Source organism: Abrus precatorius, unplaced genomic scaffold, assembly GCF_003935025.1.
Source record: "Abrus precatorius isolate BTA unplaced genomic scaffold, Abrus_2018 Scaffold6, whole genome shotgun sequence".
Lineage (NCBI taxonomy): Eukaryota > Viridiplantae > Streptophyta > Magnoliopsida > Fabales > Fabaceae > Abrus > Abrus precatorius.
Window position 1 is genome coordinate 12,581,535 of NW_020874406.1, and position 114,302 is coordinate 12,695,836.

The window sequence follows — 114,302 nt, forward strand, 5'->3', positions numbered from 1 at the left end:
TACTTTATATAATTATTTAATTATTTCAAAGTCATCTTTATTATCATTTAGTATTTTACCTTATATAATGCATTGTATAGATATTTATGCTGATTCGAGGTAGAGGCAGTCGACGAGCCCGGGGCAGAGGTCGATCTTCTCAGCCTATTCATGGTATATCTTATTATACATTGAATAATTAATTCTATATTTCTTTCCACTTAAACATATTGGATAATATTTTAAATTCTTTTGTAATAAACATGTTAGGTGATGCTTTCCTACCAGCTGCTACCGTATCAGTTGTTGCCCCACCAACTATCCCATCAGATGTTGCCAGGCCATGTGATTCTAGCCCATGTGATTTTACTACTCCTGTTACTATTTCTCCATCTCCAGAATTGCAGACTCTAAGCACCCACATACCTGACTCAATGACGGGTGGCCCAACTTCAATAGCTTTAACTGAGCCTTGTGTAACTGATAGGAAGAAAGTTATATCTGTGGAGGCTATTTCTAATCCGTAAGAAATAGTAATAGTAATAGTAATATTATAATTTTAATTATGTATCATATTGTTATTTCTTTATATTTCATAACATATAGGAGACGGTTTGTCCCTCACGAGGTGACTCGTAGCATTATGTCCTCTGTGCTAGTGAGGATGCCCAGCCCAGCAGAAAGGTGGAAAGACTATCCCACTAATATAAAAGATGCATTATTTCAAGAGTTTATGGTAATATCTTAATTGAGTTCTTTATATATGCTTTAAAAATGAAAGAGATATTAACTCATTCCTTTATTATTGTAGGAAAGATATCAATTTGCATCAAAATATGATCGCAATATGGCAAGACATGTATGGGAGATGACATGCAATGATCGCTATCCAGACATGTTGAAAAAAGCAAGGGCTAAAGCACTAGTGGTTGCAAACTCTACAAATTTGACTAATGCAAAGGGTCATGGGCCTAAGGGGATGAAAACTGAAGTTTGGGATGGATTAGTTGACATCTGGTTGTCCCCTCAATGGCAAAGAAAGTCAGAAGTTGCTCGGAGGAATAGAGCTTCTATGCCTGACGTAATGTTGAACACAGGAGGATCTATTAGTTTTTGTGAACACAAAAAGATGGTATAACAAATTTGATTCAATAATTTTTTTTTATGTATTCTATCTAATTGAATGTTGATTATAGGAGATAGAGAAAAATCAGCAAGTTTCTTATCGAGATGTGTACCATAAAACACATAAGAACAAGGCTGGAGCATTTGTATCTGAGCACTCTAAGAAATTTGTTGTATGTGGCTTAAACTTAATTTTTTATATTATTTATTGTTTTATACTATTTGATATATATATATATATATATATATATATATATATATATTGTTGTACATTATCATTAGCTGCCCATGTCTTTGGTTTTGTTATTTCTCTTGTATAGATATCTTCATTTGTTGACTTTCGTATATGGGGGAGATTTTACTATTCTGATTGTTAAAGATTTCAGTTTCAGGATTCTTGGCTTTGTTATTCTTTTTCTTGTGCGCTTTGTAATATGGATTGAAGATCTCAAGAAACATATAGTTATCTTCTCTTTTTCAATGAATTGAATATTATTCTCAAGTGGGTGATGTACATCTTTTGTTTGTTTTGAATTTGGTCATGTGTTGTTAGCCGTGGAAGACTTTCTGTCTATTACTTATCAATAATTTCTATTTGGGTTTCATAGTGAGTAATGAATGTGTGACCTTATCACTGAATATAGAGTTGTAATATAATAATTATATTGTTGGATACTTTTGATGTTCCTGTACTGTTATGATCTCTTGGCTGCTTTATTTACATTCTTTCCTTTGCATTAGATTGACACTACATCATCTTGTATTGTTTACTCCTGTAGTATAATCATATAAATTATAAATAAAGTATATTTGTAGAGTTGGTTAATATTTTACTTGTAATATATGCAGGACAACCTTGATAATACAATGTCACAAAAGTATGGTGAAGCATCATCTTATCCAGATGTGTGGTTAGAAGTTGCGGGTCCCACCAAAAAAGGACGGGTTTATAGCTAGGGTCACAGCTTACAGCTGTCAACTGATGGATCATCAACGTCTATAACTCCAGTATGTGCTACTTCCTCTTTTGTGTCTACTCCATCACAAGTAGCCATAGATGCAGCTGTAAATGCAGCAATGATATCTTTTGTTAGTACTCAGTTGGCACCGATGTTGGAGGGAATTTTATCCCGGTACATTAGCCTTCAAGCTCTAAATTTAACTCCAGTACCACCCCCTCGAGGTGAAGAACCATTAGATCAAATTGCTGAGGCAGAAGATGATGACAATGATTTAAGATTAGACTGATTACTATTTTTATGTTTGTATGTCTTGAATTTAAACTTTGTTTTTGTATTAATGATCAGATATTTAATACATTTTTCTTGTATTTACAGTCTTTAGATATTTAATATAGCGGTCTTTAAATTATTTATGTTGTGGTTAGAAGTTAATGTTGAATAATAAATAAGATGTTGGATTGAAATTAGCTACACAATTGCTATGGATTAGCTACAAAATAGTTAGAGACTAAATAGAAACTTTAGCTAGAAATTAGCTATGGAATCGCTACGAACTAAGATAGAAACTTTAGCTACAGATTAGCTACAAATTAGCTATTAAATAGTTAGAAACACTAGCTACAGATTAGCTACATAATAGTTAGAGACTTTAGCTACCAATTAGCTACAGAATAGACATGAACTAAAATAGAAACTTTAGCTGCAGACTTGCTACGGAATAGCTACAAAATAATTGAAGACATTAGTTATAAATTAGCTACATATTAGCTATAGAATAGTTAGAGACTTTAGCTATAGATTAGCTATGGAATAGCTACGAACTAAAATAGAACTTTAGTTACATATTTGCTAAGGAATAGCTACAGAATAATGAAGACATTAGCTATAGATTAACTACGGATTGTCTACGAAATAGTTAGAAACTTTAGCTACAGATCAGCTATGGACTAAAATAAAACTTTAGTTGCAAATTTACTATGGAATAGCTACAGAATAATTGAAGACATTAGCTACAGATTAACTATGAATTTGCTACGGCATAGTTTGAGACTTTTGCTACGGAATAGCTATGGAATAGTTAGAAACTTTTGCTACAGAATAAGCTACGGATAATCCCTAGCTAATTAGCTACGGACTTGTTATTTTGTTTATTGAAAATTAGTTAGGGATTAACTATGGATTAGCTACGAACCTAAAAATTAATAGCTACAAAATAGCTACAGACAAAGCTACGGATAATCCCTAGCTAATTAGCTACGGACTTGTTATTTTATTTACTGAATAATCAGCTATGGATTAGCTATAGCTTAGCTACAAAATTATTCCGTAGCTAATCCGTCGCTGATCTGTAGCTAAATTTATTAGCTAGGAATTAGCTAGAAAATTGTTTGTAGTTAAATTTATTTTTTCTTGTAGTGTATGCAGAAATCACTGTCCCTTTTCGAACAGAGTGGCCAAGCCAAGACCACCAACAAACTTTGATAAGTACTTTTTTGAGACATTCAGAAAAGTAAAAGTGAACATTCCATTGATCGATGCGATAAAACAAATTCCAAAATATGTAAAGTTCCTTAAAAAATTGTGCACTAACAAAAAGAGACTAAAAGGAGATGAGAGAGTCAGTATAAGGAGAAATGTGTTAGCCCTCATACAACCCAATCTGTCGCAGAAGTGCAAGGATCTTAACATTTTTACTGTCCCTTGTACTATTGGAAATTTCACCTTCAGCAGTGCATTACTTGATTTTGGTGCTTCCATAAATGTGATGCCTACATCAATCTATAAGTCTTTGAACCTCGGCCCTCTAAAGGAAACTAGTGTAGTCATTCAATTAGCAAATATAAGCACTGCATTCCCTATTGGAGTAGTAGAAGACGTGCTAGTGAGAATAGATAAGTTGATATTTCCTGCTGATTTTTACATTTTGGATATGGCAAAAGAGTCCAACATGCTTACACTTATTCTTGGTAGACCTTTCTTAAAAATAGCAAGGACAAAGATTGATGTGCACTCAAGAATTCTATCCATGGAGTTTGGAGACGATGTTGTCTAGTTCAACATCTTTGAAGCCATGAAGCATCTATTAGAGCTGCATAGTACATTTCATATAGATATTATTAATGTTTTAACTGAGGAGTTTTGTACTAATTTTCTGATATTTATAGTTGTACATGCACTATAGGAGATTTGTGTAAAGTTTGTGTTGAAATAGATGTATATTTAATAACTTATGAGGTTCATGTGATACAGTGGCAAGTTTGGAAAGTTCTAACTTGATTACAATAAGTACATATACCCCCGAACCTGCCCATATACATGCTGCATAATTAGACTTCTCTATTGGGACACTTCCCTCTGTTATGCAATCACCTACACTCAAACTAAAGCCTCTGCTCAAATATTTAAAGTATGCATTTTTAGAGGCTGATAACAAGCTGTCAATGATCATTTCAGTAGATTTGGATGCTACACAAGAGGAGAAAGTGTTGCAAACTTTAGCAGCTCACAAGGAAGCAATTGGGTGGACTTTAGTAGACATTCTAAGAATTAGCCTATTTACTTGTATGCAAAAAATTCTGCTTGACGAAGACGCAAAACTTATGAGACAACCCCAATGAAGGCTGAATCCCACCCTCCTGGAGGTGGTGAAGAAAGAAGTTAGCAAACTATTAGTTGCTGACATGATATACCCGATCTCTGATAGAAAGTGGGTGAGTCTGATCCATGTTGTACCTAAGAAAACTGGCATAACAGTCACAAAACCAGTTTGATGAACTGATTTTAACCAAAATTTAGAATGATTTGCGAGTCTGTATTGATTATAGGAAGCTAAATCAGGCCACTCGCAAGGACTACTTTCCTTGCCTTTTATTGATTAGGTCTTAGAGCTGATAGTAGGGAAATCTCATTACTATTTTCTAGATAGATTTTTTGGTTACTTTTAGATACACATAACCCTAGAGGATCAACATAAGACCACCTTTACTTGTCCTTTTGGTACCTTTTCTTATAGACAGATGTCATTCAGACTGTGTGATGCGCTTGACACTTTTCAGAGGTGTATGATGGCATGTTTGCGAACATCATAGAGACCTCACTTGAAATATTCATGAATGACTTTACTGTTTATAGGTCTTCATTTAATGCATGTTTAGATAGCTTGTCTAGGGTATTAGATAGATGCATACAGTTTAATTTGGTTTTAAATTATGAGAAATATCATTTTATGGTGACCAAAGGGATTGTATTAGAGCATATAGTGTTAAGTAGAAGTATTGAGACTGATAGAGGAAAGATTGATGTAATTGTTTTCTTCCGTTATCCCACTTCTGTGAAAAAACTACAGTCTTTTCAGTAGAATCACATCCTCATTGTCCATTTTTTTTGCAGAAAGATGTTGATTTCATCTTTGATCAGACTTGAAAGGACGCTTTTGATGAGCTGAAGAGGCACCTCACTTCTACTCCTATCATTTAGCCTCCAAGTTGGAAGTTTCTGTTCGAGCTTATGTATGATACTTCAAACACTACAGTTGGTGCTATCCTTGGTCAGAAAATGGAGAAACAACCTCATGTCATAGACTATACTTCTCGCACATTGGATAAAGTACAAGCAAACTACATCGCTACAGAAAAAGAACTTTTAGCCATTATTTTTACTTTAGATAAATTATGTTCTTAATTGCTTGGCTCTAAAGTAATTGTTTTCTCTGATCATGCAGCTTTGAAATACTTGCTTAAGAAGTCAGATTCTAAACCAAGGCTAATACGCTGGATGCTTCTTTTGCAAGAGTTTGACATTGAGATCAGAGATAAAAGTGGTGTAAAGAACTTAGTGGCAGACCATTTAAACAGAATTCAGTAGCCACTTGATGATCTCCTCATTAGAGACACCTTTTCAGATGATTAGCTTTACCACAATGGAGGGCATGATCCTTGATATGCAGACTTGGTAAATTATTTGGCTACCAAAGAGATCCTTATATATTTTTCCAAAGCTCAGGCTGCCAAGCTAAAGAGTGATTCCAAATACTACATTTGAAATGATCCATACTTATGGAAGATTTTAGCGTACAACCCAAAAGATTTTAGATTCTGGACTATATTGTTCTACCATGTTCTGGGATGCACACAACTTCTATAAGACATGCGAACGATGCCAAAGGACTGGGAACATCTCACACCAGAATGAGATGCCCCAATTACTTCTCCTTTTTTGTGAGGTGTTTGATATATGGGTATAAATTTTGTGGGTCCTTTTCCTATTTCATTTGGATATACTTATATTTTGTTAGCTGTGGACTATGTCTCCAAGTGGGTAGAGACAAAAGCCACTTGTACTGATGATTCTCGTGTTATTGTAGATTTTGTGAAGTCACTATTTTTTTGCAATTTGGGTTTTCCAGAGCATTAATTAGTGACCAGGGATCACACCTTTGCAATCGCACAATGACTGCTTTACTTTGAAAGTTTGGGATTATGCATAGAGTTTCCACACCATACCACCCCTAAAGTAAATGACAAGAAGAGATCTTCAATTGAAAAATAAAGCAAATCTTGAAAAAAAATTGTCTAACCTAACAAAAAAGATTTGGAGTCCGTGCTTGGAGGAAGCTCTGTGGGCTTATAAAACTGCCTACAAAACACTCATAGGAATGTCTCCTTATCGGGTTATTTTTTGCAAGACATGTCATTTACTAGTAGAAGTGAGCATAAGACATTATGGACGATCAAGCAATGTAATCTAGATATAGGGGCAGCTGACTCGCATAGGAAGCTTCAATTACAAGAGTTGGGGGAGATTTATAGAGAAGCATATGAGAACTCCCACATCTACAAAGAGCGCACTAAGACTTTTCATGATAAGCTAATAGGGCATAAAGAATTTCACATTGGTGATAAAGTCCTTTTATATAATTCTAGACTTAAGTTGATGCTCAATAAATTGAGATCTAGGTGAGATGGTCCCTTTCTTGTTATTAATGTTTTTTCTTATGGTGTTGTTGAGCTTCAAGATATGGGATCGCAAAGAAGCTTCAAGGTTAATGGGCATCAGCTCAAGGTTTTTCATGAGAGCTTGGAGGAACATGAACAAGAGGATGTCATTTTTGAATTGGCCGCCTACCTTGATTTATAGAGTTTTCTTACCTCTTTCTCACTTATTGGATTGTTTGAATTGTCCTTATACTTATTATGTTTTCCATTGAGGACAATGTTAATTTCAAGTAGGGGAATACTATATTTTTGGTGTGTATATAATCTAATTAAGTGATTATTTCATAGCTTTGATGAATTGATTGAATCATTCTTCAGTTTGATAGGTGGACTTTGATATCTTATGTGTTTGATTATTTGTGATAGAATATATACCTTGTGAAGTTTTGAGCCATATAGATGATAATATCATGTCATTTTACTTTCCTTCATTGTGTGATTGCACTCATGGTTGTATGACACTAGAACTTGCCTTAAGCTTTTTTGAGACTATATTTCTATATGCTTGAAATAATATGATAGAAGCATCATTTCTTTCTTGTAAACTACTAACCAAAAAGCTAACATTGCATTATTTCCATTTTTTTAGCCCCCTTGAGCCTAATTGTCCTATTTCTTGTGATCTTAGCTCATTTCATTCCAAAGGTGTAAAATAATAAAATGACCTAGCTTTAGGGGATACAAGAACTTTGGAATTGTGATCATAGAAATAAGTGTGGGGCAGATTACCTTAGAAAATGCAAGAAAAAAGAAAAATTAGCTCATTTAAAAAAAAGGAAAAATAAAGAATTCAAACTCTAAGATAACCTCCCTAATGAGTATTGGATGGCTAGAAAAAGTAAAAGAGAATTATTTTTGAATTGTATTATATTATATCATATCTTTATTTAGGGGATTTACTTTCATGCTTATTTTCTTTGGATTCATTCCCTATTGTTCTTATATCTTCTTTGGTTTTAGCTTGATTACCTTGGTAATTTTCCACCTTCACGATGTCCCTTTATAACCTAGCAAAGTCCTCTTGATTTTTGTGTGTGTGGGTGAATTCTAGTGGAGAGGTAAGCGATGGGCAAGCTTATGATTGATCATGCTTCATGTTGTGTAGTTTGAGTGATACACTTATACTCTTGAGTTGAACGATAAATGGTTTAGAGAGAAAAACTGAGAGGAAAGAATCAAGAGAGTAAGAGTTGAGTTGAACGATAAATGGTTTAGAAGGTGTTAGAGATTGATGGAAATAAACGAAATGGTTAGGATGAACTTGAATGGCGAGATTGCATGAATTGAGAGATGAAAATTGTACAAAATTAAAAGAGAGAACTAGACTTGAAACATTAAAGAAAGAGAATGAACCGAGAAAGAGGAAATGAATTATGAAGGTTTGAATGAATTGAATAAGCTAAGGTCCAAACTACTATATGCTGCACTAAAATTATCTATGAGTATGAGTCTATAAAACCATGAGACTATGAATCTATGATGAAAGATCTATTCTATGCTATGAGTTCCTGAAACTATATTGCTTGAAATTATTATGAACTCATTGAAAACTATTATGAAACTCATGGAAACTATTTATCCATGCTACGACATGAGACTCATGGAACCTATCTATCCATTCTACTGCATGTGACTCATGGAGTTTATTTATCCATATTGTTAAGTCTATGATGACTTCTAGCTCTATGCTATATGTTATATTGTTAAGCCTATTATGGCTTCTATTCTTACTGTGCATTAGCCTCCAAGCGGCTAAATGAAATGAAATGAGAAAACTATCGAAAGAAAACCAAAAATGCTACTTCATGCATCATACTATCTTTTGAACGACTTGATGGCATAACAGAGACACAACTGTAGGTATTGGAGGTTGGGTCATGAGTAGACCTTCTGGGGTGGCGAAAGGGGGAACATCCGACCTAAGTGGCATATAGCAGTTGAGCTCCCTGTAGCCGAGTCGTGATCCACTTGCAAGACCTTAACCAAACCTGATGTGAACCCCATAATACTAGGGTTGTTGAGGTCCATTCTTGAACGTGCCGAATGGCATTACACATCAACTGATGTGCTACTATTTCTACTTCTATCTATGATCTTACTGTGCAGAGTAGGGAATAGAGTCCTCTGATAGCCATACAACTTGAATCTATCTCTATGCTAAAGTTGGGCAAGTTGCCAGTCATAGAGGAGTGGGATCCCCATGCATCATTGCATGCTATTAAAACATGAGTGACAAAATGGGTGAGATTGAACTTGCATTCATGCATCATGTGCATTACTACTAAGAATAATTGATTATTTATGAATTTGACAATGGTTTAGGATATTATCTATCACCCTATTATATCATTGAATAGTTAATGATGCTAAATGTGGTTTGTTGGACTGATTGTGATTGTGATGCCGCCTTCCTTGGGGTATGGCTATTGAATGTTGTTTGTATTTGGAGAACTCACGCCTTCTGTGTTGCATTGTGTCGCCCTTTTTCTTTTATTTATATAGATGGACAAGAGCAAGGTGAATGTATGGATCCTTCCTTTTGAGGAGGACATGTGGGTGTTCGACTCCGCGACTCAGCAGAATATCTTCCACGGATTTGCTCGAGTGATTCATAGATTGGAGAGTGGAGGTTCATGGATCACCTAGTATGCTGTCGATACCCCCATTGAGATTGTTTTTTCTATTCCTCATAGTGATACTCAGTTACCTTACCCTGCGTTGTCTGCTTACGCGACACCCATGTCTGTTGGCCCCTGTACTCCCATTTATAGGCCAGCTCCTGCACTTGTGCTATTTCCTTTTATGCACCTCGCTTCTCCACCTGTGCTAATGGAGAGGGATGTCCATGTGGTGGAATCCTCTATTAGATACACTACTATGCCATCTTATATGTATCATGCTTACCCCTTTACCTTGTTACCCACTGCTGATACCTGTTTACCTCCTCGCACTACTAGACAGATGAAGGAGAACGATGGAGACTCTATTGCTGCTGCTTCTTCTAGCTCCGCTTCCCCTGCTTCTTCTGAGGAGTCTGATCTTATTGAGGATTACTCTCCTTACAATTGAAGTCTATTTTATTTGTGCATGTATTAGGGAAACTGCTATTAGGAAGTCTGGTCTATTTATTTTAAGTTTGTATTTGGATAACACTAATCGTCTTTAACTTTGTTCAAGTACTTGACTATTCCGCTGAACTAAAGTTTAATATATTTGGATATTATTAGATTTTGAGTTGTATTTAATCCTGTTCTATCATGCTATTGAGATTGAAATATGGAGTCATGAGATGAGAAAATTATATGCATATTAACTCTCTCTCAGAGAAAGGAAATTATACTTGTGATTGTATGAAAAAAAAATTCACCAGATTTTGGTGTTTACTGAACTACTATCTTATAAAGGATGATATTAGAGTTTTTAGCAATTTAGGATGCTATAGATACACTTATACACTTGAGTAATTGAGAGTATGTCATTTGAGGATTCTATCTTTTATGGGTCAGTCACTTGGTTTGATGAGTTCATTTGTGAAATTTGGAGTGAAAGGATTGATTTCCATTTTAGTTATGATATTTGAACTTGATAGAAATTGTGCATACCTTAATTTATTTTAAGTCTCCTATGGTTTGATTTTGTAATTTACCTGGAGGGCAAAGTCTTAAGTGTGGGAGAATTTAATGTAACATATTTTAGGTTTATATTTATAGTTTTATTTTTATTAATAGATACTTTTGATATGCTTTATTTTTATAATTTTTATCATTTTCTACTTATTTGAATAAATTGAGCCTATTACTTTTCACACGCTGGATTTGAAGTTTTTTTTTTCAATTTTTTATGATTTTTTGAAGTCGAGCAAATTTGCTGAACATTTTTGCGGAATTGCATTTGGGCCTTGTTATTTAATAATTGTATTTGCGCATTTAGATATTAGTGAGGCCCAAATTTTAGCCACTTAATTTACCCTAATTAGAATATATAAATAGACTAATAAGGTTTTGAATTACGGTATGATGCGATTAAACACTTTAAGATTTGAGATTTGGTCGAAATAAGAATCCTTGTTTTTAATTTCTTTCGAACTCTCTCGTTCTTTTCTCATTCTTGCGTGGGTTAAGCATTTCGATGGAAGGCTAAACCTCTCATTCAATCTGCAAAATCCCAATACCATAATTTTGACTTGAGTTCTTCGCTAAATTGCTCCGAGTCTGTTGCTACAATTCAAATTAGGACTCGATAAATGCTCTGATTTAGTAATTAATGCGGAATAGGTTAAATAATTATTTGATTTAATTTGTAACTTTATTCAATTAGGTTATTCAATTGAATTAATAATTGAATTAGGTGATTGTTCAAACATAGATTTAAATCTCTAGATACTGTGATAGCCGGAGTTACATGCAATTGGTATTTTGTGAATTAATGTTTCTTAATTTATTTTTATTCACTTTAACTTTGTTTGTAATTTACTTTGATTAATTTATAATTTTCAAAACTCCAAAAATCTTATTTGCATTTTGTAAAAGAAAACTTAAAATTGAATTTGACTAAGAATGTGTTTTCGTAAATCGACTTAAGTTTGACTCTATATTACAAAATCTTTAGAAAACTTAGTTGTTTTGATATCAACTCGGCATCGTCTATCAGGTACACATTAATTTCAATGATTTATAATGTATAAAGGCAGAGATGCTACACGTTAACATTATAAATTATTGTATTAATTAAATAAATTAATTTTAATTTTATATAAAACTATGACATATTTTGATTTACTAATAAGATTATATATATATATATATATATATATATATATATATATATACTTCAATTGATTAACAAATTATATAATTAAACACAATCACATGTTGTTTTAGTTTTAGAATAAATTTTTATATTATTTGATATTATGAGTGAGGAAGATTTTCAAGCATATACAAAATTAAAAAAATATATAATTTATTAATTTTAGAAATAAGATTTTTTTAGATACATTAATAGTGCATATGACCTAAGATAACGTGGGTATACATAAGTCTTATCAATTTATAGTGTACGACGATAAAGAAACTATACGTCATATTATAAGTTAATGTAAATACTTCATTTATTTATTATTATTCAATTTTTAAATAAATCATAATTTACTAATCATAGAATAAAAAATTGGTATAGGAATTTATATTATATTCACTTTGTATATGAGTAAAATAATGGCAACAATAAAAACATTAATAAATGAATAAGAGGTGCATGATTGAATAATATAGCAACAATAAAAAATATTAGGCAAATTATAAGAAAAATTTAAATTTTTAACATTATTTCTCTATCTTATTTAATTAATTTGTATTTACTATTCGTGAATAATAAAAATACTAAATTAGTAAAGGACGAAAGAAAGAAATGAACGAAAAAAAATAAAAGGTAGAAAAAAAAAGAAAATAATATATACATATATAAATGATAATAGTTTTATATAAAAATGCTATGACAATATATATATATATATATATATATATATATGACAACAGTACTATGACTAATATATAAGATTACAACAAGTATGTATGGATGGCAACAATGTTAAGATGCATCACGACAACGCGTATATATAAAGATATCTTAAATGTTTTATATTATTATAAAAATAAAACTACAGTATGTAGATGAAAAGTGTTCATGCATATTATTATAAAAGTAAAACTACGACATATAAGTGAAAAGGAATACGGAGATAAACTTGCAAAATGGAGAAGAAGATTCTTTCTCCTTTTCTTTTCTTTGTTATGTAAGGATCTTCCTCACTTGTAGATCTGTTTCTCCCCTCTCTTTTTTTCTCTGGTTGTTCTCCCTATTCTTTCTCCGGTTACTTTCTATATATTTTTGTTGGTGCCTCTGCTCTTTTTTTGTTGCTCTTTTTTCTTCCTTTTTACTAATCTTTTTTGTTTCGATGTCCCTCTGTGTTTTTTGGTTGCATCTCCTCTTGATTGCTTTTTTTTTTCTTCCTTTCATCTCTTTTCTGGTTGTCTTCCTTTATGTTCTGTCATATGTTATTTTCCATTCTGTTTCTTCATAATTTCAAATCTGAGCATATATTTGCAGGCGGCAGGAGCAGTTTGTGTGTTTCGTATTCTATGGGTTCTCCATTTTTATTATATTTAATTAGAAAAAAAGAAAAATAAAAAAATTGTATTGACAGAACACATGTTTAAGGGTTTTGCGTGCTCAGGTTATGTTACAAGTTGAGGAAATTAATCGATTGAGAAATCTAATTGAACAACGTGATCAAATGTAAAAGGATTTAGTTTTGCAATTGAACATAGTGAATTTGGAAAGGATGGAACAGATGCAATGAGTAATTGATTTGTTAGTGTAGAATTAGACTCAGCCTCTTGCTGGAATGAGCTCAAGTAGTGGAGCGCCGCTGATTACTAATGTTGCAGTAAAGGGAATTTCATTGGAATTTTCGCATTTCAAAGGTCAAACTCCAGTGTTGGAATGAATCTTCAAGGCAGAAAAGTTTTTTTTCGTATCACAAGACTCCTGATGCAGATCGTGTGGATATTGTTGCTATTCATTTCAATAAAGAAGTGGTGTCATGGTTTCAGATGCTCCAAAGGTTATCTGCTATTAATTCATGGCTCGAGCTAACTATAGCTTTGAAATCGTAGTTTAGACCTTCTCCTTTTGATTGGCTGATGGTAGAGTTATTCAAATATACTCAATCCAGTTTAATTTCTGATTACTATCTTCAATTTATGGTACTTGCTAATAGATCTCAAGGATTATATGCAGAAGCTCTTTTAAATTGGTTTTTGGGTGGATTAAATAAAGATATATGGAGAGATATGGTGGCTCAATCTCCTAGTACATTAGTTAGAGCTGTGTCTTTAGCTAAGTTGTATAAGAAAAAATATGTTCCTAATAGAAATTCAAATAATTTTCTATCATATACTAGTAATCAAAAGTATTCTCCAATAACTTCTGTTGATTCTATTGCTACCGCAACTGCTAAAAATGTCCAAAAGACTTGTTACCACTCTTGTTGCCTACACCTAATGTACCTCATAATAAACCTACAAATGTGAGAAAGATTACTCCAGCTGAGATGTAGTTAAGAAGGGAAAAAGGTTTGTGTTACTTCTATGATGAAAAGTTCACATTTAATTATAGATGCCCAAATAGGCAATATTTGTTGTTACAAACTGAGGAAGATGGAAATGAGTTGCATGAAATTGTTTTTGATTGTTCCGTAAGTCAGGAAATAGCACAGGAAAATGTGTTTCATAAGGATCATCATTTGTCTCTCAATGCTCTTAAAGGAGGAATAGGAGTTGATAAATTCCATTTTAGAGCATTTAGAAATCAGTTACATGTTTCAGTGTTAGTAGATTGAGGGAGTTTAGACAATTTCCTTCAACTAAGGGTTACCAAATTCTTAAAACTGCCTATTGAACCTGCGCCATCTTTTAGGGTCATGGTTGGGAATCGAAATTATATGATAGTATAAGGTAAAATTGATAGTTTAACCATTTAAGCTCAAGGACATGTGTTTCAGTTGCCTGTGTTTTTGTTATTAGTTTCAGGTGGAGACTTGATATTGGGTGCTAGTTGGCTCAAAACTATTGGTCCTTATATTGTTGATTATGAAGCTCTTCATCTAATATTTTTGCACAAGGGTAAGTTTCCTATGCTATAAGCAGATAAGGATACCTTTCCTGCGCTAGCACATCTACATCATATTAGAAGAATAATTTGTAACGTCCCAAATTTTGTAATATTGATTATTAATATATATGTGTAAATGTGAATGGATGTTGGAATGAGTATTGAATGGTGATATGTATGTGTGTGTGTGTGTGTGTGTGTGTGTGTGCATATATGATAAATGTGGATGTTGTTTGTGCATCGAGAGGTGCTGTCCCAAGAGTGTTATGAGGGGAAAATAATTGTTTTTAATCACCTTTAGGCTTATAGTATTCCATTTACATCATAGAAAACAATTGTAAGACCCGTAAGCGATTTTTGCGAAGATTAGAAGATGATAGTTTCAACTCACTAGTAGAGGGTTGGATGATTAATGACTCTTAACATTGATCATGATTATGTGTGATTATTTGGTTAAGATCGTGATTGGAGAAGTGGTAGAAAGAAGACGTTGGTGAGAAAAATCAGTATATACTTCAAGGTAAGGGAGGACATATCTATTTTCAAGGGTATAATAGAAAAACGTTGGGAGATGAGGTGTTTTATTCCTTGTTATGTATGTATAATATATTTGAAGGAATTTATAATTATTTCCATACTTAATGTACAATTATTTGATATTCCTTTTTGAGATTGATTTTATGTGTGATAATGCTTCTATGATAATTGTTTTATTGAATTCAGTATAAATAATTGATTGCCTAAAATACTTGAGGATTGATAGTTCATTCATGTGGAGTGAGCATATAGAAGGCATGTTGAAAGTTGAAAAGAATTGGAGACTTGTGAAATAAAGATGTTTAAAACAAAAATGGGAAGATTTGAGATAAAATTTGATGGGTTTTGAAAAGTGAGAAATGGAATTGTGGTTAATTTTCTTCTTAAGAAAATGATTTTTTTTAAAACTTCTTTAATTTCAAGTGGTTTGATCAAAATTTATTTACTAGTTTTTATATATTTAAAGTATACCTATATACATATTTGGATTTTAATTTATTTTAAAGTATTATTTTAAATGAGTATTTTGAAATGTAGTGATAATTGGAAAAAGGTATTTGAGAGCCATTGAAATGGCTAGAAAGTTGTGAAATGTGGTGGTGGTGAGTCTCTGCTTAAAATTAAAAGTATATTGGAATTTTCTGGCTATTTTGCAGAGAGAAGAAAATTTGGAAATATCTGAATTATAGAGGCAACTCTACCAGATTGTCGGTGAAATTTTGAAACATATGTTATTGTTGATTGAAAAGAAATATTTAATACCTAATTAAAAGACTGGAATTAAGTTCGTGCATTATAAGCATGTGATGATGGTGGTGTTGGATGGGAAGTATACAAAATTTATGGGAGACTCCAGGTTAGTCTTGGGGATAGTCGGGTGTGATTGAGCTGGGTAAAGACCCAGGCTCGTAACCTTGTGCTATCGGTTCTCACTACAAAACCAGACTATCCTGACAGAACTCGATAGATTCTCAGAATCAGTTGAGCTATACCTTTAAAACTATTTGATGAGATGGTTATGACCAAGAATGGTTGGTGGCAATGAACTCCTGATCCTTCCCAGAAAAGAAAGAAAGAAAGAAATGGTTTGGGCCCACATGCATATATTAGTATAGCAATTAACTAGGTGATGCACAAAATCATACATGGCATGTACATTGTGTGTTGAGTTGTTTTGCTATTTGCTATGATGATTGTAAATATCTTGACGTGTTTTCTACTGTACTTTGGTTGAAATGGGTTTGTCTCACCCTTTTAGTTGCTATGTGTGTTATATGTGAATATGTTTAGTAGGTAAGGATACAGATGGCTTGACTACCGTACCAGTTCAGCGTCACAGTCAAATATGATCCTGAATGAAGATGGGCGCACGATTGGGAGCAACATCAGTTCACCTATATTGGTACTATTACCTTTTTTTTAGATAGAAACGGGCCAGGCCCACGGGCATATCCCATCCCTATCAGGGTACCCATGAGACTTACTTTTTCATTTCTTCCTGGAGAACAGTTTATGAGACCCTATGTCCCACCCCCAGTCCCTGTATTATCACCCCCAAATTTTCTTAGATCTTTAGGGCCTTATATACCACCTATTGTATGACCCAATATAGCGAACATACCTATACCCAAACACGTCTCCATCTCATCCACTTCTAATTCGACTTCCTTTAGTTCTTCTGACTATACAGATTCTTCTCACTGCTCAAACACTCCTACTGCTACTGGAAGGAAGAGGACTGCTTCTCATGCCAAACTTTCTCCTAGTTTTGACTCCTCTGAGCAGGAACCTAGTGGGAAAGGAGAGTAGACTAGGGCCGAGTAAAATATAACTTGTACATATATGTAGGTATAATTTCTAGTGATTGAGAGAACAGGTAAATGGAAATCCTTAACCGTTGTTAACTTTTGGAGGAAATGGTATTTTTTATGATTATGGGTCTAGTGAAAAAGCTTGTGAGTTCTTTTTTTTCTTTGTCGTCTCTGATATCGTGACCCCACTTTATTTTGTATATAATTCAGTTATGTGCATATGTTTATATGACTGGATGACTGTATATTTTGACAGATGATATGTATATATGTATTTTGGATAACTGGTGCAGATGGTATATTTAGCTTCTATTTATGTGAACAGACATAAACTCATACACGTGGCTTTCTTATTGCTTGAGTTATTTTAATATTATATTTATATTGATGGCCATTTAGTAGTAAGAGTGAACAATATAAGCATATTTTTTTATAAGTGTTTTTTTTTTTCTTAAACAAACGTGGGTAATAAGGGCAGGTATGAGTATACGGGTACCCAGAGAGTATGGGTATGAGGATTAAAATTACTACCCTTAGGGTATAGGGCTGGGTATGGGTATTGTTTTAAAACGCGCGTATAGGGATGGTTATTATAGTACCCTACCCATACCCTACCCATTGTCATCCTTATTCATTACCTCATTTCCCTCAACAATAATTGACGTTATTTTATCAACTAACATTCTTATAGCCCTATCAATCACAGTTGACCAATAGGTGATTTTTGGCTAGTTCAATCTAAATGTTACTCCTTCTGTTTATTTTTTTATATCTTTAATTTTATATGAATTTTTTTAAAATTATTAATGATAAGTCCATATTTTGATATATTTTATGACTTATATTTATACACTTAAATCTTATTTTATATATTTACACTAATTATCCTATTAATTATTGCAGTTTAGTTGAAAGTTGTTATCAGTGCATTATAGAGATATTCTAAATAAAAATTAGATAATTTTAGCCCTTAGCCGTACTATGTGAATCTAAGTTTGAATTTTGAATTTAAAATTTAAACTTAGATATGAAGATTTAGAGCAGTTTTCAGTTGAGATTCTGAAGTTAAGATTCTAATTATGGATAAAATCGATTCAAAAAGATAGAGCTCAACTGACCAGGAACTCAGTGCATATCTTATATAAAGAGGCATTATGTTCCACACTTGACACTTTTCTACTTAATTCTACACTTTTCCACACTGTTCTCTACACACATTTTTCCCATTTCTTAGTTCTGACTCACTTCACCGTTGAGAGTTATAGGAGATTATTGGCAAAGACATCAAACCCTTCAGAGTCAAAACGAGTGATTGAGCACTTCCTTGGAGAATGAGAATTCTTTTTATCGTTTTCCCTTTTGGGTTTCTCTTGTTTACATTCTCCTTTGTGTTTTATGGATTAGTTCATTATGTTTTTTATTGTGTATTTCATTATAAGTAACTACATTCATAGTTAAGGCGATGGGGAATTCTATTACATACTTTGTGTGATTTTACTTTTACTATCAGTATTGGTTTTCCTTTAATGTTTGACTTTTATCTTGTTGAATCATATTGTGCATGTTAAGAATTGATCACCTTTAGCATATTATAATTAGTTGCATCGTAGGCGATCATACCACGTGTAATTAATGAAACAATAGGATAAAACAAGATAAAGAGTTAGGTTAATCACACCTAATTTTTCTCTTTTAACCGTTATTGAATTAACAAACTCATTGAGTCTTAATATTTTTTCGACCATTTGTCTTGCATAATCATTGGGGATCATTGCTCAGGGAAAAGAATATTAACATTACATGATCAATGAATGTTAATAGAACTAGTATGAGTAGTTGGCAAATATTCAGATACCAATATCGGGGTTAAAATAATTAGAACATAAAGAAGTGTAATAGGTGAAACCATAAGTCCTAGACTTATCTCATTCGATTTGTCTCATATATTGCATTATTGTTCTTTTCAATCAATTATTAACAATAGGTCTTGTTTTTCAATCCATCACACTCTCTTTGCGTTTAAACAATTGAATCAAGGTATTTTTGGTACTTGAAAATAATCTCTGTGGGACGATAACTTGAGTTGAAAAGTTTTACAAAAATGTCCTATTTTAAGTTATATATAAGTTGATTATATACAATATAGAACTTGATTATAATCGACTTTCCTTATAAAAATTTTACATAAAAGTTGATTTAAATCGACTTTACTACTTCTTGCTACTACTTGTTGTAAAAGTTGACTATAATCGACTTTGTTTCATTATTTATTGTATAGTAAAGAGAAGTCAATTATAATCAACTTTATTTTTAACAAAGGAGAAAAGGTGATGTGATAGACCCTCATGTACATAAAATGCAATATTGACTTCAAGTACAAAGATGTGTCGAGGACGTGTTGTTACTTATTTGGAGAACTAACTAGCAAGTGTATTAGGTAGTTGTAGCAAGTAATAAAATTTAGAATTCAATATGAGCCCCAAGTATCATCCACAAGGATCTTATTTCAATTACCACTTCACAATTTAACAATTGTTGAGCAAAACAATTCATTTAAGAAGTTTGTAACATGTTAAAGTAAGAAATAAAGACAATCCAAGGTAATAAACTTGCTGTAAAAACAAAATACGAATTTTGTATTAAGAATGCTATATGGAAAATAGTTAGGAATCACTTCACCAGTTTTTCAATTGCAACGTAATCATGTTCTGAACTCTTGAGAATTTTAATTGATTGATAATCAATTTCACTTCTTTAACCAAAGGACAATTTCTTGCCTCATTGATCCTAATACCTAATTAAACCTCCCTAATTCCTTAGGTGAAATTCAATCAAATATTGCATTAAGTTCTGGAAATTATAGGATTACTAGATCATGATACTTATTCCTAAGATCTCAATAACCTAAGCATATGATTCAGATCTGAGAAATAAACTCAATTTCCACTAATGAAAATTCCTCTAAATTCAATTGAATGAAGGATTAGTTCACAACTGCATTAAGAACAGAATCACATACTCAATTCAATTAAAATCTCAAGATTCAATCCACAATTACATCACAACATCAAATCTGGATCCATAGATCCCTAACCAAAAAGGTTTAGAACAACATTACAATAGAGAAAGGAGAAGTAAGAGAAGAAGAAGACAAGAAGTAGAAGAACATTTTCAAAGACCCAATCTTCACTCTGATTCCTCTAGAAATGAAGCTTGAAAGTCGCTCCCAATCTCTCTCTCTGACTTCCCCTGGAAGTTAAAACAGTTACAAAGTAAAAATAACAAAAATGCACCAAAAGTCCCTTTTTCTGAACCTCTAACTTCTATTTATATGGTTTTTCATGCCTTTTGCTTTTCTACATGTTAATATCTGAGAATTATAGCATCAAAGGTCTTCTAAAAACTTCTAAAACTGATTTAAGGACTCCAATCGTCAAAGTTGATACTAGAAGTGATATTTAAAATTTTATTACTTTTGTGTAGCTACTCTAAACACTTGAAGTAGCTACGCATTGATTGCGTAGCTACTCTAGGCACTTGAAGTAGCTACATGCTCAATTGCATAGCTACTCTGATCACTTGAAGTAGCTACGTGCACTGTGCAGTTCTGAATTAGCCTTGGGTGTAGCTACTCTAAACGCTTGAAGTGGCTACGCGCTCTGCGTAGCTACATTGGGCACTTGAAATGGCTATGCGCTCAATTGCATAGCTACTTTGAACACTTGAAGTAGCTACTCTCTTGATCTTCATGAGTTTTCTTCTTCAAAATGTTCACTCTATGTACTTAGAGTGATTACACCCTTCATATAACACTTGATTCTTCATCTTTTAAGCTCAATTCCTCTACTTTTTCATTTCAATCTTCAACTCAAATTCTCAGCTAAAACTTCTGCACAAGGATTAAGTCACTTTTGAGTCAAATTGTTTAGAATTGGACTAAAAGTCTAAAAATCAAAACTATTTACACAATTATGAATATTAATACAATTTTTATGATATTTTCAAGTTTACTTAGCACTTTACTACTTATTTATTAACAAAATCATACTAAAAATTATGGTAAAATGTGGATTTATCACTTGTTCATTTTAATCACCACCTACAAAGGAATCCACAACCACACTCTTTCACTTTTGGCTACTACCGTGGCATCCACAACTTGCTTCCATGCTTTTTTCTGATTCATCAAGCTCTCTCTTTCTCAATCAATGCCTTTAACAGTCACTACTACTACTAATACTTTCCATTGCTTCATTTATTGAGATGCAAGGGAGCATTGGAAACATATGAGGAAATCAACAATGAATCACAATTGTACCATTAAGATTGACTTAAATAAATAAATAAATAAAGCTAAGACCTTTAATTTTAGGAGAAAAGGGACAAAGGTTAATACGAGAATAATCTAATTTTTCACAATAAGGTTGTGTCTATTAATATAAATTGATTTATCAGAGGCAAAAAATAAAGTAGCATTTGCAATATGCTTAGACTTCAATGTGATTCCATGCAAGTTGTGTCTATTAATATAAATTGATTTATCAGAGCAAAAAACAAAGTAGCATTTGCAATATGCTTAGACTTCAATGTGATTCCATGCAAGTTGGCATTAGCATGGCCAATATCTTCAACTTCACTTGCATCTATATTAAAAGCTTCACACGTAAAAGGCACAACAACTACAAATGGTGAGATGCAATTCACTCTAATCTCATAGGCTCCAAGCTCACTACAAGTTGAACAAACAAAGTCAACAAGATCATGATTGGATGCAATATAATCATGATTTGTACATTGCCAAAAGAATTAGCCACGCTAGCAGTACATATTATAGATCCATATATTTTTCTAGCCACTATGACACGCTCCACATGCTTTGTAGTTGCTGTTGCACACTATTGGTACTTTTAGTCAAAAATAGAAATAAAAGCTGGATGAAGAAGAATATTTTAATTTAGAGAGAAGAATGTAGAATATAATAGGGAATCTACATTTATTTTTTAGAAACATTTACATTTACAAATAGAAATAAAAATTGGATGAAGAAGAATATTTTAATTTAGAGAGAAGAAGAATGTAGAATATAATAGGGAATTTGCATTTATTTTTTAGCAACGTTTACATTTACAAATACTTCACAAAAACAGAAAACCAGTAAAGAACCTAAAGTTTAGCAACAAACTAACTAACTTGCTTTTAAAATAAAGGAACACGTATTGGCAAATGGGTATTTAATAAACAAACTAAAAACACAAAAGATAAATATGTGCAATTCAAAAACAAATATCTAACACTCCTCCTTACTTTAGGAATTGCGAACTCTAATCTTTTGTCTCAAGAACTCAAACTTACTAATTGGCAAGGGCTTGGTGAACAAATTTACTACCTAGTGTTCTAATTTGTAATAAACAAGAACAGTAGCTCCATCTCTCTGTACTTCTCTTAAGAAATAATTTGATATTAAAATGCTTACTTTTTCATGAAAGATAGGATTATGGGAAATAGCCATTGCAATTTGGTTGTTAACAAAAAAAAATTTGCTTTCCTTATGCTCCATGTTAAGATTAATTAAAATCTTCCTAAGGCATAGGGCTTGGTTAGCAGCAACAAATTCAGCCTCTGCCGTAGAATGTGCAAAAATTTCTTGGTTTTTCAAGCTCTATGAAAAACACTTGAACCAACGCTAAAACAGGACCCTGAAGTACTTCTCATTTCATCAATTGAGTCACCCCAATCACTGTTTGAAAAACCTATTAGCTTAAATTCTTCAGTCCACTTAAACTTGATGCCAAAATTGTAGGTGCCTTTGACATATCTTATCACCTTTCTTGTAGCCTTGAGATGCATTTCACTTGGACAATGCATAAATTGAGACAAAATACTTATAGTGTTCAAAATATTAGCTCAAGTTGCAGGGAGATACATTAAACAACCAACCATGCTTTGAAATATGCTTGATCTATCTTCTCAGCTCCATCCTCCTTAGAAAGCTTTTCCTTTTAATTCATCGGAGTACTCATTTCTTTGCATTCTTCAAGTTTAAACTTCAATATCTCATTGGCATACTTCTTTTGACAAATAAAGACTTAATGTTCTGCTTGTTTGATTTCTATTCCAAGAAAGGTAATCAAACTAAGATCCGTCATTTCAAAAACTCCATCATCTCTTTGTTAAATTTATCCACAAGACTTAAGTTACTTCCTATCACAAGGAGATCATCTACACAAAGTGAGATGACAATAATACCAGCTTCATCTTGCTTAACATACAATGTTGATTTTGACAAACTTTTGGCAAATTCCAATTTCAACAAGTGTTCATAAATCCTGTTGTACTAAGCTCTTGGGACTTGTTTTAGCCCACAAAGAGCCTTCTTGAGAAAATAAACATTATATTTTTCTCCTTCTTTCACAAAGCTTTGGGGTTGTTCAACATAGATTTCTTCTTGTAGAAAACCATTCAAAAGAGCTTATTTAACATCAAGTTGATAAACTTTATGGCTAATTCTTTTAAGTAGCAATAGAAAGTAACAATCTGATGGTGTCTAACCGAGAAACTGGTACAAATGTCTAATCTACACAAAAAATCTGAGCATAACCTCTCACCATAAGTCTTACCTTGTGTTTGTTAATAGAACCATCTGCATTTATCTTAGTTCTTATATATCCATTTGACCCCAATTACTTTCTTTCCTTAAGGTCTTTCCACAAGAATCTAGGTTTGGTTTTTCTCGATCATTGACAACTCCTCCTTCTTACAACTATCCAATTCTGACTTTTCATTGCTTCATCACAATCTACAAGTTCATACACAATAATATTGCATCTTTCATAAACATCGAAGAGCAGTTTGGTGCCTTTTATTGGAACATCATTCACTAATTCATTCTACTAGCTTACATCTTCAATTCATTCTAAGTTTGAAGGTTAAAAGTTAAAACTTATGTCAGTAGTAATGAGGTCTATTTTCTTTGTATCATCCCAATTTCATTCTTCATCTTCAACAAAGTGAACATCCTTGCTGACAACTACCTTTCCAGTATGCGGTTAAAAGATTTTATAGGTTTTGTTAACATTGTTGTAGCCTATAAAATTTTTTGTTAATGCTCTTTTATCTAGCTTATCTCGCTTGCTCTGCGGAACATGAGTGAATTACAAACAACCAAATATCTTGAGAAATTTTAGATAGTTTATAACGATACCAGACCTCGAATGGTGTTTGATCCTCCAATGCTTTGGTGGGAAGTCTATTATGTAGAAAGACAATCATACTTATTGCCTTTGCCCAAATTATTTTGGCAAATTCTTCTCATACAGCGTGCACCTTGTTATCTCCAAGATATATCGATTTCTCCTCTCACTAACACCATTTTATTGTGGGGTATAAGGAGTGGTTAGTTGATGGTTAATGCTAGACTCTTCATAAAATTGATTAAAAAATTTTATATGTGTACTACTTGCCATTGTTTGACCTTAAAATCTGAATTTTGAGACTAGTTTCATTCTCAACCTTGGCTTTGAACTAACAAAAAATTTGAGCCACCTTTGATTTGTGTTGAAAGAAAAAAATCCAACACATTGTGGTGAAGTCATCAACAAATATAATGTAATAAAGATTACCTTTCAATGAAGGTATTCTGTGAGGCCCTGCAACATTTGTGTGAATTGATTCTAGCTTCCTTTATACTCTCTATGATGCCTTTGGAAAAGGTTTTGTGTTTAACGTGCCAAATTGACAAGTATTGCAATCTAAAGTTTGATCCTCAAGCTTTAGAATATCAAGTGTTGGCCCTCTTTCACTCATCTGTAGCAGTCCTTACTGATGATAATACCCAAGTCTCTTATGCCAAATTTCTGTGACATTTTCCTTCAAGGAGAAAATAGCTTGCTCCTTCCTCTAATGGATTTAAAGCAAAGCTTTTTCCTTTCATTTTTACCTTAAACGTATCTTGAGCAGCTACACCTTTAATCAAGCAATATTTATCTTCAAAAATAACTTTAAATCCTCTTTCAATCAGTTGATCAACACTTAATAAATTCTGGTTAATTTCAAGAACGAAAAGAATGTCATGAATGAATTTTGTGCCTACACAGCTTGTGATTGCAATTGTCCCTTTTCCTTTGACTAGAATATAATCATTATTACCAATTTTGACTTTAGTAACATTAGTTGGCCTCAAATATTTGAAAAGAGCCTTGACAAAGGTCATGTGGTTAGTACAACTGCTATATATTAGTCAAATTTCACTTGATTCACTACTTAAGGAACAAGTAGCCACAAATAATTGGTCTTTCTCCTCTTGACTAGCAATTTGAGCTCCTTCATCATATTGATTTTTTTTTTTTTGGACAAATCACAGGTTCATGCCCAATCTGATTGCACTTGCTGCATTTGGCATGTAGCCTTTTCCAACATTTGAAAGGTGGATGACCTTTTCTGTCACAATGTTGACAAGGTGGATAGTTTTTCTTTCTACCCTTGCCTTTGATTTGGTTGTTTGCTATGTTTTCACTAGTTGACACTGGATTCTTCTTAAAATTTTGTCTTGTTCTTTTTAACCTTTTGATGGCTGGTTAGCAAAGCACCTTCAACATTACGGTCTTGTCTCATAAGTCTTTGCTTCTTTTGGGCTTGCAAGGCAAATAGAACTTTTGCCAAAGTGATCTTAGACAGATCTTTTGTATTCTCCAACAAAGCTATAGATGCTTCATACCTCTCAGGCACTATTATTAGAATTTTCTCAACGATTCTGGAATCAGCAAAATCATTGTCCAACAACCTTATCTTATTGGTAATATCCAACAATTTGTTAAGTATTCTTTGATTGTCTCAGACTCTTTCATCCTTTGCAACTCAAATTTCTTCATTAAATTGAGCACTTGTATGCTTCTTATTCTTCATCTCCAACGTATTCGTCCTTTAGATAATTCTAAATTACTTTTGCTGATTTGAAAGTCAATTCTTATGAAGATGGTTTGAGAATCACTAGCAAATAAACATGTCTTTGCCTTCGCTTTTCAAGTTTTTCTCTCCTAGTGAATTTTTTATCTGGGCCATGGTAGGATTAGTTGGTAATGGGAGCACTTTATAATCCTCTTCCACAACTTCCCAAAGATCAAATGACTCCAGGTAGGACTCTACTTTCACTGCCCAAAGGTCATAGTTTTGTCCATCAACAACTGGAAGAGCAGCTTGGGAAAAACTTGATTCATCTTCCATTTCATAGGTCTCGCAAGATGAAATTGCTTTGATACTAGATTGTTGGTATTTTTAGTCAGAAATAGAAATAAAAACTGGACGAAAGAATATTTTAATTTAGGAAGAAGAAGAATGTAGAATGCAATAGGAAATTTGCATTTATTTTTTAGCAACGTTTATATTTAAAAATACTTCTCAGAAATAGAAAACTAGTGAAGTACCTAAAGTTTAACAACAAACTAATTTTCTCCTAAAATAAAAGAACACGTATTGGCAGATGGGTACACAAAAGATAAACACATGCAGTTCAAAAACAAATATCTAACACGCACAAACATTCATTGCCATTGTGTTGTCAAATTCATTGTGATCAAAGTCTGCATTGTGATGTATAATGTTCATGATTGTTCAAAGTCGATTGGAATCAACTTCCACCTAATATTGACTTTAAAAATCGATAAGAGGTTATTATATGAAAGTTGATTTAAATCATTTTTTTTAATATAAAAAGCATAAAAAATTATCTAACAAAAGTTGAATATAATTCAACTTCAATGTAAACATAAATTAGAGTGTGAAAAAAAAGTCAATTTAAGTCGACTTCTTTCTAAACAAAGAATGTTAAACGAAAGAAAATCAATTCAAATGGACTTCTATTTCAGATGAATGCAAAAGTTTAAATAAAATTGATTAAAGTTAATTTCTATTATAATAAAATTAAGAAAAAGTAGAAACGTATTTAAAATAGGACATTTACGTAATATATATTTCAAATTATTTTATTTATGTCAAAAATCCATTATTTCTTCTCTCTTTTTTTTCCTTTTAAACTATTTTCTTTTCTTTTTTTCAAACCATCAAATAAAACCTAAAGTAATTGCTTCTTTGTATAAATATACACAATTAAGGAAAAATCTCAATTTCCAAAAAAATATTTTATTATTATAACATTTTTATACTATTTTTATTTTTATTTCTCTGTCAGTTTGTCTATTTTTTTATACATAGTTTTCTTTCTTTGAGTTCTTGTCTTTCTCTCCCCTAATTATAAAATGAGTCATAAAAAATAGAGTAAGAAAATTCTTCATCCGAAAACCCTTGTTTAGTTAACCCCATTTTAGTCGTGCATGTTTTGACTTGTTATTCTCATAAGAATTTTCGGTTTTAGCTTCAAAATCTCTCGCACTAAAATTTTATCGTACGTTATTTTGAATTCAAAATGAATAAAATAAGTTTAGTCAAACACAATAAATTTGACTAGTTACTTTGATCTCAACTTCCATACTTTTGAGTTTGGCATTAGACATAAAAAGAAAATAACTATTTAACATTTTGAAAATCAAAAAAGTTCTTTTATCTTATTCCTTTGATTTCTATTTTTTTTTTTTAAAGTATTTTCTCCTTTCACCACGTCTCAAGCAATTACCTCCGCACTGAAGTATGATATATTTCCCTATACAAAGGCCAAAACATTTGATTTAATCTTACGGATAAGGGTTTAAAAGTACATAGTTAAAATAAAAACTGATTTAATTAATTAATTAGGATGCTTTCAATTAACTGTTTTCTTTTTCAGTAATTAGTTAATTAATGACGTGTACACTTTCTGCGAGTACTACAAAAGTATCGAGTTAAATTATTCTGAAAGTGAATACGTGCATTTTTCTTTTTTCTGTAGTGAAAAGGTGCTTTGACCTGCTGAAGAAATTTTCATTTTTCTTTTTATATAAAAAAATTATATAACACTTTCATTTTTATATCTTTCTATGTTATCATTTATTTTATTTCATATTAGTATAAATGGTTAGTATATTTTCTGTAACAACATAATTTGTCAATCATTAATAAAGAGAATCTTTCTTCTAGTCTTCAGTTTTAACAATTTCTTCTGCCCAAATGGTCAAGGTTGTCCAATGACAACTAGAAAATTAAAAAATTTTACAACGTATAGACTATTCTCTTTTACTCCAATTATACTCACACTCTTCAAAGCAAGTAATTAAACTAAACCTCACAACACTCTAATAAAAGAGTATAAGAAAAGTAAGACACAAGTTTAAAGTGTTTCTGATTGGAGTGTTTTAATATCATGGACTCAAATCCATTATATAGCCTTGTTCATCCACTCCTTTGTTCATTCCATGCGATATGAAACTTCTTCCAATATACTTTGTGAGATTTTCAAGATGTATTATTTTCATCAATCCCAACCTCCTCTCCTTGCATGTCCTATAAACGAGAAACATATACCCTCTGGATGAAACCACTCGTTTGTCATTCTAATGGTTGCACTGTGTATGATTCAGATGGTAAAATCGTTTATCGCGTTGATAACTATGACACAAAGGGGAGAAGAGAAGTTAACCTTATGGACCTGCGTGGCAGAGTTCTCTGTACTATACGCAAGGTACGTTGTAATTCTGTAATTCTCTACCAATATTAATTGTTGGTATTGTGTCCTTGTACATTATTAGATTAGATGATTCAATAGGTTTCAATTACATTCTTTTTTTTTTTATATGTATGTATAATTATTCTGCAGAGACTATTTGCTTTTGGACGTTGGGATGTGTATAGATGTAACGGTTCTAACTATAAGCTGTGGTTCCGAGTTCAACGATGTTATAAGATGATCACAGGAAAAATAGCTTGCCAGATTAGAATAGAGTGCCAAAAGTACTGCATACAGAGAATTGGTGGCAAAATGGCATTTTGAATAGTTGATGTAGATGGAGATATAGTTGCCCATGTAATAATAATCAACTCACCTTTTTTACTTTTTGTGTTTTTATGCATTAATATTGTAATTTTTTTTTTCCAATTTCACACACACACTTATTGATAAAAGTAAATTATATATATATATATATATATATAGTTCGGATTTTGGTATTGATTTTTATTTTACAATCTGCAGGCAAAGCAAAAACAGTCGTCCTAAGGAATTGTACTGGGTGGTGATGTTCTAACGTTGGACGTGGAGAGTGGCATAGATCACTCTTATAATGGCTTTTGTCACCGTGTTAGGATTAATCTGCGGCCAAATGTGAATAGTATATATATAAAAAATACATAACATTGTCAACTGATCCATTCCATATTTAGAGAACAGTATGCACCCATGGAGTCATTGGTTACCTTTAACCTGAAATCTGGTTACGTGATTCCATCGCAACTTTTCTAAATTTTCTCCAATAACGAGTTTTGTAGCCACTGTTTACTTTATTTATATTATGATGAGCTCCATTTGGAATTCAGGAATACAGTGATGTATGTGGATGCACTTCAATCTCCTTTTGACAAAGAGAAGAACTAATTTAATTTTGACGTGATGTTACAGTAAAAATCAACAATATTTATTAATGTAAAATACATAATTAGATGAAAGCTCAAAAACTTTTACAATTTTAATATATTCTAATTAAATTCAATTTTTATTGCTGTCCTAATTTGAAAGATGAAGTGATTTTTTATTTGTTTATTTATTTGGTCAATGGCGGTGCTTGGTCGAATACTCCATAGGTAGGAAGGCAAAATCGTGGAGTAAGATTTCTCAGTCAGTCTTAATCGTGCCCTTTAATTGGACAAAACAACAGTTGCACGCATGGTTATTTGCACCTTTTTGTTTTCAGCATTTGTGTCTATTTTCACATATTTCACAAAATTTATTTATACATAGGTAATTTACAAAATTTGATTGGATAGCGAGTTTATTACCAGTAAAAATATATATCTGAGACGGAGAAAATTACACGTGGAAATATCAATATGTTTGCTTTCTTTCTCCTCAAATCTCAGTAAGTCATTTAACATTCAGGCTACAGAATTTTCAACTGTCTTTTCCTCCCAGAGACTAACCACAGTACTTTCCACCGAACCTCAATGCCACTTTTGAAGTTTCAATTTTTGTGCACATTTCCAGGAGAACTGTTTTTTTTTTTTTCCTTTATTTTTTCAATTTTATTCTCTCCTTTTACATATAGAAAATTGTCATAAAATAAAACAATGTTAAAAAAATAATTTTTTTATAATAAACAAAATCAAAACACTTATATGATAAAAAAATTTAATTTGTTTTTGTTTTCAAATGAATTTTATATCAAATAATTCGTATATTAGTCTTCTTTTTATTAAATAGAATTTTATACAATTTTTATTCTTTTTAAATATTGCAAGATTATTTTATTTATTCTCTTATTTTGGTTGGAACTAAATAGAGAACAAGTGGTGTTAAAAGAACTAACAAAATAAACAAAAAATGGCATATGAAAAAAAATAAATAGAATAATTATTTAAAATGAAAACTATTTTCTAAAGCCTTGTTTAACAATAAGAGACAAAAGGAAAAAATAACGATTTTTAGGATGATTATGAATCCGTATATATGTTTTCACAGTATTAAAGTTTATACAACTGTGTGATACATTCAATAAAAATTTCTATAAAAGAATAAGTTTTAAATATATATAATCACACATGAATAATTAAAATTTAAAAAAATTACATGATGCAATAAAATTTTGGATATCTGTTATAGTAGTAATGCTATTGCTACCTAAAAAAGGAAATACCAGTGATCTTGGATAAGGATTCTTCCTAAGTTCATAAAGCTTAGAACTGTGATGGCCAAACCACAAGAAGATAAGTTAAAGGAAAGGAACCTTTGGAGTAGAGAAGCATTTTCAGTCCCTAAAGTAAAAGAAATGCTATTTTGTTTTACAATGCAATAAAAGCTGTATACATATGCAAAAGACAAAAGTTGTTTGCTATGGCACCTCCAAGATGTATATATAGGTTACATCAATAAAAGAACTGATCATTTGTGTTATATCTATCAATAGATACAATAAAGAATATGTAATTATATAATAAATGCAAAAAAGATACAACAAAAGAATCGCTGGTTGTTCACCGAACATTATAGCGAGAAAGCACCATTGCTAACCAAATAACACTGACATTACAAACTGACAAGTTAGCAAAATGGTACCCACTGAGGAACTCATTTGGCATTGGGAAGCAAATATCAAGGGTAAGAAAAAAGAGAGGAAAAATTACACGTATTTTACCATTGTACACATTAATTTATTCATTATAAAATGTGTGTCGTTGCTGCAAAGGCCACCTGCTACAACTATACAATGCAGGCTCCATGATATGAAGACGAAATAGTTAGCCTTTTTGGGTACTCTTGAGATTCCGCACAGTCATAACAAGCATTTGTCTTTCACCTTCTACCTCTGCAAATTTAAGGCTCATTTCTAAGTATCTCTCTTGCATCTCTTTAAGTTCGCTTTCCATTGATTTGTTTCTTTCTTTCAATGTCGACAACTCAGTTAATATGTCAGTAAGACTGCTATCTACAGTATCGATTGTGGAGTTTCCTGCTTCTTTCTCTGGCAACTTCACATTACTGTCATGGCCAGAAAATAGTTCAATGAGTAAACAATTCAGTTACAAGAGTAATATAAAAACACTGGAAGGACATGGAAGGAAAGTAGAAAGTAGTCACACCTCTTGAATAACAATGCAGCATCATTGAGTTGCTCAATTGAACTTCTAACTTCACCAGATATCTCATTTGAAATAGTCATACTTGTATCCTGAACAACCTGTTTGAATGGTATGCCAATGTTCATTTATTCCAGACATGTAATTTAATAGCTTCATAAATCAACAATTTAATAATAATACAAGTGCACTAGCGTTACACTATGCAAGTCAAGTATGAGTATACCTTATGCAAAGCAATACTCTTGTTGAATTCCTCCACTTGGTTCTCCAGCTCCTCAGTTTTGGTCTTGAGTTCCTTTTCCTTCTCCATAAAAGAAGTTGTTGAAGTTTCCAACGTAGTTTCCTTTGACTGTATAATGCCCTGTCACAAACAATCTTTTTAATTAACATGTTATCACATGTAAATTAGTTTAATCCTATCAAAATGCCTGAGAGTGAAATACGAAGATATATATGTGAATTAATATTAGAATTTGGGAACGAAGCATTATAAATACTATTTGAAACCTTACCTCAAGCATTTTTATTTTCTCCCTCAGACTGGCTATTTCTTTTGAACTCTGAGGACTTGAAGCAGTTTTTTTGTTCTTTAAAATGGTTTTAGTTCCATCAGTAAGTTGTGTGCGTCCATTACTATCCCTTAACCTCTTCTCGGCGCTGAGTAATGCATCTTCCTTCTTCTTCAGTTCACTCTTTAGCTGCAAAACTTGCTTTCTTAGTTTTTCTTTCTCAGCTTCATCCTCAGAAAGAGTGAGTTTCAGGTCACTGTATTGAGCTCTTGTGGCTTCCAATTCTGACTGCAAGAGTCTAGCCTCGCATTCCTTCTCATCCTTAAGAAGACTCATCCTATTTATCTCACTAAGTGACTCTGCTGCTTCCTTCTTCAACAATGCAATTGTTCCCACCAGTTCATTTCTTTCCACTGTTCCTCTCTGTAGTTCTGTCTCAAATTCCTCAATTGATTTCTTCTTAAGTTCCAATTCATTTCTTAAAATTTCTTTTCCTTCTACTTGCTTATGTAAGCATGATATCTCCGCGATAAGCCTTTCATTCTCAGTTTTTAGTAACCCAATCTCATCAGAGAAATCCTTACTAACTTGTTCTCCATGCTGCTGCTGATTTTGAAGCTGCTTGGACTTGTCCTCAATTTCCAACAACATCCGTTGTATCTGAACTGTCATTGTATCTATTTGGTTGGAAAGTTCTTTCAGTTTTACCTCATAATCAGCTCTAGCTGATTGAAGTTCTTCCCTGATTTTATGCAATTCTTCTTCCAGTACACTCTTCTGTGCACGCAGTTCACTTGCTTCTGTCAATGCTTTCATGGCAGCCTTCTCATTTGCATCAAATGTAGTGGTCATTTGTGTGGAGAGCCTTCGAAATTCCTCTTGAAGCCTCTCAGCAGTTTTAGCATTCTTTAGTCTGGTCTTTCGCAAAGCCTCCTCTGCTTGGATGGCTCTTTGCTCTTGCTCAACTTTGTCGCTTGACACGGCTTCTAGATCAGCTTCAAATACTTGTGCTTGTTTCTCCAATTCCTCTTCTAATTTTCTGATATGGGTTTCAAGTGCCTTAATGGTAGCCAGAGAATTTGAGAACTCTTCTGATTGTTCCTTGAGTTGATTTTCCAGGTTCTTGACATGGGTTTCAATATCATTCATAGCAGGATGAGGGGATGAACATTCATACTGCATTTTTAACTGTTCTTGAAGTTGGCTTTGCTCCAGCTTATAAGCAAGGCCATGGTTTTCTTGTTTCAATATCTCATAGTCAAGTGCAAGCTGTTCCATCTGCATCTCTAACTCATCTTTGTCTCTTCTATACATCTCTATTTCACCATAGAGATCTACTATTTTGTTCTCGAGTAAGTGTGTCTCATTGGCATCGTCGTGCTCCTTGACAAGCTCCTCCAATGCTTTCTGTTCTTCATCATCATCTGTTTCACATTTAGAGAGGTTTACCCCTATCTGTTTGGAAATTTTACACTGTTCATTTTCATTGGAATGGTTACATATCTCCCTATTTTTCTGCTCCAACATTTCATCCAAATCCTGCACAGCAAGAACCAGCTCAGCGTTTGATTCTTGCATCTTCTTTAACTGTAATCGGAGGTTTGCATTAAGATCCTTCTCATAATCCAATTCTTGCCTTATTTCTTGAACTAGAGCACGAAGATCTCCGCTTTCCAACTGTGATCTGTTTCTCACTTTGGCCTCATCCATGCGTTTATGAAAAGACCTGAGATTGTCACATTCTGTCTTGAGTGCATCCCTTTCCTCTTTCAAGACAATGATTTCCTTAGCAAGCTCTTGCCCTCTTTTGCTTTCCTTCACAATTTGCTTCCTAAGGGTCTGTAGTTCCAAGTCTGACACATTCACGTGCCTGGCCAAAGCAGCAAGTTCAGTCTTTAGACTTTCAGTCTCCAAAGGGGAAGCCTGTTGGGAGCTTCCCTTTTGAGAACCATATGTTGAATCCTCTATACTTAGCCCATGTTCTGAACTAGCTGACCAATCCCAGCGTGATCTCTCATGCACATCATGCATTGATGTTGAGGCATTAACAGCAGCATGGTTTTGAGGTTCTGATGTGTGGTCCATTGCTGAGTCTGGAACAAACCTTTTTGTATTGGGGTGGATGTTCATTTTTCTTGGTCCAATTTCTCGGGGAGTATCAAGTCCAGAGCTGTCATCAGAACTTGACAATGTATCAGAACCACTAGATGTCCTATAGTTAGTACTCAATTCAGCTCTATTGATGATTACTTTGGAAGAGGCATCCTGCAAACCAAAACATAAAAAAAAGGAAATTCAATAATTGATTCGTTAACAATAAAAAAAAATGTTCATAGAAAGGACATGGTATTATGGAAGCATGGTATTAACTTAGATACCAAGTGCATGCCCATTTTTACCCTAAAAAAAAAGTGAGAAAAATCATATCATGGACGGGGGCATATAAAGAAGTCAAATAATTCTTAGCCCCAAGAGAGTGAAATTCTTACTTCTGAAGAATAACTTTTTGCGGTTTCATCCGCATAGCCACTGCTTAACTGGTTCGTTGAGCTCCTATTATCCGATTTTAGTTTGGCATCTTCGCATTCATCTTCCTCTCTGCGAATTTTTATCAACAAGAAGCAACCCGTCATCAAAAACTGAGTTGAGGTCTATAACCTGAAAAGCAAAAATAACCATGGCAATTCCCCTTGTACCTTTGATCACCGTTTTCTTGCAGCCTCTGGATTGATACCTGTTTATTAAGCAACAAAAAGAATTTAACGAGATCAACATTGCTTTGACTTATGTCATAATCAAACTTTTGATTAGGCTTCCCTGAAATCTCAAGTAACTTTACATCGGGACCAAAATAAAAATACTCAGAAAATGAAAGAGAGCAAACACTAACATGCAAGACAGCATCACAGTGAGAAATCCTAATGGGAAGAGAGACAGAGGAAGGCTTTGTGGCCTCAACATAATCAGCAAAGTTTAAAGAAACCTCCCCAATGGAGCTAGCTTTTGGTAACCCCTGCATAGATAGAGTCCAGAATTCAGATCACATTCACAAAAATACACTAAGCAATGGAGAGAAAAAGTAGAGAAAAAAATTATACCGTTGAAACCAAAAAATGATATATTTTGTCGCTAAATTTCCCAGTCTTAGGCTCCTGAATAAACTTTACAGTTTCATACACTGGATTCTCCCATCTACAATTTCCATCTCGAACTGCAGCTTTCTCTAGTCTTGTAGTTGGCTTTCCAATATCCCCTGGAACTATAGACATTACCAATGCATCCAACCCAGATTGAAACACCTGAAATTGCATTATTCAGCACCATATAGTAATAGTAGTATCATGAGAATTCAGAGAAATATGAAAGTGACCTGGGTGACATGGAAGTGCATCTTGAAAACAGCTTTGACCCTGTTCTTCTCGCTCCTCCATCTTGCAGAACGAAACATCTTCGCTCACAGCACTCAAGAGTCACTGATCCCCAGAATCAGAAAGAACCATCATTCCGGTGATGGAGCCTTCAATGTGGTATGGTTCAACTCATTAGCCCTGAGAGCGCGTGGAAGGACGCAATGGGAGCAGCGAGTATCACCTGGATCTGATGTTCTGCTTCGTTTCGTTGTTCCTCTGTTGTTGTCCTCTCTGTTTGCAGCAACGGCCTTTAAGAAATGGATGGCACACATACGTAACTAAAAACATTTACATATATTGAATTGAAGTACAAGGTTCCGTTTCTAAAATAATTTTTAAGTTAATTAAAGAAATAATTTGGTGAAAATTGTTTATTTTTGGTAAAGAAGACGATCATGTATAATTTAGCTATATATCACGGTCTTGTGCTTTTATGGGTGGGAAAATGGGACCGGACAACAACGTATCTTCTTCTTGTTTCACATACATGACCCATGCCCTTTATTCATTGTCGGTGTTTCTTTTTTATTCAAGTGAAAAACAACAACTCGGGCTTAGGCATTATATGTAAGTTGAATGCTTTTAATATGAACAATCAACCCAGTTAATAATAAATAACCAAGAAACCAAGACGTAAGAGTAATCCATAGGAAAGGAGAATTTTGTTTTGGCCTTGAAAGGGAAGTTATAGAAAATCCATTTACTTCTTTCCTTATAATTATGAAATCCCTGCTGGCTGCTGGCTGATTTTAAGAAATGTTTGATACGATAAGGACTAAGGAGTAACAAAAAAAATTTCAATCGAGATAAGCAAGTAGTAAATAAGATGGTTTCGTTCGATTCGAATCTTGAGTTAAAGGGTCCACTAAACATATCTTGGAAGATAGAATTGAAAGCTGACATGTTGAGGTACACTAGTTATAGGACATCAACAGATTAAGGTTGTCCCTGCCTCTATCATGCATGCCACGCTGAGATTTTAAAATAAAATTATTCATATCTCGAGTCGATATCTAAATTTTAGATAATAAAAGATTAGTTTTAACTGATTAATATCAGTGGTTATTTAATTTTGATTTTTTTAAATTAATCGCTCCTTGTTTAGATTATTAAGAGAACTTTCAATAAATAAATAACTATTTTACCAAAATTAATTCTTAGCAAGCATGCTATTAGTATATAATTTCTTCAGTAAAAGAGATACTCAGAATCAGCATGACCCACTAATATATGCAGGTTTGTGTAATTCTCTAATTTGTTCTTTTAGTTTAATTAGATAGTTAAATAATCCGTACCCTTTCACAAAACACAAATGCCCATAAAATCAGCAATTTTGTACCTGATTCGGCGGAACGTTGCGATGCGTTGGGTTTGGGGATAAGAAAATGATTAGTGGTAAAATAAAAGTCATCACTTTAGTTAATATTTTCCACGTTTCCTCTTATAATATTATGAAAACGACATTTTAGCTATAACAATTTAACCAATCTAATGTACCAAAAAAAATTGCTAACCAACCCATACCTAAATGCATACTCAACAGTATAATATAAAAAATTCTTAATATACAGACAAATTGTCACCAATGCCTCTGTAACGAAAAATATTTTTGTTTTACGCAGTATGTTACTTCCATAGTGATATACGAAAAGCACGTTAAGACGCGTTTTGATAAACTGATTATGGCCCATTTATTTCTCAACTATTTTAAAAAAAGTTTATGTTTTGTAGAGCAAAAAAATAGATACTTGAAACGTGGACTAAATCATACCAAAGAAAGAAGGGAAGTGCTTGAAACGTAGTACAATGGTCGAAATTTTGAACTAAACAGCTAAGAAATGAGGAGGCTTTTTCGCCGATCTACCAACGTATGATAATGAGAAGTCATTAAAACGAGAAGAGAGAGCTGAAATATCTGCCATGAGGTGCTTTAATTTTGGGTTTCTGACTCCACGTGAAAACCAACCAACAAACCAATTGAGAAGGCACACATAAACATTCATGGTTCCTCGGGATGCAACCAAATAGCCAGTGAAGAGTTGGAATAAGTAACATGCATTAACATTGTTGCATTGGGTTTAAGTTTAAACCAGCCTTGGCCAGGAGTTTTTCACAGCCCTAGGGTTTCAATCAAAATATATAATTTACATTAATTTAGATCAATATTTAATTATTTAAAAAATAAATTTTATAAAATTATTATATTCAACTTCTAAATAAATAGAAGATAATCACTTCTCATCCTCTTTACAATTAATATTGTTGACTATGATCTCAGGGTGAAGGACGTGGTCTCTTGAAGATTCTTTTATTCATTGCTTAAGGAAAAAGTTATTTATAAAAAAAAAATACTTTTCTAACAAATTGTATGTAATGTGGAAATTATTTTCTGTTTGATCAGAATTATAAAATTATAAATTATAACTATCGAGCACATGTATTAACCGGCTGTTCTAGCTTAACTCTAAAAAAATTATAAAATATATTTTTCATTTTAAAGGTAATCATAATTATAATTATAGAAAAATATATTCGAAAAGAGTAAAAGCATAAATCATAAGGTTGTCAACTGAAATTCTATGATATGACATCATCGTCGTCGTCATAATGTTCCAAGAGATACACATATCTCATCCTCTTAAACCCAAAAAAACATATTATTTTGCACCCTTTTTATTTTTATTTTATAAATCATTGCTATTTTTTACTTTAATAAATTATTGATATTGTAATTAAAATAACAATTCTACTAATCTTAATCTTTATGAGTAAACTTAAATATTTAAAAGTGATAATTTTTATTAAAAAATATTTATTATGTTTTTACATCTCAAAGGTAATAAATATTTTTTTTATAAAAGAAAAATTATTTTTAAGTGTTTAAATACAACTTTAAAAGTTGAGATTAATAAAACTGTTAAAATGTTATATGTTAATAAAATAATATTATTCCCATAGTCAACGGTATTTTGGAGCAACAACGAAACATTAATTGGGGGCATTCAAACCAGACTCATGAATTTGTTTAAATCAACTACGCCATGTAATGAGAGTTAAACCATATAAGAAGCGCTTCGTTTTACAACATTCAATAATTTTAATCACTTAAAAATTAAATATTAAATTATATTGATATTTTCGTTGTAATAAATCATGTTTTTAAAATATTTTGACATCAACCATTATCAAATGGTGTTAATATATATGTACAAAAAAAAAAAATATGCACAAATTGTGTGTATTATTAAATAATTACAGAATGAATACTTATATAAAGAGTAACGTTAATAAGACATTTTTAATATATTTTTTATAATATATCCTCAACTGATGAATAAAACTTATTAAAAATTATGTAAATTACACTTTTACTTATTTTTAAATTAATATTTTTTCTCATACTTTTTAAGTTTTTAATAATACTAACTAACATTTCTCTTACATAATAACCCTCATTGAAAACTAAAGTATGGCTCATAAAACCCACCAATATGAAATTGCATAGAGTAATAATAATGATATTCCATATATAAAGAAGCGGAATTAGTACGTGGAGGGGGAATTAAGTGAAGCTAAGATAGGTGTGAGGGGTGGTGAATGGTGCTGGTGAGGTAGGAGTTGCTTTCGTTGTGCTTTTAATTTACTTGGCTTTAAAGCTGGAAATGTTTTGTGTAAGGTGTGAGGTGTGCTTACTCTAGTAGACTTTGTAGTCAATAACTTAAGTCTCAAAGGGTCCAATTTCAAAGCGTGCATCTGCAGTTACTAGAAGATAACTCAACACTCAACACTCAACCGCAGCATAGGTTACACATTATCTATATTATATTATATGTATATACTTGACAAACATACATGTATTCCCAAATGGAAAAAGCAGAGACGGTGTCGTCTACTTGAGTCACAATTCCGTACCAAAACCAAAACCTTTAAATGCCTCAACTGCCAAACCAAACAACCCAGTGAAACTGGGGTCCATACTTTATACCCTTTACATGTGTTGAACAACACAAGAGAGAAGAGAGTCCCCTACCTCTCCCCACTCTGGTTGGTGCCCATTGCCCAACTCCAACCTCTCAATGTTGGGAAGACAGTGAAGATAAAGCCAAGATGTGTCTCATTGTGCAAGTACTACTGTTAAATCCTTTAATAATCCATTAAACTACAAGTCATTCCTCCACCTCTAGTGTTTGTTTCTTCTTCTACCAAACAATTCCGTATGTGTGCAACTTTTGTCCCAGCTGCTTTTGTTTCCCCACAACCTGAGTTCTAGCTAAGTTCCCTATACAACACATGTCTGTTATAGAGGCATTTGGAAGAGCATAAATGGAGCTTATAAAAATATTTTATAATTTTTATAAGTATAGTTTATTAAAATAAACCTTTTTCAGTTTATTTTAATAAATTTTAAGACTAAATTTATAATGTAATGAGTTTATTAACCAAGTAATTAGTTTTGTTAATTGGCTGTTTAAATATGTTTTATATATAGCAGCACCCAGTTCCCCACCTTCACACTGTTCATACGTGACAATTGGCATTTGACCTATTATTAATATTCAAGGACACAACTTTTAACTATAGATAAATCAAAATATCCTTTTTCACAGGTTTTGTTGTTGTTAGTTTTTTCCTCGTTTATTATTACTGTTTCGGATGGTCATTACTTAAACTAGCCATTAAATTATTCAGAGCTTCTATTCTCAAAGAAAAACCATAGCATCTTTTGACTGCTGCGATCAATTTTTTATTGTATGGTGTATTATTTTTTTCCGGTACGCATAATTTTGTTCATTATTAGTGTCGTGGTTAATTGCAGGTGTGCGTACCGTTTCATCAACAATTTTACAAGGTGCCCTAGTGTATTTCAAATGTCTAATTCAACAAATACCAAATCATCATAGTCAAAATAAATCTTGGGTTCATCTGCAGATCGAGCCTAAATTACAGATAAACCATGAAAAAAAGGGATTTTTTTCTTTCAAGATTTTATTCAAAGATATGCAATGTATATGGTAATTAAAAAGGATTTAATTGTTGGAGACATAGGTCAATCATACGAGATAAAAGTGAGAACCATAAAGATGTTGATGCTAGCTTATAATAATGCTATTACAGGCTAGTAGGTCCCATTGCATAGTTAATTTCAACGAGAGGGAACCTTAATCTGCTTTGCTCATTATGATTCCCACTTTTGAACTTTACAACAAAATTCCATTGGATTGCAAATCTGATATTATTGGTTCACCGGTTCGAATCTTAACTCTCTACAGCACTTAACTCCCCCAAATAAAAAAGGAAACCTTTTTCTGGCATATTATTAGCCAGTAATCGTCAGAAAGAATCAACAAAGAAATTATGGGAAGGGCTAAAATAGGATATATGGTTTTGTAATTTCAACGAAACTGCATTACTACGTAAGAGCTAATAGGACATGTGAACTAATTTGGACATTGATTAATTAAATTTTTGTGTACTTAATTTTAAATTATTAAACATGATTATAATGTGTTTAAATTAATCTTAATAGATTTTACGTTGAAATATATGTGATACAGTTATAGTTTAACAAATTAATTTTGGCCCGAAAACAAAAGAGCGATCGAGCCGGTTACTAAAGTTTATTAAATTTTCAAAGGACAATAATATATTTCGCTTATAATTTTCACATTTGAGAATTAACCCCTCTCTTTCTCACTCGTGACTCCCAGATCATTATCCGCCACGTCAGGGAAGGTATATTGACAACAAACACTCTTCTTCACTAATGCATTTACAGATTCAATGGAATAAGCTCAACAATCGAAGCGAATCACTGACAAAATGTATAGCTACATGCTGCTAATTAACCAGTGTCAATGCAAATTCTTTGCTGTCAGAAGAGTATGCAGAATCAAATTCTCCTAAATGTGAAACTTTGGTTTTTATCATGCCAAAGTTAATTTGACTATTTTTGGGATCCTTTCCTTCCACATCAAGAATATTACTAACTTCATCTAGGATATTGCCTATCAACTTTAGCAGTTAAACTGTAAAATTAGCTTAACAACTTCCTGATCTGAATGCTAGACTGTATATATAAATTCATTAAAATTAACCCAATTCAACCCTATCCAATATGATACTTAATTACAATTAGAATTTTGTGGTCACGAGCCTAATTAACTTTTTAAAGTTAATTAAGTTCATTCCCTTAAACATTATACTCCATTGTTAAAATGCCACTTAATTTGCTAATTTAATTCATTAAATTTATCTTCTAAGCTCCCATTTGTAAAGGGAAATAGAAAATAATTGGCATACGTGGAAGTGGCACTTTCGAAGAAGCAAAATATATCGACTTGTATCATTTATATCTCCTAGAGGCTAGAAATAACTGGCATGTTCTATTTCTTTGATTTACTGTCGTTAATGCTCTCGTGAATTTGGTTTTCTTTAGTTTAGGCCTTTCACTTTCTCTTTCAGTAACGTGACTACAGTGAGATGTGAAGAGGAACCTTCCACGTATTTACTCAATCAAGCAATAGATGATGCAATTTATATAAAATACTTTGCTTCAACTTTATTTCATTTTCAGTTAGAAGAAGACAAGGCTGAATGAGAGGAAGTTACTATAATGGATCGAGGGGAGGCTTCAGGCTACCCTGGAATGATGAAGTTGTTGTGTGTGTGTGTGTGTGCGGGCACAGAAGACATGCATGAGAGACAACAGAAGGTGTTCACGTGAAGTTGGTCCACACTCCACCTCATATATGATCCACCATCCAGATGAGATTACACTTAAAACTACCACTCACAAGACATGTCTGAAATCTGTGCACATTCTCTCCATTTGCCATTAAAGCAATGTGTAAATGGGGCCCGAGCGAGGTCCTTCACACATCACATTTGCTTCCTTGAGAATATGTTAAAACTTTGAAACATAAACACAGATATAAACGCAAACCATAAGCACCTTATGGCGCTGAAAAGATAAGAATGAAAGAAACAAAGAATAGATGCAAAGATACGGGCAATTCCTCTGTCAAAAGAGAAGGCAACGAAAGATAAATGAAAAATAAAGTGAAAGAATAAAATGAAAAAAAAAAGTGTTTTACAGCCCAAAAGTATAAAGGACTCGTGAAGAAAAAAACTGTATGCCTTTGTTTTTATTTCATCTTTTGTTTTTCCTTTGGGTTACATCTACCTTCATTATTTCATCTCATCGTGCATCAAAAGAGGATGAGACAGATATCAAGACAGGTAAATTCGATTCGTGGATATTAGTAGATTAATTATATCCACACACATTGTTATGGCTTCAAATTTTAAAAATATTCTCCATAATTTTTTTTCCATTTTTTACTAAAAAGGGTAAAGGCCCAATAAACAATCAGAACACGATGGAGCCACAGTGCTCTAATGTCGGCCCAAGTTGCCCATTTGTGTTTATGAAAGAAACATACAGTACTGATGTGTTTTTCGAACTTCCATTATTACATGGAAAAATGCCTAAATACGTGGTTCATTAAATTTCACTAAAACTAGTGAAAAGAGGTCAAATAAAGTATGAAAAGAAAAGTCACACTATACCCAAAAAAACATTAAGAGTTAAAGATAACTCATTGTTATTTTTGTACATCAATAAATTATTATTTTTTAAATTAAAACTGCAAATTTGTTAACCATTGGATTGAGAGAGAAAAAGTCTCAAGAGAGAAAAATAGATATTACAATTTTATTAAAATTAAAGTTTTTTATATTCTTATTTCTTATTTATAAAGATTGGTGTTTTATTTGATTTTGAATGTTTGTAAATACAATTCATGAGACATTCTTGTATCCTTTGTTGAACATAATGGATTATTTCTTTAGTCTAGATGATTTTTTATTTTTTACCGTTACTTTAAAAAGTTTTTTATGTTAACAATTATTTGTTTCCTGTGTTATTTTTTAGTTTTTTTTTACTTTATTTTGTTGATGTTTCTCATTCATTCTTGCAAGTTTGAGAGATTTTTTTATTTTTTTTTTGTTTATGCTCTCCTATTGTGTTTGTGTTATTGTGTTGACTAGGGGTGGACATCCCATAACAATCTGACCAAACCCGCACCAACTGAGAAAAAAAATCATGCAATTAGTAAATTGGAGTGAGTTTCGGATCAATATTTTAAAAAGTTCAATTTGCAATAGATTTATTCGATCGGATTTGATTTTAGATTTTATATTTTTTGTTATCCGATATGATTCAAATAAATGCAATATTAATTCTAAAGTGTGCACTAATAAAGATAAAAATACAGGATTGATGAAGATAAAAAAAAAAAAAAAAATTGTCCTAACCATAGGCAAAGAAAAAAGACATGTGAATAGATGAGATGGTGAGAGAAGGAAAAATATCTCTCTTCTTTGAAATTACTTTCAAATAGTAAGCATGTGAAAGAAGGAAGAGTATCTCTCTTCCTTTCCTCATCTTCCATTTCTAAATACACTACATTTTATCTTTTATTCTCATTTTTTTTACAATCATTTTCATTCTCCGACTCTCTTTCAAGCTCTACTTAACCTTCTGAATAAAAAAAATTATTTATAAAATTCGCCTGTCATGTTAATCGAGAACCGCACAATTCAATAAATATCTTGAATAAAAATAAAAGTTAATATGCTATCATCAGTTTACTTTGGTTTATAATTTTTTTTCATTCGAATCCGACCAAACTCAATCGGTGCTCACCCCTAGTGTTGACATTCTCCCTTCAGTCACTGGGCGCCTTGATCATGTTCTATGCTGCGATTGAGACGTAAAAATGAAAAAAGACATTTAGTTGTTAATTAATTGGTTAAGTCTCTTTTTTTTCCACATAAATGCAACAAGTCATTTAAGTTGCACTACAAAATTGTTCAATGTTCATTCATGCAGGCACTCAAAAGCCACGTCCATCATACCATACTGAACGAAAGCAAATAAGGTAATGTAAGTGCAGAAATTAATTAAGCCGAAAAGCAAATAAAAACATGAGATCACCACCAAGGCTTAGGCTATCGGATTAGTGTAAGAAAGCATCGTGTTGGGGATTATATGCTTCTTTTCTTTTCATTTGGGCCATTCTACTGATGCTTCGAAATATGGATATTCAAGAAATATTTAGGGCTTCGGCCCTCTGACTCCCTTGGCACAAACCCACAAAACGTGAAAGTGTTCTTATCTGGATTTTGTTACTTCATTATTTATTGGTAAAAGGATATTTGTTCAGTTTCGCATGATCAGTTTTCATAATATATTCACCTAAAAATAGTTTAATCCTTCTTACATTTTTTCCCTCAATAATCCACTCTCAAACTCAATAACCTTAATCTCACCTCCATCTCTCATTTTTAATTGAAGTACATGTATAAGTGTTTTTTTATTTTGATTCAAATTTAAAAATATAAATTAAAATATAATTTATTAATGTTATTAGATAAGGAGTTTAGATATAAAGAAGAGTGAAATCAAAATCTTTCAGAGGCATTTTCTTTTTCAGCACTCTCTTAAAAGTAAGGAAGTTTGATAATGATACCGGTAATCAGATTAACCATAGTCTTACGAGTTGAACAAATCATTTCTTTGTCGCTTAATAAGATAATATATATAATCAAATAATCGCCGCCAATGGATGCATAGGATAACATGTGGAATCCCAATCAAACGGATGGATCCGAAAAGTCAGAATAACATGCTCTCAAAATCAAAATTAAATAAAGCGAACGACTTCAGTTCCATTCACACTACATACATAGCATGATATTCCAGAATAGAATAGAAGAACCAATGAAACAATGAACGATGGTTGCTTCTGTGAGGCTTTACGTGGTATCCATCTAAATTATGGCATGATGGAGACTGTGATTGACTACAATGTCCCCAGATTAAGATGTATGGTTTCAGTTCATATAATTCTAATCCAAAATTGTTGTTCCATTAGAATGAATGACTCCTCTAAATATGTATACATTTATTGGTTATGTTTGAAAATTGTGTTTTGTTAGGGTTGAGTTTAAGCATACATAGATAAAAAAAAAATTATGAATTAAAATTATAAAAATATAATAAATACTTTTTTTTAAATAAAATTTTACTAACAAAATCCTTTAAAATTTTATACCGGTTCATTTAGTGCGGCCTGATTCAACTTCATTTTCAACATGTTTCATACAGCTTAACCCATAATTGTTAAGAACTTTAGTCTAAACGGGAAAAAAAATCTTGACTATCAAACTTATTGGATTAAAGATTTTAGATTTTAGAATAAACAAAATGTAAGTTTAATCATTGTAGATTGATTGAATTCTAATTCATATTTATAAAAAATAAAAAAAAAATACGAAGTTTTTCTGTCAATTCGAGCACTGCAAAATATCATGTTAAGCTATTACGTTTTTTTTGTCAGTAATCAACTAAACACTCCATATTTTAAGAGAGACACGCTTCAATATATGTTAATTATATTTGTCAACAACAGATTTTCTAAAATCTAAATCAACAAAACACTCATGAGTTGTGACACAAACTGAACATGTGTCCAAAATAAAGGATTTTCGGGTTTTTTAAGCCTTTTGACCAGCACGTCATGCTATCCCATCATAGCTCAAAAGCTCCAGAGTATATAACAAGCATCTGGCCAAAGGCCAACCCATGTTGAATATGAGGAATTTTTAAAGTTCTTTCTCTTTATAAGCCATTTTCAAAATGAACTCAAATAAAAAAACTGAAATCATTGATGAAACAATTATGCATATCACAAGTAGACAAAAATAAAAATAAAAATACTCTACTCAAGAAATACAAGTAAGAAATCGTATGCCCCTTTAGTTTATAAATAAAATCATTTAAGTCAATATATCATTTATAATTGAAACTATTGAGAAGGGATTCATTGACTCATTGAATAAGCCATCGGTTATATTCCTTTTAATAATTTTTGTAGAATTTAAGTTTATTTATTTATATGATACTATCTTAATTGTCATGAATATAAAATTTAAAATAAATTAAACTTTATCTAGATATAATTTTTATAGTTAATTTTTATTTATATTTTAAAAATTAATATATTTATATTGAAGTTGACTAATAAAATAGTAATTGATTCTTAAACGATATTAAATTTTTTAGACTTAGAATTATTTATCAAATTTTACAAAATTTTAGAATTATTATTATTATATTGAATTTTTTTAAGTTCTTAATAATTGATAGAATAATAGAGTTTGACTGTAAATAAGGATAAAATTAAAAAATTAACTAATCTTAATCTATTTAATTTAATTGAAAATTTGTATAAATTAATAGTATAGGAAGGAATATTGCGTTGAGATAAAAAAAAAATAGAGAAGAAAAATATTCTAATTCTTCTTTTTTCTTATTTATTTGAATAAAAAGTGAGAAAATATTATAAAATAAATAGACACATATATCGTTTTTGTTTACGCTAGGCACATATGTAATTGATAAAGGTAACTTAAGTTTGTCTGCAATTGTAACTTAATATATATATATATATATATATATTCCCTCTCCCTAAGTCACTTTCTCGTGTGAAGGAAGAAAATTATAGAATGAGACTTGCACTCAAAAATTTCTTCTTTTTTCCTATTTTACTTCATATCTCAAACAGGAAAAAAAATCCCCCATTAATTTATGTGCAACCCACCAAAACATGTGTGAAGGAGTAACAAAACACCTTCTTAAGTTATGACGCATGAGAAAAAGTACGCGTGTCGCATACATTGAAAAATACGGGCAGCTTAAAAAACATCATACTTATACATGAATAATTCCATCTACAACATACATCTCTAAAAGTGTGACCTAAAATTGGCTAAAAACATGAAATATTTGAAGTAACTAAAAGGAATGTATTTTTATTTGAAATTACTTATTACATTAAAAATATATGAAAATATGATAAATTTTTTCAATAAATTTGATTTTTATTTTTGATGTAATGTTAACTGTAAGGTTGAAAGATGAAAGATATCACACTTAATCATATCCCATATAAAGATCAAAGATAATATTGTCACCTGATGAAATGTATAATTTTTGTTCATGAAAAAGTTAACAACTAAGTCTTTTAAAAGCTCTTGTTTAAGTATGATTTATTACATCTCTAATATGTTTCTTACATGAAAATTGATGAGAAGCATTGGGAATTTAGAAGAATGAAAGTTATAAAGACTAAGTAAATATTTTTTTTAAAAAAGTAAATCTTTGACTTATTGATTGTAGAGTGAATAACATCAAGAGGATCAAATTCAAGTCATTTTATGAATGTCAAAACCAAATTAGAATATTAGCAACTAAGTGAAGGATGATTAAAAAATGACCACCAAGTGCAATTGGTTAACTTAAGCCATCTCTCTACTAACATAATGCTAAAAAACGAGGGAAAACATACAAATGAATATGGTAACATAGGTCCTAACAACAGTCCATAACAAGGGCGTGAATATCCGCATATCTTTGTTCGGGCCCAACTTGAAACTTCCCCACTCCCTTACGTTGTTGTTCTTACCACCTTGTTATTTCCAAATTCCTACGAGGAGCACTTTTTAAGTTTCTACTATGTTAACTCTTGTGCTATATATTCAACTTTAAAACAGTCCTAATATTCATCCAATTCATCCTTGCCATAACCGAAGCTTTGCTGTTGCCGCCAACAACTTTCTATTGTGGTCTCCATGGGAGAAGAGAGCTCAAACCAAAACCAAACCGAGCCACAACTACCCTCTGTTCCCGAAACAGAGCAATCCCCTGTTCAGGAAAACCAATCGGAGACACCCGACCCTCCAAACGCTGTTGTCAACCCTGACCCTAATGAGAAGACCACTTCTTCAGTTGATCAACGTAAGTTTATCGACATGCACCTTTTCTTCTCACTTCTTCACACAAATTATATGTAAAGCTTGAGGGAAACACTAAAATATCAACTTTTAGTAAGCTTGACAGAAAAGCCTGTTGATACAATTTTATTTTTTTTGTTGGTTGTTTAAATTGCATATAATTCTTTATGGTTTGAACCAATTTCATCCATTGTGTTTACAAAATCATGTTTCTTTGCTTTTATTTTATTTTGGTACTTGTTTGAGTATGCTTTGTTTTCTACTTTCGGATGCCATATAGGCTTTTTCCCTTTTAATCAATTTCGAGGTGTCTTTGGTACTTTCAATCGCACACCGAAAGGCAAGTAATACTTGCTTTTCAGGGACTCATAACTCTTTATTTCTTTTAGGTGTAGGGTACTATAAAGATGGGCATTGATAAGAACTTTTTAGAAGCTAATTGATTTATTGGTAACTTTGTTACTTCCTGTTGTTTTAAGACTTCTATATTAAATTCTTCTATCATTACAATGAAGGTTAAAATATTTTGTTAATTAATGGATTGTTTTTAAAAATTTAAATAAATTTCTATATTTTAAAATTTTGTAATTAATTTATAAGTTGTTTTTAATTGAATTCCTTATTAGAATTCTGTTAAGATATAAGGATTTATTTTTAAAAGTTTTAAATATGTCTTTGCACTCAAATAGAATCTACAAAGTAAACAATTAAAAATAATTTACAAGTTCAATAGCCTAGTTATTAATTTTTAAAACAAAATGAAGCATGCAAGAATTTGTATATTCTATGCTACCCCTGTTCATTCACCCCCATGTTTTTCATACAGAGGTTGCAGATCATGCCGATAAAACGGATACGGGGGATTCAGTTGACAAAGGTCATTCTCTAAAAAATTAGTATTAAGTTATTGAATGTTCAAGAGATAGGTAACTTTTTAAATATTGTTTCATCAGATGCTATGCTTGCAAGAGTTGTAGCTGAGAAAAGATTGGCTTTAATTAAAGCGTGGGAAGAAAGTGAAAAAACGAAAGCAGAGAACAGGCAAGTGGCCATCTGATACTGATAGTTTGTTAAATTTGTGAATATAAATCATTTATGTTCTAAGAGCTTTGGCATGTGTGTCAGAGACTTATAAAGTAGCTCTACACCTAACAAATTAAATTGCAAGAATGAATTAATTCTTGATATATCTAACATGACCCAAATAAAATATTAATGACTCTTTCATCAATTAATGAGACATCCTACTGTATTAGTACAAGTACTATTAAATTGTAATATTGTATAGAAAAACAATCACTCCTATTTTAGCTTTTAGCTAAAACATGTTTAACAAGAAAACGTCGGTCTACCATTTTGGCATTTTGAAGTTATTTTGGTTCCATAGTTATTACAATGCTTTGCCATTAAGAAAGGCTATAAATAAAAGTTGATTCTTGAGTAACTCTCTTCAGAACTAAGATAGAACTAAGAAAGTACATTTTGAAGAAATCAATAATGTTCTCGGTTAGTTTAGTGCCTTGTGAGATTTATTTGGACTTGCATGACTTTCAAGTGTGGAATGCACCCTGAAAGGCTGAAACTGTTGGTTGAAGAATATAAACTAGCAAACTTATCTTTTGTTTGCCGTGATTAAGATGCATTTTTTTTTAGTCATGTAATGATGTAAATATTAGATGCTAGATAAAATCTCAAAGTGCGTGTTTGAAAATCCAATAAAATCACGTTTCAACGAGAAGGCTGCAGTCGTGTTCGGTTTACGTACCAAAGGCATGCTTATGTTTCAAACATACATAATTTGCAACGTTGAAATGGATCACGTTTGAGTATATTTAATGTCGATCCTAACACACAATAATTCTATTCTACATTCACGCAGGGCATACAAGAAAAACTCTGCTGTTGGATTGTGGGAGGATAGCAGAAAAGCATCAGTAGAAGCACAACTCAAGAAAATTGAGGTGATTAAACGCAATGGTTTTCTCCATATACATAGATGTCATACGTTTTCTGTCGTTAGCTAACATAGATGTCATACTTGTCACTGAAGGATTTATGTCAATTCATGCATTAGTATAACCCGTTTTATCAAACATCAGTGATTTGACCAATGATCTGAGTGTAACTTCAAGAAAATGTTTTAACAGGAAAGCATGGAAAGAAAGAAGGCTGAGTATGTTGAAAAAATGAGGAATAAAATTGCTGAAATCCACCGGTCAGCAGAAGAGAAAAGGGCGTTTGTTGAAGCTCAAAAAAGGGAAGAATTCCTCGATCTAGAAGAGACAGCTGCAAAGTATCGTAACCGTGGAAATATGCCAAGGAAATTCTTTCCATGCTTTAGTGGCTAAATTTTTCAGCTGAATGCCAGGGACCAAAGCAAATTCTCGCTGGATTGGTCATGTGTTGTTATATATATATATACATTTAAAATTTTATTGAGTGTGCTGTTTTTTCCTATATATAATTATATTTTTTGAATCAAATGTCAGCAGTTGATATGAAGAAGACGAATTTACATAGAAATAAATGAAAAAAATCGTCTCTGCATATTTATAGTTTGTTCTGTATGACTATCCTCTTGCCTTCGTAGTTCGTACTGCGTTTGAATACCCATTATAATTTGAGTGAAGTTACATCATAAGAAGAAATTTGACAGATTTTTTTTATAGAATTTGTTTTTCTTTTGGTATGATTTGTTAATTTTAAAGATGGCTGTTGAATGAGTTAAATAGTATAAGGAACACAAGTGTTTTGTTTTTAGGGATATGATATCTTGACGAAGCTAAAGTATTGAAGTAAATTTTGTTTCAAATGTTGATTTCAAATGTAGTTCTTTTAGAATGTTTCCTATCCCACTGCATCAAATTGAATATTTAAGTTTATGCTGTTGTACCGTTGTCAATCTCTGATCAGCCTAAATTTAGTTCACTAAAATTTTATTGAAATAAATTTCAATCCACACTATTGATGTTTCCGTAAAAGACAGTGCCCCCTGAACTTGCTCCAAAAGTAGACTTCACTATTTGACCAACAAAAAAGAAATGTATGCCGGATATTTCACTCCAACGGGCTTAGTAACCAATACTGTTTTCCAAGGAAGTGCTAGAGAACACTGGTTGAACACTCCAAGTTCTTATTGGTCCAAACTCTCTGTAACAATAAAACTCCCGGCTTTTACTGTATACATGTTACTGCATTTCTTATAATTAGTGAGTGAAGCATTGAAGCGCGCACCACAGCAATCCCTTTTATTTAGCCATTTAAGAAAACAAACATTATACGCCACAGTAGATGCAGTGTTAACTACGAGTTAAGCAACTAAAGAGAAGCTGATACAGAGCTAAAGAGATGAAAATTAGTTAAAAAAGGTTTGGAGGATGAGGCTTTTGGAAAGGTCTTACTGAGGCTTTGAAAAGGGCACGTCCAATGGTTTCGGAAGCGATGTGCATGGGCTAAAACAGTAACTGTAGTTGATGAAATAATTGATGCATTTGAAGGGGAAAAAAGTGCTGCATGGAACAGTTGAAACAGCTGTAGAAAACGAAAATTTTTGTAGACAGTTGTGTAAGTATCATTTTTGCTCACTAAACGTGAAATGGGCAGGGATGTAATGTGCATTTGACTCTTTAAGTGTACATTAAAGTAGCAATAGATCACAACATTCCATCAAGCAGAGTAATAAACCCCAAATGATGAACTACACCTTAATTTATAAAAAGTAAAAATAAATATATTTGTTAATAACAGTAGAAGATATCATTCAGAACCTCCTGAGTGTTTTCACTCCGCTAATTGATCGTGTTCGCTAACATGGTCCGCCATCTGTCCCTTGGCTAATCTTTTAGTTGGGAAAAACCACCAGAAGATGGGCTCTGACCATCCCGGCCTTTTGCTTTACGATCCTGTAAAAGCCTAGAAGGAATGTGCTGAATTTGCAATGTGCCCTCCACTCTCAGATATTGTTTCCGTCCGATTAATTGGGTACATCCAAAACCAGAAGCAGTGAGCTAATGGGAATGGATTATATGTAGTGACTTTATCACCGCATGAAATCCTATCCATTCAATATATGTAATAAATATAATATTTTTTATTTTAAAGATGAAATTTGTAAAAATAAATGGTGAGATCTCAACACCGAACGGGGTCAAGTTTTTTCAACACTTGAGAGAGAATCTGATCCCGATCGTAATGCTATAAAAGGGCCATATCCATATTAAAAACATGAACACTTTCTAAACACGTATGCCAACAAATGATCACTGCGTATTGATCAATTCACTGAATTCATTCAACACCTGCTGTGAGTTCCAAATGTCAGGAATTGTTTAAGTTCTGGAAAAGCTCCGGAAGATGGGCATTAGTCAGCTTGGTTCTCTTGGTGATTTCATTCTTCTTCTTCTTAGGTTTAGGCTTGGATGAAACTCCTTCCATTTGCGCTGCACTCCTCCTTTTTGCAGTGTTAGTAGCAGGCTTCATTCCATTTTTTTGTAGATCCTTTTCTATATCAAGCATATCTTGAGGCAACTCAATCCCCCGGAAAAGCAGTTTTAGGTCATCATCCACCTTCATCGGCACTTTAGGGTCATTAGGATATGCAATCTCCTCCTGTGAATCAAAGTTGGACAGAAGCCAAATCTCCCGTGCAACTTTCAAAGCCTAATGACCAATAACTAAGGTCATATTCCATGAGAAACCGATAATTCAACTAAATTTTGACTTTCACTTCCGCTAAAAAATCACCTCTCACCACAGCAAATCATTTGAATATAGTGTTGCAAACCAAATTTGTCAAGCAGTTATATTCTTTGCATATTTCAATTAAAGCATACTTAAACAGTTGGCTCTTGTTTTAATGTTTCAGTATCATGTAAAAAGTCTAAGCTGCAGAGACACAGAGTTGACATTAGTAAAAATGTGAGCTATATTTGAACACAATCTTTTAGCCATGTCACTACTTTCAAATTAAGATACATAAGACTAAAGTATGAAAAATTGAGACAAAATTTGAACTTATTCTGGTCTATTCAAGTTAAACTGACCCAGCATAATTTCCTGTAGATTGTCATCCATAACATGAACTATCCTGATAGAGTTTCATTGCATGAAAAGTCCAAAACTTCCCAAGAAATACGAATGTTACTTAAAAGTGAATGCCAATAAATTTTCAAGCAAATAAAAAGAAATCGACAAATAGAAATCATTTACCTGCAAGTCCTCAATCACAGTTGGGTAAGCATCCTTTAGGTCAACAACAGCAATGCCCTCTGGAAACTTACGTATGAGGTAAAGCAGCTGACTTCTGTCCCTAACGTCGTGTTTTGACTATAGACCAAAAGCAATGCCAAGGGTCATAAACAAAAATAATGGTATATCACAGAAGACATTAAAAAGAACAAAAATGGACACATGAAGCCTTACATGATGTGTATGTGAATAAAAATTACCTTGTAAGAAAACCGTTCCCCATCAAACTTTACTTTCGGGTTTTTCCTCATACTCTCGAAAACATCTTTGTTAGCTTTCATGTCCACATAGCATGCCTCATTTATTTGCTCTATTGTGAAGGCCTGTCGGGTCTGTAAAGCAAGCACAAGCACTAATATCACCAGGCATAAAATATCTTACATATGGGTAACAGGAAAAGAATGTTCATACCTAAAACATTACATATAATATTCTTAGTAAGTAATATGATATTGAACTTGGCATTTATCAAATGTAACACAAGAATTTGTGATAATAATTCAAGATGCGAGTGTTATACCTCGAATAGTAGATCAATAACACGCTTCATCTGAGCCCCTACGGGGGCTTTGCGTATGCTGTTAATATGTTGAAGCCTCTCCGTATCGTTTGAGAATTTGGCAGGAACTGAATTTCTTCCATTGTTAGAGATGCTTGTTTGAGACTTCTCTTGATGCCTCTTATATCTTCCTTGCGATGCCATCTGACATAAAACACAGCAATCGCAACACCAGGTTTTGCTTTGATGTGGCAAATCGATCAGGCAAATAAGATGTCACTAATATTTATCGATTCTTCTTCGTTTTTTTTAATTAAGGAAAATGCATAGTCAGTGTCTGATTCCTCGATCCAAATTAGATCTATCGAAGAGGTGTTAAGTGAATTTAGGATTTTGTATATTGAAAGATGCAAACAACCATCAAAAGAAAATTGAAGAGTAGAAGCACTTATATGCGAAACCAATAGGTGATCGCAGTAACACGTATAGCGAATTGAATTTGAGAGAGAGAGAGAATGGATGATCGTGATAGATTTCTCTCCTCCAGAAAAATTGCGGCAAAACCAAGAGCTTCCCCTTACTACTTTTTTGGGATTGTATATATATATCTAATTTATTATTAATATAATTATAAGAAAAAAATTAAAACATTTTTTATTTAAATAAAAATACATTAAATACTTAATAATCATAATAAACTTGTTTCAAGTTATAACTTTCTCCCACCTCTTCGTGGCTGTCACATTAATGCACGGAAATTTGGTAAAAAATATCATGAATAATATGATTGTAAAAATGGAGCGTAAATAAGATATAAATTGATTTTTTCTTTCATAGTAGGTTTTTCAATGGGGGCTCATTATATCCATATCCATATCAAAGGAAGATATTGTCTACAATGCCGTGAAATATTTATTACAGAAAATTTGTTGCAAGCCGGTTTAAAAAAAATAAAATTGGTATTTAATTGTTACGTATTTTAGGCTAAAACTAAAATAATTAGTAACTAAACTGTGAACAAGTAACTTAACATATTTAATTCGTCAGATATGTTTTAAAAAAAATTATTAGTTTAAATTTTTATCTTTATTTAATATTAAAATTTTGACAAACAAACCAAACTTTCGTTTTTAGTAAATAAGTAAAAATTATCTTATTCATAAAAAATATTTATAGTTTCTATTATTTGAATTAAAATTAAAAAAATATTAATTTTTTATACAAATTATCCATGATTTAAGAGATTTAGAACTTCAAGGATTAAAATAAACTAAGTTATAAAAATATTAAGCTTTGAGTTAGATTAGATTCCATCATTCATCCTCTTTCATATATTTTGATGAATAAATATATAAAAATTAAATTATAGACGTAGTTGTACTATCTTAATATTTCTTCTTTGGATTCCTTAAATACAAGATCCTAAGAGTATTTAATGAATATTGATTTTTCAAATATTCAATGAATCTTTTAATATTAAAAATAAAGTCAAAAAGTAATTGATGTATTGAAATTTATCCTTAGCATCACAGTACATCAAGTGACTAAATGGGTTTCAATCAATCTATTTTTAAAATTTTTCTTATTAAACCTTAGATCCTAAATCAAAATACTATTATTTAAAATAGAATCAAATATTAAGAAAAAAAATAAAATCACTAACATCTATAAAAATAAATAATTATATATAAATTATCAAAATATTTCAAAATAAAAGATTATATCTAATCTCAAAAAGCTGCTTATAGCATCCATTACAACAAAAGAAAAATGGCTAAAGAAAGATTTTTCAATTTCTTCCAAAGTGTGTCTTAGTGTTCCTCTTGTTGTGGTTCCTTTCCTGCTCTTTAGATCCCTCTTTCTTTTTTATCATTTTTTCTTTAACTGTGAAGTAATGAATTTTGGTATAAGCTAAAAAAAAATTGTTGAGACTATAAAGGCATTCTTGCCTAACAAGAATCTCTTGCTTGAGCAAAAAATAGGCAAAAATTCAAGTCTGCTTCACGCATTCTTACTCAAGTGAGGGCTTTTCACTTGAACGAAAAAGGATCAGAATCAATTTTTCTTTCATTGCCTTCCATCTTCATTGAATTCCTATTAATCAAGAAATTTAACAAAAAGGGATTAAGAAAATTATTCATCTCAATCTCTAAGCCAAATAAATTACTTAAATCAAATTCTTTTAAATTAAAATAAAATTGAAATCGAAATTCAATTCATGGAAGTAAATAAGCGTTTAAATTCATGCAACACTTAACTAAAAATTTGGCACTTATCACTTGATAATATTAATTTTCATAATTTTATAATTTAATACTTTATAAAAAATTTACAAAATTGCTCTTTCAACATTCAAACGTAGTTATTTTAGATCTTTGTTCACTCAAAGAACATTGCTTAATTGGTATTGAATGTAATTTAAGAATATAATTTTCATTTTAGGGAGAAATATTAACTTAAAAAAATTTATCCAACTTAAGCAAATTATGCAAACAAATAATTTTTGCATTTTTATTTTAAATGAAATAGAGTTGCTTAAGTAAAAATTGGTGAATTTGTATGGTCATTGGTGTGTAAATTTAGCTTAAGCAAATTTTATAGAGAATAATTTTCCTGCATTTTTTAGTGTTTAACCACATTTCTTTAGTCATTAACCATATTTCAATTTAGTTAAATTATTTGTTACTAAGAGAATTGAGATGTAGCATTGATATTTTTAAATTTAATTAGTTCCACTTACAAATATTACAATCTGAAGTATAACAATGCAAAGAGAGTATAATTATTGTCGCAATCGAGAGGTCATAACGTTACGGCAAAAAACATGTTTAAGAAAAACATCTTTTAAGAATAAAAAATATTTTTTAAAAAATCAGAAAAGTCACCACCAAAGTTTATTTTAAGAAAATATTAGAAAAAGTTTTAAAATAATATTATCTTTGAAACCAAAAATGAGTTCGAGGATTATTTACGTATAGAGAAGATATTAGCACCCTACAACGTCCCTTTAAAAATGGTTACCTCAAATTAATTGTGCAAATTTATTTTAATTTTGAAAATTATTTATTTAACCCCAAAACAATAAATGTTGTTATCTTATTTAAAAAGAAAAAAAGAAAAATTATTTATTGAAATATTGTTTAGTATCTTTGTAAAGAGAAAATTTAGTTTTAAAAAATATTTTGATTTGACGAGTACAGTTTCTGCTCCTGCGTATCCATAGGTATAATAGAGAACTCAAAGCCACGTAGTTCTATTTAAAAATTATAAAGTTGGTTGATTAAAATTAAGTTTACTAAAAAAAATTTGTTTTGAGATTAAAATTTTCATAAATTTTTAATATTTAAGATACAAGATAACGCAGTTATATGTATACCCTATTAGAAACAATACAAATGGTGAAGAAAAATTATATAACTATATTATAAATCGTTAAAAATATTTATTCATAAATGAAGTATTTAAATTTTAATTTTGATTATGATTAATATTGAAAGAAAATTTAAGATAGCATAAATTATACATAAATCTCTTATTATCTATTGGATAATTGAAAATAATGTAAATTACACCTCGATATTATAGAAATTTGTATAAATAAGTAAGAAAATATTTAGTTATTTAATTTACCAAAATTAGATATATGACTTAAGAAATTTTAAAATATGAAATTAAATTTATTTTTTAAAAATAAATAAATAAATAAATCTTTGAATTGATTAAAAAAGATACTTATTTAATAAAAAATTTAAAACTCATTTGATAAATTTATATCATATAAAACTTAAGGTAACATTGGTACACATAAATTTTTTATAATTTATAACGCATAAATATAGAGTCGCTAAACATTAGCATTATAAATTGTTTTGTTAATAAAACAATTTAGATCGAAATTAGTTAATTGATTCATAAGTTAGTAATTAGAATGAGAATATATCTTGATTAATTGTTAAGATGATTAACTAATTAATTGAAGATAATACATGATGAATTAATATTATATAAAGTATTGATAATGTAGATACACATAGACTTTATCAATTTATAATACATGACGATAAAAAAACTATACATTAGTATTATAAATTGATACAATTACATTATTATTCATTTATTAATTATATATATAGTCATAATATAAGAAAAGATAAATCATAAATATAAAATTAAATCATCATCTACATTCTGTAAATATACAAAAATAAAAAGATAACAACTCTATGGTAAATAACAAACATAATAATTAAGATATAAATAACGAGATAATATAAAAAATTAGAGCGAATTTATTACTCATGTTGGAATGAGATAAATTTTATAAATAAAAACATAACTTAAATATTAAAAAAATATAAAAAAAATTATATTGTACTTAATAAATTTTAATACTTTTTATTATAATTATTCTAACTATTGTTGCTAAATAAAACAAAATAAGTAGAATTAAGAAAAATAAAATAAAATAAAAAATAAAAGATAAAATAATACTAAAGAACAAATTGTATAAATAAAATAAAATCTAGAATATAAATAATAATGATAAAAAAAATAATTTATATTTTTAGAAACTAAACAAAATTGGGCTAAATAATAATAATAAATTAAAATAAATGATTAACACTACAGTAACAAAATAATTGGACTGAGAAAAAAAAGAAAAAAAAAAGAATGAACTAACTAAACTTTTTGGACATCCGAATGCATCATTCAAATAGGTATTGGAAAGCTTTAACGCAAAAATCTAAAATTCAGATCAGGTGCGGAAAGATATTTGATTTTTACAAGTTGCGTGCGATAGACCGGTGACGTAGCAAATTTCAATCAACTTTAGGTCAACGTTAATAAAAAAATAAAAAATAATAATAAAAATAAATAAATAAGAATTTAGAAAACTTTAAAAGCGCCTAGAGTTTTATTGTACATCTAAATAATCCTTCTTTTTTTTTTTTTTACTTGTATTATATTTTGATGGATTTTTATTCTTTTAGAATTATTCTAAAAATAAATTATCAAAATAGAATTGCATGCAAATAAATTATCAATTTAGGGTTGACGAGTGATATAACAGTAAAATCATCTAGAACAAAGACGACGGATGACGTGACTAATTATGAGAATGTCGTCTCATTAATAGCTGACACTCATGAGATGTCAACACGTGTCGCTCCAGGAACTTATGTCGTCTATTTTGGAGCGATTTTAGTAACGTCTACAACAGAGACGACTCTAGTATCGTCTAACTAAACTCGATTTTAATATGACTAGTGGATAAAAATTTTGATACATTCTTTTGTCCAAATTTAAATGTGTATAAATACGAAACTTTCACACAATAACCATTCAGCTGAGGATCGAATAGCAAGTTGAAGGTTGAGAAGAAATAGCAACCAGAGCAGTAAGGTTAGATTTTAAGCATTATAAATATATAATTTATTTTTATTGACTATTAAGAATTTATATTTTGAATAATAATATTTATTTTATATTTAGATAATATTTTAAGTGTTAATGTTGTAATTTAATTTTTTTTGTTATGTTTGAAAATAAGATAGATAAAATATAATGTTAAAAAATAAATATTTAAATATTTGTAATTACAAATGAATTTTTAAATATAATTTTATTATATTATAAAATAATTTTTAAATAAGCTTGGCTTATTTTTAATGTAGGATGAATGAAATTGTTGTTATATTATATTCAAATGGCAGAATATACGAAGGAAATGACGGAATAATTTTTGAAGGGGATAAAAAGATAATTAAGATAGAATGTGGGATCATACTTAAAATATTTAAAAGGAAGATCCACACAAAATTAAAATTGTCTAGTTGTCACGTAATTTCTAGATTAATTTCACGAATTTTATTTGGAACAAATGATCGATACCATACAACTTTGGATGTATGTGATGATGAATACATAGATTGCATGATAAATGCGTGTCAACAACCACATTATAGGAATGTAGTTGAGATATATGTGGATGTTGCAGTTGGTGAAATATCTTCTGATGTTGCAGTTGGTGAAATATCTTCTGATGTGGCACATCCGTTAAAAGTGAATTTATCACTATCACTCAATCATGGAAGTGATGATAATGATGATTATGCAACAAGAGAAAGTAATATGAAGTTGATAATTTTTAAATTTTTAAAATTGATACTGCAAATACTATTAATAATATAAGTTTACAATGTACGATCTACAGATGAAGATGATGAATATGAAAATGAAGAAGATATTTCATTAAATAATTTTTCTGATACTGAAACAGATGATGATTGTGATTCAATGATCAATATGGAGGGTATTGTAAGAGTTAGTTCAACGCAATAACAACATGGAAGTATGATTTTAGATAGTGATTTAAAAGATAGATTTTCATAACTTACATTTGTAGTAATATATAAATGGTTTGAGAGAGTATAAATTTGATGAATGAATTGTTGTAATGCAGAAACTATATTGCCCTTTTGGAATATAACCCCACATTACAGTCATATTAATTGGGAACACCCTGATCAAGAATTAGATTTTCTTGGTATGAATAACGCGAAATCATGTAAGGAAGGAGATACATTATATGTTGGACAATTATATGTAAAGTGTTAGTCCAACCAACTCAACGTCAAACTACTCCCCCTAAATGCATCAGCAGGTAGTCTAATACAAACCAAGTCTTCCATAATTTGTGCCCTATTACCTCCTACAACTGTAATCACTGTTTCTCCATCTATACAAAGTCTTATTTGAATAGCAATGTCCTGAAGAGTTATAGTACACTCTCCATGAGGTATGTGGAAGGTATGAGTCTTTGGCTTCCATCTTTCCACCAAGGCTGTGATAAGATGTTGATCAATAGGAAAACATGCTAACTAAGCTACTCCAGCAAATCCAACTAAGGTAAGATAAGGAAGTATCTCCACTAGAACCCCTTTCATCCCAGCTGGTATGAAGTGACTCCTTCGCACTTTCAAAATTGAGTGCCCATGTTCATCCCAAATAATAACATGCTCTAATACGTGAATAGACTGCTACCTCAATAATGAACCATCTTCCAGACTAGGATTTAAAACCCTACTTCACGATGAAAATGATGCTATCTGAAATAAAATTTGTCAACTTAAACTGAAATTATGTCCATTAAAATTAATAGATTAAAAATTCTATTAAGTTTATCATTTTATTTTTCATTATTACCCAATTTTTATTACAATTATTTAACTATAACAATTTCAAATTTTCAAATTAACTTAAAAAATGATTTCATTTAATTATTATATTAAATATTTTTTTAACAATTTAACAACTTTTAAATATTATTTTATTTATAATAAATAGCAAGAAATGTAATTACGTGCACTCAATTAACTATTATATATAATTTTTTATTTACTCTAAATTTAAAACAAAGCATACTTTCATGCACTACATTTACTATTGTGTATCAAATTTTACACTTGCAAAAAATTAACAAATACATAATTTTAACACACCTAATTTATTTATGTAATTCTTTATATTAAATCATAAATTCATGATTTTCTTAATTTTATTATTCTTATTCAATAATAATTTTGTTTCTTATATCATAATTTTTTTTATAAATATGTAATATTTTAAATACATTTGATGACATCATTATTATATTTTATTGTTAATTTTTTTATGAATATGATATTTTACATATTTTTATAATTATTTTCTTTTCATAATATAATTGTATATGTTCTTTTTCTCAATAAATTTAATAAAAATATTCTATTTAGTTTTTTTTTAAAAACTAATTATTATTTTTACTATATCTAATCTTTTTTTGTCACAAATTCTTTATTATATCTTAATTTACCATCAAAATATAAAAAATTTATTATTTCTCCAGGGTCAATTATTTCGGACATTCTAATGCATTCCATATAATTTTTTTATTACTATATTTTTTTATTTCTTTTTTTAACCGTATATCTTAATATTAATTTTTTTTTCCTCTTAATTTAACAATTAATTACTATAACAATTTATCTTAATATTTAATAATTAAAATATATTTTTTACTTACTAAAATTTAAATTGAATACATTCTTTAACTAACAAATTATAAATATTTAATATTATATTATACAATTTCTAATACAATTTATCTCAAATTTTAAATCATAAACTTTCAAGTAAATATGTAATATTTTAAATAAATTTAATTATATACTTATTATATTTTATTACTAAATTTTAATGAATTTATTTTTTAAAATATTTTTATAATATAACTATATGTATTATTTTTATCAACAATTTTAATAAAATTATTGTATTTATTCTTTTTCAAAAACTAAATATTATTTTTACTACTAACAATATTTTGTATTTCACAAATTTTTTTATATATCAATCTACCATCAAAATATCAAAATTTATTATTTCTCCTATATTTATTATTTAATATTTTCACGGCATTCTATATATATTTTTCATTATCATGTTTTTTATTTTTTACTAAACTATATATATTTATATGATTTTTCTTTCCTTTTAATTTATCAATTTATTACAATCAGAATTTTTTTATTATTTAATAATTAATATATATTGTAGATTACTATGATTTTTATTTAATACATTTTTAAACAACCAATTATAAATAATAACAATTATATTATATAATTTCTAATACAATTTATCTAAAATTTTATTTGTTATAAGATACAGAAATTAATTTTTAAAATATTTAAAAACAAAAAATAAATTGTGCACCTCTGCTGCTCTAATATGAATTTCAACCCTATTCTTCATAGCTCTACCTACTCACCGAGAAAGTCTTCACCTGCACCACAATCTTAATGTTACATGCATACAATTTCATATTTAAAACCTAAAATATATTCGATCTAATATTTTTTTTTACCTTATAATAATTTCTTCCTCAAAAATCTGAATACTAGAAGCCAACAAATGTGCCTATGCTTTGTTTTTTTTTTTTTTTCGGCAGTCTGAAACTTCTGCAATGTGAGACGGTAACGGAGAATAAGAAAGGAGGGGAGAAAGGAAGATGAAGCCGCGCCCTAAACAGTCAAATTCCTATGCCACATGGACCAATCATATTTGTGTCGTCCCAGACCCAGACGAAGCCGCACCTTAAACAGTCAAATTCCTATGCCACATGGACCAATCATATTTTTTACTCTCCCCTTTTTTTCTCTTTTTTGATTTCCACGAGAGATTTGTTGCCACTTCTCTAAAATTTTTTGAAAACTCGGTCTCTTCTCTAAAAATTTTTTGCTTTCCTTCTCCAAAAAGAACCCTCTTTTTCAGATTTCTTACTTGGATTTTTATACCTCTCTTCAATCTCACATTTTAGGGTTTCATAAAATGTCAAATTTTTCAGCTTTTTCTTCTTTCATGTATAAAGTCAGTTTTGATATTGGGGTGTAAGCCTGCATGATGCAAGGCCTTTGTTTCCAGGAACCAGTCTCTCTTTTTTTTTTCAAATTTTTTTATTTTTCTGTAAAATAATTTTATTTTATTTATATTTTTTATAAAAAAAATTGGAGGCAATTCCTGGAAGGCAAAAATTGGTATTCACAATTATTTGAGTTGTTGAATTTGAGAAGTAGGTTTGCATATTATTTAGGAAGGAAAAATCAAGTGATGCATGTGATATTCAAGTAGAATAAGACAAAATTGAACAATATCTCTTAGTTTAAGTATCTCTTTTAGCCTTTTATTCTTAAATTTCAACCATGATGATTAAATCTATCAAACTTATCAGAAACACAAAGAAAATACTCGAACTAGCTTCAAAATCATAGATGAAAAGTAGTGTGTTTGAGAAAATGGGGTTGAATTTCATATAAATGTAAAGAATACTCACATTCTAATCTTCAAAAATATTTTAAAAGACCTGTTTTAAATATCTAATATTTTAATATCCATAACCTATAAAATGTTTAAAAAATTAAACAATAATACACTAACTCACGTTAGTCATCATCCATATTTTATATATCTATCTATTTATTTATGTCAACAAGCAAAATTTCTTTGTTTAAAATCATTCAGTATATTTTATTTTCTTGATTTACTTCATATATTTTATTTTCTTCAAGTAATTCAAAGAAGTGTGTTTACAATTTAGTGTTTATTAAAAGATATATTGTAATATTATTTTTTCATTATTTTCATTTAATTATAAATATTGTTAAGTTATTTATAAGAATCAATGTTTCTAATGCTTGATTATATTTTAATTAATAGTATCTTGATTTAAGATTTAAGGTTAAGTTGGAAAGCAATCTTTAGATCCATATTGAGTAAAATTTACTTAGTGTATTGCGACATTAGAAATGAATTTCAATATATCGATTGCTCTCTAAGGGCAATATATTGGTTTATGATTTCATAGGATTTTAAATAACTTTTTTTAAGAAAAAAATTTTGTTGGTATTCAATTAAGATTTTATGTCACTTAAAAAAAATAATCAAGTGGTATTCAATATGTATTTTCAAGATATTTTAAAGAGTCAATTAAAATTCATTAGTATTCATTTGAGACTTTTTAATTACAACTTAAAAACAATCTATTGGTATTAAAAAAATATAAGAATTTTAAAGGATTGTTGTATTAGAGGGATTTTGAAAAACTTTTAAGTAGTATCTATAAATACCAAATTCATAAAACAATTTTATCCAAATCTATCAAATTTTGTAGGATTGTTTGAAATAACTTTCCAAGTGCTTCAAGAATTTTCAGTGAGTTTTTCATCTCTTTTTTTTTTCTATGCTCTTGTCTTCTTCATTTTTTTTCTCTATTGTACTACTGCTCATATATAATATTATACTAATGTTCCTATTCCATTTCCGTGTAATGACAGTACCATTGACTTGTTCTATTTAGTTAAGTTTATTTCTCAGATATATAACGCATAAAACGCTTGAAATTTTAACTTTTAAGTAGTAATTTTTTTATAACACGCATAAAAAAAAGAGAAAGGTGAAAGCTAAAATTGATATCATAATACAATCAACTGTAGATCTTCAAATAGTTAACTAGCACTTTTAACTGTTGAGTTTGAGATATTTATCTATATCATATAATAGTTTTTTAATTGAATAAATAGATGTTTAAATATTTAAAATAGAGAAATAATAATATATAACCTATATGTGTGTGTATATATATATATATATAGTAGTTACGCCTTTTACGGGACTATAGTATTGTTTTTAATTATATAGGTACCTATTATGTGAGATATAAATTTAATAAGTATTCTTATTCATAATTATTTATATAATTTATTAATTCAAATGGGAGATTCACAAGGAAATAATAAAGGAAAAGAAAAAGAAAAAGAAAACTATGAAGCTTGAACAAGAAAGATTCTGATGAATTGTTATAACTGATAGTGGATGCTATAAAAAGTTGATTGGTTTATAAATATTAATTAATTTTTATTAAAACCTTGTCTTATTTTCCTTTAGTCTATTGTTTTATGATTTTGTATAAGAATTAAAGAATATATTTAATATTTATGTTTTTATTTAAAAGAGATTAATTTATATATTATTAGTTAAGCAGAATATATTGTAATTAAAATTTTTAAATTAAGTATTAAAAAATTAATAATTTCTATTAATATGACAATTTATGATTAAATAAAAATGTAAATGTTTTTTACATTACTAGAGTATTTAAAAATATTTTTTTATTATATTTATCATCTAATTTTTTGTTATATATTTTATCTTTCTTTTTAACTTTTTTTTTAATTTTAAGTTAAGAGTATAATTGCTGAAAAAATATTGCTAACTTAAACTTTTAGAAGTGATAAAAAAAAGCATATATATATATACATTTTAAAAAAAGTGAAAGGTGCAAAGAAACGAAAAGAAAACTTAAAAATGAATTCTTCATTGTTATTTTATTAATTTAATATGAATAAGTATTGTTGGTGTAGAAAAATTATTGGATACTAATTTTAATTTCATTATTGAATGGAAATTGAAGAGCATATATTGCGCGAGGGGCTGAGCTTGAGAGTTAATTACATTATGGATTATTATAAAAAAAATATTTATCACATATTTATATCTTTAATGAAAATATACTATTTATATGCTTAAACAATGCATATCAAATATGTGGCACCACTTATTTGAAAATTAGTAAATGATTATTAAAACGAGAATCAGTATTGTGATAATATCTTATTGATGATTAATAGTATATGATGTCATCCAAATAGCAAATTAAAATGCAAATTGTGTTATGATATATAGTCTCCTTCCACGCCAAAAAAGCACTCGTTCTCATTCATTGAATTCAAAGTTTCAAACCTCTACCCATAACTATGCCTTTAAGTTACCCATATTAGTCTCCTTCAACGTTTATGATAGATACATCGATCATTATAAAAATGTCAGTTGGAAAATGACGGTTCCCCACCCACAGCCAAACAAGACTCTTCATTGACCTTGATTATACCCCACTGTGGTGAAGTGGACTTCACTTTCAGAAGTAGCGACTAACAGTAATAATTAACCTTCAATTATCTGATTTGGGTATTGTCTTATTCATAAATAACAGCATGTAATCGTGTTTAGAATCGTACGTACTTCTATTTATATGAAGTCTCGTTATAATTAATTATATTATTTACTATTTATGTATTAAAAGAAATTTCTCTTTAATGTGTTCATTTTTTAAGAAGTATGTTCTCTCGTTAAAAAAAAAAAAAAACACTTGGCACTGTGAACTATCCTACTTTTTTTATATAACCGTTTATTTTTAAAATCCCACTTTAAATAAAAAATACTAATTTTAGTTCTCAATAATAATAATATTTTTTATTAAAAAATATATTTATCATATAAAATCATGAAAACTATTATATTTTAAAAAAATTAATTTTTCTAACATTTAAAATTTAAGTTTAGAATTAAATCCAATAAATTCTTTACAATAAAAACAATATTAATAAAATACAATGAAGAGATAAGATCTTACGTAATGGTGAAGTCAATACACATATCCGTTCCCTGTAATCCAAGGAAAAGTTGTCGGACTTTTCAACGTGGTAGCGAAATATGAAAATAGTTTTGTTGGAAATATTATATATTAGATGGTTTTTTTAACTTATGTTTAAAGATTTATAATATAAAATTAATAAATGATAAATTTTTTATTAGAATTAGAGATATTTTATATTATGAATATATTAAATATGTCAATATTATATATAATTCAAGTTAAGATCTTTCATATAATTAAAACTAAAAAATTCATATAAAAGGGGTCAGAAAAATGGTAAATGTCACAATCCCCAGAGGTCAAAAAGAAAACACTGTGATCGATGGGGATCTCCGATCATAAGATCGGAAGTTCATTGATTGACCATTGATTGTACACACAGAAAAACACAACCCAACTCAACTTTTATTGATTATCAAAAACGAAGTTTTTAAAAAACTTCATCTTTTAGTAGGGCGATGGAAGGCCTTATTTTGTATTCAATACTGGTTGTGGGTAGTAGCAGGCATGAGAAGGGGCACATGAGGTTCTCCCAGTGGACAGAAGACAACCCTATAGTTAGAGCCAGCAGGGCAAGTGAAAGTGCTCGTTGGGTCATCCTGAGGGTAGCTATAAGCATCATGGCACCTATCTTTGAAAAACTTTGAGTAGTCAGTGGGCCCACAGCTCCCAGGTCCATCGGTGCAGCAATACTGATTGGTCTTAAACACAGTACAAGGATTATTACACCCACCCGAGGCTCGCAAAACGCCCGGACACTGTCCATTAATATCAGCTGTGCAACTAATTTTGTGACAGCCACCGTTCAGAGGGTAAAAGTCCATAGGAATGTTGAACCCATCAACAAGAGAAATATCATAGAAATCCTGATTCGCGAATTGGTTCAACGCGAACTCAGCCAGCGTGTTTGGAGGGACACCCCAACCCGTGCATTGGAGTCCACCCGTGCAGTCACCGGTTTGGCAACGCCCGTGACCACTGGCGTCGAAGTTGCAACCGGTGCGACCCCAAATGCGAGCCATCGTGGTGCCTGCTGCAACCCAGAGGTTCCAACTTTGGCCGCGGTCGAGGCGCCGACCACCGCCGGGGCTGGCGGCGGCCCACACCGTGTAAGGGCAGTTGTTGACGATTTCGAAGTTTGCTGCTTGCGTTGTGAGGAAAGAAGCAGTGAGCATGAGGAGGGAGCATAAGCATAGTGTGAGTTTGGATGAGTCACCCATTTTGAATATCATAAGATGGGAAGTTGTGTGCATGAGAGAATGGTATTGGTGCTTCTTATATAGACTATTATGATTTCGATGGATAGGGAGCAATATCACTTTTAAATCTATGAAAATATGTTGGTTGGTTTTCATAATTGGGTCTGGGGCGGCTATTTATCCTAACGGACTTAATCAAATCGTTTAAAATTTGTGTTGACCAAAATAACATCATTTTAATTTATAAATACTCTAAGATTAATAAATTTTTTTATGTTCTATTATTTATTATTTCCTTTTAAATATATAGACTTAAATAAATATCAATAAAGTATTTTCCTCAATGAAGACAATGCCAGAAAAAAGATGTTGTTGTTGATTAAAAGGCTAATAATTAATATTTTGGTTTTTTAAAGAGGTAAGTAAATATATATATCCTTTTAAAAGAAGTGGGTAGCTGGAAATTAAAAATGACAAACAAATAGTCAAGTTGATGATATAAGAAAAACGTCGTACCCCAAATTAAAGATCAACCAATAAGATGGACAATTGCTTCACATGTTAAAATGTTTAATAATAATCTATATGGACATTAGTATTTTATTGTTTGCCAGGTCAAACGTAAGTATAATTCTTGTAATATAATGTTCCAAAAGTCACTATCTGCCTGCTTGGTGTTTAAAATTAAATGCGGAATTAGAGTTTGGAACTAAAATTAGATATATTATAATTATGCTTTAATAATATTATAAAACAATTAATTTGAATTTTAAATTTTTAAGCCTATGCTCTAAAATGATTAATTTTATATTTATAAATTAAAATATTTTCTACTGAAAAACAAAATATGTATCTTTTTTTAATAGTATAACCTTTGTAGTTATATTAATGATATTAACATAAACTAAAAAAATAAATAAATAGATTTCAAACTATGCTTAAATAAAATAATGAATATATATATATATATATATATATTATTTGTAAAACTTATTTATTTAGTTCATTAATAGTATAAGAATTTGATATGTCGAGTAACATTTGGACAGGATATTTATACAATGAGTAAAATAAATGTGTATAGGCACCTATATTCATATTTGTATTTGTCAAATTTAACAGGTATTTATTTATACAGATTCAATTTTATTAAGTGAATATTTATTTATTCATTATGATTTTTTTTTTTGGAGTGCTCAATGATTATAAGATTCATTTCTAATATAAAATTTAAAATCAAAAAGTAATTTTTAACGGAATTTTATTACCATAACAAGATTTTTGACTGTTATATATTTAAAAAATTTACGTAAGATTTATATATAAAAATAATAATTTAATTTTGAAATGTAAATAAATTTAACATGTAATTATAAAAATGCACTCACCAAAAAAAAATATAATAATGTGTGTTGTGGTATCATTTAATATATAAGTTATTAATATAAGAATATGGATGATAACAGAGAAAAACATTTTGTGCTTCAGAAACCAGAATGAATCTTATACAAATTATAATTATTCACATTATCGAAATAATACATGTTTAAATAATTTAATAATTATAAATAGCGCTGCATCGGTGCACCACTTTATTATGTTCATAATTCAGAAAAGATGCATACATACATAGACCTGACAAATGGATAAGAAAAATAACTGAGTTTCCGTTTGTAAATAGAATCTACATACATCAGTACATCCAACCTATCAGACTTTTACAATGAATCATAATCATCAATTGTTAACTGTCATTTACGTAGATCTCATTTATTTTACGAGGACAAGGAGATTGCATACATCCCTAGAGAGATGTGCGCACAAAGCCCAGAAGAACCCATTTATTTTGCAATACACGTATCAAACACAAATAAGAATAACGAAAGAAGAAAAATAAACCAAATACAGATTTGGAAAAAAGAGAAATCAATTAAGGGAAGGGCAAAATTCAACCCTATAGTCGGTTCCTCCTTGGCATGTGAACGTGCTGGTAGCATCATCCATAGGATAACTGTATGCATCTGGGCACTTATCCTTGAAGAATCTTGAATAAGTAGTTGGACCGCATCTAGAAGCACCGGTGCAACAGTATTGAGTGGTATTGAACGCATTGCACGCGCTGTTGCAACCGCCTGGAACCTTAAGCTGCGTGGGGCACTCTTCGTTCATGTCGGTGGCGCATTTAACGGAACTGCAGTTATATGTCGGGCTTATTTGAACGGGAATGTTAAAACCGTCGACGAGTGAGATATCGTAGAAGTCGAGGTTGTTGTATTGGTTCAACGCGAATTCGACCAGTGTGTTTGGGGCTTTACCGTATGATTTGCACTCCAGGACACCCTCACAGTCACCCGTCTGGCACGTGCCGCGTCCAGCGTTGTCGAAAGTGCAGTTTGTTCGACCCCAAATGCGTCCTCCAGTGGTACCGTTCGTCACGTTGAGGCTCCATGATTCGCCGGAGTTAAGCCTTACGCCGCCGCCGGGCATGGCTGCCGCCCACACCGTGTAGTTGCATCGGTTTGTTATGTTGAAAGTCGCTGCTCGTGTTGCAGCGATGCAGCTTATGGCGATGAGAAGGAAGATGGAGAGGGTTTTCGAGGCCATTTTAATTGACGTGTTGCGGTTGGCTGAAGAAAAAGGCACAAGCGTTGGCTTTATATATTATTATTACTGGGTACTCAATATGGATGTGTTGGGGAAGCAATATGGTCCGTTTTTGAAAAATTCATCTGGTGATGTCATACAGTAGATACTTGAAGACAAGTCAAGTATTTTGAAATCTAAATAACGGATTTTGTAGAAAAATGTAGAAGCTTAGCAAAATAAGTCACGTTAATTAAATCGTGGTTTAAGCCGTGATTGTGGAAAGCTGGTAATTTTATAATGAAGGGTTTCGGAAGGAGTTGTGTTGATTAATCTACAATTGTAATGGGAAATTGGAATAAAATTAAGAAAAAATTTGCATCTCACCCGACCAAGAAAGAAGAGAATAAGAAAAGGTCTATGTATCTTCCTCGGCGCAACAACAAATGAACGAGAACAATAATATTCAACCCACTAATTGATGTTGCAAATGGAAATACGCAAATGTGAAATAGCTAGGATATAACGAAAACCATAGCAAACTAGTTTCAACACGTAAGAAGTAACTTACTTCATGTAAGACATACTTAACATAATAATAATAAAATTAAATTAATAGTCTACAAAAAGCGCGTATATCAGTTACACAAGAAAGTTTTGGAGCCCTCTTACATCTGTAAAATAAGAACCACATTGTCATTAAGGCAGAATCCTCATCATTTTATGTGATTATATTAATCTAATTATCAGAAATTTAATAGTCGGGAAATATACTCTCGTAAATTTAATCGTTGAATGATGAGGCAACAAATTTGATATTAACATATCATTTTCACTCTTAATAAATTAATTGGGTAGGACACAGTAAAAACATCTTGAAGTCAAAAGTCACATTTGAATTTTATACAGAGCTGTAGGTTGAAAAACGAATGCTGAATACATGTATAAACTAAATAAAAGTCAATTGTGTAAAACAAGGCCGAAAGTCTTGAAAATGTTATTTTCGATTTTCTCTCATCCTGATCTTCTAGAGTTGGTGAGTTTTGAAGATCGATGGCTCATTTACTTTACTTGCGTGTAAACGAGGGATTAGAAAAGTCCACTTGTTCATATTTATCCCTCAACAGTTCATTAGACAAAAAGGCCTCCTCTAGTACCACTCAGAGAAAGAGGTTTGGGGTTCATGGAATGAGGCCCATAATAAGATAGATGGGTTGTAGCACACCGGCCCGGGCCCATCATTGATTAATCACATGAAAAGGGCAACGCAAGGAAGCCGTTAACTTGGAATAAAAAATAGGCGTCTCTTAGCTTCCAACAGAAGCTGCTTCTGCTGCATACCATGAGGCCGTTAAAACCGCCCAAACCACTTACTCAGGTCGTTTCCAATTCCACGAGTAGTCACTCTGCACTCGCTTTCTCCATCATTTTCCTTCACACTTCTACTTCCAGTAGGTACCGAGAGATATTCCAATTTTCATACTTCTACTGCATTTTAGTGAGTGGTGACACAATTAACACTGTCTTTTCCTTTCCATAATATATTTGCAACAAGCCAGACGAAGGTCTTTGCCACTTGGAAGTTGAATCGTGTTGCTACATTATTATTATTAACCGTTGTCATTGTTCAATGTTCATAACGTGATACGCTATATTGTGTTACAGGATTTGATTTAGAAAGAGAATCATGTTGGAGGTTAAAAAGGAACTTAAGGATTTCAATGCTGATTCACCTCATCTTTCTTCGTCCAAGTGCAATAGCGATACCTCTCTTCCGGAATCAACCCCTGTAACTGGGTAAGCTTCTCCTATCTAAATATAAATTTTCATATTCATTTTCTTCATAAGCAGTATATAATGATTTTTAACTCAGCATATGATATTCCAAATGAAACTATTCATGACCATGGGACAAATAAGACCTGAACTTCCTCAAAGACACTCTAAACATAGCCTGTGCCTTACAAACTTTTTCAATGACCTTGCTAAATTGCTTGTCACATTTTGTTATTTTGATAGGAAAATAAAAGCACAAGCTAGACGCTGGACGGAAGAAGAGGTCTGTCAGTTGAGTTTAACCCTCTCTTCTCTGTTTTCTTTTTCCCCCCTTTTGCGGAATTTGCAATTTTTCTTTAACTCTTTTTGCGTTATCCTTTCTCAGCATCCTTTAATTAGCATGATTATTTGCAGTGATAACGCTTCCTAACTTTGCAATCATGTGACTATGACAAATAGGATAATCTTTTGATTGAAACGGTCAAGAAGCACCACGGAAGGAGCTGGAAGAAAATAGGTGGGTATGGCAGTATTAGTATCAGTTTGAACTATTGCTTTATATTTAATTGTTTCAGGTGCTTCATCAAGAAGTTGCTAGTGCTTACTCTCAACTGAATTTATCTTAAAGGATAAAGCAACGTGTTGACAACACAACTCGGCAACTAATGGCCAGTGTGTACGTCTATAAAAGTTTATAAGATATATAGTTCCTGAGACATTGTTAATGGCATTATTTGTCATTTCTTAATTCATCCATGCAGAAGTCGTTTACACTTTTAGGCTCATTGCTAACTCAAGCTAATCTGGTTGCTAAATTGGTCGTTTGCAGCTGCATACCTCCCTGGAAGGACTGACGTCCAATGCTTGCATCGCTGGCAAAAGGTTTTAAATCCTGATCTTGTAAAGGGATCCTGGACAAAGGAGGTGACCTTCTAGTACACAGTTGCCTTTTTAATGTTCCACTTTGCGTTTTTTGACGTGGTTGCGGTCTGCTGCTCCAAATTAAACTTTATAGGAAGATGATTGCCTCGTTGAACTAGTCAGAAAGCATGGTGTCAAGAGATGGTCTGTTATTGCAAAATACTTACCAGGTCGTATTGGAAAGCAATGCCGAGAAAGGTAGGGAGCAGTAAACCTTTCTAAGTGTCCTTACATTTGTAGCAAATATATAATGGCTAATTTTGTAGATACTATGTTGTCTATTTGATGTATTACTATTGCTGAATATGCTGTGACCCAATGGCAACTTATGTGTGCAATTTTACTACTCTCGAACCATTTTTTGTAGCCTTTGCTGTTAGATTTTTGTGCTTGTAGTCTAACTCTATGCAACTGTTACTGACTTATCGAGAAGATATTTGAATCAAATTGATAATCTTCCATGCATATGTTAGATAACTTCAGGTATTATATTCGGGAGATAAATTGTTTGTTTCCTAGAAAATATGTTGGGTGAACTACTAGTTAATTAGTTATGATTTCAGGTGGCACAATCATCTTGATCCAGCTATAAAGAAGGATGCATGGACAGAGGAGGAGGAATTAACACTTGCTTACTATCACCAAATATACGGCAGTAAGTGGGCAGAAATTGCAAGGATTCTTCCTGGAAGGTACTTATCTGATAGACGATAGTATTACGCAGGCTCCAAAACATGCATAAATACAACTCTGACTTAAGTTCCCGATACTGTAAATACAAGTGACAAACCCTTAACAAGATATTAGTCTTGATCTTACAAAATGTCATTCACTTCGATTCCTTTTTACTACAGTTTTCACTGAAAATAAAAGAATTAAACTGCTGATTCCATTAAATCTGTACTCTAGTTATTGTAAAAATTTATTCACTTCAGTTCTTTTTCACTAACAGGGACTAAAGGGAATGATGTTTAGTAAAATAAAAGATCATCTTAAGAATTTTGTAAAATTAGGAAAGACTATAGCAAGAATTTTGTACGGTTAGAAATTAAAGTAATCTAACTTGTAATATCAAAAAAGGTTTATTTAATATTTAATGGTCGATTCTGGGAGAATAAGATATTAATTGAATATTTTTTTCGCGGTTTGCCCGAGTTTTCCTTTGTGCATCTCTCTTGGACTGTACTTGTCCTTGTCATCTCGCCTCTCCCTTGAAATAGCAAGGTAGACTAAGAAAAGTAGAACAATAATATGCATTTCTAAAGTTGTAACGTTTCTGTTATCTTATGACCCATGATAATTTTTTGTATCTTTCTGGTAAGCCAGGACTGACAATGCCATAAAGAATCATTGGAACTGCTCAATGAAGAAAAAACTGGATGCATCACCTCTTCGGTGCGACATAAATGTTGCCACTTCCAGTTTCTGCGCTTCTCGAATAAAGCCAACACCTAAAGTTGAGGATCAAAGTTTTAACAGAATAGTTTCTCTCGATCAGAGTCACTGGTCGAAGCACAGTGTTGATTACTTTTCAACAAAGTTGATTCTTCAAAATGCTGCCAGAGAAGAATGTTGCTATGAAAATGGCTGTTTTGAGGGGATAACTCCTATTGCCTCTAGACAAGGTGGTGAAAGTAGATTGGATAATTTACCAAATGAGATACTCACAGGTACATGTTACGAAGACCATGTCAACGCAGCCAACCCTACCTGCATAATTAAAAATATGGACTCGTTTCTGGAAAATTCTCTGGATATGCTTGCAACAAATTTGAGTTGTTTCCCTCTTGCCAGTGCTGTTACTTACAGTGCCTACAAATCTCCTAAACGACAAAAGGTATCTTTTTCAGATGCAGAGTTTATTGTGGGTGATGAATCTGACAGTCCCCGTTTGAGTTACTCAAAAACGATTAACCGTGAGAAGAAATGTCAATCTGTAAGGAGAAGCTACAACGAAATCAATAGCATGCCACATGATTCAGATGGCATGAGGGGTGAATATGCTTACTTTCCTGCTGAACTACCCCCGGGGGAAGATTTGGCGCCTCCCACAGAATTCAGTGAATGCCTAAGTCCAAAAACACCCATGACATACGCGGACAATAAAAGTCGCTGTTCTACTCCCCCAACGACTTTACTCAGGAGTTACATAGGCGACATCAGCCCAGAAACTGTGCTAAAAAGTTTAGCAATGACCTATAAGAATGTTCCTTCTATTATAAGGAAAAGGACTCCCAGGAAGGCAAGCTGTTGCGACAGTGACCAAGCACCTTCGGGAATGATCACATGTACTCCTGAAGCAGAAAATGTTATTGGCTTCGATAACTTAACACTGAATCAGGGGTTTATGCCATAGCTCTCGCTCTCGAAGGATGTATAGAATAACGGAATATGCTTGTGAATTGTAATATTTGACGTACCTGTAATGTCTAACACAGTTTTCTTTTAAGTAGTTAAATTTTATTCAATCTCGAATTAAATAATGAATGGGACAGGTTATTCGTGCGGCCTTCCCATCCTAGCGTTCTATTCAATCTCGAAGGATGCATAGAACGCTAATTTCTAACGACTCCTCCTGTCTTCTTTCCTTTTTTGTTTCTTGTTTTTCCCCTTTTTTTATGCCTGTTATCCTTTCGTTGGAATATAATGAATCTGAAAAAGACAGAATTGGGCCTTAACTATTGTTTTCTGGCCCTACCAGTTTTCTTTTGGGTATCTTTCATCTATAAAGAAACCAAAAGTGAATTTATCTATATGGCGGATCGTTCATCTAACAAATGAATACAAAAGGTCGTGGGCATCGTATCCGGCGGTCCACTTCCTTTTGCAATTTGCAGGAAACACGGTCCAAGAGGTTATGTAAGTTGACCCGAAACAAAAGAGATTGTGTAAGAACTGGAATGCACAAAAACTGAAAGTGTTCATCGATAAATCATCCAAACTTTTTCAAAGAACATGATTCTTGGGGTCCAGGATTTAAAAGTGTAGGCTTAAATATATTTTTAAATTTTTAAATTCTTCATTTTGATTTTTATAAATGTAAAAATAGTTTCTGTAACATGCTAGTTATGCTAGATCAACCGTTATGATGAGGTGAAATGTTGCACTATGTTTAAAAACATATCACATCGTAATAAGTGATGATAAAATTATTTTAAAATTTTAAAATTTATGAAAATTAAACTTAATAAAAAGAACTCCAAAAGAACTATATGAATAGGAAATAAATAACATAAAATATGGAAAGCAATAATCTTATATCAATAAATTTTCTTAAGCGAACCAGAATAAACCAAAAGAACTCCAGAATATCCTATTGCATCACTACTAAGCACGTACTTTTACCATGTCGGGTTCTCTACATTTCACGAATGTCTATCCCCCAAAGTAAATTTGTTTTTTTTTTATTAATAAATAATAGTAAATTTTAGTGGATGAAAATTACAAGGCACTTTAAAATAAAGAGCGTTGTGCTGTACGAAGATTTTTCATGCCAATCACTCACAACTCGACGTAAATTTTGTACTAGTTAAATAATAGGTTTAATTTTTAGAAAAAATTAAGTGAGGAATTGGCGGAAGTTAGGCCGTTTAGTTGGTATATTTGTTTCATCAAATTTCGATTTGCATTATCCAATATCTTCCTGAAATAGAATTCATGAAGGATACTTCTGACTTTTGAAACAAATTCATTTCAAAAGAGTCTTGTCCCATCGCAGGATACTGGATACCTCCTAAATAGCATGCTATTAATATTTTGTCAACTATTTTTTTTTTGTCAATTTAAGTCAGATTTTTTTTCAACTCTTATTTAAATCAATTGTAAATGCATCTAATATAATTTTAGACGGCAATAAAAATGTTAACAAACTTTAACGATTTGAACAACCAGAGACATATTTAATAATCCAACAATTAACATTCATTAAACATGTTTCCACTTACCTATAAAAAAAAATTATCTTATTAAAATCGAGGTATTTTTTAATAAAATAATATTATTAAATCTTAAAAATTGATCGATTTGAAACGTAGGGGAAAAAACACATAGCCGCTGGGAACAGCGGAATGATAGTGGCTGACGTGGGGCCTTGTCGTAAAAAAATTGGTAACACGTGTAAAACAGATAAGGCACAAATACGCTGGAGAAAATTAAAAGGCAGAAAACTACTGCGGAGTAATAAATAGAAATAAAAATTAATGATGAGAAAAGGAACGAAGGACAAGGAAGGTTCTGGAAAGCGGATTGTGAAACCAACGGTTGAAAGCCATATTCGGATGAAGCAGCGGCTCGATCCCAGCTGGGCCAAGCCCTCAACGCTTTCTTCTAGTGCCTTCTTTAGTTCTACTCCTTTGCGGGCCCCACCCTTCAATTTAACAATTTTCTTTTCTAATTTCCCTTTCATTCTCGAACACACGGACGCTCCTTTTCTTTCCTATCCTCTCCCTCTCTCCGAAACTTCTAGAAACGACAGGAACCTACTGTATCCCTCTTTCTTCTGCTGCATCCGCTTCCGACCGTGTTTCTGCTTTTCCCTCCGGTGGGCTAGAAAATCTGAATAACTCAACCCAATCCATCTCTATCAGATAGATCAAGGTAACCAAATGATATCACAAAATAATTCTTCTTCATTTATTAATATTATTATTATCATTATGTTTGACAATAGCACATTCTTCAATCAGGCTAATAACAAGAGAAACCAGGGTTAGCTAAGGATAGCTACACCGCACAAGGCTCTAGGCTAGAGATGTACTTTAATTGATGAGCCTCTAGCCTTCCTCCTTGGTTGATATCGCTTTCACAGTATATGTATTTTAATTGATGAAGCAAACTGTTGCGGTAAGGCATCAAATTAGAACAGTTAGGACAAATAGTTTTGTTTAGAAGCCGCTTTATGAAACTCTGAGGCAGACAAACGTGATTAGGCAGCTAGGTCGACTTCCAGATCTGGTAGCAAAGTTCATGGCGCCAATACCGGCGGAGCAAACCGGTGAATCAGCGCCCGCAGATTCGCAGAGATCCATTCCGACGCCATTTCTGACGAAAACGTACCAGCTCGTGGACGATTCCTCTGCAGATGACCTAATTTCCTGGAACGAAGATGGCACGAGCTTCATCGTTTGGCGACCCGCTGAATTCGCTCGAGATTTGCTTCCTAAGTACTTCAAACACAACAACTTCTCCAGTTTCGTCCGCCAGCTTAACACCTATGTAACCGTCCTGCTTTATTTTCTCTTCATTTCTTGGATTTTCTCAGCATCCAAACGGATTACCGGCGTGTTTTGTTCGCAGGGATTTCGGAAGGTTGTCCCTGACCGCTGGGAATTTGCTAACGACTGTTTCCGGCGAGGTGAGAAAGGTCTACTTCGGGACATACAGCGCCGGAAAATATTGCCGGCGGCGGCGACACCGGCAACAACAGCAGCGACAGCTAATACGGTAACGGTGGCTGTGGCCGCGCCGGCGGCGCCGGCGGTGTCCCCGACGACTTCCGGCGACGAACAGGTACTATCCTCGAACTCATCTCCGATTGCTGCGCATAATAGTAATACAGTGCACCGCACCACAAGTTGCACCACTGCGCCCGAGCTGTTAGAAGAGAATGAAAGGCTTAGGAAAGAGAACGTGCAACTGAGTCACGAGTTGAGTCAGTTGAAGGGTCTGTGTAATAACATACTCGCCTTGATGACCAACTATGCTTCTACTTTTAGTCGCCAGCAGTTAGAATCGTCCACTAGTGCGGTAAGGGCTATGCCTGTGCCTGAAGGGAAAGCGCTGGAGCTTTTGCCTGCAAAGCATGTTTCTGTAGCAGAGGAAGCGGTACATGTGGGAGGCGCTGCCGGTGCCGCACCCTGTGCGACTGCGAATGCGGAGGTTCCCAAGCTTTTTGGGGTCTCAATTGGGCTGAAACGATGTAGGACAGAGAGCGAGGCCGAAGCTGAGGAAGAAGAACAGAATCAAACGCAAACACGATCACAAACACAGACACAATCATCACAAGAACCTGATCCCGGGTCAGATGTGAAATCTGAACCGCTTGATGGTGATGACTCGGATGATCAGGACCATCGTTGGCTGGAGCTTGGGAAATAATGCTCCTTATACTAATTTGATGAAATGGCAAAAGCACGTGACTTGGGCGAGCACACCGCTATGCTATATACATTACAGTTGCGATGCACTGTTGGGCACTAGACACTACCATTGGGCCGTCACGTGACTTGGAAATTCCATGTTGCTGTATGTAACGTTGCAGAGTGAGTGGAAGGGGCGTTGTGTAAGATTATATATACATTTCTTGAGCGCCAAAAGTTGTATAAGAAAATAAATCTTGGTTGCTGTGGGTAAAGACTTGAAAGATTATCAACACGTCAATGTGTACTAACTGAAGCAAGGGAAGGGCGGCCTCCTAAAAAGATTCACATTTCGTTTATTGGTTGGAAGGTTTGTGCCTTTGTGGGCTACAGCAAAATATGTACATACTTGTATCTGACATAAATTATTTCGAATTTGCTTAATGTATTGTAATGTTTCCATCCATCCTTATGACCAATTTTGTTCCTAAGCTTCATAATTATAGTATGCTTTTTCTAATGAGATCCTGTAGGCTATCTAATACGTTTCTGGATTAGTTTATTTTGAATTATAATTTTTTTTAAAGTGTTTGAATTGTTTAAAAACTGTTCAATGTAAAATAACTAATGCAAACATGTTAAGCTAATTGAAGTGATGAGTAAGCGAATAAAAAGAATAGTATTATGGCAATTAATTAGAAAGTTAACAATTTAGATGTTAATAATTTTATATTATGTGTATGTATTTTAGTCTAATTGAAGTGTTAATTTTTATTAATTTTATAAATGCATATTTTATTTTCCAACGGGTAACCTTGGCTTTACTTTGAAAGAGCTAAATTCAAAATTCATTTTGGAAATTTCAGAAGAAGTTTAAGGCATACTTAAAGTTTTCTTCCTTTGAACAAGTATAAACAGTAGCCCATGTAATTTATATAATTTATGTGAATTTGTAGCTAAAGTGAAATTCATTTATGCAAATTGGTCGATTTAAAAATTGAATGATCGGCTTTTATTTTAAATTTGTCGATGCCTTTTGGACCATTTCTGATTTGTATTTTTGGTCTGAACCATTTCCGAGTTTCCAATCCAAAAATCTTCAGGTAAACCATTGGGCCGCTGATGGATTTCAAGTATGAAGAATCTTACGTAAGCAGCCACAATGACATGATATTCATGCTACCCAAAGAGGCCCCCCAAAAGAAGGCCCATAAAAGGATCCAAAATAATGCACATTATTTTTGTACAAGTCAATTAATTAAAGAAAATTGAAATCCATAAGTATCAATATTACATATTAAGTATGCAAAATCATCAAATATTTATTAGTCGCTAAATACTAATATTCTGAAAAAAAAAACGCTTACAAAATTAAATCTAACATTTTCCTTTCAATATTTTTTTATTTGGAAGTGAATATGATCTCATTAGTAAGCTCATGTCATTTAGTAAAATCAGTATGAATGTTGAAAGAGTGACGTTAACAATACATTTTTTCAGACACATTACTACTAACACTCCTCTTATTAAAATGTGTTTGTATGACACGTATGGTTATTTAGTAACATATGTTATTTCCTGTCCCTCTCCATGTGGGTGCGGCATGTGCCTTTGTTGCACGGTCTTTGGCGTTAACTATTTTTATTTTTTATTTTTTTTATAGCTCAAATAGCTTCCACACTAATTTTCAAGATCATGGTGTAACGATGTCGTCAAATATTTGGCCATCTGTCACATATCCTCTTTCCTTACTATTAAATTTGCACTTAATAAGGTGTGGGACAAAATATGTGATTATAACTTATTAATAAAGGTGAGTAATCTCCTTTTATGAATAAAGGGTAATTCCTTGTATATATCAATTAGGCAATAAAAATTGAATTCCTTCTGCTGGTGTTCTTCAAGTTAGTTTCTCTCATTTCTCAATGAGTTTCATCGGGTTATTAATTTTCGATATAAATTATAGTCTCTTAAAAATATGCGATTGATATTAATCTATGCACATATATTTAAAAATAATTTTTTTCACGCTATGAATTGTTACTTAGCATTGGGCTGACCTGCAGACATTCCAATTCCAAGTGCAAGAGGGGTTGGCATCCCCCTTAATTTTTCCGAACATCTGCCAATATTATCATGCTCCCCATTTTTTCTTATACTAATTCATTTTCCTTTTCATGTTATATCTCTTCACATTTTATCATGCACTGATTTAGAAGTTAAGTTTAGGAAAAGAGAAAAAGAGAAAGGAAGAAATAGAAAGAGTTGATTCTTATTTGCGAATTCCTTAATTATATATGAAAAATTTTAGAGTATTCTTAAATTCTTTAAAACTCTATTAACACTAATTTTTTGAATTCTTCTATAGAGATTTTTTTAGAAGTTTATTCTCTTTCACTCTTTCGTATTTTTTTACTTTTATGATTAAAATTTTTTTAAAAAAAATATTAATTTTTTAAATGATAATTTTTTAAAAAATTTATAAAAATTAAAATTAAAATTTTAAAATTATTAATTCTTAAAGAAAGAAAAATATTTTTTATAAAAATAAAAAATATAATAATATCATTTATATAATTAAATCTTCTCTCACTCTCTCCTTTTAATATTAAACATACAAATAAAAAAAAGTTTTAACCTTCTTCTCCTACTCCAAACTTTCAAATAAAGCCTAACTTATTTGTTCATAATAAACTCTATATTTAAAGAAAATTGAAACACACTCCCTTTCTACTTTCATGGAATTTGGAGGATGGTTCCTCTCCATACTTTTAACCATTAATTTATGCTTAGAAAATATGGATTGCAGCCTATATAGCAACTGATTAAAATGAGTTGAATCCGCTGTCATCAACAGACAATGAAAAGCAACCTCCACCGTTGCCTTGTCCCTTGCCAGCTGCGTCAGGCTTTCAACCAACCTCCATTAATCTCATCCTTCACCATGAAATTTGTTGGTTACCTTGTTGAAGACAACCACTAGAGATTGTTGCATTTCTCAGATTCTTTAGAGACACAAAGTGCAAGCAAAATTCAAAAGAAAAAAAAAATGAAAAAAAACTAATTAAGTTCATTTTATTTAATTAATTTGTGATTATTTTTCCTCAACTAACATGTAACCGAAAAAAACTAATCTTTGATAAAAAAAAAATTAATGAGTCATGTTTTGTTTTGTTATCTAAATTTTTATTGATTTTTGCTCTTACAGTTTTTAAAAATCATGAGGCATTAAGAATAATTTTTATTCACATCCCCTTAATTCATATAATTACATAAAAAAATTAAGTACAATTTGAAAAAAAAATTGACACCAATATAATTTTTTGGTACATAACAACACATCGTTATAAGTACAATTTTTTTTATCTTCTCATTCTGAAGTAGAAACAGGTGTGAAGTGTGCTTGATGAGTGATATAAGTCACTGTCTTTAAACTTAAAAGTCCCAGCATGCATTCGTGCCATACCCAAAAAATTAAAAGGATCATTTAATAGAAAGGTCGAGTTATTAGAAGAACCACATTTGACAATTTAAGAATGATTCAAGTTTGTAATATATAATAAAAGAAACATAATAGGATAATAATAGAGTCCACGTAACCATTATTTGTTTGATCTCCAAATAACAAAATATCTACGTATATAAATATATTATACTCTGTCTCGCTACTTTGTATCCACAGTGACTGAGCAACATAAGTTACTCATCTGTTGGGAAGAAATCAACATTTTTCAAGTTATAAATTTGTTCAAAAATATTTTTTCAAAAGATAATACAATGGTCAAGGGTTATTATTTCTTTTCAAAAAGTCTTATATTTAGTTAATTGATTTCGTAGCCTTAATTTCTAGTTGAAATAGATTTTTTAACAAAATATAAAATATGGCTAAAGAAATATTGATTTTTAGTGGACAGGAAAGTAAATTTTTTTACAAGTTTTTGGATAAATTATGATATATATATATATATAATTTTTTAGTTGAAATGAAAAAATATTTTGACGAGTTTTATAATAAATTAGTGGTCTAACAAACATAAATTTTTAGTTGACACGTAAGTAACTTTTTAACAATTTTTTTTTATAAATTATGGTCAAAGAAAAACATGATTTTTTCAGTTGAAATGAAGAGGCCTTTCCACAAGGTTCATAAAAATTGGTAACCTAAAAAATATATATTTTTAAATTAAAAAGGAATTAACATTTTTTATAGGTATTTATAAAATAATGGTCAAAGAAAATCAATGATTTCTAAATGAAAAGTAGGTGATTTTTTCAGAGTTTTCAAATAAATTATGCATAAAGAAAACAAGAAGTTTTAGTCAAAGCAAAAAGATATAAAATTTTAGTCAAAATAAATAAATATTTTTTACTAATTTTTATAATAAAGTTGTGATAAAAGAAACATGTTTTTCTTAGTCTAAAAGTAATGTTTTAGCAAGTTTTTGCGGATCCAAAAATGATTTGCAGATTAAATTGTAAAGGTATAAAAATGTTTAAGTTAGTCAATAAAATATGTTTCAAGATACTTTTAAAAATATTGCCTTTGTTAATTTTGGTAAAGAATTAGTCAAAAGACTACTATATCAAAATTTGGATCAATATATTAAGAGTGGTTATGAATAATTATAAATAAAGACACATAATAAATATCATCGATGACAATACAGCGAGTTTACAAGAACATATGTTAAACAGTTATATTATAGGATAAAAACATATATGTTAAGCACTTATATCGTAGGATAACGTACGTTAGATAGTTATATGGTATTGTATGTATAAATAGGATTTTAAAACATAATTTAAATCACAAATTTTACACGCAAACACTTAACACTTAAAATCTTTGCATTACCGAAATTTTAGGTTAGTTAAACCCAACAAATAAAAAATTAACAATTTTGTATTAATTATTTAAAAATTGTACGTTTCTATTCTACAATTTAATTTCAATTTGTTTGTTTGTTTTAATCATTCATTGTTTTACTTTAAATGTCACATTGCAATTTTTCTTTTTCTTTTTCTTTTTTTTTCTTATTTTCCACTTTCATTACGACGTTGTTAATCATTTTATTAAGAACTTCATAGAAAATTTATAAAGAAAATCTCAAATTAATCTTATATTATTCTTAAATTTATTTATTTACTAAAATTTGAACGAAAATAGTTCCACAGTGAGGATCCCTGATTTCATTGTTACTTGTACCCTCCTTTCAGCAGTAGCAGTAGCCGACTGATGGGAAGATGTAGTTATCCTCCGACGAACGCGGGATTGATGATTTCTTGTCGTTGAGGTGACGACAATTGGCGACGAGGCGCTGAGGTTGATATTTTGGTGAGTTTGAAGAGGCCATCCTTCATAGAATTCGCGGGTAGAATCAGAAAGGGGAATGTTACGATTCTTCCATCCAAGTGCTTCACAGACAAGTTGGACATCTTTTTCTCTTTCTTCTGTTCTCGAATCTGGATCTTCTGAAGTTTTAAAATGATATGCATTTTTTCAGTTTAAATTCATTTAAGTAAATTTAATAAAAAATAATTTTATTTAAGTTAAAAAATTTTATTTAAGTAAAATTAATAAAAAAATATATTTTCACTCCAGCTAACAAATTCATTTTCATTTTTTTCTCTTTAACTATAGAAATTTTGAAAAAATTTTATTTTTATTAATAATTATCTAATTACCAAAAACTTCATCTCATCAAATATTTTAAAATATATTATTTAGTGTGCTAAATATTAATAAAATAAAACTATTTAAAATCAAATTAAATTACTGAGAATAATAATAAGTATTATAAAAATAATAATTTTAAAAAATTAGTTGAAAAATTGTTGCATTGTTACATATTTTAAAATACTTAAATTTTTGTGATATGATTACAAAGTATGATCATGTGATCTTACACAATTGTTTTCAAATATTATAACTATTAGAATCAAGTTAACTTATTGATAATGATTATAAGAATAATAATTTTCAGAAATTAATTAAAAAATAATTATATTATTATATATTTTAAAATATTTAAGTTTTTGTAATATGACTATAGAGTATGATTACATGATTTTGTATAAATATTTCTTAACTTTTTTATAATTTAGAGAAGAAGATGAAGTTTTAAAAAAAAATTAATTTAATTTTTTGTAATTTTAACTTAAACAAGATTTTTTAACTTAAATAAATATTATTTTTTAACTAAAATTACTTAAGTAAATCTTTTTAGCTTAAGCTAAAATTATTTTTACTAAATTCACTTAAGAGAATTTTATTTCGCTTAAGCAAATTTAAACTGCCTTCAATTTTAAATTTTTTTAAAAAATGACATGCTGTAATAAAAAATGATAATTTGAAAAAATTTAAAAAATTATGGTTTAAGAAGATTAGAAAGAGAGATGAAACCAAATTTTTTAAGAATTAATAAAAAATAAAAAATAAATTTTAGAAGGTGTTACTATTATAGAAATTAAAAATATAATTAAGTCTTAATAAAAATGTACTAGCATAGATATAAGTAATGGTTTAAAAAATAATGAATCATATTGATTTTAACAATAAAAATTTTAAATAACTTTTAATACTGATGGTAAACAAAAGGAAAAACAGCAGTATTTTGTTAACAAATATGTAATGTGTACACTGAAAGAATTTTCTTGATATTTTTTTAATAATTAAAATGTATTTTAAGATGTATTTGTATTTATATAAAAAATAATTATATATAATAATTTTGATTGATTTAAATATGGAGAGTGGTTTGTTACCGGTCATTATCAAGGTATTTTGTTTTGTTCACAGTAAATAGGAGTTACGTGTTGACACGCAGAAAGAGTACGTAAAATTTGGTTTGGAAGTAGTGGGAACTGAGAGGCACGAAAGTACAACCAATATGACAACGACGAACTAAGTATATAAAGCGGCTAAGAATATTATTATTGTAAATACCCAAAATGAATCATCTTCTTTCTCAAGGAAGCCATATTTATTAATTTTAAATTAAAATAAGTATTTACTCTGTCTAATATTATAAATGCACAAGACAACACTTGTATATGTGAGTGGTGTAACAATTTTTAAATAACAAAATATAATACTTTAAAATGTAATAAAAATAAATCGAATTTATTATGCTTTATTCAAATAGTTAAAAAAAAATTTAAAAAAATATAAACAGGGATATAAAAATAAAAAAAGGTAAATTAAGCTTGATTAAATAAATTCGATGTGAGCTTAATTAAATTAATATTTTATTTATATTATATATGTTTTTTTAATTAAAATATAAACATGGATACAAAAAAAAATAAAAATTAAACATTAATTTATATGTTTGAATTAAATATAATATTTATGACTCGAGACCAGCATATCACTCTAAAAAGAGCTAAGAAACCTATTTTAATAAATATAAGATAAGAATCTGCAGAACTTGTTGCTCGCTAGCTTTTTCAACATGCCATGGTCCCATTACTTATAACGAGTTTCTTTTGAATTAAAATCGTGGTTGATTTAACGATATTGACTTTAAACAGTATCATATTTTGATTGATTAGCTAATTTCCTAAGAGGTTTATTAATTTAAATATGGGATATAAAAATGATAATTACATTAATATGTTATTTGTGATAATTTTACGGAAGTATGAATTTTTAAAACTCGCAGGTGGCGATTTTTAGAGAATCAACAATATTTAAATTTTTAAAATGTCGTGAATAATAGACTTGAAATATTGACGAGAGCGTGGTTTTGACAAATTTGCATTAAGAAAGTGGTTTTAATGAAAAATCACTAGTGGCGAATTTTGATATATTTGCATGTTCAGTCTGGCCATTTGTCAGGAAAAGTAAAGCGTGAATGTTGAATAAAAATTTTGCAGAGTAAAAAATTGCTAATGGCGATTTTTGAAGGAATTTCTTCCACTGTCAGCTGTACTAAAGTGTGAATGAATTTTTTCAAAGCGAGAAACTAGTCCCTAGAGCTATATAATGACCCTTTCAGTCATAAACTCATACGCAAAGAGAACGTAGAAGAGAGAGCTAAGATGGAAGAGAGAAGAGGAAACGGAAGACCAAGAAAAAGAAGAAGAGTGAAAATAAAAGAAAAAAAGAATAAAAAAAATACATTGTTGAAATTTTTTCAAAAATATTGTAGATTAACAAATTTCTTTAATATGGTTCGTGATACAATTATGGATTCGCAGAAGCACATCTCAAAATTAGTACGAGGTCAAAATGTAAGTAATTTTTATGATTTATGTTATTAAAAATATAATTTCCTAATTATGGCTAGTTATTAAATATTAGTATTTAGTGATCAAATATCTAATATGATTAAATAATATTTTAAAATATAATAATTTAAATAATGTATTTAATGATTAATTATTTTTTTGTGTCAAGTAATGAGACTATTATGACCTTGTCACTTAGCTATATCACCGCCTAGACCTGAGATATATGACATTTTACAAAATGTTGGACTTTATCGTGTTGCACAAATATGTCAAATGCATATAAATGATGGGCTTGTAAATGCACTTGTTGAACGTTGGAGACCAAAAACATACATTTCATCTTCCTTGTGGAGAATGCACAGTAACATTATAAGATGTTGTTATGTTGCTTGGACTGCGAATCAATGGTCTACCTGTTAGTGGTTCTATTAATCTGAATACTATAGCGTTGCAGGATATGTGTGAACAATTACTAAGTAGTCAGTCTGACTTTCAAGATGTTGAAGGTTCGGAAATAAGATTGAAGTAGATCACGCAACATTTTGGTTGGCTTCCTACTAATTATGACCATAGGATAGCACAACATGCTCGTGGATACATACTTTTTTTATTGGGACATACCGAATAAAAGTAATTCAGTAGTCTATGGAAAATTCTTACCGTTGTTGGTGAATGTTGATGAAATTGGAATATATAGTTGGGGTTTAACATGCCTTGCCTTTTTGTATAAAAGTCTAGATCGTGGTTTACAACAAGATGCTAAAGAAATTTTAGATGCCTAATACTGCTACAGGTACGGGCATGGCACCGGCTCCCGTGGTTTGCTCCAATACTTGGTGAACCAATAATATTTCCACTTGCACTTAGATCACGACACATTCGATATCCAACCAACACTCCATATAGACCTTGGAAATGTTAGAGTGTCATTAGATAAAATAGGATTTCGTGAGGTATCAGTTCATATATGTTAACTGTTGTTAAATAATTTTGTACCTCTTTCACATTACTAAGGTATATATAATGTATTTTGTGTTAATGTAATTTTTCTGGCGACCATATGAGGATGAAGTTATTGACGCAGTTATTCTAGATGACGTGAAAGGCAAACATCTATTATGGTCAACTGTAAGTCCATTGATATGCTTTGAGGTTGTAGAGTGGCATGCAGCTGACCGTGTAATGTGTCAATATGAATTTGCTCAGTCTATTCCTCTTCCGCCCCAAAGTCTTGAGGGAGTCCACAACAAAGACTTGCGTGGTTTAAGAGAACCAAAAAATTAGAGATTAATACATGATGATTGGGTGACAATGTGGGAAAATCGACATCAACGTACATTAGAAGGAATGCCAATTGACAACTATAACCCTTCGAATGAGTATTGGAGTTGATACACAATCTATTCAATGAATTGGTTTTGGTTGTTCCTACAAATGTAGTAGCCACAATCTCAACAACAACAGTGCCTGTTAGAGCAAAATTTCATGTCTCCACTCACGCAGCAACAAGGGATCCCACCATCGTCTGTTCAACTAAATGAGGAGTTTTATTGGTCACTGCACACGAACCAGTGGCATCCATTTCAATGGGATGAACAACCCCAACCTTCACGCATGTCTGTGGATAAAAGAGATATTCGTCATGACTCCAAAAGTAAAGGATCACATGGAAGGAAATCTGTTGATTGTAGCACTGGAAGTGTCACGACTCATGGGTTTCTATCCACATATGACTTTGTCGTTGATGATGACACACATTGTTAAGACATTCCTTACATTAGAATTAACCTTAATGAGAACGCAACCTTGGAAGAAGCAGTTATTGATGAAGAAGTTTATCAACCAAAACTAGTTACTCCAAGTGAACAATGCTCCATACCAATCATGTCTTGGGAGATGACGCAACAGACATTTACAGGTGCATCTGCAAATGTGTTGGATGTAGAACCTACATCACATGAAGAAGAGACAAGCGAGGCCACAGATGAGCAGGGTGTGGAGGATGATGGACCTAGAGGAGGCAGATGAAGGGGCTTTTTTTCACGCATGTTGCGTCCGTTTACTCATGCCCTTGATAGATATACCCCATCACTAATCAAGAAGAAAAAGGGAAAATGAGCATGAACACCAATAATTTAGGCTTATAATTAGTATCTATAGTTTGAATGTATTTTAAATTTCAAGTTTGTTAATCAATGTTATGTTTGTTATCAATGAAATTTCCATCTATATGTATAATTATTATTTTCACTTTGATTTACTTCCATTTCCATGTTCCTTAATCAATGTTATGTTCTTCATCATTCGTCAAATAAATAGTTAATATTTTTAATGAAGGATTAATAATTTAAAAGTAACTAAATATAAGAATTAATAAAGGAACAACAACATCAATAAGAACATGAACATCAATAACAATAACACTACGAACATGAAGATCAACATTGGGTACATTAACTTCAACAACATCAACACTACGAACATAAACATCAATAGTGTGAACTAGACCCAGGAGCATTTGGACATCTCCTTCGACTATGGCTTTCACCTCGGCAAAGACTACACCTTTGTGGTCTTCTCATCTCACGCATATCCATCTCATTAAGAAAACGTGTTGATTTCGGACAACCTATAATTGTGCGCTTTAAGGTCGGGTTTGGACAAAGTTTTGGACCTCTATATTTTCGCCATGTGTTTTCATTTCCAATTACCCTAAACTCCTTTTTGTATACTTTGCATATCTTAGTAATTTTGTAAATATCATCAACATAAGCACGCCAATCAATATTTTAACTAGAGCAAGCAGCAATCACATGACGACATGGATATCGATAAGTTTGTATGTCACCACAGTCACAATACTTTTGCCTCAAATAGAATTTATATTCTTGACTGTTGGATACATCTTGAACGAGAAAAACCTCATTCCTTCTGTTGAATACAGTCACACAAAGATTTCTAGAGGTTTGTTGACATGATTAAACTTGAGTCATGACTGCTTCAGAGAAAATATGTCCAGCCTTTTTCCATGCATGTGCCTCACGCCCTTTACGTGCAAATAGCTCAGCAATCGAAAGTATGTTGCTATAATCAGTGCCATTACTGGAAGATTGCGAGCACCCTTTAACACTGAATTAATGCACTTAACAAGGTTAATGGTCATATAACTCCATCGATACCTACCGTCATATGCAAGAACCCACTTCTCTCATGGAATTTCATCAAGCCAGTCTGTTTAAATCTCTCCACGTTGCCATAATTGCTCATAATGAATATTAAATTCATGTTCCGTTCTCAAATAACCTGCAAAACACCAACCCATCTATTTAACCATTGCTAAATCCATACAATATTTGCATATAATTTTAAAAGTACTAAAATAATGTCAATTACCCATATGGACGATAAGTTTATGCAAGTAAAATGCCTTGAATCTTCGCAAAAAATTGGCAGCAATGTGCCTGATACAATACATATGAAATGCCTTTGGAGGTTCCCACTGTCCATTACTTCATCTTATTGCCGCATTAATTGACTCGTGACGATCAGAAATAATACCAATGTCATCTTGCGTCACGACATATTTGCGTAAATTATCAAGAAATTTTTTTCAACCATCTGCAGTTTCTCCCTCAACAATAGCAAAGGCAATTAGTAATATATTTTGATTGTCATCTTGTGCAACTGCCACTAATAGAGCTCTTTTGTATTTTTTATATAAATGTGTCCCATCAACCTACACAAGTGGTTTGCAATATCTGAATGCTCTATAAATGTGTCTCATCGACCTGCACAAGTGGTTTGCAGTGTCTGAATGCTCTAATGCAAGGACCAAAACTCCAAAAAACTCTATGAAATATTTGAACATCAAGAACCTGATTATCATTGTGATAAGCTTGAACAACATCCAACTGAACAACTGATCCTCGAACAACATCACACATTGCTATACACCATTGCGGTAAGGCTTCATATGAGGCCTCCCACTGACCAAATACATTTTTAATTGCTTTTTGCTTTGTCATCCATGCTTTCCGATATGTTCTTGTGTATCCATATCGAGCTTGAACTTCACTAATCACTAATTTTATCTTAAAAGAAGGGTCAGATTCAATCATTGGCTTAATACATTCTGCAATTGTCTCTGCACCAAACTTTCTATGATTTTGTGAAATCCTTGCACGAGTACAACTATGTGGCCTGTTATACTTTTTAATTTTCCAAAAATACTTGTTCTTCCTCAAACTAGCTCGAACAAGCCACTCACAATCTATGTCATAATTGACGCATTTACAATAAAACGTATTTGATTCAGACTCGAAACTTCGTAGTCCAATCCTTTTGATATACTATAACTCTTAATTTTTCATACAACAACTTCTCTGTCATTAAATTGCATTCCAACATACAATTCTCCGTCTACGTCACAATGACCTATAAAACACATAAAAAAAACAAACTAACTAAATATCATTCACACAACTAAAGATAAATTTATTACTACAAATATAATAAAACATGTCAACATACCTAAGTTAGCATACTCTGAAAATTCAGGAACTTACATAGCATTAAGATCTAAAGCACGCATGAATGATGGAGCCCCAAACATATGTTGGTCAATCACTGAGTTTGATAAATAAGAGTCCTTATCATTTGTGTCGTCATCCAAACTATCATCATCACTATCCTCATCACTTTCATAATCTCCTTCAAAGTCGTCATCATCGCTTTCGGCAATGTTTTGTTCCCATTCAACATCTCTGTTAGGAACAATATTGGCATATGCACTAATTGTAATTTGTTTAAAAACAACATACAACTCAATTGAAGGAATTTGGTCATAACGCTCGTATTAAATCTAAAACATTTGTTGAATATTATCATCATTGCTTATTGTTATCACTTGATATTGCATGAAACCTCCAAAAATAGAGATTGAACACCTGTAGATTATTCTCTCCACTGTTTTTAGAGTCTCCACTTCAATATATTGACAAAGCCAATATTTAAGTACTTCAAATGATATATTATAAGGAATATAAATGTAAGTTGGTTTCTCACACATAAATCTCACAGCTTCACTTATATCTAAAATAATCTCACCATTAAAGTAGACTATTGTATTTGCACTTATTTTTCTTCAACTATAAAATATGAGGAAAGAGAATTAAAAAATGTAGAATAAAAGATTTTTAAGATGCAATTCGCTAAAAATACAAATGAGTTATATATAGACAAATATTTTGAAAACTCACCAATGGTGATTTTTTTTTTTTAAATCACAAGTGGCAATTTTTGAATATATAAAAGTACTTTTCTACTTTAAAATCGCCAACAATAAGTTTTAATTACGCAAAAAATTTATTTATTTAATCCTAAAAGTTGTCAGTAGCATTTTTTATGTTAAACGAATTTTCATTCTTTAAAAATTGCCACATGCGATTTTTCAAATCTCATATACATGTAATATTCATTACAAGTCCATATTCAGGAACTTTTCCTTTCATGATAAAAATGCCATAAACAAAAAAATGACCCAATTTAAGATTAATAAAACTGATTTTAAAAGTATTTTTCTTCTCCAAATGAAAATTACTTAACTACGAAACTTAAGAATTTGTATTAGTATATTCGATTTTTACTTCAAAAACAGTTTAATTTTATTATTTAAATAATCTTATCTCATTAAAATCATTTTAAAATTAAATACTTAAAAATCATGTAATATATACTTAATTTTTTTTTTAAAAAAGGGAAAGCACCTAAAGAAAATGAAGAGGCCGTTTTGTTGACTTGGGAAAGCGGGAAATGAAAAACTCCAAAAGTCAATAATACGGCGGGTTTTATTCCAGTGGTAGCACCCACGAAATTGCATTGTCCCCATTATCAGTCATAAAAGTTAAAACATTAAGCAGCACTCACTCCCTCACTCACTCTCATCATAAACGACAATCATTAGGATTATGTGTTATGACGACGTTGGAAATCACCGTCGTCTCCGCCGAGGGTCTTAACAAATACTCTTCCTATTTCAACCGCATCACACCCCTTTTCGCTCTCACCGTCCTTCCCACGCACATGGTGCACCGCTACGACGGACGAGGACCAACGCGGGAGCACGTGTTCCGCGTCCCAGTGGATTCCACCTTCTTTTCCGACACGTATTCGTGCCTGCACCTCCAACTATTCATCAAGCGCCGATTTGTGGGCCCCACGCAACTGGCCTCGTGCCTGATTCCGGCCTCTGACATTGGCCTTCTCCCTCCTGATTCCGTACGCTTCCTCAGCTACCGGCTACGGGCAAGAGACGGTTCCAGAAGCCACGTTATTGTTAATCTTTCCATCAGGTTGCAGGGTTGGGCATCACCGCCTCTCGACACGTGTCGGACTGTTATTGGGATACCCGTCACAGCGGTTCGCAGTTGGCATCGTTGATTGCAGCGCAAGCACAGGCATGAGCACTCGCGAGACTATGTTTCAAATCAATAATTAATGAAAATGTGGAGCTGAGTTTGGAGTTGCTTTTGGAGGTTAATGTGAATACGTGGAACCACCTCATAAAAAAGCCACCGATCTGGTTCTTGGCTTAATTTCTAGGTTTTGCATTCTATGGATTCGATAAGAATTGTAATATCAATCCCCTTTTTGGGGGGGAGAGTTCTGTAGAGTAATATTCTGCGGTAGGTAAAGTTGTATTTATTTTTAAGGAAATATGGCATTTTAAAATTTATCAGTGATAATTTTTTACCAAAAACATTTTATTTTATTTTTAAAATTTTTTCAAAAATTTTCAGTGAATTTTTTATTTTTCATAATTTTGTAATATCTTTTTAAAAAATCACCTGTTCATATTTTCATTATATTTTTATTAAATCCGCATATCTTATGATTTATTATTATTAAGTTTCATTTTATTGTTTTTTCCTTCTAGATTACATTAGGGTTTGTTTCCCTGTCGATATCAACAGTCAATAGTTTTTATGTTAAAATTATTATTAAAATTTTAAAAACACAATCTTACGTGTAAGTGAAGAGTCGTTGTTCTCGATCATCACACTTCGTAAGTGATAAGAATAATGCCACTTTCATAATGTTCAACCCAATAATGTTTCCGGTGAGATCGTTATAATTAAATAATTGAACTTATATTTGGATAAGCTTTGTTTATAAAATTGCTTATTTTAAATATTTTGATAAATAATTGCAAAAACAATTATGGTTAAAAATAATCTCATCTAAATCTACAAGATATATATGAGAAATTTTAAGTTTAGCCATAAAATATTTTTATAAATAAAATAAATTATTCAGTTAGAATGAAAAATATATAAATGATGTAAACGCTATTAATTATTAATTGTAAAATTGACAATGAATAGAATAGGAGTGTAAGCGCCGCAAAAAAATGGAAAATTTGCGACATGAACAGTGGTGGAAAGTGGAAAGTGAATAAGAGTCACGCACATGGACTGCATAATGCATCAGGGAGGGACCAGTTAGGCACTGTAACCCATTTTTTTTCTCAGTGCCACTGTAATCAGATATCAAAATGTTGGAAAATTTACTACTTTTGGTTTATCATCAAACTAAGTCTTCATCCCACATTTGGTAAAGTACTATTTTTAAATATGGCAATATGACATGCCCCACGCCAAGTGCTGAGTGCTGTAACATGAAGGTTAAAAGTCAGGTCAAGTTGATATTTGAATTTTCAACCGCTTATAGATTTTAATATCAACTTTTATATTTTAAAAATTTATAATTAGAAATTAATTTTAATGTATTACCATTGTAAAAAGTTTTACAATGTTAATTGATTAAAATATGTTGTGTATATGGTTTTTATATCAATTATTGTAAACAAATATTTTTTATTAATATAATAATTTATGATTGAATGATAGTATTTAAATTAAAAATAATTCTGTTTCTTGTTAAAATTTTATTAATTATGGAACTTAATTAAAATTTTTATAAATAATAAAAGAACCAGGATATTAATTTAATTATTTATTAAAATCTTAGAATATTTAAAATATTTAAGATAAATCCATGCGCTAATGAAAATGGGATAAATTAAAAATAATTTAAATTTTCAGGAATTTACTTACAAATTGTTCAATACATAAAACTAATTTAAAGTGTAAAAAATAAGGACTTCAATTTCTTATTAGAATTTTTTTAAAAAAATTCGTAAAAAAAGAAAGTAAAGGAAAGAGAAACGGGGAAGAAAAGGAAGAGAATAAAAAAATTGAAAGATATAAGAGGTGATATAATAATTAAAAAAAATTAGCGTAGAATAAATGTAAAAAAGATCATAGTTGATATATTATACATGAATAGATAACTTACCCACTATTCTTTATCTTTTTGACCGATTACTACGCATAGGATCGGCATAGCTGGCCCAATGCCATATTTACTGGACTTGAAATCCTTAGATAGGTGTTAGGCCTATAGACAAAGCAAGTCCCTAAGATGGACCACAACAAGATAAAGACGAAACAGGTTCTTCTCCCATGTGAAGGAGGAGGTCGTAGAAAATATGCTTATTTTAACAACATTCAGTGTCACTGACCCCCCAAAATTGAATACCCTTCAATATGTGGAGTAGCAGTAGGATGATCCTAATCAATATCATCTTCCGTGGGACCATTATGATCCATGGCGTTACGTCCAAATGTTATAGCACCTCACGTTCTCAATTGCATTTTCTATGGAGGCCCTGTAGGAAACTGTTCAACTTAATTTATGAATTCAGTAATCCATTGTTAATTAATGAAGGTAGCTTCTTCACGTAATCCTATTTTTTTTTTCTTTTAGGTTATTCTACATAATTTTTAACGCTGTGCGGGCCATTTTAACTATAGAACAAGATCACATCACTCTTTTGGAAAACTAGTAAAGAAAATAACACGGAGGTTCCCCTTGTGCTCCTTTACCGTCCTACATAATTTTGATGTTTCAAACTAGAGAGCTGTTTCTCTTATTCTTATTTTCTCCGTTTCCCTCGTCAGCGTCGTCCACTTTAACTAAAGTAGATGATGATATTAATTCCCCATAAACATTAGTCATGAGTTTCATACATTCTAATGACAAAAAATATCAATTTTTAAAATTTGTATAACATTGTACAATATGTATAATTTTATTAAATGCTCCAAAATAATACATGTTAAATGCTATAATTTAAAAAATTATTTTTTTATAATATACATGTTATACATGTTTGAAAAAAATATAATATCATTAATAACATATCCAGATTCACTAGTGAGTGATGAGGAGATACAACATAATGTCTGCAGCATGGTTTAAAAATCTTTACCCAGCATGAACCAAACGACAATTTTCCGTGCGTCCACACTCCATGTCCATGGCCTGCCTTACAGGCTGTCTATTATTATATGCTTGAGAAAATTCTCTCAATAATACCAACGATATAAAAATAAAGGCAGCTGGACTCTTCATAACATATACCGAGACAAACCATTCCACAGTGGCTTATGGGTCTCATATACAGCAATAATAATGATGACAACAAAACTAACAACCGAATTGCCTCTTCAGATAATTATAGCCGATCTGCTCTCAACAACATTAATATACACAACCAGTTAGAAGCCACAATAACTACAAATAATCAACAGTTATCATTACATGGTAACAGCATACAGCAGCAACAGCAACAGCAACAACCGCACGGGGCCTGAATCAAAGTATATTAACATGCTGTGCCCTATTACACTGTGAATCAAGAGTATGCAGATTCCTCAACATGGCTGCTAAAAACCTTCCTGACACCTTCTACACTTCCTCTTGACTGAGATTGCTACTTTTCAAGATGTTATACTTGCAGAGGGGGCATGTAGCATTAATATACAGCCACTTATCCACACAGGCACAGTGAAAATGGTGACCACAAGGAAGTTCTCTTAGTTCAACCCCATCGTCATATGAAGAAAGGCAGATGCAACATTCCTATAGTACACCACCAAAAAAAATAAAAATTTCAGATTTGCGGTGACTGAGGATGCAGCCACACGTCAAGCCACTGAGTTACTATATAAAAATTATACAGCATGCACCCCAACCATTATAATGTGATAGTGAAAATACTCCATACAAGCCAAGCACAGAGACAAACAACATATTTACAAATTGCATACTTCAGTGAAAGAATGTGTTATGAAGGTGACTCCACATTTTACATATCAAAACTATGATAATAATAACAATTAAAAAAGAATGCAACAAAACCTCTATTTGAAACACGAATTTCCCATTGAAATATAGTGAAACAACATCTAATAAGGGATAGCAACATGACCACCAGAAAAGGGTAAGCCCATATAAAACAAAAATTTACAACATACCGCATCCTCCTCAGCAAGAACATGTTCAATAGGTGAATCAGCCTGGCATTCAGTCATTATTCCTCCAACAGGTCCTTGCACAGTACCAGTAAGTTTCTCATTACTTTCAATTCTTCGGAATTTAAATTTTGACAACTGCTCAATGTCTTCCTTTGATGCCCCTTCCTGCTTGTGTGCCAATAGAAAGAGAGCAATGACAATTAATAACGCATAAATTACAGTAAATATATCCCATCAAATAGTCCTAGAGTACACAAAATTGTCATCATGACTAGTCAAACATTCAAATTCAGAAATACACTTCATTTATGTTGGTCAACAACCAAATTGTAGCCAACAGAATTTCTCATGTCAGTAATAAGTGATACATTCACAATCTACTACAAAGTCATGGGAAACCAAGTTATGTGGCAAAGTTCACAATAGAACTGGATCGTCATATAGAAGGAAATATTGACAGAAACCTCTATCTCCGGGCCTCTGTCAATAGGATACAAGATAAGAGATAAGGAAGTGAAGATACAAAGATAGAGCAGAATAACAGTTGCATTAACACTCCTATTCCAGGTATTCGAGAAACTTGTACTATACCCTAACCTTCTCTGTCAATCTATCAAAAATTGTCCTAACCAACTCCCATTTCCCCCTTTTCTTTCTAATTACAAATGTGAAAAGCCCCAAATCCCAATCTTCCTTTTCTAATTATGTGTGGTCCCTAACAATACCAACACCTGACACCCCCTCCCGCCAAAAAAGAAGCTACAGTTTCATCTTGCCCTCAAGGCAGTGTCCATACCATGAAATTCAGCAACCTATCCTATCCAAGCAGCCACCATCTCCTACTCTTCCTAAATCTTCCTCCAGTAACATTAATGCAAATTGATTGGTCTAGCTCACAAGATCAGAGCTAAATATGATACTTAAACACAGCCTTTTCTTGGCTTCCCTAGTTTTACATGATCTGGGAAAAAAAATGCGAATTTACAATAAATGGGTTTTCTCTCCAAATCTTGTCTTTCTAATTTTACAATAAAATAATTTTAATTTCATAATTTTCCTAACCTTCAATCCCAAAAAATCTGAAGGATACAAGTTCATAAACAGTCCCTGAGGTCTTCCCATGTGCAGAAAAATAGAAGATCAAGTAAGAACACATTAATATTAGGAATCTGTGTATAATTTGTATATCCCTTATTCCCTTATGCTTCCTATTATATCGTAAGGAGGGGTCACATTCAGTGCGTTAGCACAAACACAATAGTACAGAAGTAAGACAATTCAACTATGTATAGCACAAACACAATAGTACCAAAGTAGGACAATTCAACTATGTATAGCTACTTTACTAACATAGCAAAACAAATATATTCAGACTTACACTTGTCTAATCTGTCCATTCATGTTTCTAATAATGCAAAGGTTCCAGTATTGACTTTTTGCAAATTATTATTACATATGTTGAAGTGACTAAATTAGCAAAGTCACTTCAAAGATTATCAATGCTTAACAAATTTGAACCCAACTTTACACACGATATGCTATTTCCAGTTGAAGCTTTTGAGACACTAGATTCATATGTCCACAAAGACTTCAAAACAAGAACATTTAATGACAGATCAAACATGACTTACCTGGTCTGCAACTGCATAAAGAAGTGCAATGATGCATGGAAGACAACAGCAAACAGCAATGCCGATTATACATGCCAGTGCAACACAGAAAACGACAAAGAAAACATCAAAACCCAGGAAGATTATACATAGCCTGCAAAGTATATAGATTCTGTCAATAAGAATATATTAGTATTTGCAAAGAGATGAGTAAATTACAATAAAATGAATAATAAATAATAATGATATAAGAACAACTAGAACTAGATAGACTCGAAGAGTACAAACCAGTAAAGCTGAGGAGAATCTTGGGCTAATGCTTGACCACCAGCTGATACCCAGTAGAATCCAATAATCCACCAAATAAATGAAAACATTGTATTGGCTGATTCCAAATGCTTTGCAACACTGGGAGAAAAGGACAAACATAAAAATGGATAAACATAAGAAAAGTAACATTGACAATTACATTGATCAGACAATAGATGGAACTCGTGCGAAATGTATGACAATAATTGTTCTTGTCCTTAATTAATAATAAAAGGTAATAAATATTGAACCAATCATTTCATCCCAATTATATGTACGAAATACGCAATTCATTCAAGTTTGAAGGTTAATGCAAATGAGGTAAAAATAATGTATTAAAAAATGGCATGCTATTAATCTTAAACAAACACATTAATTCAGCGGAATAACACACTTGCACAGTTGAACCTAACCTTACCATTTTGTATTCACAATTAAGAGTGTATTTGCACAATAGAGGCAAGATTATAGTTAACAAAATAACTTAAAATCTGACATCATTAGAATTCACTTGGAATCTTAAATTTATGCTTGAGACAAACAGCAAATTGATGTGTAAATTAGAAATGTATTGCTCAAATTTAAATTATTAAATGATATTAAAATTAAAATTCCTTATTAGTTATTACTAAAATATATTTGGTTGAACTCATTAATACTCATCATTTTTCTGCCTTGCTGTAGAATTGTAGCTGAAGTGGAATATCCAAGTTGTATGGAATGATTACTAGGTTGTCAGGAAGATTGACTTAGAGACCAATGCAAGATGGGGGGCAGCGGGTTCAAACAGAGAATTGTGAAAGACGACGACAAAGAAAAAAACCAAATGAAGGAATACTTTGAAAAGGCCGCGGTTGCTTTAGTACACAAACAATATTGTTTGATTGAGAATGAAAACGACAAAGACAATAAACAATGAAACATGAAATACCATTTCCATCTGTAAGCCTTTTAAGTCCGTGAAAAGCTCATCCCTTGCAATTGTAATTTTTAGGGCTAAAATTTTGTAACGGTTTCTTATGTTTCAAGCGTTTTAAATTGTTACACAGAATTGGAATTCTAAATCTAACACATACATTAAACAAAAGGCTGATCTAGTGCACAAGTATTAGAAACAAATTGGGTCTATCTCAATTCTAAAAGTTAGTTACATGGAGAGAATTGTCTAAGTCTTATAAAAGCTACTTTGGCCATATTCCTCCTAGCCGGCACGGGAAATATTGAGAACAAGGCTCCTCCCAAGAGGGGTCTATGGAGCATAGATGTACACAGCCTTATCCCCACAAGTGAAGAAACCCATTCTAGGAATTAAACCACTTGATTATGAATAATGTGTTCTGTTATTAACTATGAGGTTTATACATTATTTATATATACAAGCTGCAACAGCTAAACAATCTAACAGACTAACTAACCTAATCCAAAATCTATTACAATAAGAAACTACTTATAACTGTTAACTAATGATAATAACAGCTTAACAAAACCCATGACTTCCAGTTCAAAGGCAACGACCTTGTCATTGTACCAAGACTTGCTCTAACACATGCTAAACAAGACAACCTCATGGGTTTAGGTTTATGTAACAATTTCTCCTGGAGAGTTATTGATCTTCTATATTGCTGAATTCACATCAGGCATCAGCTTAATCTAGTGTTATCAATCACATGGGAAAACATACACATTTAATTTCGTTTAGGAATCATGAAGTTCCAAAAGTTCACATGAAAGGTTCATTAATGCCTCATCCATCAATACAAGTATAAAAATAACCGAATTAAAACACGAAAAAGAAAAAGGTGAAGTAATTCACCTAGTACCCTCCTCGTCAAGTTGCGCCAACGACACATACTGCCCCGAACCAGAAGCAGAAGCAGAACCCTCCCTTGAAGCGGAACTCAAATTCCCACTGCTGCTACCAACCATGTCTTGCACTGCCACCATGTTACGTTGGTGCCTCCTTCGCCTCCTATACTCCACACAAACACAAACCATGTGAAGAATGCATTGCAACGCGTACCCTACTATCCACAACCTCAGAGGCATGCCCGGTGCTTCGCTTACGCTCAAAACCAACACCGTGGCTGCCACAACAACGAAGGCGAAGTTCCAAACAATGTCAAGAACGACAACGGGCTTCGAATAAGCCCAATCGCTCTGGCGCTCCTCCAATTGCTCCGCAGCAGCTTCTCGAACCAACATCGAGGGTTCACGCATCATCCTCCTCCCGCTGGCCTGCCGGAGAAACCGCGCCGCTTGCCGGAGCCTCTGTCGCCGGACAAATCGACGACCAGAGTTAAGGTCGTCGGAAGAGACGCCGGAATTGGCCAACAGCGGCGTAGAATCGACGATGTCCTCGGAGGAATGGTTAGGGAACCTTGCGGTGGCCATGTTTGTTGAGATTGAAAAGCTGATTCGAGAAACGTGACTCAGCGAGTCGAGTATTGAGTGGTTTCAGAAGAACATGGAAAGGTGTTATTGATTGTGCAGAAGAGTGAGTGAAAGTGGTAGAGGAAGATGAAGATGTGAATGATTATGGCTTTGATTTGAACATAAGAGGAAGAGATGGATTGATACCTTACCTATCTGTAATAAGGAGAGTTGGAAATTGGGAACAATAAAATGGAAATGGTGACGAGTGATGATGACAAGCTTTTCTTTCTTTCTTTATTTTTCGGAGTGGGGGTGATGAGGTTGAGGCTGCCTATCATCCGGTGCCGTTTGTCCCGTTTCTGTTCGGATTAACCAAAGACTTTCTTAGATAGCAAATTGTGTTTTTCTTTCAACAAATTATTATGTTAATAAAACAATTTTCATTTCAACATTTTAAGGAATTAATAACATTCAGATTTTATTTTACAAATATAAAATTATTATAATTTTATAATTTTAATATAATAAATAATTTTTTAATAAAATATTATTACTTTAAGTGTTTAAACTTAACTTTAAATGTTGAAATTAATAAGATTCGTATAAAAATAATTAATATTAATTGATGTTCTCAAAAAAGTGGTAAAATTTTTTTAAATTAAAATATTTTGTTAAAGAATAAAAGTTACTTACGTTCATGGTTTTTTATATATTTTTTTTATAAAGTTCATACAAAAATAATCAATGTTAAATACAGAGTCAATTATTTAATTTTTTTTATATTATCCATTATTACTATTTAAATCATTTTTTTAAATGTGTTTAAGGGTGTATATTAAAAATTTTAAATTACCATAAAAATATATTCCAATATCTATTTATTAATTTGAAATAATAATATTTTTGAATTTTTTTTCTATTTTTAACATACTTCATTAGGCGTGGATTTATTAAACATTTTTAACTTCTATTTTAAACGTTTTAACCAATAAAGATTTTTTCTTAATCTTAACCCTTAAGATTAAATTTAAATATATAAATAAATAATTTTTTATTAAAATTATAATATTTAATATTATTAATATATTAAATTTTATAACATTCTATATTTAAATTAAAAATTACTATATAAATTTTTTTTTGTTTGTACGTAGTTATTTTTTTAAGATAATAAAGCATGGGTTTGCAGATGGCATTTTTGGTTTTTAAAACAGAAATGTTTCCTTTAGTTGGAAAAAAAAAAGAAGTCAGAAAGCGAGACATATTATTTATAAATAAAATTGACGATTTGGCTATTTAAAATTTAAGATCTTTTAGTTAAATCTATTTTAATAATTTTGGTTCTATATCAATTATAATTTTGCCATTTGTAAAAATAAGGTTTGGTGAGTGGGAGACTTTTTTTTTTTTTTTACAATTAGGGTGACGTTTAATACAATATATATAAATAAATAAAAATAGTAATTTTTCACTTTTATAAGTCAGAATAAAAAATGTCTATAATAATGTAGTGCGAAATTACTAAAGTTTACTATGATAATTGATTGTAGATATATTATTCTTAAAAAATTTACAGAATAAGTAAATAAGTTTTATAATTTTCTGTTCCCTGAGAATGTTAATTTTAAAAAATCATTTAGGTAAACAAATTAAAAATCTTACTACACTATAAATCGACGTAAATTTAGAGGGTTGTGTTAAGCATGGTGGTGGTGGTGGTGGTGCGATGAGTTTAAATAAAGTGGACTGTGTTAGTGCAATGCAATTTGGAAGTACAGATTACTTTATGCCGGCTAAAGGGTTACAAGAGAGAGACCCTTCATCGCCACTTGTTTGGCCTTTGTATTGTATGATGAATTCTTGTACTCGTCAGGAGTTTTGTTAACTCAGCATAATGGCTACAAAGATTTCCCACTCCTTTTGGCTAATTACATAGTGTGATGATTTCAGATTCTTGAATTTCTTATGATTGTTTTCGCGTACTCCACTAAAACATGTCCTTTTATGTTTTTTTAACATATTTTTCCTATGATTGTTTTTAACAGCTTATAAGGAGCATACAAAGGCATTATTTGACAAATAGACAGAAAGGAGAAAGGAGAAAAGAGAAAAATAAAATAAAACTGATGAATATTTTTTGCAATTTTTAAAAAATTAAAAATCATCTAAAATTTTTTTATTGTTGGTCCAGCTAAAAAACATTAACCAACTAAAATACCAGGGATCAAATTCTCTTTTCCATTTTTAAGTCTTGAATTGAATCAATTCAATGATCCCGAGTTCTTCAAAATATATATATTAAAAAAAGCGACCCAAAAAGGCCATTCACCGCCTTGGCGTCGCCCGGACTCGAACCGGAGACCTTCAGTGTGTTAGACTGACGTGATAACCAACTACACCACGACACCGCGATGCCCTTTAATTGCTTAGTTAATAGCAAGTTAACCGATAGATCAAGTATCGGATCACGATTGCATTTTTATTAATTTAAATAATTATAAATAGTTTCAATTTAAAAATTAAAATTTTTTGAACTAGTCCCTTTCATTTCATTATAATATAAGAAATTGATTATGATTTTAAACTTAAACGACTGTATTAATTATATTGGTCCTGTCTATGAAAAGAACATTAGAAATACACATCCCTTTAATTTTAAATTCGGAATACTTGTCGATTTTTCAATTTGCAATAAAAAAATCAAACCTATAAGGATTAGATTGAGTTTTGAAGTATTTGAAGTTGAAAAATATTTTATATTTACGAGAGATATTTCAAAGTTAAATCTGAAAGTTTTATTTATTTAGATAAAAAAAAATGGAACGAATTTTACAGTGTAAGTGTAAATTTTTTAAAGAAATTACGGGTCTTAAAATCATTTTTATAAAATTGAAAAGATTAATTTATAAATATTTTAAAAAATCATTTTTAATCATTTTAAAATTTATTTAACAATATAAATGTTGCTCAGACATAAAATTTTGTTTGGTTTGAGCAAATATAATACGTAATATTTTTATAAAAATTATTTTAAATAAAAATTAAAAAATATTATCTTAAATTAGATACGCCTAAATAAGGATGGGACTATTAACACGCCAATTTGCCTATCACCACTCTGCTAATAACTTAAAAATAAAATTCATTGTCATTCCAGGAAGATTTTTAATGCTGTAATTGAGTACGCATTTAACATTGTACAATTAACACTAACAATTAGATTTTATTTTTGCATGAGCTGGGTTAAAAACAGGGAATGTATTTTTCCATCACCCTCTTTAAATAAAATGTTTTCTACAATAACACTAGTAACGGTGCATAGTGGTACCATATTAAATTAATACAAACAGCAACAAGAAATCATATGAAATGAATTTAATGTCCAAATAATGCAACCTTAAAAAAAAGGAGGGGATTAAAATATAGTTGCTACACTGAAACAAACGTTTTGTTAAGGATTGGATTTTTTATGATGTATTAATATTTATCAAATACTTTCACCTCTTTTTCCTTTCTCTTGCAATGTCACTTTAAACATTGATTTCTTATCACATATTCACAATATCCATTTTAACTGAATATTCATATTACTTTCAATTTTTATTTTATTTTATTTTAACTAATCAATGTGAACACACAAGCTCTCTGCCTATATGCTCTAAGAAGTCTTTTTGTTTATTCTATGTTTTACATTAGTGTAGCACAAGACACACTCAATGCATGTTTAGAAAATGATATTTTTGAAAAACAATTACTTTTTTAAAAATCTATTTTGAAGTTAGTAAAAATATTATTTTTTAAAAATTAATATACTCAGCTAATTGTTTAATTTTAAAATTGAAGAATTAGAGTAAGTTTGATTTCTGTTTTAGGGTTTAGGGTTTAGGGTTTAGGGTTTTAAAAACAGAAATCAAACTTATACAAAGTGTATAAGAATTCAACATTTTAAGTGAAGATGCAAAACAAAAAGACAACAAGGGAAAAAGTAATTAATGAATGCTAATGCTTAGTTAAAAAATACTTAATAAAAATTTATTTTAAATTAGTTTGATCCAAGAAATTATAGTTTCAATTTTGTTAACAAAGAGTGAGAATAGATTAACGGGAGTATTAATAGAATGACCATACTCAATTAAAGTTTATAATTACTAATTCTTGGTGGAGTATGAATACACAAATAAAAGTACAAGTACCCCTACCTCCAAATAATTATTATGCAACGATATAAAAAAACGATGCACCTTCAATTTTTTTTTCTCAAGCAAGGGGGATTTCGTTGACCATGAAGAAGAACAAAAGAAATTGCTGTATTATCTTATAATGCCATTCAAAATTATGCTTACTGGCTTCATATTTCAACGTCTCAACCTTACTTAAATGTACAATTTTGTTAATCTTAACTCTTAATGTTGATTTTAAACATTTGAAAATAACTTTTTTTTATAAAAAAAAAATAACTTTTAGTACACTTATATATTCTTGATGTATTAAATGCATAATTACTCAATAAAAGCTTGTGATATTCAGTTACTTGATTCCAATATTAAGACTTGAGGTCAACATTTCTTCTAAATATATGTTTTGAGTACATTAATCATTAAGCCTTGTTTCCTTAGTACAACCATGCAAAGCAATGAATGATCTTCATATATTTGCTACATCCACTAAAAAGTCCTTTCAATTTGGCCATGAAAGATTCACTTACTTATTAGGCAAGAAATAGCTTTTACATACTAAGAGGAGTTGGAAAGAACCCGCTAACACAAGTCAAAGAGCAAGTCATTTTTAACACTTGGTAGCGGTATGGGCCGATTACAGAATTCTAAATGTGGCACAAAAAAGAGAGAAAATAAAAACTAAACTTGGACAGCGAAGGTTTGAAGCTAAATACAACATGTTAGCAAAGATACACTCCACTCAAAATAAGGTCGAGAGGCAGAAACCATAATCCATTTTAACACAAACGCATACGTCAGTATCTATACCCCACAGGCAAACCAAGTTTGTCCAAACGACCAGAACCGGGATAGGCTTTGCTAGTGAAGCTTGCGTGCAATGCAGATACCCCTTGTGTGGCCAATTTTGACTCACCAAATGCATGAAGAGAGTACCTATTAGAAGAGCTACACCTCTCATACTGAGGCCTTTGCTTTGGAGCACTGAGAGATCTTACCTTTGCTTTTGAAGACTCAGTGTAAGCCATGTAACTTGGATACTCAGAATAACCACTTAGATAGCTTCTTGACCCATCACTCCTTGTAGGAGTAAAAGGACTTCTTTTGGCGCTCCCATCTTTGGAAGACGCAGATAATATTTGAGGACTATTCTCAGCAGCGCTGAATGAACTTTCCTCAACCTCGTTCATATTTAAAGGGCTATAAGACTCAACTTCACAGGAAGATTGACTATGACCCGTTTGATAAGACACTGTTGAGTCCTTTGTGTGGGTCAAACTCTGACTGTAATGATCCGAAACCAAGGCTTGGCTAGGATAGTAAAAGAGGTTTCTACGTTTTGATGTGATGTGTGGCTTTCCAGAATCAACTTCAAGAATCCTGACACTTCTTTCTTCATCCATATTACAAGTTCTTGTCCACGATCTTCGTTGATTCCATGGTTGTTCATCAACACGACTATCTGATCTGTTCCCATATTTCTCTTGATTGCCACTGATTTGTTCACGGGATTTGGAGCTGTTTCTCTACAATGACAGAAATGAATGCTCCTATAAGTGTACTAAATTCGATCATGCACTGAATTCCCCCCTTGTTGGAAGAGGTAGACAGAAACATACCTTGAATACCGATGATGAATGATCATATGTCATGTTCTCGGATCTGATTGGGCTTTCAAATTTGTCTGGCGTTGCTGGACCCTGTAAATACAAGACGTGTTATTAAATAACCAACGATCATATGAAGGACAATGTGACATCATTCATTAACCAATGAATAAAGCATACCATTTCAACTGTTAGCAGCATATGTGACTACTCAAATCAACTAATGTGCTGGAAACATCAATATCATTTTGAATTTGATTGACAAAGTGGATATATCTCACTTTAAATGCAACTAAACTAGAACATGACAATAGGTATAGCTCTTCTAACACCGTCTATATCAAATAAAAACTAATAATAAGAGGAAAAACTAATGAAAGAGGAAATTGTTAAGGACAAAGTCAGTGCTGTTATCCCATTAAAATTGAAATATTTGATATGCATAATAAAATATTCTGATTGATAATGCTTACGTGAAGGTATGCAATGGATGACGACTTTGCATTCCAATATGGGGAGAGCAAATTTTGGGCCCGGCTAGCACGGAGTCGGGCCTGTATGCGTAAGTGGGCTTGCACTCTATGCAACCATTCTGCTGTGCGCTTCCTGTCAATGTCACCTCTTACCAATGCCTGTAGTTTCACCAATCCTTTTAAAGCTCGCAGAGCTTTCCTTGCCTAACAATGTCAACATCAGAGAGCAAATTTGCAGAATTATTATCTGGATTTCACCAAGGTTGATTTCAGAGTTATAGGTACTGGTAGTAATGAACTGCATTGATTATTTATTTATTTTTTTGGTGTAATAACTACATTAATGATTGAGCACCCTGAAAGATCTTAGATACGAGTTGTGATCTTCCATTTCAGATCATTTTATTAATGATTTATTTGCAAATATTACTATAAGCCTCCAAGGTTTAATAAGATAAATAATCTCTAAGTCTAATAATAAGTCCTTACTCAGGCCTATGCCATGCTTGCAAGAAGACGGGGACAGAAAGCCACAAAGGGAAGACATTTGTGTAGTATTTAAATATTAACATGCAAATACATATTTATTTTAGTGCCTTAAATTATAAGCATTCATTTATTTAGTTTTAAATTTTACTAGTTTTTTTTTAAAAAAATTAATTATTTTAGTTTATCTTAATTTATTATAGTATATATTTAAAAAGACAAAAATAAATATCATTTTATAAGTAAGAGATTAAAATAAATATTTATACAGTAAGCATTGTGGAAGTATTGCTGCACATGGAAACATTAGTCGTATTTAGTAATTAATAGTATTAATAGTGTCGTCAACTAACCAAACTTGAATGTGCTGAAAAAGTAATCCAAGTCCACCCAAAAAGAAACGTATCTTACAGAGCGGCGAAGCTCCTTTAGATTTGTATCTGCCCCCACAAAGAGCAAGAGACAAGCAAAGATGATTCTTTTACCAGAGAAAAAGGATACGAATTTTCAAATTACCTTCACACTCGGTTAAAAATCCTTCTAGAATTAGAACGTACAATAATTTAATCACCATTTAATCTGCTAATCTATCCTTACATAAAAATACCGGCAGTTCCAGTTTATTCATAAAAAGTTTCTCCCACAATTCAAAAAGGTAAAAAAAAAATGTAAAGCGAGAGAAAAGAGTGAAAAGCAAGACTGTCACATTTAATTGTGAAAACGCCAACACAGAGAGTGAACAGAAGGAAGCGATGGACAATGCAAGGCTTAAAAGGGGAAGAGGGAAGGGGGGGCACATGCTGATACCTCGCTGCACGTTAGTGGCTGTCACCAGAAGAAAATAAATGATGATTCAGAGGAAGAAAAGGAAATGGTAAATACCATATTTTGTAGGCAAACTTTACCAGACGACAACTTCTCAGCAAAAAACGACATACAAAAACCCCTCACTGTTACTACTCAGTAGTAAAAGGAATCAGCTTCGCAACAAAACACACCGTCTCACAGATAGGCCAAATCTGCAAACACAGACACACTCTATTTTCGCTTTCCAACACACTATTCACTAACACACCCATCTTCCCGGATCTTTCTTTTATTCATAAAACAAACCTCTTTCCACCGCCAACAATAAAAGAAAAACAAAATAACGGAAACTAATTAACGTTGTATGTAAATAGCAACCCATAGTTTTCGTTTATTGTTAAAATTAAAATGAATAATGAATACGAACCAAAGAGCCTCGAAATGCGGATTGAATCTTAATGGCTGCCCATTCTTCTGATCGAACAATGCCCCCGGCGGTGGAGGCGGCGCACCGTCCACTGCTAGTGAGTCGAGCCACGGCGGCGGCAGCATGAGCAGCAGCGACGGCGGCCTCCGCAATGGCAGCGGTGGCAGCTGCGACGGCGACGGAGTGGTCGTGAGGCTCGGCGGGTTCGACGGAGTGGTGCTGGACGGTGGCATGGTCCTTTTCTCTGTAAGACTTAACGAAGCTCCAACGGCGTTTCTCTTTGGGTGGTTTTGGAAGTGAAACCGAAGGAGATGGCGAGTCTGGTCTTTTGAGGCCGAGAATGCCGCGAAACCATTTTGATGCCTTACCCATCAACTTTGTCTAACAGAAAAGCATTAACTTGGTGTAATGGTTTAGATTTTAATGATGCATTGTGGATTGTACCAACTTGGAAGAAGTCAAGAGCGAGTTTGTGAAAGAAAGAGAGAGTAGGTGACTTTTTGTGTAAGCAAACTGTGCAGAAACTACGAACACTTTGTGGACCGAGAACTAGAATAACAATACGTCTGCATTCAATTGTTTTTTCTTCTTTCTTTCAGATGTTTATATTGTTTAGTTTTTTATTTATGCATTTTTATCATTTTCTACTTTATTCAATATGCAACATATATACGTATACACAATATTATTACTCTCTCTTTTCTTACACTTTTTTTATATATTTTTAACATCTATTAACTAATCTAACAATTATGTTTATTAAATAATTATAATTCAATCAGAAAGCTTATCAAATCTAAGTTTTTAACTTTTAATTAGTTCGTGTTTAGTCAAACTCACCCTTAAAGGACGTTTAAATAATAGAAGATTTTAACTGCCCGATTAAAACATTCAAGAATTGTTTATGGTAAAACATTGAGATTTTCTTAGGCAAAACTGATTTTTTTTTCTTGGTTCTTAATAAATAAGGGTTTAAAATAATTTTCTTCAAGTCAAAAGTATTGCCGTTGTTTGAGAAATTTTAAAATTTTGTTTTTTAAAGCTTGCTCTTAAGCATGTAGTATCTTTCAATGATAATTGAATTTGTGTAATTTTCAAACAAATAGTCAAAGCTTGATTATTAAAATAATTTTTAAGATCAAGAAGAGGGGTTGTGGACAGCTTCTACAAAAGCTTATCTAACTTTGATGTAATTGCACTTGGTTCTGCTTAATAAAAGTTCATTCATATCTCAAAAACAAAAATATTAGGATGTTCTTCCTTAACGAAGATCTATTGATGTACGTATACCCGATTTTGAAATATTAATTTTAAAGTCGATCAACAGTAAAGTGGGTGGGGCAAACTAACCAAGCTAACATTAATGAACTGTTTAGTTCACTTGATCCACTCATCCAAACGAGGAATTACCAAAACTAATTAAAATGAGGGATAACGGTTATATAAATATTTTTAAAATACTCCCTAACATTAACTTTCATATAAGATCATTATCTCATATTTACATATATTATATTTTTTTATTTTGATTCATATACGTAATATATTTTTTATTATAATTCTTATTTACAATGCAATTTTCATTTTAGTTCTTATAAAAAAATTATTTTATAAAGGAGCCAAAATTAAAAGAAAATATATATTAATATAATTTTTTTTATCAAATATAAGTTTAAAAATATTATAATAATTCATAGTAAACCATAAAATATGATTTAATGATTTCGAACATTATTATTATAACTTAACGTGGTTATAAAAATCATTATGAGAAAATATTGTTAGAGATTAAGATAAAATATATTTTGCTTTTATTTATTATAAAATACTAAAAAATATAAACTAATTTTTCTAATATTTTTTATTTGAGAGAGCAGTTACAACTTTTATTTTAATTTTGTTCATTTATTTTATAAATTAAAATTTATAATTAAATTTGATCATATTTCTAAGTATAATTATAATAGATTATTTCTTTTATAAACAAAATTAAGATAAAAGTCTTAAAAAATTATATATTTAAGTGTTGTTCTCTAATTAAAATTTAAGTGTTAATTTTAATAACTAAAAATACAGTCAACATTAAAAAAATTACACTAATTTTAGATATAAATATATAATTTTAATTATAGTACTAAAAACATTTAAGACATTGCATATAAATATTATCTTCAAACAATTTCTTAAACGAATTAATTTTTGGATGAAATGGAAAAAAAATAAAAAACTTATATAATATTTAGCTATGCTTGAGAATTTTAGATGAGAGGATGTTTACAAACTTTCTAAAACTTTTTTAATCTTGTATTTTAAAATTCTTTTAATTTGAAGATTTTGTATTAACTTTCTTATTTTTTAAACTCTTTTCTTTTCTCTTCCTTTAAATTCTCAAATAAAATTTTATATAATTTTTAAATGTATTATAATATAATAATAAAGTACTTTTCATCAAACACCCAAATATCAAATTTTTATAACGACATTAATTTATAGTTATACTATTTAAATTTTGTAATTTATCTATTATAACCTACAAAAAAATATTCTATCTTTTTTTAATTTATTTTAACTCTAATTTTATTTTGAACTCTTTATATATATGGATAATTTTTTTTTAATTTGAGTTTTTTATTTAACTTATATTTTACTGACCATTATATGTAAGTTAAATAAAAGACTTAGATTGAGTGTAAGAATTTTTAGATTTACACTTTTTTATTTTTTTTATATTACAATTATAATAAAAAAAATATGTTATGTATGAGAATTCAAATTAAAAAAAAATAAATACAATCGCATTATGTGAATGTGAACTATTTTTAAAATATTCTTTTAGAAATTTATTTACAAGTTTTTATAGGAACCAAATAAAAATAATAAATTTGTATAGAAATCAAAATTATATTTATACTTTATATATATATATATATTTTTATTTTTTTTATTTTTTATTTTTCCTTTGTGTTACAAGACGAGATAATGTTGCAAGTTGCAACTTGCAACACAGGTCCCATTTCCAAAAGAGGATACCCAACAATGGGACACAAACAGATAACCGGATTAGACCGGCATTTACTAGGTTCTCAAGTTTGGCATCTTAGTCATAGGTTGTAAGTAACCATCTTAATATTACATAAAACCAGGAAACCATTATTTTTGGATAAAAAACAAAAGTTGTAGTATTTCTTTTTGTCAGAAAAAGTTGTAGTAATTACAGGCAATGAACAAACTCACTTTTCTTGTGGACCATTTTACATTTCTTTTTAAGCCTTTATCCCAATTTAATCTGGTATATGGGGTAACGACTAAATGACATTGAAGGAGGAAGTTAATCAACCCATGATCCCTAAACCCAAATAAAAGGGATCATCGTATTAGACCACTTTAACAAGGTCAAATAGAGTGTATTCAGTCCAATTATCAAATTGACTCGGATTTGGGAGCAGTTCAATCTTTAGAAATAATATATATGTATTAAAAATTATGGTATTTGGATTGAAAACTTTTAAAACCAA

At 31.3% G+C, this 114,302-nt stretch overlaps 10 protein-coding genes, 1 non-coding gene and 1 pseudogene across 16 annotated transcripts; 5 read left to right on the plus strand and 7 right to left on the minus strand.

The window, feature by feature from the left end:
* The first annotated feature begins 26,156 nt into the window (after positions 1 to 26,156).
* LOC113870192 lies at positions 26,157 to 29,330 on the plus strand (annotated as a pseudogene).
* Positions 29,331 to 31,283: 1,953 nt separating this feature from the next.
* Positions 31,284 to 35,940, minus strand: LOC113868557 (intracellular protein transport protein USO1-like). The gene is made up of 9 exons (XM_027504235.1): positions 35,674 to 35,940; positions 35,402 to 35,602; positions 35,194 to 35,316; positions 35,000 to 35,037; positions 34,793 to 34,901; positions 32,307 to 34,568; positions 32,018 to 32,155; positions 31,795 to 31,892; positions 31,284 to 31,693 (listed from the first exon to the last, which is right to left on the minus strand). Exons 1-9 carry the CDS (start codon positions 35,749 to 35,751, stop codon positions 31,453 to 31,455), a joined length of 3,288 nt encoding a protein of 1,095 aa, XP_027360036.1. The 5' UTR covers positions 35,752 to 35,940; the 3' UTR covers positions 31,284 to 31,452.
* A 12,404-nt stretch (positions 35,941 to 48,344) lies between these two features.
* LOC113868558 (remorin-like) lies at positions 48,345 to 50,965 on the plus strand. The gene is made up of 5 exons (XM_027504236.1): positions 48,345 to 48,575; positions 49,398 to 49,448; positions 49,525 to 49,612; positions 50,451 to 50,532; positions 50,719 to 50,965. Exons 1-5 carry the CDS (start codon positions 48,410 to 48,412, stop codon positions 50,917 to 50,919), a joined length of 588 nt encoding a protein of 195 aa, XP_027360037.1. The 5' UTR covers positions 48,345 to 48,409; the 3' UTR covers positions 50,920 to 50,965.
* Positions 50,966 to 52,669: 1,704 nt separating this feature from the next.
* Positions 52,670 to 54,892, minus strand: LOC113869353 (transcription initiation factor IIE subunit beta-like). Its single transcript, XM_027505642.1, has 4 exons — positions 54,339 to 54,892; positions 54,019 to 54,150; positions 53,780 to 53,896; positions 52,670 to 53,230 (listed from the first exon to the last, which is right to left on the minus strand). The coding sequence occupies exons 1-4, from the start codon at positions 54,519 to 54,521 to the stop codon at positions 52,889 to 52,891; spliced, it is 774 nt and encodes a 257-aa protein (XP_027361443.1). The 5' UTR covers positions 54,522 to 54,892; the 3' UTR covers positions 52,670 to 52,888.
* Positions 54,893 to 67,721: 12,829 nt separating this feature from the next.
* LOC113868881 (osmotin-like protein OSM34) lies at positions 67,722 to 71,160 on the minus strand. The gene is made up of 2 exons (XM_027504848.1): positions 70,493 to 71,160; positions 67,722 to 68,494 (listed from the first exon to the last, which is right to left on the minus strand). The coding sequence occupies exons 1-2, from the start codon at positions 71,151 to 71,153 to the stop codon at positions 67,830 to 67,832; spliced, it is 1,326 nt and encodes a 441-aa protein (XP_027360649.1). The 5' UTR covers positions 71,154 to 71,160; the 3' UTR covers positions 67,722 to 67,829.
* Positions 71,161 to 72,420: 1,260 nt separating this feature from the next.
* Positions 72,421 to 76,238, plus strand: LOC113869477. Of its 3 annotated transcripts, none has more exons than XM_027505804.1 (8): positions 72,421 to 72,510; positions 72,798 to 72,929; positions 73,152 to 73,191; positions 73,368 to 73,425; positions 73,738 to 73,832; positions 73,924 to 74,027; positions 74,393 to 74,521; positions 75,156 to 76,238. In XM_027505804.1, exons 2-8 carry the CDS (start codon positions 72,820 to 72,822, stop codon positions 76,183 to 76,185), a joined length of 1,566 nt encoding a protein of 521 aa, XP_027361605.1. In that variant the 5' UTR covers positions 72,421 to 72,510; positions 72,798 to 72,819; the 3' UTR covers positions 76,186 to 76,238. The 3 variants fall into 3 exon arrangements, with proteins under 3 accessions (XP_027361605.1, XP_027361604.1, XP_027361603.1); XM_027505803.1 differs by having other exon boundaries at positions 72,427 to 72,587; XM_027505802.1 differs by having other exon boundaries at positions 72,427 to 72,583.
* A 1,994-nt stretch (positions 76,239 to 78,232) lies between these two features.
* LOC113868596 (heat stress transcription factor B-2b-like) lies at positions 78,233 to 80,423 on the plus strand. 4 transcript variants are annotated; one of them, XM_027504313.1, is made up of 3 exons: positions 78,233 to 78,425; positions 78,515 to 79,043; positions 79,125 to 80,423. In XM_027504313.1, exons 2-3 carry the CDS (start codon positions 78,795 to 78,797, stop codon positions 79,923 to 79,925), a joined length of 1,050 nt encoding a protein of 349 aa, XP_027360114.1. In that variant the 5' UTR covers positions 78,233 to 78,425; positions 78,515 to 78,794; the 3' UTR covers positions 79,926 to 80,423. The 4 variants fall into 4 exon arrangements, with proteins under 4 accessions (XP_027360114.1, XP_027360112.1, XP_027360113.1 ...); XM_027504311.1 differs by having other exon boundaries at positions 78,245 to 78,425; positions 78,515 to 78,671; positions 78,758 to 80,401; XM_027504312.1 differs by having other exon boundaries at positions 78,292 to 78,425; positions 78,778 to 80,369.
* An 11,485-nt stretch (positions 80,424 to 91,908) lies between these two features.
* Positions 91,909 to 94,028, minus strand: LOC113870193. Its single transcript, XM_027506788.1, has 3 exons — positions 94,006 to 94,028; positions 92,707 to 92,904; positions 91,909 to 92,479 (listed from the first exon to the last, which is right to left on the minus strand). The coding sequence occupies exons 1-3, from the start codon at positions 94,026 to 94,028 to the stop codon at positions 91,909 to 91,911; spliced, it is 792 nt and encodes a 263-aa protein (XP_027362589.1).
* Positions 94,029 to 94,114: 86 nt separating this feature from the next.
* On the plus strand, positions 94,115 to 94,579 carry LOC113870194. The gene has a single exon (XM_027506789.1). The coding sequence runs from the start codon at positions 94,115 to 94,117 to the stop codon at positions 94,577 to 94,579; it is 465 nt and encodes a 154-aa protein (XP_027362590.1).
* Positions 94,580 to 97,272: 2,693 nt separating this feature from the next.
* LOC113868875 (E3 ubiquitin-protein ligase At1g12760-like) lies at positions 97,273 to 103,120 on the minus strand. The gene is made up of 5 exons (XM_027504840.1): positions 102,253 to 103,120; positions 100,419 to 100,538; positions 100,152 to 100,284; positions 98,521 to 98,685; positions 97,273 to 98,125 (listed from the first exon to the last, which is right to left on the minus strand). Exons 1-5 carry the CDS (start codon positions 102,828 to 102,830, stop codon positions 97,952 to 97,954), a joined length of 1,170 nt encoding a protein of 389 aa, XP_027360641.1. The 5' UTR covers positions 102,831 to 103,120; the 3' UTR covers positions 97,273 to 97,951.
* A 2,026-nt stretch (positions 103,121 to 105,146) lies between these two features.
* On the minus strand, positions 105,147 to 105,220 carry TRNAV-AAC. The gene has a single exon. It is a non-coding gene; the product is annotated as a tRNA-Val (tRNA).
* Positions 105,221 to 107,614: 2,394 nt separating this feature from the next.
* On the minus strand, positions 107,615 to 111,204 carry LOC113869747 (protein IQ-DOMAIN 14-like). Its single transcript, XM_027506205.1, has 4 exons — positions 110,788 to 111,204; positions 109,068 to 109,271; positions 108,607 to 108,687; positions 107,615 to 108,513 (listed from the first exon to the last, which is right to left on the minus strand). Exons 1-4 carry the CDS (start codon positions 111,157 to 111,159, stop codon positions 107,785 to 107,787), a joined length of 1,386 nt encoding a protein of 461 aa, XP_027362006.1. The 5' UTR covers positions 111,160 to 111,204; the 3' UTR covers positions 107,615 to 107,784.
* Positions 111,205 to 114,302: the final 3,098 nt, after the last annotated feature.

Bases quoted from the DNA above. Each gene is read 5' to 3' on its own strand.
- LOC113870193 (XM_027506788.1), bottom strand. From the start codon at position 94,028: ATGGGGACAATGCAATTTCGTGG. The intron at 92,905-94,005 runs GTGCTACCACTG...TGTTCCTAACAG, and splicing joins GGGACAATGCAATTTCGTGG to AGATGTTGAATGGGAACAAA. The intron at 92,480-92,706 runs GTAAGTTCCTGA...GTATATCAAAAG, and splicing joins GCTTTAGATCTTAATGCTAT to GATTGGACTACGAAGTTTCG.
- LOC113868557 (XM_027504235.1), bottom strand. From the start codon at position 35,751: ATGTTTCGTTCTGCAAGATGGAGGAGCGAGAAGAACAGGGTCAAAGCT. The intron at 35,603-35,673 runs GTCACTTTCATA...ATGCAATTTCAG, and splicing joins TGCACTTCCATGTCACCCAG to GTGTTTCAATCTGGGTTGGA. The intron at 35,038-35,193 runs GTTAGTGTTTGC...CTTAATAAACAG, and splicing joins ACTGTGATGCTGTCTTGCAT to GTATCAATCCAGAGGCTGCA.
- LOC113869353 (XM_027505642.1), bottom strand. From the start codon at position 54,521: ATGGCATCGCAAGGAAGATATAAGAGGCATCAAGAGAAGTCTCAAACA. The intron at 54,151-54,338 runs GTATAACACTCG...CTTGCTTTACAG, and splicing joins TTATTGATCTACTATTCGAG to ACCCGACAGGCCTTCACAAT. The intron at 53,231-53,779 runs GTAAATGATTTC...ATTGGTCATTAG, and splicing joins CTGTGATTGAGGACTTGCAG to GCTTTGAAAGTTGCACGGGA.
- LOC113868558 (XM_027504236.1), top strand. From the start codon at position 48,410: ATGGGAGAAGAGAGCTCAAACCAAAACCAAACCGAGCCACAACTACCC. The intron at 48,576-49,397 runs GTAAGTTTATCG...TTTTTCATACAG, and splicing joins CACTTCTTCAGTTGATCAAC to AGGTTGCAGATCATGCCGAT. The intron at 49,613-50,450 runs GCAAGTGGCCAT...ACATTCACGCAG, and splicing joins AAAACGAAAGCAGAGAACAG to GGCATACAAGAAAAACTCTG.
- LOC113868596 (XM_027504311.1), top strand. From the start codon at position 78,795: ATGGCGCCAATACCGGCGGAGCAAACCGGTGAATCAGCGCCCGCAGAT.
- LOC113870194 (XM_027506789.1), top strand. From the start codon at position 94,115: ATGACGACGTTGGAAATCACCGTCGTCTCCGCCGAGGGTCTTAACAAA.
- LOC113869477 (XM_027505804.1), top strand. From the start codon at position 72,820: ATGTTGGAGGTTAAAAAGGAACTTAAGGATTTCAATGCTGATTCACCT. The intron at 72,930-73,151 runs GTAAGCTTCTCC...TTATTTTGATAG, and splicing joins GAATCAACCCCTGTAACTGG to GAAAATAAAAGCACAAGCTA. The intron at 73,833-73,923 runs GTGACCTTCTAG...TAAACTTTATAG, and splicing joins AGGGATCCTGGACAAAGGAG to GAAGATGATTGCCTCGTTGA.
- LOC113868881 (XM_027504848.1), bottom strand. From the start codon at position 71,153: ATGGCCTCGAAAACCCTCTCCATCTTCCTTCTCATCGCCATAAGCTGC. The intron at 68,495-70,492 runs GCCCTTCCCTTA...TCACAACGCAAG, and splicing joins CGACTATAGGGTTGAATTTT to CAGCAAACTTCGAAATCGTC.
- LOC113868875 (XM_027504840.1), bottom strand. From the start codon at position 102,830: ATGGCCACCGCAAGGTTCCCTAACCATTCCTCCGAGGACATCGTCGAT. The intron at 100,539-102,252 runs GTGAATTACTTC...CTTTTCTCCCAG, and splicing joins CTTGACGAGGAGGGTACTAG to TGTTGCAAAGCATTTGGAAT. The intron at 98,686-100,151 runs GTAAGTCATGTT...GCACACAAGCAG, and splicing joins TTTATGCAGTTGCAGACCAG to GAAGGGGCATCAAAGGAAGA.
- LOC113869747 (XM_027506205.1), bottom strand. From the start codon at position 111,159: ATGGGTAAGGCATCAAAATGGTTTCGCGGCATTCTCGGCCTCAAAAGA. The intron at 108,688-109,067 runs GTAAGCATTATC...TTGTATTTACAG, and splicing joins CATCCATTGCATACCTTCAC to GGTCCAGCAACGCCAGACAA. The intron at 108,514-108,606 runs GTATGTTTCTGT...CTGTCATTGTAG, and splicing joins ATTCATCATCGGTATTCAAG to AGAAACAGCTCCAAATCCCG.